This window comes from Canis lupus, chromosome 16 (genome assembly GCF_011100685.1).
Source record: "Canis lupus familiaris isolate Mischka breed German Shepherd chromosome 16, alternate assembly UU_Cfam_GSD_1.0, whole genome shotgun sequence".
NCBI classification, from domain to species: Eukaryota; Metazoa; Chordata; class Mammalia; order Carnivora; family Canidae; genus Canis; species Canis lupus.
In genome coordinates, this window is record NC_049237.1 from 17,176,182 (window position 1) to 17,319,868 (window position 143,687).

The 143,687-nt window shown below is 44.9% G+C and overlaps 1 protein-coding gene, 1 long non-coding RNA gene and 1 other non-coding gene across 9 annotated transcripts; all 3 read left to right on the forward strand.

Moving 5' to 3' along the window:
- The first annotated feature begins 23,743 nt into the window (after window positions 1–23,743).
- Window positions 23,744–28,571, forward strand: LOC111090257. The gene is made up of 3 exons (XR_005371059.1): window positions 23,744–23,917; window positions 24,053–24,128; window positions 28,526–28,571. It is a non-coding gene; the product is annotated as an uncharacterized LOC111090257 (long non-coding RNA).
- Window positions 28,572–31,043: 2,472 nt separating this feature from the next.
- On the forward strand, window positions 31,044–115,911 carry ACTR3B (actin related protein 3B). Of its 7 annotated transcripts, none has more exons than XM_038559785.1 (12): window positions 31,044–31,169; window positions 50,074–50,129; window positions 63,571–63,695; window positions 64,607–64,717; window positions 75,144–75,239; window positions 76,788–76,895; window positions 79,563–79,706; window positions 82,864–83,037; window positions 84,807–84,899; window positions 112,833–112,958; window positions 114,331–114,414; window positions 114,993–115,911. In XM_038559785.1, exons 1-12 carry the CDS (start codon window positions 31,126–31,128, stop codon window positions 115,086–115,088), a joined length of 1,257 nt encoding a protein of 418 aa, XP_038415713.1. In that variant the 5' UTR covers window positions 31,044–31,125; the 3' UTR covers window positions 115,089–115,911. The 7 variants fall into 7 exon arrangements, with proteins under 7 accessions (XP_038415713.1, XP_038415714.1, XP_038415719.1 ...); XM_038559786.1 differs by lacking the exon at window positions 114,993–115,911 and adding an exon at window positions 114,753–114,912; XM_038559791.1 differs by lacking the exon at window positions 50,074–50,129 and having other exon boundaries at window positions 31,058–31,169.
- LOC119869656 lies at window positions 67,865–67,969 on the forward strand. The gene has a single exon (XR_005371748.1). It is a non-coding gene; the product is annotated as a U6 spliceosomal RNA (small nuclear RNA).
- Window positions 115,912–143,687: the final 27,776 nt, after the last annotated feature.

A 143,687-nucleotide genomic window follows, 5' to 3' on the forward strand; every position in this document is an offset into this window, starting at 1 on the left:
CAGTTACTTTTTTTAGTAAGGCAGGTGCCTTGGGGGAATAGTAGACCTAATGCTGGATGTCACTCCTTGGGTTTAATTCTTCTCTAGATGCCAACCCTGTAATTTTTTTACTGTGTTGTTAATTCCCCTAATGCCTTCAAACAAATTATTTCTATATTTTGAGCAGCTTTTCTAATTGTTCTCAGTGGAGGAGTTATTCCTCATTATCCAGTCTACCATTTGCAGAAGGTATCGAATTCAATCCTTATTAAAATTTTATCCTTACCAGATAAGTTAATAGTAAAAACAAAACAAAAGCTTTTATTTTTTTTAAAATGTCATTTACTGTTTCTTTACTCATTAGTGAAGATGCTATTAAGCACTTTCTAAATAACTGAGAGGCAAGACAGGTGACTAAACAAGATAAAGGAAAAGATCTAAAAAAAAAAAAAAAAAAAAAAGGAAAAGATCTGGTTGGTTCCCAAATTGTATAGTTAGCCTGAACAATGGAGATAAGAGAAACATTCCCCAAATTAGGTTGAGCAGACATTCTCCCTTTAAAAAGGCAATCCCATTCTCAGCTTTCATGTGTTATGTGTTACCTGAAGCAAACTTCTCTTTATGCAAAGCATAAAGCAATCAGGTATTTCATCAAAGAGGACCGAACTTATTTTTCCTTCCTCAATGACCTGGGGTTGTGCACACCATATGTCATACCAGGGGTGTAGGGGACACTGGGTTAAAGGTGCAAGCGAGGAGGTGACCTCTTAAGAAAGGTTATAGCTAAGTCAGTGATCAATACTAAATATGTCAAAGCCTGGGCCAGGTTGGGCCAGAGTGAACACGAGCAGAGGAAGCAAGATGGTGTTGGCAGTCAACTGGCCACAGTGCCCGAGGGAGGTCAGCAGAACTGGCTAGGGCAGTGGCAGCTGGAAGGATCCAGTGAGACATTGTAACTGGGACAATCTGCTTTCATTTCCTTCTTGTCCAGAGCCAGCCTTATTCTCAATGGAGCCCAGAGGAATGCAAGGGAAGAGAATTTCACTCTGGTTTCTGTGGCAGAGGGAAGTGGAATTTTATACCTCTCCTGACAGAGGCAATTACAGCCTCTAGGAGCAAAGCCCAGGTGGTATTTCCCCAGAGTTGATCCTGTTTCTCTCCCAGGTTGATAACTACCTCAGGGCAGAGATAATAGTTGTTGATACTATCTGCCACTGTGCTGATGTGAAGCTAAGAGATTAAATATACAAGCAGAAAAGTATAAGGAGAAAAATCAAGACTATGTTGCAAGCATCCCTCTGCTTCTGGTAACCATCACTGATTCTGCATTGGTGCACACCTGGAAAGCTAACACCCCTTCTTTCATGGAAACTGGAAAGAAATGTAGTGCATGAAGTCCTCCCCACTGTCTCTGGCTCACCTGCCTCATCTACCTCCACCACTCTAACCTGTTCATAGATCTCTAAATTGGAATGGAACTTGGAATTTTGTCATGAACAGGTCCTCACCCAAAGCAAGAATTCTTTTCAAAGCAATCCTATCAACTGGTCGACAAGATTGTGCCCAACCACCATCAGAATTAGAAAAATTACTGAGGCATTCCTTTTATTCTCATTTTATTACACATGAAAACACATGCAGAACAAAAGAGTATGCTGAGAGGATAATTCTCCGTCTGTTCAGTGCCCCTCACTGTGGCAACCATTGTACCTGGAGGGTTTTGTACACATATTTATATGATTGTTGTACCCTTCCTTCAGACAGCACCACACATATACTTTTTATGTAATCTGAATAAGAACATAATTTCATGTTAAGTTCCATTTTGAGCACTCTAATGGACAGAAAGTTGTGCCTAAATTGAACTGGAACTTATATCATTTCAAATTGTTTAGTCCTTGTCTTGGTTTCTAGAACTTCACGGAATGAGTGGAACTCTTCGATGCAGTGATGGTTCTGCAAGGGCTTCAAGACAGTGCTCTTCTCTCTCCCAGCACCCGCCAAAGTATTTTGAGTATCTTTATTTCTCCTATGGCATCGTAGAATTAAAAATAATTTTACTTATTCCTTGCCAGTAAAAACATCCAGAATAGTAAGCTTGCTTTGGGTTAAATAAAACCAGTTAATCACTTCTGGTGAAAGGATGATTGGTTTGTTCCTGTTCTTATAGCATTATTATGCCATTATATGGCATCATTATTGCTGTTATAGCATTTGGTTATATGTGGTTATGTCCCGAAGACTTTATGCATCTCAATTATCTTAATTTTACTTGCCTAAATAAGACATTTTATGACTTGGGTTTTTTTTGCACCTACAAAAGTAGACTTTAAAAATCAGGATAACTTTTTTTTTAAAGATTCTATTTATTCATGAGAGACACAGAGAGAGAGGCAGAGACCTAGGCAGAGGGAGAAGCAGACTCCCTGTGGGGGTCCGATGCAGGACTCAATCCCAAGATCTGGGATCATGCCTTGAGCTAAAGGCAGCTGCTCAACCGCTGAGCCACTCAGGCATCCCCAAGATAATTAAAAAAAAAAAAAATGTATAGACGGGGTGGCTGGGTGGCTTAGTCGATGAAGCAGCTGACTCTTGATTTTGGCTCAGGTCATAATCTCAGGGTCTGGGATCTAGCGCCCTGTTGGGTGCCACACTCAGCAGGGAGTCTGCTTAAGATTCTTTCTCTCCCTCTCCCTTTGCCCCTCCCTGGCTTGTCCTCATTCTCTCTCTGTTTTACCCTAAAATAAATGAATAAATCTTTAAAGAAAATAATACAAATAAAAATGTATACACTATGTCTCCTAAAGTAGAAAAAAATTTATTTATTTATATTTATTTTTTAAAGATTTTATTTATTTATGAGAGACACACAGAGAGAGAGGCAGAGACACAGGCAGAGGGAGAAGCAGGCTCCATGCAGGGAGCCTGACGTGGGACTCAATCCCGGGACTCCAGGATCACGCCCTGGCCTGATGGCAGCACTAAACCGCTGAGCCACCCGGGCTGCCCAGAAAAAAGTTTAAATACATTTTATTGTATAGCATGTTTATAGATACTATCAAATTTACTTATTGAAATGAAAACAATGGATTCGACGGAAAGGCATTGAAATCCCCAGCTAAATAAAATCTTTATTAATTGGAAATCAGTTAACTGTAGTCACAAATTAGGCTTTCTTCCTCAGAGTCATGAAAATGGAGCTACTACTGAGACTACTATATTTCTGAAACTATTGGTGCTTTAACATAAAGGTGAAAATACAAGATTGCAGGAGATATTTGGGGGAAGGACGGAAGGACTTTGGATTTTTTTTGTACGTGTAAGGAAGAAGGACCCTGGATCAGAGTCGTAAGACTACAGTTTGTTCAGATTTACCTCTGGGTAGTTGTTGATCTAGTTGAGCCACAATTTCCTCAGAGTGCCATCATCTTCATGAGTGACGAGTACACAGTGCTGCCACTGTACAGGTGCCTTCTGTAGCTGATTTATGTGATATGTATATTAACCCTATGAGGCTCATGCTCTCATTAACCCCGTGTTACACATGAGACACAGGCTCAGAAGGGTTGACTAGCTTGCCCAAGGTCACACAGCTCAATGCCAGGGAGTGAGAATTCACGGGCAAACAGCCTGAGGCCTTCTCACCTGACTCAGCTGTATTTTGGGGTGACTTTTTTTAAATCTTTTTTTTTTTTAATTTTTATTTATTTATGATAGTCACACACAGAGAAAGAGAGAGAGGCAGAGACACAGGCAGAGGGAGACGCAGGCTCCATGCACCAGGAGCCCGATGTGGGATTCGATCCCAGGTCTTCAGGATCGTGCCCTGGGCCAAAGGCAGGCGCCAAACCACTGCGCCACCCAGGGATCCCTGGGGTGACTTTTTTTTAAGTGCTTCTTTGCTCATATTTCATTCATTCTCTTCTATAGATCTTCCCATAAGACATTTTAAAGCTCTTTTCTAAAAATCTGGACTGGCTCTTTAACAGGCACCTGTTAAACTCCGTATTTGCTTACCAATGACTCATCACTTATCCTGCAGAGCTTAACTACCCGCTGGACCTGAACCCGACTTATGCTTTCCTACTTTTGTTCTGTTTCCTCTGAGAAAGGCCTCTGTGAAGTGCCATCCTTTCGTGAAGTTGGATTATTCCTGTGTGAAGGGATCTCTCCCTACTCTACCTGGAAACCCTTGGTTGTGGGTGGTCCTGTTCATATCATCTCTTTAAACACACTATCACCTATAATTACTTGTGCATATGAACTACCTCCTTTAAGATCCTGTAAGAAGATAGAAGCTAACATATAGCTCTTTCTAAGCCCATTCTGGGAACTCAATGACTATTTCCAGAGGACTTGGATTGTGGGCTTTTTCTGGAAGGAGGATTGGAGGGATCTGTGGCCCTGGAGAGGGTGGGATGGCCCAGGAGGCCTGCTGGGAGCTCTGGTGAGTATTGCTATCTTCTGTCGGTATCAATTCTATTTTGTCTTGCCAACAAAGGAAAGCTGGTAAGCCTCGGGGCATAGGAATCAAACAGGAAATTCCTCTGGTCAAAGCCAGTGTCGTGAGCATCATTGCAAAGCAAATTTAGTTTAGAAAAAAAAAAAATCTAAGCTCTCCTTCGGTTCCAGGACAGTTATTCACAGGAGAATCTCTTTCAAATCCTTGAAACTAGAATTTGACCCTGTAGTGTTAGGTTGAATGATTTATGTTCCAGTTAACCCGGGCACCCTGCAGCCAAAATTACCTTTACATTTTTCTTTTGCGGGTTCCTGCATAAAGCTCATACATTTCCACTGCTGTGAGGTAGACAATTAAGACAGTCCCCTCACTTCTTTAAGATAAAGATTCAAAGTCCTTTAGCAAATGGAACTAAGGGGAAAAAAAATCCTCATAGTGCAGCCTACAGACAACTAGACAACACTGCCTCCTAGTGTCGAATACAGGCACTGCTGGATGTGTGGACAGGCGGCCTCGGTCAGTTTGGAGAGGAAGGTTTCCCAGCAGGACTGAGTGTGGATTTACCGGCCAACATAAACACTATGGAGGTAAGTGCTTCATCAAAAATGGATCCCAAAACAAGGGACTTTTGACTTTTCATGATCAGGATTAAAACCAGGTCCACAAACTCATATGCCTCCATGACCCTGGCAGGTTGTTGTTGGATCACAGGAGCAAAGGCATATCCCTTATAAAGGCATCCTCTTTCCTTGAGTTTTAGAATGTTGTAGGAGCCCCCAAAACACCTCCAAGGGCTGCATCAGTTTGCATTGAAAGGATTCTAAATGGGAGAGAAGAGAATATTTTTTCCTTTTTATTCTAAGAGATTTGCCAGAGCTGTGAACTGAGCTACAGAGTTTGCAAATATAGGCCAGTGTGTGTGTACCAGGGCACGATGGGTGATACCTGGGTGGGTCTCACTGGCGCATGACCTGTGCACACGGGGCTCCACTCTGAGGACGGGCCTGGCCTTGGTAAGACACTACTGACATGTGCTTGACATTCCTAATACTTTTTGAACCAGGGCCCCATGTTTTCATTTTGCACTGAGATCTGAAAACTATGTAGCTGGTCCTGCCTTTCCTCTTCCCCCCATTTCCTGGCCAATTCTGTATTCTTGGAGCCATGTGAGGCCCCAGCATCGAGACTAAGAGTGTGGGTCTTCTTTTGAGAAGAGTCTCCAGTGGTCATCATTGCACCAACCCACAACCTGGGTGGCAAGGCTCAAGCATTATCGTGCTTTGTCTTATTTATCACCACTTACTGTATCCTGTGTAGTAACCAGGTTTATTCTTGCTCCCCAGCTGTATTTTTTTTTTTAAATATTTTATTTGAGAGACAGAGAGAGCCCATGTATGAGCAGGAGGACGGGCAGAAGGAGAAGGAGAGAGAGAGACAATCTCAAGCACACTCCCCGCGGAGCACAGAGCCAGATGCAGGGATTGATCCCAGGGCCCTGAGACCATGACCTGAGCTGAAATCAAGAGTCAGACCCTTAACCCACTTAGCCACCCAGGTGCCCCTCCCCAGCTACGTCTTTAAACAGTTACTCTGCTGGCAAAGCCAGTTGCCAGGTACAAAAGCACCTTAGGCTGATTGCTCTTTGGACCAGGGAGCTATTATGCTCCATCTTCTTTACATCACAGATTTCCTTGTGCTTCTTGTCATCTCTTGTCTCCCTGCCCACGACTAGTGGGTTTGTGTCTGCCTCTGTGACTGTCTATCCAGCCACCTGTCATCTTACCTACCCGCCATCCTGTCCTCTTCCTGCCTACCCAACTTGAGGATCACACTCGGAGCTCCAACTATATGCCAGGCTCTCCTAGGAGGCTCTATATACTCATACCCTTTACTCTTTGAGGTAAATAGGTTATTTCTTCATTTTCCACCTGAGAAAATGGAAGCTTCCAGAGAAGCTAGGTGAGGCAACCGAGCTGGAACCTGACATCATGTTTTTCTGAATCCAAAGCCCATCTGTACTGCTTTCTGTACACCAGCAGTTTACAAAGGGTGGGACGCAGGCCAGCACGTCAGAACTGATTAGAAATGCGAATTCTAGGCTCCCTGTCCAAACCTGCTGAATCAGGGACTCTGAGGCAGAGTCCTTAGGGGACGTGCTCACGCAGGCCGGTGGGACCTGCTGTCCTACACCACAATGCACCCCCTCTCAGTCTGCCTTCCCCTCTCTCTCCATCCTCGAGCTGGTGATCCAGATTTTGGGCCATCTTGTGGTCCCTCCTTGAATCATGGCCTCTTTCCTCCTGCTCCATCAGCAGGTGTCCACACAGAGGGAGGATTGACCTGGCTCCAGGTCCCTGCCTTCTGGTCTTCTCTCTACCTAAGAATCTGTGCTGCTCCAGGTTGGCACATCCCAAACCCAAATCATCCTTTCCTACCTCAACCATGCCGTTCCCCTTCTTCGTTTGGGTGAATTGTTTCCAGTCTTTCCTGTGTACTCAGACTGGAAGCCAAAGTTGTCTGAGACCCTTTGCTGTGCAGAAGCTCTCTTTCATCCACTCCTGCTCTTCTGGCTCTAACCCAGTTCTCGCAGATTCTCACCACTTCCAGGCCTCTACCTCTGCCCCTCTGTCCTGTGAATGGCTGTAAGAGTCATCTTTCTAAAGAGCTGAGCCCACCAATTAGATATAAAAAATGTCAGACCTTTGGTCTTCCCCTCCCCCCACCCCCGGCTCTTTATGCTCCTTTTATGGCCTCTTCTTTGAATCGTAATAATTTGTGTCCCTGTCTGATGTGATGGCACAGTAAGAAAATGAGACTGGTTTCCAGAAGCCATTCAATATAATCAGCTTTAGTGCTTTTTTTTTTTTTTCTTTTAGTCACATCAACTGACTGATTAGACATCTGCTATTGGAAGAGAACTTGATGGGCATTACCAACATTTTTGCAGACCAATAACGAACATTCCCAATGACCCAGAACAAACTCTCAGTAACCCAGAAACCACTTTTCAGTGACTTTCAAAAAGAAAAGCTCTACTCGTTGAAAGCAGAAAGCTTTTTTAATGACCAAAGAACCACCTTTGGAAAAGTTGCCCTAGGGCCAATATAAGAAGTAGACAGATTCTCAGTATTAAGGCCTTAATGACACAATTACCACCACCCTCCTTGTTTCCTCTGATTCATTAAGCCCTTGGTTTCCATTAACTGAATCCAGTCCTTTTGTTTCTGGTTGAGGTAATAAAGAGTGAATGGCACCTTTCTCCAGCCACCCATTTGATTAGCTTAAAATGACCTCATACTAGTTTTACATACTAGCATGACTCAGCCTGATGTCATATAATCCCGCTAAATGACTGTTACTGCTTCCCCACGGCAATCAGCACCTTCCCAAAAGCTTTATTGGAGAAGATTCTTAAAAGCCTGCTTCTCCAACTCTTTTTTTTTTGGATGTTGTATAATAGGCTTTAGCATTGAGTTAATTGTCTCTGTTGACATATCAAGTCTTTAATTTATGGTGTCTTACGTACAAACAACTTGTTGAGAATGAGCCACCCTTACTCATCCAGTTTTAGTAAAAACTATGGTCCCATAAGAGTAAATGGAATAAAAAAAACTCCAAGAACCAATTTCCTCTGGTTAGGGAGTGTAAGTCAGCATTTCAGTTTATGAATTATTAATAATAACACCTGACATTTGTATCACTCTTCTCGATTCATCAGAGCACTTTCACATTTATTATCTCACCTGACCTTCCCATAGTCCTTTCTGGTATATGGGGAAGGCATCATTAGCTACCCTTGTTGACAGCAAGGATGAGTGAGTTGACCAGGGTCAATTAGCTAGTAATGGCAGAAATTTCAGTCTTATGGTCCATGTAAGAAAGAAGTGGATACTAAGTTTTTCTAATTATTAATAAAGTAACACCTTAAAACTTTTTTCAGTGGACTGGTGACCTCAGAAATTAGAAGAGATAAGAGGAGGACAGATGAGGGAAGGAGAGAGAGTAACGTGGGAGAATGTCAACGGACATCAAATCTTAACTGTGCAAACCTGTGGAGAAATATATTAGCTTTACAAAATTAATGAGCATCAGTGGTTTCAAATTCACAACCTCCTCTTGTTACAGTAAAGTTCTAGATTTTTTTAACTTTATTTTTTTTTGAGACTTGTATAATTGCTGCATCCAACATGGGGCTCGAACTCACAACCCTAAGATCAAATGTTGCATGCTCTACCAACTGAGCCAGCAGGTACCCCTCAATTTCTGAATTTTTTAAATATTACCATAGAGAACAGCTAGAGTTTAAATGGTGGGGATATTTTAAAAATTAAGAACTGTGAGCTCAATGAGAAAAAAGCATGCAACATGGGGAGAGAGTATTTCTGTGCAGCAGCCAGAGTCCAGCTGACTTTAAGGAAGAAGAGGGGTTCTACTCTGTAAGGCCCCAGCAGAACACACTGCAGTACCCCCAGTGGCTCCCATCTCCTTCTCCAGGTTATCAACTGGCTGTCGGGTGGTGAGCACCCACACATAGCTGTTCGTTATTCCTCTGACTTCCCCCTGCCCATGCTGGCCCATTACCCAGTTACTCTCACGTAAAAACTGTAAGGTTGAGTTGGAAACCTAGCAAGATTGACAATTTGGCATTGGTGTTGACAATCACATGTTTTTGTTTTTTAAAGATTTTATTTATTTACTCATGAGAAACAGAGACAGAGAGGCAGAGACACAGGCAGAGGGAGAAGCAGGCTCCATGCAGGGAGCTGGACATGGGACTCGATCCCAGGTCTCCAGGATCATGCCCTGGGCCGAAGGCAGTGCTAAACCGCTGAGCTACCAGGCTGCCCATTAATCATGTGTTTTAAAATAACTTGCACTGGGGGTGCCTGGCTGGCTCAGTTGGTAGAGCATGCAACTCTTGATCTCAGGGTTGTGAGTTCAAGCCCCACATTGGTTGTGGAAACTACTTAAAAAAAAAAAAAGATTTATGCTGAATATGCATCTTTTTGGGGATTTCTGAAGCAGCCTGGCTGGCTGGTGAATACTGATCAGTCATTCAACTGTTCAATGAACATTTATTTAGTGGCACCAGTAGTAAAAGCTTACATGTGGCAAGTGCATCACTCATTTCTAAAGCTTGTTCATAATTATTTCTAACTTCATTGCATAACCACTGACATAGGCCGACATCATAGGTATTATTCTTTTTGGCATGTGAATGAAGGGACTTGGCTAATGTCTCCATTTGCCAGTTAATGATGAAGATATGCCAGGATGTGACTATTTTTACTGACTTCCATTGTCTGGGTGTGTCACTGTGAAAGGTGATTTTTGTTTTTGTTTTGATTTGTTAATCATGGACTCTTTAAGGTAGGGAAGAAGCTACAGACTTGTTTAGAGTGAAAGATAAGACAAATTGCAACCAAACTTTAACCCAATTTGTAGTCAAGTTTGTAGGGTAAATATGAAATGCTAATAAAAAAATGAGTAGGGGCATCTGACTGGCTCAGTTGGAGCATGTGACTCTTGATACTGGGGTTGCGAGTTCAAACCCCCTGTAGGTGTAGAGGTGTATTTTTACTTAAAAATAAAATCTTGAAAAAAATTAAAAATTTTTAAATTTTTTAAATTAAAAATTTTTTAAAAGAGAAATGAGTAAGAGTACCTTAGCATGGTAACTAAGGATTGGAAATGTGGTGTTTAAATTTATCACTTTTAAATCTATCCTATATTACTGAGATATGACATCCATTCAGTATACACAGTTCAGTGAATTTGTTCATATGTACTGTGATGTAATCACCCTCCAGAACAAGATCTAGACTATTTCCAGCACTTGAGAATGTTGTCTCATGTTCCTTCCCAGTCCATACCCACCTCCTCTAGCTGTAGTTAGGAGCTGTTCAGAATTCTATAACCATCACTTTGCCTATTCTTAATCTTCATATGAATGGAACCGTACTTTTTTATGATTGGCTTCTTTTGCTCAGCGTGTCTGTGAGAGTCATTTATGTTGATGTGTGGTAGTGAGTTGAATGAAATGTTTGACAAGGATTCCTTTTACAGTTACATGCAAGTTGTGATTTTATTTTTTTGAAAATTGTTCACTAGTTGAACTAGATGCATGACTTTGGGTTTCTGACTCCAGTGGCAAGCCGGACAGTAGTAATTTCCCACAGAGGGAAGACTGAGTTGTTGGCAAAGATAATCATTTATCTCTCTGGATGTGCTTGAACTGGAGCTGCCCTTGGGACACCCAGACAGGAGAGGAAAGAAGTAGGGGTGAGGCAGTGGCAATTTTGGACTTGGAAGCTCTAAACAAGTGACTGAGCATGATGAGCAGCACACAGAGGCAGGACAAAGCAAGCACTAATTGGAAATTTTTCCTGCCCTGGAATAGAGTGCTCCTCAAGCTTCGTATAACTGGGAGAATCTTCCAAGTAATTTTAAAATCAACTTAAACAGCAGAATAATTACTTTCTACCTATGGATATTTGGGGAGTTGCACTTGACAGATTAATATAACCCTCTGCTGCAACTGTGTAATAATCAGACTAAACATAAGGAGACCAGCCTTTTCTTGTCACCAAAATAAATAACAGAACACTAATCTGCCAGTATTATTTGTCAGGGGGGAGGAGACTATTTAAAATTTTTTCTGGGGTGCGTGGGTGGCTCAGTGTCACTCTTGGTTTCGGCTCAGGTCATGATCTCAGGACCCGACCTCAGTGGGCTCTACCCTCAGTCGGGAGTCTGCTGGAGGTTCTTGCTCTCCCTCTGCCCCTCCTCCACCTGCTTACACGCTCTATCTCTCTCAAATAAGTAAATAAATAAATAAATATTTTAAAAAATTAAAAATTGGGCAGCCCCGGTGGCTCAGCGGTTTGGCCCTGCCTTCAGCCCAGGGCGTGATCCTGGAGACCCTGGACTGAGTCCCACATCGGGCTCCCCACATGGATCCTGCTTCTCCCTCTGCCTGTGTCTCTGCCTCTCTCTCTCTCTCTCTCTCATGAATAAATAAATAAAAATCTTTTAAAAAATTTAAAAATTATCCAAAACTTGAAAATAGCATCCAAAAGTGAGTGGCATGTCCTTTCAAAGGCATAAAGGTGTGAGAGCTCACCCAGGGTTTATCCAGGGCTATGCACTCTGGCTCAGGCTTTACTTCTCAGTACTCTAGAATAAGGCTCTAGCGTAAGTGCTTGGCACTTTGCAGGAATATGCATTGTAAATTTTTCTTCAGTTATAAGGGTTTTTTTCTTCACTCATTAAATTTTCTAAATGTGGGATCCCTGGGTGGCTCAGCGGTTTGGCGCCTGCCTTTGGCCCAGGGCGCGATCCTGGAGACCCGGGATCGAATCCCACGTCGGGCTTCCGGTGCATGGAGCCTGCTTCTCCCTCTGCCTGTGTCTCTGCCTCTCTCTCTCTCTCTCTCTCTCTCTGTGACTATCATAAATAAATAAAAATTTAAAAAAATAAATTTTCTAAATGTTATTTAAACCAGTTTTTCCCCCACAAAAAGCTCTTGTAAATTGAGGGTGTACCTTGTGATTAAGGAAATATTGTACTATTTCACTTGAATTTTACTTATCTCCTTGTAAGTAATCATATGAACTAATTCAATGTTCTAATTTTCAATTTATCCATCAAAGACATTGACCGACAGTAGAATGATATCAATGGCTGACAGCAATCAATCAATTATAAAGCACAATTATGAGAACAAGGCTTGTCAGTGGATTTTAATTCTCTTCTCCAATGGAGTGACTGTTTTGATTGCTAGGTATCATGAGCAAAAGATACACAATATTTGATTTTGATGGAGCATTTAAGTTCCATATTTTGAATAACACAGTAGCAACTATAAATTAAAAAAACAGATATTAAATTTAAATGCTTTTGGATCCATGCTATTGTTCTAGATATGATAGTAAGTCATAAAGTAAGAGGAGCAAATGGTTTCTTGCTAGTTACATGTCTTGATTTTGAGACTAATTCAGGCTTCTTGTTTCTCTTCCTCTTAAGAGCCAGTGGGATGAGAGTTTAAAGTTATTAGGATTTCCACTTGAAGGTGGGCTGAGAATAGACAATAAAAGTAACCGAAAATTAACATTGCTGCTTTTTAGTATTTCTGAGAACAGATGGTTATAATAGTCAGTGAAAATACATGTTTCTCCCCCATTTCATGTCAACAATGGAAAGCAAACTGTAATACACATGAACATGTTCTGAGTAAAAGGGAATATTTGAGCAAAGACTTGCAATTTCTTGTCTACTGTTTACAGGTAGTAATGAAATCAGAAACTACGGGAAGGTTTCCTTCAGGAGAAGAGAATAGGATGTTTCTTGAATATCTTTGTCCACATTTTTTCCAGACTGTTTTTATTCCTTTGGAGTGAGATGACCATACTTGCTATTGATATGGCAAGTGTCTGTGGCAGCTCTGGTTTAACTCGGTGTCAGTTATTAGGAGTCCAAAGCAGGAAGAGTTGGTGCTGATAGACAAATTCAGCGCCTGGATTTAGAAAGTGAGGATAAAGAATACAATTACAGATTCCAGTCCAGTCCACTGAATTGCAATTCCAAAAATGTTCAGAAAGCCACTTGCAAAAATCTCAAATGTTGAGAAACAATAAGTGTTGGTGAGCATGAGGAGAGAGGGGAAACCCTTTTGCACTGTTGGTGCGACTGGAAACTGATGCAGCCACTCTAGAAACAGTATGGAGGTTCAACAAAAAGTTAAAAATAGAACTACCCTATGACCCAGCAATTGCACTACTAGTTACCTAAAGGATACAGAAATGCTGATTTGAAGGGGTGCCTGCTCCAGTGTTTATAGCAGCATTATAAACAATAGACAAATTACAGAAAGAACCCAAGTGTCCGATTAATGAATAGAGGAAGAAGAGGTGGTGTATATAGACAATGGAATGTTACTCAGCCATCAAAAGGAATGAAATCTTGCTATTGCAACAATGTGGATGGAACTATTATGGTATTATGCCAAGTGAAACAAGTCTGTCAGAGAAAGACAAATGTCATATGATTTCACTTATATGTAGAATTTAAGAAACAAAACAGATGAACATGGAGGGAAGGAAAAATAAGATAAAAACAGAGAGGGAGGCAAATCATAAGAGACTTAACTCTAGAGAACAAACTGAGGGTTGCTGGAGGGAATGAGGGTGGGGGATGTGTTAAACAGGAGATGGGCATTAAAGAGGGCAGTTATTTGGATGAGACTGGGTGTTACATGTAAGTGATGAATCACTAAATTCTACTCCTGAAACTAATAGTACATTATATGTGTTAACTAACTTGAATTTAAATAAAAATAATTTTTTGAACTTGTACTATAGATTTATTTTGTGTATATGCCCTATACACACATATATTGCCCTATACACACATGCACATATATGCTACTGTGTTAATATTATTGTAAAACATTCACAAAAAACAGAAATATAAAAGAATGAAATAATTTTTAAAAATATTTTATTTATTTATTTGACAGAGAGATAGAACACAAGCAGGGGGAGTGGCAGGCAGAGGCAGAGGGAGAAGCAGATTCCCCTCGGAGCAGGGAGCCGGATATGGGGCTTGATTCCAGGACCCTGAGATCATGACCTGAGCTGAAGGCAGATGCTTAACTGACTGAGTCACCCAGGTACCCCTGAAATAATATCTTTAAATAATTCATATTTATTTTCATCTATTTACATTCATCTATTAATGAACAAAAAGCATTTTACTTTGTGATCGATTATGCTTCACTATTTCACAAGATCTTTATTTAACACTATGCTAATTATTCAAAGTCTGGCATCAAATTTGGTTTCCTTCTGTGCTTGTTTTCATTACTGAAACTTGTCTGCATTGCTGAAAAAGATATTTTTCACAAAAATGGAGAAATGAATGGCTTGTCTTTAAGCTCAAAGATTCTTTGAAGTACTCTACAATGAAATATCCACTGGGCCTATGTGCAGTACAAAATATTTTCAGGGCCGTTCTGCATCTCATCACAAAACTTCTGTGGCGAATCACACAATTTAAAATAGTGCCATCCATAGACCCCATGAATGCAAACAGGGGACTTCACAAGGGCTGCTGTCAGCTCCTGCGAATGCCCACTCTTCTTCCACTTTCTATCCGGGACACACGGCCAGCTAAGGCATCGGCCTGTATCCACCAAGCTATTAGATATTAGCAAAATTGTGTTTGTTTCTGTTTATATAAAAATAGGGACAATCAGACCAATGCTCCAGTAAAAGGGAGGTGGTCAAACACTCAATAGGTTGTAAAGGGTCCATGCACCAAGCTGGTCCATGCACCAAGCTTCGGGCTTTGTAACCCAGCATGATGATGGTAGTTCGGCAGGCTGCCAAGCCCCAAGCCATAATGCAATGTGCACCAGGTCCCAGGAGGGAGGGCAAGTGAACAAATTCCTCACCCACCCACCTGGGATGAATGGAACTCTAATAGTTTTTAGTTTTTTTCTCATGAATTTAGGGATTAGGCAGGACCAAATTTAATGGTCACAGACATTCAATTCTGCACTTGGACAAAGCTATTGATGAGACGTTCAGTTCTTCACTTGGACAAAGCTAATAATAATAAGTCAAGAGAAAATAATTTTGAATGTCCTTTATCAGTTTCAAAATATGAGATGTTAAGCAAAGCACATAGCCTCCTTAGGTCTCAGCTTCCTCATTTGCAAAGTGAAGGGGTTAGAAGAGGCAATCCTGCTCAAAGAAATCCCTTAATTCTACAAAATGAAAAGATAGTCTATGTTAACTACTTCTGCAAATTTAGTTCCATTCATAAATGCTATCTGTCCCTTCTTAATCCTTTATTTCAAACACTGCAAAGAGAAAATATCTAATAACTTTCTACAATCCTTTATCCATACCCTGTCATAGGAGCTGTATCTCAGAATTCAGAACTGTTTGGACATAAAAATGGTGCACATATTGGCCATTATGTAACAGCAGCAGGGTCTGGAGCAGACCCGGTAATCATTTACGCTAATATTTCTGCAGCAGAACATGTATTTTTTTACACTAAGTAGGATAAAGGCTTAAAAACAGGTCACGTTTTACAGCCAAAAAGTTTGCCAGGGGGGCAGAGTGGGGCCTGGAAACCCAGCTTTGCCAGCTGGTTTGGGCACCTGCAGAAATCTCTATTCTTCGTAAGACTGAATACCAGTTTCTAGAACATTTCATACTCTTTTATATTTTTGCCTTTATAGTCCTGTACCTTCTATTCCCCAAATAGCAAAGCCAAATACAAGGGGTAGCTGTTTTTCCACCTAGCAACTCATTTCTCTGACCCAACCGATTTAGCCTGAGAACATGGACTGTGTTTGCCTTTTGCCAACTGTGGGTAATCCCAGTGAAGGCTGCAGATGCAACTGAATTATTGTGAAGAAGGCTACTGCTGTTGGCGGGGTGTAAATGCTTCTGGTGACCTGTCTGCCTGCGTGCTGCTTGTGGGGAAATTCTAGGTAACCTGTCATGATAAACTTCCTAAGAATGGAGAGAAGAACAAGAAGGCATTATCTGACTTGACAATTCTGGCAGAATCCTTGGTCCTTACTGCTGAGCTGAGACTTGTGCCACCAGAGTAGGGGTGGCGGGCAGAGGGGTTATTGCTATTTATTGAATGCGTAGCCAATGCAGGCACACGTATGTTCTCCTTAACTTCCCATTTTTTAAAAAGGATGTTATTTATTTATTCATGAGAGACACAGAAAGAGAGGCAGAGACACAGGCAGAAGGAGAAGCAGGTTCCCTGCGGGGAGCCCGATGTGGAACTCTATCCCAGGACCCTGGGATCACGACCTGAGCCGAAGGCAGATGCTCAACTGCTGAGCCACCCAGGTGCCCTGACTTCCCATTATTTCCCCATTTTACAGGTGAAGGTATTACATTTCAGAGACAACGAGAAGCTTGCCCAGGGTAACTTAGATTGTAAGTGGCAGAGTCAGAACTCAAACCCACACCCCTATCCTTAATCATGCCTCATACCACCACCTGTGAAGACAGCACCCAGAAATGCCTTGTGGATTGACCATCTCCTCTCCATCCAGGAATGGAAACAAGTGAATACAAGTATCCTGCCGAGGGAGCGTGCTGTTTGGAGTCTGATCACTTTATTTGAACCTCAGATCCACCACAGCTTCCGCGTCTATAAAGTGAACATCACAATGAAGCATCGATCTCACAGAGCCGCGGTGGGGATGGAATGGAATCACCCACGGAAAGCATTTAGTGCAGTGACGTGTTTAAAAGCGTTCGCTGTTTTTATTATTAGACAGCTGCCAACTGACACATGGATTGAGCTCCAAAGGCTCATTTTCCATTCAGCTCTTTGAACTCAGAATGTATTTGCCCACGTAAAGAATATTGAGCATTTGATGTGATGACCCATGAATACTACCTAGTGTGGCTGATGGAGCATCAGCCTGGATTTGCATCCAGAAGAGGGGGTGGGGGTGGGTGGGGCTGCTGCAGTGTGGGAAGGTACGTACCCCAGGGATGTCCTCCTCAGGGTACTGAGTGCAAGAGCCCTCACGCCGCCTCCAGCTCCTGCTCTCCTGCAGGTTTTCTGCCTCAATATGATTTCCTTCCTGCCGGGGTAATGAAATATTCAGGGCCTCTGGCAGTTGGCCAGACCTTAAAAAATAAACACCCCTCTCCTTCCCATCACCTTTCCCCTCTGCTCCCCATGGGTGGGGATCCCATTTCCTTGGTAGCTGGCCTAGGGAGGCAACCACTAATTTATGGTGATAGGTGAATGCCCCCAATCCCTTCCCCTTCCCAAAGTTGTTGATATTTTTAAAGAAATGGAATCTAGAATTTCAGGTGGTGACACAGAGAGCGAGCCCAGAATCTGTGTCACTGGGACACTTAGCATGCCCTTCCTACAACATTGTTTTGCGGCCCCTCTGACAGGATCAACTTGATCCTCACCTCCGTTTCCTTCATAACACCTTGGCCGATGGTACCTGGAAGCTGACCAGCTGGCCCCTGGGGATCCTCTCCCCTGAGCAGGCCTCACTGTCCTCTTCACCTCTTTCTTTCTCCCATTACCCCCCCCTTTTTTAAAAAAGATATTTATTTATTATTTATTTATCCATGAGAGACATACTCAGAGAGAGGCAAAGACGCAGCAGAGGGAGAAGTAGGGTCCTTGCGGGGACCCCGATGTGGGACTCGAACCCAGGACCCTGGGATCACACCCTGACCTGAAGGCAGATGCTCAGCCGCTGAGCCACCCAGGTGCCCCTCTCCTATTCCTTAAAGCAGTTTTCCCAGAGCCCCTGCAGTTTTTCAGATTGCTGCAAGGTAGAAAGACTCTGGCAGACCCTGGGACCCTTGACGGGGTCTGTGCATCGTCAGTGGCTGAGCCCGGGATTGCCCATTATCTGTGGGACACAGGAATACATTCAAGCCAGTGACAGAATGTGTGGGTTATGGATAACTGATGACTTGGGTACTTGTATTGTCTAAGCCCCGAATTGGGACACGCAATCTGACAAGAACAAATAAATTTACGGGGACAATGGGGCCGAATCATTGAAACTGGGATACGGGCCAAAGAGATGGCAGCTGAAAGAGCTGGGCGATGGCTGGCAAGGGCGGGTGGCAGCGCAGTGGGCAGGACTCTGACATTTCTGATCCCACGTCTAGACAGACACAGGGATGGGCGACCCAGTCGTGCCTCGTGCCCCTTCCAAACATAACAGAGAATTAGTTCGTCTTTTTTTTTTTTTTAATTTTTATTTATTTATGATAGTCACACAAAGAGAGGGAGAGAGAGAGGCAGAGACACAGGCAGAGGGAGAAGCAGGCTCCATGCACCGGGAGCCCGACGCGGGACTCGATCCCGGGTCTCCAGGATCGCGCCCTGGGCCAAAGGCAGGCGCCAAACCGCTGCGCCACCCAGGGATCCCTAGTTCGTCTTTTTAATGGTGGTGGAGCTGTGACCGGTTCGTGGTCCTCTCTGATTAGCTCCTGGCCAATCTTTCTAACTGCTTCTTGAGCATGTTTCCCCGGACGTCCTAGAAGTGCCTCAACATGATCCTGCTCATCCTTCTCTGGGTTCAGGTCATGGCTTCACCATGCGCAGAGCCATCTGAGCTAAAAATAGCAATGAATTTCATCTTCCTCCTCCTCATTATTATTATATTATTTTTAACCTAATTATTATTCCCTGAGACCTTTTGTTTCTACCTCAGAAATATCTCGTTTATCCCCTAGTGCCATAAAGATCCTCTATTGAGACTACCTTGGTGGTTTCCTTTTTTTCTTTTTTTTAAAGATTTATTTATTTATTTATTTGAGAGAGAGAGAGAGAAAGAGATAGTGAGAGCACAAGTGAGGAAGAGAGGGATAAGCAGGCTCCCTACTGAGCAGGGAGCTGGACATGGGGCTCAATCCCAGGACCCTAAGATCATGACTTGAGCTGAAGGCAGATGCTTAACCAACTGAGCCACCCAGGCATCCCCCTCCGTGGTTTCATAAATAATTTCCTCTTTTCCCCACCTCTTTGAGCCACACACATATCCCTCCCTCCTAAAAAACCTTTGCCTGTTCATTGTCTAGAATAAAGTACATGTGTCACAGGATAGCATCGAAGATTTTTCCCAACATGGTTTCAAACCTTCTTTCCAATTTCATCTCAGTCAATGCATCCTGTGATCCCTCACCCTGGACTACTAGCCATTTCCTGAAATAAGCTTCTCTGCCTCTGCAAATGCTACTCTTCTCTTCCCAGTTTCGTTATTTTATTTTTAATTATTTCTCCCTCAGTGGAGCTCATCCTAGTTCTTCTAAGCAGTATTAACTGTTCTCAGGGCACCTGGGTGGCTCAGTGGTTGAGCACATGTCTCCCTTGAGCTCAGGGCATCGTCCCAGGGTCTGGGATCAAGTCCTGCATTGGGCTCCCTGCAGAGAGCCTGTTTCTCCCTTTACCTGTGTCTCTTCCTCTCTCTGTGTGTCTCTTGTGAATAAATAAATCTTTTTTAAAAAAAGAATTGTTCTGTCCCTGTTGCTCCCTAAAATGTCCCCCCTCTGTTCTCTCATGTTAACAGACCCACTTGTGCACACATCATCCTCTATGCACCCTTGTGGCTGTTCATCTTTAGACCCCAATCCCAGCATTTAAAAGGGACTTAATAAATGTCTATAAAATGTGTTGAAAATCTTTTACTTTGGCAGAGAACAACTGCATCTTGGGGACACCTTCTTTCATATCTGTGAAGTTTGGGCCAGAATCTGCCACCCCCAAAATATGCCACGTTGGCTTACAATTATTTTGAGCTGAAGGTGATTAGGTAGCAGCAGCTGCAGGAGGAACTCTTTGCTATCTCCCTTTCTGCTTAAAAGCAGGACATAAATTTCCTTCTGTGCAGGTGTCCCCCCTGCCTGCCCCCCACCCCTCTCCTGACTCAAGAGGAATGGAGCAACCCAATCCCAGGAGACAGAAAGTCAGCACTGAGATGAGTCTGCCTAAACAAACCTTACTAAATAATCCTTGTTTTCCATTAGTTTCTCGGTATATTTACCTTCCCATAATTGACTGCCCAGAGAGGCCCAAACCTCTTTTATTCATCTTGTCACTTTCCCCCATTTATTGCCTTCTGTTAACATGGTATATAAGCTCTCAGACCTAATTGGTTTTTAGGGTTTTCACTTCTTTTTTTGGTGAGGCTCCTAGTGTGTATATGAAACAAACCTTTCTCCTGTTCATCGTCTTCTGTCCATTTAATTCATGTGTCTCAGTCACAAACCTAAGAGGGTGGAGGAACCATTTTTTTCTCTCCCCTACACTTCCAGCCGGGCAAAAAAATATTGACATACACGGTTCTCTTGTCCCTTACTTCCTGCCTCAGGGTACAATCCTCCCTTCTAGCCATGTGGCCCTTTTTAATGCCTGGTTGGGGGGCAGCTCCTTGGGGCTCCAAACTCCCCAGTGTGGGCCCCATGTCCTCTCACTTGCCCTTCACTGTGTTCTGACCATTGTCTCTCAAAGATGATTCACTTCGTGCTGATTCCTACTCAGCAATTATGGATAATAGGTTGATCTCAAGATAACCGCATTGCCATGGTGGGCTCTTGGAGAACTCATTTCTTGACTAAAACCTGCAAAGAATGGTGACGCTGGAGCGCTATGGCCAGGCTAGAGGACCAGATGGTCTGCATTTGGGAGGGGAGAGATAAGGGTGAGTTCAGGGGCAAGAGAGGTGAGGGACAGAGTGGTGGTTCTCAGGGAGGCTCAGGCAAGTCAAGCAGCAACCACAAAGGTGAGCTGCGGGGAGTCCAGCCTGGAAGCTTTGCCAAGTGAGTCTTGAAGGTGGAAACTGGGGAGGGACTCTTGAAGCAGAAGCTCAGGAAACCATCTGTAGTGGGAGAGAGTATGTCCTATTGGGCCGAGTATGTTGGATCTTTGCGGATGGTGCATGGTAGAAGGGGGTGCGGGGTGCATCTGTTCTCCAAGTGGGTGGCTGCCTTCAGGCCAGTCGGTACACAAATCCATGAAGTGGCCAAATACTGGCCAGTTAAATGGGCTTGTTAAGGGGAAATTCACTCCTGTATCCATGAGGAGGTGACTCTCATTTGAGTAGACACTGTCAGGTTTGGTTATGGTTCTCAGGCAGAAGACCCCTGCCCCTCCTTTACTTCATGTAACAAAAAGTGAGTTATTTTTCTTTTGGGGAGTGTTTAATGAAAATGGTGCTTGAGTGAAGGGTGGCTGGGTGGCTCAGTCACTTAAGTGTGTGATCTCAGTTTTGGCTCAGATCATGATGTGGGATCAAGCTCTGAGCACAGTGCGGAGTCTACTTGGGATTCTTTTCCCCTCCCCCCTCTCTCCCCCTCTGCTCTCCCGTCCCTCTCCCTCTGCTCAAGCTCTCTCTAAGCTAACTAAATAAATAAAATCTGGGATCCCTGGGTGGCGCAGCGGTTTGGCGCCTGCCTTCGGCCCAGGGCGCAATCCTGGAGACCCAGGATCGAATCCCACGTCGGGCTCCCGGTGCATGGAGCCTGCTTCTCCCTCTGCCTGTGTCTCTGCCTCTCTCTCTCTCTGTGACTATCATTAAAAAAAAAAAAAAAAAAAAAAAAAAAAAAAATTGGTGCTTGAGTGAATCCTATAGTCCTTTCCTTCTATTCTCTCCCACTCCCCCACCTCCTTCCCTCCACAAAGAGTTGTTGGTTTGCATCATGTGCCAGGGCTCTGCTGGGTGCTGGGGATTGATTCAGAGCCAGGCAGGGTAGGATCCCTGTGTCCAGCAGCCTGACCTCCATTTCTACCATGCCAGCTAGGGATGGAAATCAGGGTGACTGTCCTGGAAGGTCACCACTGTGACACCAGGTGCTAGGACCAGCCAGCAGAATGGAAGAGCCAGGCCCTTTGTTAAAAAGATTATTAAGAAGAAATGTGTGGGAAATATCCGAAAGGGAGACAGAACGTAAAGACTGCTAACTCTGGGAAACGAACTAGGGGTGGTAGAAGGGGAGGAGGGCGGGGGGTGGGAGTGAATGGGTGACGGGCACTGGGTGTTATTCTGTATGTTAGTAAATTGAACACCAATAAAAAATAAATTTAAAAAATAAATAAATAAAAAAAATAAAAAATAATAAAAAATAAAATAAATAAATAAATGAAGTCTTTAAAAAAAAAAAAAAAAAAGAATTTTGGGTTGGGGGCAGCCCCGGTGGTGCAGCGGTTTGGCGCTGCCTGCAGCCCAGGGCATGATCCTGGGGACCCTGGATCAAGTCCCACATAGGGCTCCCTGCATGGAGCCTGCTTCTCCCTCTGCCTGTGTCTCTGCCTCTTTCTTTCTCTCTGTGTGTCTCTATGAATAAATAAATAAAATCTTAAAAAAAAAAAAAGAATTTTGGGACAGTTGCAGAAGTGGAGTCTTAAACTGCTGCTTAAGAGCATGGGGCCCTTCAGAGGGTGGCCAACACAGCCAGCCCTGCTGTGCACTGTGTTCCTGCCCAGTGACCCCAGGGGCAAAAGGGAGTGGGGAGGCAAGAGAGAGGCTGTAACAAAAGGAGGGGGAGAAGAAGGTAGCTGAAACCCTCCTCAGCTTCCATCCACACTAACCACCCACAAAAGGCCCATTGTCTTTTTTCTTACAGTAAGTGTCCTGATCCCTTGGTTATTTGCAGAATCACATCTCCACAGGGCCTTCTGTTGTCATCCTTCCAGTTTTTTATCATTTCATATAGGGGAAGACACTGTCTTCTGATTTCTATGCACCAAAGCTGGGTCAGGAGAAGGGAGCGCGTGGGGAGGGGTGTGAGGAAGGGGAGAAAGTTTTGATACTTGACTGAAGATGACATCTTCCAAAACTGGCCAGCAAGAATTTGATTGGCAGCAGTTCTGTTAGTTGACTGAGTGCTGAATGGAGCTGTGTATTCAGCTGTGAGATGGATGTCCCTACACGGGTGACAGGGTTCACTGTTAATAGACCAGAGGTGACCAGCTCCTGTGGTAGGCAGGTTTGTGGGAACCACGATCTGATTTTGTGAACTTGAATATCCAGACACTTCAAAAGTGTAAAACTGCAGTTGTACTAACTCCTGATAGAGAAATCTGTATCATGATGGCATCAATATTCATATTTATATATGAACTGTGGGAGAGAGAGAACATGAGCAACCTCCTCTTTGCCCAATAAGGAGAGTGTTGGGGAGGATTTCAGCTAAGACTAGTCTGAGCTACTGCTGTTAATAACCATTTTCTTCTGGAAGCAAGACCTACAGACGGGAACGGAAAAGATGAAACTTACTACAGTCTCTGTTCTAAAGTTAATTTTATGTGGGGTGCCCAGCTGGCTCAGCTGGTAGAGCATCCAACTCTTGATCACAGGGTCTTGAATTCAAGGCCCACGTTGGGCTTAGGGCCTACTAATAACAAAAAGAGTTAAAACTATTTTGTCTGATATAAGTATGGCGACTCCAGCTTTCTTTTGACAGACATGATAAATATTTCTCCATCCTCTCACTTTCAATCTGCAGGTGTCTTTAGGTCTAAAATGAGTCTTTTGCAGGTACCATATAGATGGGTCTTGTTTTGTTTTTTTGTTTTTTGTTTTTTAATTTGTATTTTTTTATGATAGTCACACACAGAGAGAGAGGCAGAGACACAGGCAGAGGGAGAAGCAGGCTCCATGCACCAGGAGCCCAACGTGGGATCCCGGGTCTCCAGGATCACGCCCCGGGCCAAAGGCAGGCGCCAAACCGCTGTGCCACCCAGGGATCCCTGTTTTTTTTTTTTTTTTTAAATCAATGCTGTCACCCTATGGCTTTTGATGGAGCATTTAGTCCATTTAAGTTCAAAGTTATTGATAGATATGTATTTATTGCCATTTTATTATTTGTTTTAGGGAGAAAAGACAAAACTCAAGAACTAGATGGGTGAATTTTGCAAGGACAAATTTACTGATGGGAGAAATGAGTAGTGGTAGGTCTGTGTGGGCTGGACTGGAGCTGTGGGGTGGCAGACTGAGAATGAGCTGGTGGGAGGGGCTTTGGGCCAGTCTGCAGGGTGGGGTCCTGGAGGCACTCACGCCCATCCCCCTCTTTCCTGTTTGCTTAGGAGGTTGCCACTTGCTTTAGGCTCTAAGTGATTTAGATGCCTGACCAAGGCTCCTCTGGACGGGACTGCTTCCTAGGTGAGCACAAGTAAGCCCCACAGCCTTTTGCATGTTACGAGTGTAGAGCAACACACAGCTTTCCATGGGTGCTAAGTGCTTTTAAGTAGAGCTTACTTTCCTTTTCAAAGCAGAGATGAGGTATTCAGCTTGGAATGACTGAGAAATTTTCCACTGGATGGGTTGAAAACTAAGTACTGGGGCGCCTGGGTGGTTCAGTTGGTTAAGTGTCCAACTCTTGATTCTGGTTCAAGTCATGATCTCAGGGTTGTGAGATCCAGCCTCTTGAAACATGCTCCATCCTTGGCACATAGGCTGCTTAATATCCTCTCTCTCCCTCTCCATCTCCAGCTCCCCACCCCCACCCCTGTGCCTGCATGCGTGTGCACATTCTCAAAAACAAACCCAGGGGCACCTGGGTGGCTCAGTGATTGAGCATCTGTTTTCGGTTCAGGTTGTGATCCCCAGGCCTTGGAATCGAGTCTTGCATAGGCCTCCCTGCATGGAGCCTGCTTCTCCCTCTGCCTGTGTCTCTGCCTCTCTCTCTCTCTCTGTCTCTCATGAATGAATAAATAAAATCTTAAACAAAAACAACAACAAAAAACTCCAAATACTAATGAGGTCAACCTGAAATACTTGATTCCCATATAGCAATAGTAATTATAGCATTATAATGATAATAATTATCATTTATTTAATACCTGTCAGGTACCAGGCACCATTGTAAGTGTTTTACATAAATTATCTCTTTATTCTTCGCACCAGCCCTCAGGAAGCAGGTGATATTATTTCCTTAATTTTACCAAGATGGAAATTGAGGCACAGAGAGATGAAATAACTTGCCTAAGGTCACAGATTTGTAAAATCAGTGCTGAAATTCAAACTCAGGCCATTTGACTTCAGAGCCTATACCTTTTACCATTATAAACTATTTAGCTCTGAATTAGACAAGCTTTAGCATCATGAGAATTAGATGACCTCGGTCATAGGGAGAGCTAGTGAGAGGACACAAATGACTCAACACAGCTCATGTCTTATGAATGGCAAAATGTCCCAAATCTTAATAGTGAGGATCAGTTCATTTCAATGATTTTTAATACCTTAGTTATCATCCAAATAGCCAGAATAGAGGCCATAGATTGTGGGCACATAAATCTAAGAATATGAGAATCACTGATCAGAGGGGAACCAGGACAGTGACGACAGTGTAATGGTGCTTGGCATTTTTGTAAACTCACCATGTGGCTCAGAAAAACCCTTCCTTACCAATAAGGAAACTAAAGCTCGGAGATAGTAAATAACTCATGCAGAAAACATATTTAAGTTTCTGAGATGGCATTTGAACACACCCACAAAGACTTCAAAATCTGGGCTCTGTCCATACTCTAAGAAGTTAAAGCTAATTTTATACATTTTTTATTGTTATAAAGTAATATAACTGAAAATGTCTGGATTAAGAATACAGCATGATTTTTATGTTAACTGATGGCTATTTGTTATCAGTTACATGTACCAGGAACACGGTGACTCTTTTTTTGCAAACTGTTCTTGCTTAGAATTCATCTTGCACCTAAGGCCAGCACAAGGAATAGTAAGATAAGACAGAATTCAGATATGCATTGTTGTAACCAGAATTTTGGCTGATGGAAAGACTTAGCTCGCCGGGGTCTCACTCCCTACTCTCCCACCTGCCACTGCTCGGTGCTCCACATCATTCACTATGACCTCTTTGAGTTTTCCTGCACAACATCTCCGGCCCAAAAGGACCAAGTTAACCTGTGGTGAAGATATTTTGAAGTGGCACAGTCTTGCTTCGTTCACTCTAGTCACATAAGAGACCCTGCTGTGTTGCTTCTAAAACAATGTTCTAGAATGAGCATCAATAAGAAGAGAGGCCCCTGGGCAACCGACTCCTCCAAAACCTGTTGCTTGCGAGGTTGCACAACTGCAAGAGACATTTGGACTTTGCTGTTGGCGGTACGCTCTGTCCAGAGTGCTTGGTGTCCAATTACACTGCTCAGCAGTTTTATTCCTATTGGTAAAAGAATTAGGTTTTTATTGGATGCTACTCAGTCTTTAAACATATAGTGATTGCCTAATGGAAACCCGTGGGCAATTGTTATTGGAAATAGAAAATATTCAAGGTGAAGAGCTCAAAATTTTCAAAATGTGTTTGGAATGTTCAAAGGACCAGGTCAGTCTGAAGGGCAGGCTGTTGGGATCCTTCCTGGCTCCCATACACATATTCTCTCTGTGCTTCCCAGATGCTGGCATTGTGACGTGTTAGCATTTCCCTTTTTTCTCAAGAAGGCCGAAAGAAGGTGCCCAGAACAAAACTGAATCTTTGATATATCCTAATTTGAAAAGTATGAGCCTCAGTTTTCTTATTTGATTAAAAGAGGTATTCATGGGATGTTGTACTGAAAATGCTTTGTAAACCAATATATTATCGTTATTCAGTTCACCATAGGAGTTGAATATGACATTGTCACAAATGAAATTATAATAGTATTTGGTAGAACAGAGGGCCTTATTAATATGCACCTCTATAGATGGTTTCTAGAGTCTGACTGGCATCATAGAACTAGTGATTGATCTGATTAGAGACGTAAAGACGTACTTGCCCTATTTGACAAATGAAGTAGTTTCTAATTGAAATTGAAGGATGGGTGAACTTTAAATGGAGTCTTGGCAGATGAAGAGGCTAGGTAGGGGAAGAAGAATGTTCTAGATGGACCTGATGATACAGAGTGTTTGGTGTGTGATCTGGTGTGCCCTAATGTGTTAAGGGCATAATCTGAGATGAAATTAGAAAGGTAACCCAGGAGCAGATGGTGGAGGACCTTGAATGCCACAGTCAGGATTTGTGTCAAATTCCCTGGTAATTCATAGGGATTCACCGAAGGCTGTGGAGAAATGTACAAGTCTTCTGTATTTTGCCATGATGCCTCTCATGTCAAAATAACTTGCCCAAGAGATGTCTTGGACAGGCAAAGCATGGAGACAGGGTGGCTCATGGGAAGCCACTGAATAGTGCTGCAAGATGAATTCTAAGCAAGAATAGTTTGAAAAAAAAAAAAAAAAAACAGAAGCAGAGGAGGACTTCCAGTCTGGAGGTGGGAACACAGCAGAGTTGGTCCGAATACACCCACGTTCTAGGTGATTTCCTTACCCGTCCCATGGCTGGGGTCTGTTATCAACTCTCTGACACACTCAACGCATGCTGTGGCCAGTCAGCTCTGGTTTGGCCCATTTTCTCCAGCTGTTGCCAAGACCTCCAGGAAGCCCATTGAGTGCAGTGACAGGCCCTTCCTCTTAAAGGAGAATGCCAGCTACTTTCAAAGGAATGGGTACTGATTTTTTGGTACTCTTCTCTTTTTGTGATCTCATGGCAACAGAGAACACACAGATCACTCCTGCTTAGAGCTCTGCGATTTAAGATTCACAGAGCAGTTGGGTGGGCAGTTTTTGAAGACAGCCTTTGGTTTTTGTTTTCTTTTTCCTTCTTGGCCCAGCACAACTAGTTGAATACAGGAAATTAAGATCACATTGTCTGGTTGCTCACTGATTAAACTGCATTAGATCGACAATCTTTAAGCCCTGATTATTTTGTTTTAAAGTCATCTTCATGTGCATAAATATGCATCATTCCTAGCCTCAAAAGGTGTTTGTTAAAAATTCTTTTGAAAGTAGTCCTGGGGCGCCTGTGTGACACAGTCAGTTGAGCCACCAACTCTTGGTTTTGGCTCAGGTCGTGATCTCAGGATCCTAAGATCAACCCCCACATTGGACTCTGCGCTCTGCGTGGAGTTTGCTGCTTATGATTCTTTTTCCCTCTCCCCCTGCTGCTCCTGCTCGTGCTCTCTCTCTCTCTCTCAAATGAATACACTTAAAAAAAAAAAAAGAAAGTAGTCCTGAGTTATTCAGGATTCAGAGTAGCAGTTGTAAAAATAGTCACATTATGTGCCGTGAAAGAGATGCTGAACTCTATACAGGAAGCGTCCTGGCTTCCCCATTTCTGCCTGTTGGGAGAAAGTGGAGCAGGAGCCCTCGTTGGGGAGAAAGAGATGTCTCTTTCTGCTTAAGAAAGCCAACTACAAATAGAATGAGTATAATTTTGCAAAGTATGTTGGAAGGAATAAACCTCTTTAGCAATATAATTAGTAGATATTGTACTCGAAGCATTCCTTGCAGAACATGAGGTTTGTTTCTCTGTGGGTATTTTGTCCTACCACTGTCAAAAGTGATGCTATTGGTCTCTGATGTATAGTTTATAGCCTAAGAAGAATAACACAGAAGGACATGTTATAATATATGGGGAAAACAGCAAAAGTACAAACATAGAAATTACGTCTAATGTTTGCTTTCATTTTTAATCAATGTTGCCTTTTTTAAAAAAAATTATTTATTTATGAAAGACACACACAGAGAGAGGCAGAGACATAGGCAGAGGGAGAAGCAAGCTCCATGTAGGAAGCCTGACGTGGGACTCAATCCCGGAACGCCAGGATCACGCCCTGAGCCAAAGGAAGACGCTCAACTGCTAAGTCACCCAGATGTCCCTGTTGCTTTTGATGACAACAAAAAAGTAAATAAAGCAAATATAATGTGTAATTGAGCTTTAAACATTTCCTGATGGCTTTTATTTATTCAATAATCATTCATTGATAGTGGCTATAGGATGCTAGGTAGTGTCTAACGAATTGGAGATAGAAGTATATAGACATGGCCAACATGCACATGAGAAAATGCTTTGCATCACTTGCCATCAGGGAAATACAAATCAAAACCACAATGAGATACCACCTCACACCAGTGAGAATCGGGAAAATTAACAAGGCAGGAAACCACAAATGTTGAGAGGATGCGGAGAAAAGGGAACCCTCTTACACTGTTGGTGGGAATGTGAACTGGTGCAGCCACTCTGGAAAACTGTGTGGAGGTTCCTCAAAGAGTTAAAAATAGACCTGCCCTACGACCCAGCAATTGCACTGTTGGGGATTTACCCCAAAGATACAGATGCAATGAAACGCCGGGACACCTGCACCCCGATGTTTCTAGCAGCAATGTCCACAATAGCCAAACTGTGGAAGGAGCCTCGGTGTCCATCGAAAGATGAATGGATAAAGAAGATGTGGTCTATGTATACAATGGAATATTCCTCAGCCATTAGAAATGACAAATACCCACCATTTGCTTCAACGTGGATGGAACTGGAGGGTATTATGCTGAGTGAAGTAAGTCAATCGGAGAAGGACAAACATTATATGTTCTCATTCATTTGGGGAATATAAATAATAGTGAAAGGGAATATAAGGGAAGGGAGAAGAAATGTGTGGGAAATATCAGAAAAGGAAACAGAACATAAAGACTCCCAACTCTGGGAAACGAACTAGGGGTGATGGAAGGGGAGGGGGGTGGGGGATGGGGGTGAATGGGTGACACGCACTGAGGGGGGCACTTGACGGGATGAGCACTGGGTGTTATTCTGTATGTTGGTAAATTGAACACCAATAAAAAATAAATTTATTAAAAAAAAGAAGTATATAAAAGACATCAACTACCAGGGAGCTCCAGCGTATGGGAGTGATGGAAGTGTAGCTATCACATCACGATGCCACCAAATAAGGCAAAGGTGGAAGGGTACACTAGGCTCTTTGGGAGCACAGAGAAGAGAGCGATGAGCAGAGGGAAAGCTTCACGGAGGTGGCACAGCTTGAGCTTGGTCAACACAGATAACTTGTTTCAGTGACAGTTCCAAGCAGAGGCTAGAGGGTGAAAAGGCATAGAATGAGTTGAGAATATATGGTTTAACTGGGAAAATTATGAGCAAGGCAGCAATTATTGATTGCCATTCCCCTTCTTGTTGTTCAAACCCAATTCCAGCTAGGTATTGGCAGCCACAAGCTTCAGAGATGCAAGGTCCCTTTAACAGTGTAAGCCCATTGCAGTACATCAGTTCCCCTTACGGATGATCTGCTTTCAGTGTAGGCTGCTGTTATGAGTTGAACTGTGTCCCTAAAAAGACATGCTGGAGTCCTAACTCCTAGTACCTGTGAATGTGATCTTATTTGGGAAGAGGGCCTTGGTAGATGTCATCAAGTTAAGATGATGTCAATAGTGGGCCTTAATCCAATATGACTGGTATCCTTCTAAGAAGAGGAGAGTGCCATGTGATGATGCAGACACAGGGGGAGAACACTATGTGAAAGGTAGAGGCAGAGATTGGAGTGATGCATCTAATAAGCCAAGGAACACCAAGGATTTCTGGCAACACCAGAAACAGAGAAATGCATGGAACAGATTCTCCCCTAGAGTCTTCAGAGAGGGTACAGGGTTGCCAACACCTGATTTTAACCTTCTTTACTCTGGAGATAATAATTTAAAAAATATTTTATTTATTTATTCATGAAAGACACACACAGAGAGAGGCAGAGAGACACAGGCAGAGGGAGAAGCAGGCTCCATGCAGGGAGCCCGATGTGGGACTCGATCCCGGGTCTCCAGGATCACGACTTGAGCCAAAGGCAGACGCTCAACCGCGGAGCCACCCAGGTGCGCCAATTAGTATTAAAATCTATTCCAAGCGCTGTCAATGAGAGCAAGATAGAGAAAGGTGCAGGGAGGGGACCCAGTTGGGGTGGTTAGGGACGACTTCCGGAGAAGGTGACGTTCTAGCCGAGATTTAAAGGATGAGAAGGCGCCAGGCCCCGGAAACGGTGTCAAGTTTACCCTAAGGCAGTTAAAAATAGCCCCCTACCGCTCCGGCAGCCTTATTGGACGACCGCGCTAGGCGGCGTCGCCGCCAGCAGTAAAGATGGCGGGCGGGCGGCGGGGCGGGGCGGGGCGTGCCCGCGGCCTGATTGGCCGGCCGGGCAGCGTCACGTGGGCGGCCGCCGAGCATCCGGGCTCCCGGCGGCGGCGCTGCGGAGGCTCCCGGGAGCGGGCGGCGCGGCGAGCGGACGGCGGCGGCGCCTCCCGGGCCGCCCGCGTGGGCCAAGCGGCACGCGTGCCGAGCATGGCGGGCTCCCTGCCTCCCTGCGTGGTCGACTGCGGCACCGGGTAAGAGCCGCCGGCGCCCGCCCCGCTTCCGCGCGGCCCGCCCCCGCCCCGGCGCCGAGCACCTGCTCCGCGGCCCGCCCCGGCTCACCTGGCGGGGATTTACCGCAGAGCGCCCCTGGCGGGGCCGGACCCGGCCGGGCTCTGCGCTGGCCACCTGTGCGCCCCGCCCCCTCCTCTCGGGCCCCGGCCGCGCGCCGCCGCCGCTCACCTGGCTGGGCGCGGCGCTCGGCATCGGCGCGCGCACCTGGCCTGGCCTTGCTCCCGCGCGCGGGCCCAGGCGGACCTTCCACCTGCCCGGCCGTGCCCCGACCTGTGTCCCCCAGTGCATGGCCTTTCTTGCTCGTCCTTCTTGACCACTTGTGGAGGTTTTCACGTCGCTCTCCCGACTTGACACCTCGTGTGCAGCATGCTTTGCTGCCTCCGAGTGTTGAATGCCTCGCTCGGCTGAGCTCTTGCTTCAGTTTGCGTGCACTTGCCTTCTCGCTTAAAAAACACGTTAAAAAGGCTCCATTTTGAAAAACAAAGGCTAAATTTGGGAAAGCCTCTTTGTGGTGTAATTTTTTTTTCTTTTTCTTCTTTACTTTTTGGTTGAGATGGTGTCTTTTGATGTTACAACGTGCAGAAGAGCTAGCTCTAGCTACCTTAGGAAATCTCCGGTTCAGTGGTCCAAGCTCAGCTGATTGTAGGAACGTGAATCCGTCTAGCTGGTAGTTGGGAAATTCAGGCATGCCTCCTTGCTTTGTAGGTTAAGTACTCAATGAAATAACCCAGAAGCAGATTTAGTCTCCTGAAGATTTTCCTACACGGGATTTTTACAAATTTTTGTCAGAAAATCTTCCATGGCATGTTCACCTTAGCCTTGATTCTTTTCTGTAGAAAAATGCACTTGGTTTGGTTTCCTTGACAACCTTGTGGGGGTGTCTTTAATTTGTTACAGTCCATCTCCTACTGATCATGCTTTCCTTTTGCTGCTGAAGCCTGTACTATTGGTTCCAGGCTGGAAAAAGCTGCCTCTTGGCTTGTGCTAATGTTTTTTGAGATAAGTGTTGTATCAGAAGTTTTGTGGCTCTTTATTTTAGAAGTTGTTTTGCTGCAGAGAACACAAGCCAAAATCAAAATTGATGTGGGAACCTGCCCCCTGCCCCCTGAGTTTTTGGCTCCTTATGCATTCCCTCATCCCCTGGTAGGGGTCTTCATCCCATGCCCTCCTGATGTCTGGTTGTATCTACAGTGAAGGCAGCAGGTGAACCTGTTTTTTCCACATGTGCATGTGAAATTTTTGCTTTTGTATTTTCAGTCTTGTAAACCTATTGAAATCTAAAGCATTTTTGGTAGTAGCACTAGGTAATGCCCGCAGAGTTTGTCAGTACCTTTAATATTAGTAAGCTGGAGGCTTCACTCCTTGTTCTTGCTCTAAAATGTGGTGCTGTTTTGACCTTTTGAGGTAAGTGGGAATGTAACTTGGCTTACGTGGAGATACAACTTCATTATATCAATGTTTTATGACCCCCAAATCAATGCAGTTTTTTTTTTTTTTTTTTTTTTGTCTGGTGTGGGCTTTGGCAGTCTGGTAGACAGTGGCAGGGAATCTTCCCACTATGTTTCACGCGGATGTGTTCTGTTGTGGAAGCGACTGTGATTTACCATGAATATCCAGGGTCCAATATTTGGTCAGAAGGAGCAGCCTGGGAGGCCATATCAATACTTCTTAGTTCTTATATTTCTCAGACAGTGGAAATTGTTTTTGGATTAACTTTTATGTCAAAATAGGATTCAAAAAGGGTAAAATAGATGTAAAAATAACTAGGACCAAGAAACAGATCTAGGTAGTCATCCTAAACTGTAGACCACTGGTTGCTGTAGATGGGTCTCACATTTGGCCTTTGTATGCCTGTCTGACAAAATTGTTGGCGTCATTGTCGGTTATGCAGTTCTTGTCATCAAGGAGAAAGAGAAATAGCCTTCTTGGGTGAAAAGGCTTTTTGTCTAGCACTAAATTCTAACAGAAAATTCACGTGGAACTATAAGTAGTTATTTAGTAGACCATGTACCAAATGGTATTTTTTTAATAGTAAATAAATTTATTTCATCCTTGTAACCATGCATACTCCTCTGATAGTCGCTGAAACCAATTCAGTGACTGCAAGTGTGCCAGGGGCCAGGATAGTGTGGACCAAGGTACCTGTTTGATCCAAAGATAAAGCTTTGTTTATTTAAAAGGATTACTATGGGCTGCATAGTTTTCAGAGAATTTTCCACAAATTCTAGTTTCACTTCTCTTGTCTTTTTTTTGCATTTTTTTAAAAAAGATTTATTTTTTATTTTTTTATTTTTTTACGCAATCTCTACATCCATTACAGGGCTTGAACCCATAATCCTGACATCAAGAGCTGAATGCTCCACTGACTAAGCTGGCCAGGTGCCCCTTTTCTTGCATTTTTAAACTTATTTTGAAAAAATTTCAGATCTACTGAAAAACTTCAAGAACAGTACCAAAAAACCTACTATATATGTATATATATTTTTTCTTTTTGGGGGGGTTGGGGAGTGGAGAGAGAGAGGCAGGTGCAGTAGGATGGGCAGAGAGAGAATCTTAAATAGGTTCCACACTGAGTGTGGAGCCTGACGTGGGGCTGGATCTCACACCCCTGAGATCATGAAGTGAGCTGAAATCAAGAGTCGAATGCTTACCCAACTGAGCCACCCAGGCCCCCCCTCTACTATATATCCTTCATCCTGTTTCACCAGCTATTAACATTTGCTTTATCATTCTCTGGATAGTCTATGCATATTATTTTTCTGCACTGTTTGAGAATAAGTTGCAGGTATTGTGCCCTTTTGTATCAAAATACTTTAGGGCATACTGAGAAGAGGGGTTTCCTTTTATCCAATCACAGGCCAGTGACATTTATGTGGTGGTGTTCTCTAATATGCTATCTAAGACTCCCATGAGTGGTCTCATTTATGTCTTGTGGACTCTTCTTCCCCTTCCTTGTCCAGCACTGCCTCTTGTTTGGTTGTCAGCCAGTCTTTTAGGTCTCATCCGACTGGACTGGTCCCTTAGCCTTTCTCTAGTTTTCAGGATGCTGACATTATTGGGAGCCAGTTGCTATGTATATTGTCCCTCAGTATCAGCTTGTCTGGTGTTTCCTCATGATAGATACAGTGTATGCATTTTGTCAGGAATACCACAGAAGTGACACCAGTATTTCTTAGTGCATCCCACCAGAATCTTCCCACCCCCAGCATGACTGAGATTTAATTGACATCTAACATTGTGTGAGTTTAAGGTATACATTTTGATTTGATATATTTATATATTGCAAAATATATAAATGTATAGCTTTAGCTCACACCTCCCTCACATCGCATAGTTGCCATTTCTTTTTTGTGGTGAGAACACCTAAGTTCTATTCTCTTAGGAACTTTAAGGTTTATAATACAGTATTATTGACTGTAGTCACTGTACTGTACATGAGATCCCTCTAGTTGAAAGGCTTAAAATAATGGCATGCCTCCTTTTTGATGTTCACTTGAATTATTTGGATAGGGTGATGGCCATTAGATTTCTCCACTGCATAGTTTTTCCCTAATAATGTCATTTACGGAGAATTGTTTTGAGCTTATGTAAAATACCTGTTCTTCCGTAAACTTTCACCCAGTAGTTTAGTATTGATTGGTGATTTTTGCTGTAATTGATAATTGCCATGATGGTTGCCAAATTGTGATTATTTAACTCCAGTGATGTATCTACATTTCTTAGTTAATGTTTTACTATAAGGGGATACTTTTACATTCTTCTCATCTATTTATTTATCATTTGTGTGGGTTATTACTTTACTCAAAAGGTTATAATCCATTATGTCATTCTTACTATATTCAATGGGTTATTATCAGTTATTGCCATTATTTGTTTTGAATGCTTAAATTGTTTGAGATTTGACCAATAAGAGCCCATTCAAACTGTTTTCTGGCATTCCTTGGGCATGTCCCTATATTTTTTGAGCATGTTGTTATTATTAGTAGACTGCAATGATAGTCTTGTGCATGTGTACACTTTTTTGTATTTTTTGCTGGGTGTCTCTGGGAATGTGTTCTAGAAGTGGGATTTCTGGGTCAAAGAGCAATTGCATATATAATTTTGCTAGTCCGTGAAATCCCACTCAGCAGTGTGTATCCTCACCAGCAATGTATGAAAAGTACTTGTGTCTTCTTACAGACTAACAGTATATTGTCAAAATTTATTTTTATTTTTATCCATCTAGAGAGTAAGAAATGATACTATAGTTTTAATTTGAATTTCTTCTTATGTGGAAAGATGGGCATCTTTTCTTTTGGTTAAGAGGCATTTACATTTCTGTGTTCTGTCTCGTCATTTCTCTAGCCCATTTTCCTGTGTGTTTTTTGCCTTGTGCTTTGATTTTGGAAGCTCTTCATGTATTAGGGTGTGTTGGAGATTCCGCAGACCGCTTCAGTGATTTGCTAGGATCGGTTCCAGGACTGTAGTGAAAATCAGCCAAGGGAAAAGGCGCATGAGGCCGAGTAAGGAGGAAACCAGGAGCAAGCTTCCAGAGTCCTCTCGCACTGGAGCCACGTAGACGCGTTTAATCAGCATTCGGTTCTGACAACACACCACAGAAGCTCAGTGAAGACCTGGTGCCGAGTTATCAGGCTGGCCATGGCACCCCTGTCGGGCACAAACCAAAATTTTAGAGCCCCAGAAGGAAAGCAGTTGTTCAACTTAAACTATTGTTTGCATGGTTTAGGCACAGCGATAGGAATGGTAGGAACCCTCCTGAAACCGGGGTTTCCAGGTGCCAGTCGGAAGGCCAAGCTTGCAAGCAGGACTTTCTAAAGAGAGCAGTCTTGGGCCTGTTAACTCTTTTCTGCATGTTGGGGCATTAGCTCTTTATGATGTAAGTCACAAATGCATTTTCTCTGTGTATTATTTGTCTTTTGCCATGCAAGGATTTTTTTTTTTTTTTTTTTGAAGAACCAAATTCATTTGTTTTTTCCTTTTTGTTCTATTTTTTTTTTTTTTTTTTTTTTTTTTAATTTTACCTTTTTGTTCTAGATTTTGAGTCATAGTTAAGAAAGTCCTGTCCCCCTCCATTCCCAAGCTATATGGTGTTTTTTTCTAATGGTTTCATTTTGCCCTCTGTATTTAAATCTTTAATACATTTGGAATGTTTTCTGGGATATGATAGGAGGGAAGGACCCAGTTGGAACTATTTCTGTCTTTTTTTCCTTCTGGCTATCCCATTTATCTCAACATCATTTATGAAAAAAAAAAAAAAAACAACCTCTGTGCTTGAAGATGCTGCCTTTATTATATACTAAATTTGTCTATGCAGTTGTGTTTATTTCTAGATTTTGTTTTGAGTTGCATTAATCTATTCACATGCCACCACCACCACAGAGTTTTAATTACTGAGGCTTTAGAATGATTTTATACCTGGTGGGGCTGGCCTCTCCTACACATCTCTTTCTTTATTTACGGCTTTCCAGTAAATTTTTGCTTGTTCCTCCAAATGGGCTTATAGTCAGCTTCTCTAGTTCCAGAGGGAGAATGCCTGATGGCATTTTTATTTGGATTCTATTTAATTTAATTTAGTGAGGGCCATCGTCTCTGTGATGAGTGACTCCTCCCGTGGAAGAACATGCATCTCTGTCCACTAGATCAGTCTCTTTTGTGTCTTTTAGGATACTGTGTTTCCCTCAGGTAGATTTCTTGTTAAGTTTATGCCTAGGTATTTGATTTCTGCTTTGCTATCATAAATGATGTCTTCTTTTTCATTATGTTTTCTGTTTTTCTTGAATAAAGGGTTTTAGTTTTTTTTGTGTGTTAATTTTGTAAACTGCTATTTTACAAAATACTGTTGGGTTGTATGATTTTTCCCTTGATCTTTAGGGTTTTCCAGATATGAAATCTTTGGCAAACAGAGAAGGTTTTACCCCCTTGGTAGGGACTCTATTTTTTTTTTTTTTTTGACACACTATAGTGACCATTACTTCCAAAATAATATTAAATAGGAATGGAGTTAGTTAGTTTATTTTAGTGGAGCAGCTTCTGGTGTTTCTAAAATAAGATACTGACCTATGGAATGGGAGAAGATATTTGCAAATGACATGTTGCAAATATCTACAAAGAATTTATCAAACTCAGCGCCCAAAAATCCAGTCAAGAAATGGTTAGAAGTCATGAATAGACATTTCTCCAAAGAAGATCTACAAATGGCCAACAGACACATGAAAAAAATGCCTCCACATCACTCAGCATCAGGGAAATACAAATCAAAACCACAATGAGATACCACCTCACACCAGTCAGAATGGCTAAAATGAACAAGTCAGGAAATGACAGATGTTGGCGAGGATGCAGAGTAAGGGGAACCCTTGTACACTCTTGGTAGGAATGTAAATTGGTGCAGCCACTGTGGAAGACAGTGTGGAGGTTCCTCAAAAAGTTGAAAATAGAGCTACCCTACAACCCTACAATTACACTTCTAGGTATTTATTCAAGGGATACAAAATATATATAATGGAATATTATCCAGCCATCAAAAATGAAATCTTGCCATTTGCAATGACAGATGGGACTAGAGGGTATTATGCTCAGTGAAATAAGTCAATCAGGGAAAGATAAATAACCATATGAGTTTACTCATATGTGGGAGTTAAGAAACAAAACAGATGAACATAGGAGAAGGAAAGGAAAAATAAGACAAAATCAGAGAGGGAGACAAACCAGAATAGACTCTTTTTTAAAAAAAAGATTTTATTTATTTATTCATGAGAGATAGAGAGAGAGGTAGAGATATAGGCAGAGGGAGAAGCAGACTCCATGCGGGGAGCCTGATGTGGGACTCGATCCTGAGACTCATGCCCTGAACCAAAGGCAAAGGCTCAACCACTGAGCCACACCCAGGCATCCCCAGAATAGACTCTTAACTCTGGGGAGCAAACAGGGTCCCTGGAGGGGAGATGGATGGGGTAACTGAGTGATGGGCATGAAGGAGGCACGGGATGTGATGAGCACTGGGTGTTCTATGCAATGGATGAATCACTGAATTATACCCCTGAAACTAGATGGTAAGCTATATGTTAATTAAATTGAATTAAAAAAAATAAGATGCTGGCTTTTGGGCTAGTGTGTGTGTATGTCTGCATGCACACACATATATATCATGTTAGTCTGTTTCTATTTTTTGGAATGTTCGTATGGGTGTTGGACATTGTCAGAAACCTTTATCATAAATGGAATGTGTAGTTTTTTTCCTAAGCCAGTTATGATGATGGGTTATGTTAATGGATTTCCTCATAGTGAACCAATACTGTATTCTGGCATAATCCTCATTTGATTATGATGTATTTTTAAAAATTTTTAAAAAAGATTTTATTTATTCATGAGAGACACACACAGAGAGAGAGGGGTAGAGACACAGGCAGAGGGAGAAGCAGGCTCCATGCAGGGAGCCCAATGTGGGACTCGATCTCAGGACTCCAGGATCATGCCCTGAGCCGAAGGCAGGCGCTAAACCACTGAGCCACCTAGGGATCCCCTGATGTATTATTTTTTGGTGTGTAGGTAAATTGTTAATATTTTATTTAGATTTTTGCATGAAATAGAAGTGAGAGTGATTTATAATTTAGTTTTTTGGTTCACTGCCTGTCAGATTTTGAGATCAGTGTTACACTCTCTTTATAAAGAAATTAAGAAGTTTCCTTTCCTCTTCTGTTCTCTGGAATAGTCTGTTGTAGTATTGGGATGACGTTTTTAAGGTCTTGCTAGAATTTCCCCATGAAACTGTCTAGACTTGGTGCTTGCTTGTGGGGAGACTTCTACTCTATTTCTTTGAAGTCTGTTGGACTTTCCATCTCTAGTGGAACCAATTTTGTTGTGTTGCATTTGTCTAAAAATTTTTCATTAAATCTAGATTTTTCAAGTGTATTGTATATAGTAGTCTCATGATTCTAAAAATATCCTCTACATTTATGCTTATTTTCCCTTTTGTCACTCACATTTATGTGTTTTGTTTCATCCTTTTTCTTGATTTACCTAATTTGTCCTGTGTATCTTTTTTCAAGGAATGAGCTTTGGGGTTTACTTATTCTGTTTTTTTTTTTTTTCTGTTTTTTTGACTCATTTATCCTGCTTTTATCTTTATTTCTTTTTTTTCTACTTTCCTTTGTTTTTGTCTTTGTGTTTGTGAGTTGGATGTTAATTTTTTTTTTTTTCATTTTTTTTTTTTTTTTTTTCATTTATTTATGATAGTCACACAGAGAGAGAGAGAGAGAGAGGCAGAGACACAGGCAGAGGGAGAAGCAGGCTCCATGCACCGGGAGCCTGACGTGGGATTTGATCCCGGGTCTCCAGGATCGCGCCCTGGGCCAAAGGCAGGCGCTAAACCGCTGCGCCACCCAGGGATCCCTGGATGTTAATTTTTATTTTTTCTTTAATTGAAGGTACTTATTACTACAGAATTTTGGCTGTTACATCTTAAGCTGTATCTTTCCTTTAGATTTAGATACATTTTTTCATTATAAATTTCAAGAGATTTCTATATTTTTGTTTTGAGTTTCCCCCATAACTCAGTATTTCTATGGTAGCATGTTTTAAAATGTTCAGGTATAAGGGCCTGTTTCTTTTCTTTTTTAAATTTTGGTTTTAATCTCTAGTGTTACTGTGTTATGTTCAGAGAATGCTGTTAGCTTTATTTCTATTCTTTGGACTTCATGGCGGCTAAGGCCTGATCAGTTTTGTGCATGTTCTGCACTACGTGAAAATCTGTTCTGTATTAGTATGTCCAGAGGTTGACGTCTATCTATGTACGTGAGCTACCTTATTAATGATTTTATTTAGGTCTTCTGTTTTTTTTCCCCATCTTCCTCTGTGTTGGACTGAGCAGGGTGTGTTAGGTCTTCCATTATTACTTCCCCTTGTTTTATGAAAGGGACTGTTGCCTCGTTGAGTGCCTGTGTGTTAATATTTGTGTCTCCCTGAGCTGTTGCTCTAGTGTGGTATCCTGTTTCCGGGGGGGTCTCTCAGTGCCCTGAAAGTCTGAGATCTACTTTGTAAAGGATGGTTGAAAACATACCAAACGCAAACTAACAGAATGCAGGTGTATTATATAAACACAATGTAAAAAGTTTTAGATGAAGCAAGTAGTTCATTTATTTATTTTGGGGTTCACATAATAAAATTTTGATTTTATCATAGTATGCACATTAATTAAGAAACTCAAAAGGTGCTCGGAAGCTAATGTGAAAACACATGGAGTGTTGTTCTGCCTACTATTCTCTGTCTTTGCCCAGAAACAGCTGCTTTCAGCTTTTAATTCTGTATCTTCCAGCCTTTATGGATTTCCATGTTTCTAAATAGAGTGCACTTCAATCTATCGATTATCAATTTTTACATCATCTGTTGATCTAATGTTGTTAGATGATGGTTTAATTCTCTCATCCTGCATTTGCCTTCTGTTTCTCCTTCCCTGTCCTCCCAGTAGAAATGTATTATTGCATTTTCCAGTTGATTTGTGATCAGAGTTTACATTACTATGCCTATGCAAACCTGTCCTCATTCATGAAAGTGTACTGTGTTTTTTCTCTTCAATTTTGTTTTTATGGAAGTTAATGATTGCCTTCCTTGTTTTATTTTCCTTATATCCACTGCCCACTATTTTTCCACGTTTTCAGGTAGCCTGTGTCTCAGTGCTGTTTTCCATAAGGTTAATCACATTGCAGATCCAGTTGGTTTTTGCGGACATCCGTCTTTTGCAGCCCTCTGTCTTTGTCTCTTGGGTGGTTGCTTCCCAGGGCTGCCAGTCTGGGACTTTGCTTACAACCTTGTAGGCCTTTCCTTTACCTTTCTCTTGGATTGAATCTGTTTCTCACGTCCATTCCTTCCTGCTGTCTGCTTTGGTCCCTGCTGGTGGTCCTTCAGTAGCCAACTTTGTGAGGCTGGGAAGGTAACCCAGTGGGGCAGTGGTTCTTGGTGGCTGCCTTTGACGTGCCTGTGTCCTGAGTCTTGCCTCTGCCCATCTGACTGGTGCACATTTGTCGTCCTGGCATCTTCTACCATCATTCCAGGCGTTCACAAACCTCTCTCTTGGGCGTTCTCTTCCAGGTCTTCTTTTTTGGTTTTCTCCTTCATTTTGGTAGAGAGCATCCTCCAGTAGCATCCTCTGAGAAATGATGTGTGGGAGGTAAATTTTTAAAATGTCTTGCTTTTCTGAAATGTTTTATCTCTAATCCCTTACTTGGTTGAATTGTTGGGTGTAGTATTCAGTGTTGGAAATAATTTTCCTTCAGAATTTTTAAGACACTGATTCTTTGTTTTCTTGCTTCTGGTTTTGCTGCTGAGAAGTTAGAAGACTTTGTAAATGACTTTGATTATCCCGTTCTCCTTTCTGGGAGCTTTTAGAATTTCACAACGATGTGCCTTGAAGTGGGTTTGTCTTCATTGTGCTGGGTGTTTTGTGAGCTCCTCTAGTCTGGAGACTAGCCTCTCTGAATTATGGGTAATACTTCCAGATTATTTCTTCCTCCGCCAAGTGTGTGTGTCTGCATGTGCTTGTGGGCATGCTGTGTAACCTCTGGTTCCCGTGTTGAATTCTTGGGCTGTTTCTCTGATTTTCTTGTCTTTTCTCTCATTTTCCATCGTCTGGTCTCAGTTCTTTGTTTCTAGGATATGCCTCGCCTTGTCTTCTAGCCCTTCTCTTCCATTTATGCTCTTATTTTCAATTTCCAAGAATTCTTTTTGTTTTCTAAATGTTCTTTTACTAGTATCCTCTTGTTTTGTTTCTTGGTTATGGTATCTAATCTTAGAGGTTTGAGGATGGTGATTTTTTTTGGTGGTTGTGCTGGTGAGGTCTTTCCCTATGTAAGTTTTCTTTTTTTTTTTTTTTAAATTTTTTTTTAAATTTTTATTTATTTATGATAGGCACACAGTGAGAGAGAGAGAGAGGCAGAGACACAGGCAGAGGGAGAAGCAGGCTCCATGCACCGGGAGCCTGACGTGGGATTTGATCCTGGGTCTCCAGGATCACGCCCTGGGCCAAAGGCAGGCGCTAAACCGCTGCGCCACCCAGGGATCCCTGTAAGTTTTCTTTTAAGTTTTTTTTTTTTTTTTTTAAAGACACTTAAAAAAATTTTTTTTTAAAATTTATTTATGATAGTCACAGAGAGAGAGAAAGAGAGAGAGGCAGAGACACAGGCAGAGGGAGAAGCAGACTCCATGCCGGAAGCCTGACGTGGGACTCAATCCAGGGTCTCCAGGATCATGCCCTGGGCTGCAGGCGGCGCTAAACCGCTGCGCCACCGAGGCTGCCCTTTTAAGTTGGTTTTTGATTTGTGTGTTTTCATCTACTTTGTGGTAGAGGCTTTCCTCAGATGTTGGTAGTTTCTGGCTGTCTGCTCATGATGAAAAGTCAGAAAATTAAAAAGCTCATTGGTAAAAAAAAAAAAAATTAAAAAAAAAAAAGCTCATTGGACTCTCTGAATGTGTAGGTTGACTTACTGATTTTGAGCTTCACCATGGGTGATATAGGCAGGTCGTTTACGGGGGTCTCCTGGCTTTTAGGGTCTTCCAGTTTTTTCTTTTGAACTGCTCATTTCTCCAGAGACTGTACTTGGGCTCCTTTGCCTGGAGGGCTGGGTCTGGGTGCTGGTGTTCTGAGAGCTGAAAGGGGGAGAGAGGAGGAGATGGGACAGGGTGTCTGAGCCATCACTGTTTATTATGGATGCAGTTGGGAAAACCTTTGTTGTCAGGATGCTGATGGTTTCACCCATGCCCAGTGATTTTGAGTCCAGAGACCCTTCTCCAGAGAGTCAACATCCAGAGAGTGCTGGAGTCAGGGAGGAGCCATGGCCCCCAGCAGGGGAGGGACGCTCACTGGGTCCCGTGTGTGGACCCTTCATTTTCACTTCCACAGGCTGCCGTGCAGCTACCAGTTTTGGAGCCTTTTCAGATGCAGGTGCATGTGTTGGGCTGGTTTGCAGCTTTTGCCTCTGTTTTCTTCTCCCAAAGCCAGTTAACACTGATCCTTGGCTCTCCAGGACCATACCTTTGGTTTTGCCTCCTCTTCTTTTCTTCTTATTGTTATGGCTTCATATATCAAAAAAATCATTTTGAGTTTGATCGTATATTAATTTACAGTGTACAGTGTAGAGAGGGTATATGTTCTTTAGAAACTATAATTGAGATCTGGGGATATTTTTAGTTTTATCAGAACCATATTCAAGGCAGTTATAGTCACTTTTTTTAACTGAAAACCTTAGGAAGGAGTAGAGCTGTTTTGGCTGAAGTTTGGGGTTTGAGACTGGACTTCATAAGGGGTCTCAGTCAAAAGAACCTCCCTACAGGATACAGTTTGAAAAACACTGTTCTAGGATGTGACATTTCCACTTTTAAACATAGATTAATTGAGCTTAAGTTGTCACCTTCTGCTCTAGACACATGGTTGTAGGAGGAATTTTAACTATATATAAATATGTTGAGTTGACAGTAGTCAGATTAATTCTCTTGACGGCAGAATTGAAAAGTCTGTGTGTTACTGCTGTGGAAAAATAGTGGCGTTTAACAGAAGAGTGAAAGAAGCTTTGCACAAGGGCTGTTTAAAACGGTTGGGGCAAATGAGGATATATTTTATTTACAGAAAGAGACTTTGGAAGGATACATAAGAATAGGAGGTGGTGTAAGGCAGGAGTGGGGTGGACGGTATAGGATTGGGAGTGGGACTTCTGAATGGGTACCTTTTTAGGGTGTTTTGAAGTTTGAACTATGAGAACATACTCGTTTAAAAGGCAGAATTGTAACTTGGTATTGCTTTATGCAGCTATTCACTCTGTTGCCACGTGGGAAAGGGTCTCAGGCCAGGGTCTCACAGAGGCACTGAGTTTGAGAATGTGTGTTTTTGAGAATGATTGCCTACCTTTACTGTGCTGGCTATCCTTTTGGAAGATAGTGTTCAAACAAACAAAAATCAAAGGCTTTTACCATAAAAATTGTTGGTTTTGATTCCTTATGTACACATTTGGGAGAATTTGATTGACATGGCTCTTCCCTTTTGGATGAAAAGATATACATAGAACTGGAAGAGAAACAATATGAAATTTTAGTATAGCAAGAGGCTTTCACAGTGAAAACTACACAGGAAGTTATTCGGGAAGATAATTGGTAGATTTGATCATCTAAACTGTCAACAGTTATATTCCAGGAAATGTGTAACTGGGAAAAATTGGTAATGTGTAAGAGCAAGGATTTGTATCCTTGGTACATGAGGGTTTGCGCAAATTGGTAAGATACTAAGGTCCTAGTAGAAAATTATCTAAAGATAGTATGTGGAAAAATATAGATGGCTCATATACCTCAAATAACATTTAAAAAATTATTTATTTAGAGAGAATATGTTTGTGTGTGCACACATGTGTGAGCAGGGGGAGGGGCAGAGGGAGAGAAACTCAAGCAGACTCTGCCAGGACTGTGGAGCCCGTGTTGGGGCTCAATCTCACGACCCTGAGATCATGACCTGAACTGAAATCAAGAGTTGGATGCTGAACCCACTAAGCAACCCAGGTGCCTCTCAAAAAACATTTAACAGTAAAGAGAATTATCAAATAATGGATCCTTTTACTTTTTGAATTATTTTGAAATATTTTCTGGAAATGGTAGTATTTAATATTAGATAGGGATTATTGTGATTAACCTTTTATGGTTGAAGAAACTGAAGTATGGAGGGATTAATTTACTTTCCTAAAGTCACATAGTGCTGTGTTTTGAACTCAACACTGCAAGCCCCATTAAACTCATATCATAAATATATGCTATTTCAAGCAGTATAGAATGCCTGTGTATGGCCATCAATCTGCCTCATTTTTGATGGCTATATAGCATTTTATGGAATTATAATCATTTACCTACTATGTCCTCTGTTGACGCATTTGGGTGTTTCCAGTGTTTTGTTGTTGTTTTGCTGTTGTACTGCAGCAGTGGATGGTTTCTCTTCCTATCTTTGCCTACATCTGAGAGTGCTTCTGCGGGTAAAGTCCCAGAAATGTGCCATTTGGACAATGGGGTATATGTATTTAAAATTCTCATAGATAATGTGAAGCTTCCCTGTAAAATGACTCTTCAGCCTTTTACTACCACCCACGTATAATTTACTACCACCTTCTTGAGTATTGGCCCAGATCTTGAGTATTGGCCCAAATTTATGGGTGAATTTAATGATATTTGATGTTTCTTAAAAAAATATTCTTCTTATGTGAGAGTAAGGCCTGTCTCAATTTATTTGCCCACACGTATATCGATTGTTCTTGGCACACATCTCTCTACCCATGTCCATATCTCTCTCTGTCTGTGTAGTTTAGTCTTGAAGGTAGCATGATTCCGTGTTGTTGCCATTGTGAATGGGATCCTTCTATCCCATGTGTATTCTCACTTCTTGTCAGGAAAGTTGTTAATTTTTGTCTTTTATTTAGCAACTGGCCATCTTACTGGATTTCCTGTTTCCTTTAAATATTCTACTGAATTTCCTCAGACTGTCCAGGTCTGCAATGATCATGTACAAATAAATTTTTGTCTCCTCCTTCCCAGTGTGACTCCTTTTATTCTTTGTGATTCATATTATCTAGTGATTTCTAAGCACGTTGACCGTCAGAATCATGGGGTTGGGACAAGAGATGTAAAACATGCAAGTGCCCAGGTTCCTTGTCTGGAGATTTCCCATCAGTGATTCTAGGACAGGTACTAGAAATAGGTATTTTAGAAGTTTCCCTGGTGATCTGTTCAGGTTTGGTACATTTTTTCTGGAAGCCTACCCAGGTGATCTTAAACTTACTTGCCTGCCAGAAAAAGTAGACCATACTGCAATAAAAAAAAAAAAAAAATCAATTTGAAATCCTCTTTCTAATAGGTAAACATTTTGATGAGTACTTTGAGGATTGGGGCCCTCTTTCTTAGTATCCACATAGTATGCCTGCTATCTGTTTCTAGCTAGTAAACTACTTGGGTTAAAAAAATGCTTCGTTTTCATAAATGATGTCTTGAACACAGTCCATATTTAATAATTATGTTTTGCTTGTTGATTTTTTTTTGGTTCTGCCCCTGAATGGTTGAGCCTCTAAGATTGCCTCTTAGATTGTCTCTAAGGGGGCATGCTAGTTAGCATTGGATTGTCCTCCTAGGAGAGGATTTTAGGATGAGCACTTTTTTTTTTTTTTTTAAGATTTTATTTATTCATTCACTCATGAGAGACAGAGAGAGAGAGAGGCAGAGGGACACAGGCAGAGGGAGAAGCAGGCTCCATGCAGTGAGCCCAACGTGGGACTCGATCCCAGGTCTCCAGGACCACGCCCTGGGCCAAAGGCGGCGCTAAACTGCTGAGCCACCCGGGCTGCCCAGGATGAGCATTTGTTAGATTACATTGACAGTGTTATATTTAATGTGTTCTCATTGAAGTTTGGTATGAGCCTGGGTTGATGAGCATTTTATTAAAATTTTGAATGTCTTTTATTTTTTTTATTTTTTTATTTTTATTTTTTTTATGATAGTCACAGAGAGAGAGAGAGGCAGAGACACAGGCAGAGGGAGAAGCAGGCTCCATGCACAGGGAGCCCGATGTGGGACTTGATCCCGGGTCTCCAGGATCGCGCCCTGGGCCAAAGGCAGGCAGGCGCCAAACCGCTGCGCCATCCAGGGATCCCCTTGAATGTCTTTTTTTTTTTTTTTTTTCTTCCCTTGAATGTCTTTTAAAAAAAAATCTTGTTAGACATTCATTACATTGTGATTATTCAAACTAACAACCTTAAGTATATTTGATCCTCTGTAAGGAGTTGCACAGAAAAATCTAAAGATATGAAGTTACCATAAGTGATCGAATAGCTTATGCTTTTGCCACTATTTTTAATGGTTTCAGTTTTGATAGGGCGATAGGGGAGGATTTCATAGTAATTTGTTTATACATAAAAACATTAATATATCTTAATGTTAGTTTCCCTCACTCATGAAAATCGTTGTTTGCTTATTGTTGTCAATGCTCCGTTATCTGTGTGACTCTGTGACAGAGGCATCCCTTGAGGGCTGTCTGAGAGCACTGTGCCTTCAGGGTCTCAACATTCCAGCACCTGCTGGCAAGTGGCACCTGGTGATGGTGACATCAGTATCCAGTTGAATTTTGGAGCTGTGGGTCTAAATGTGCACCAGCCTGTTTCTGTGGTCTGACCTTTGCTGCTCTGGGCCATAGTTCATGATTTCGGGGGACAGTTGGGGAAGGATATCTGGGGATCTGCAGGGTTTACCTTTGTGCATTTTATTTCCACCACAACTTAAGGTAGTGTGTCTGTGGTGTGTAGAGTTGTGTACACCAGAAAGATGGAACGTGGCCACAGAGGATACTACGTGTGTGTTTTCTGAGCTTTTCAAAATTTTAAATTAGGAAATATTTCAAATGTACAGAAAAGTAATAATAGTAAAAAACCAAAACTTATGTAGATATAGCACTGTTCTAGTGCTTTCTCTGTTTCCCTATTTATCAAACTCACCCTGTGAAATAGGTTGTATTATTATCTCCGTTTTACAGATGGAGAAACTGAGATACAGATAGGTAAAGTAACTTGCCCAAAGTCACACATTTGGTAAATAACAGAGCTGGACTTGAACCCGAGCAGTCTGGTGCCAGAGTGCATGCCTGGTCTTAGCCAATACAATACATTCTTGACTTTGAGAAATATAAAAAAAATATAGAAATGATACTTAGTACCTGATATTAATAAATGTTAATATTTTACTGTATTCCAGGTTTTTTTTCTTTTTTGGAAATAATCTCATCACACAAACAAATATTTTGTCATCTATAAATGAAAGATTGTGCTAGATGATGGGTCTGGCCTTTTGTGGTTCCCTCCCCTTGTTTCTGACTTTCAGCATCCCCCCTCCCAGTCCATTCCTTTCCCCAGCAGTTAGACAGCAAATATCTTTCCTTACATTGGTAAGAACTCATTCAGCAGATATTTATGGAGTGCCTGGCACCATGCCAAGGGTGGAGGTACATCATACAACTTGTAATCTAACGTGGGAAGACAGATTTTTTTAAGTCCAAATTGCATATTTTTTAGAGGGGAGTGATATGGCTTTTTAAAAAATACAGTCTTTATTATTTATTTATTTATTTTTATTGATGAGTAGTTAATTTTTTTTGTTATTTTTATAAATTTATTTTTTATTGGTGTTCAATTTGCCAACATATAGAATAACACCCAGTGCTCATCCCGTCAAGTGCCCACCTCAGTGCCCATCACCCAGTCACCCCCACCCCCCGCCCACCTCCCAAAATACAGTCTTCAATTTGAGGAGTTTAGTGATTTCTGACCTACTTGTTTCTTTAGCCTTGGGTCAGCAGTTCAGTTTATTTATATACATTGTCTGGAATATACTTCCAGAATGGTGATTGAATTGGGAATTTTAAAAAATTGAGTGTATATTGCCTTCCTCCTGGAAAGTCCCTGGGCCTGGGTCAACTTTGAAACCTCCCTTTGGGTCTGGTGAGCCCTGGAGTGGGGTCCACTTGGTTTGTGTGTTAGGTAACTTGTGGGACTTGGGGGCCCTCAGGTGGGTCTCAGAAACTTCTTGTAGGGTCCAGTGGGTTTCAGAGCTCTGCCCTGCCTAGATTCTTATGGCACCAAGACGTCGGATCCTTGGAGACTGAACAGTAGGGCGTAATTTAAATGGAACTGACTTGCCATTTTTGGCTCACCAAAGCTCATTCATTCACTATGTGTTCAAAATTAGTAAAATTAGCATATGGCAAAATACATAGAAAAATCATAAAAATGATTTATTAAATTCGGAATGCAATACTGCATCAAAAATTTTTAGTATTGAGCATCTTGAAAGAATTTATAAACTAGAATGAGTTAATAGAGCTACTTTCCACACCGCTGAGCAGTGTTTTTCTTCATTACAGGCATTACTGCAGGACGATGGCTCAGTTGTCCAGACTTTACTATTCATTACAGTAGCCTAATAAAGGAGGAGCTGATGAGTCTTTTCAGTTTTCAATTTTTTATTTCCAGCAGATGGTTCTCAGTGGCGGTCTCCCCCTGCTACTTTTCTTTCTTTTTCTTTTTTTTATATATATATATATTTAAGAGATTAGCAAATGCTTTTGGAACAGATAGTAGTATTTTGGCATTTGTTTTAGTTAAGACTTTTGGAATCCATCACACAGAGTATCTTGACAGAAAATGGGCTCCTTCTGAAATGAGATGATAAGAGATGCTCCTGTCAGATATTCTCAGGAGGTGGCAGTAGCTGTTTCTAGACATATGCCATGACATTTTAAGAAAATTATATAATCATTTTTAAGCCCCCCTCCCCCCAAAAGTTCATGAAGTTTGAGAAGTACACTTCTTTGAGAGCCAACTCTGGGATTTAGCCTGCATATTTAGATTGCTTTTTTTTTTTTTTTTTTCCACCAGCTGCTTGGCTTTTGGCAGCCGAATTAACTTCCCAGTACCTCAGTGTTCTCATCTGCAAAATAGGGATAATATTTACTTTCTTGACAGGATTTTTGTCAAAAAAGTAAGAGTGTAAAAGCACTTGTAAAGTTAGGAATACACAATATAACATGTGTTAATGCATGTGTGCAAGATTTTTCCCAATAGATACAAGCATAACATTTTATGTTTTGATAACAGCTTGCTTGTCTGAAATGAGTGATTCACAGTCATCATAAGCTTTATTTATTTATTTATTTATTTATTTATTTATTTATTAATTAAATTTCAATTGGATATTCTGAGGCTTGATATTTTAGGACTTGGAAAGCTTATAATTAAAGACGCTAATGGGATACAGGGGAGAGTATTATTATCTAAACCTGTGTTGATGACTTTGTGCTTTTAGGTATACCAAGCTTGGCTACGCAGGCAACACTGAGCCACAGTTCATTATTCCTTCATGTAAGTACAGCTCCACCCTCGCATTTCTAAAGGATTGGGGTTCTCAACATTCTGATTGTTTTTCCAGGCATATTAACTGACTTGCCATCTGCTTTTAGAAGACTGTTGTGGTGACTGGGGAGGGTTATTAATGTTGACACCTGGTTGCTGAATATGCTGTGGACTGTAGCTGTACCCTACCCTCCCCGTCCCCCCAACTTTCTGACACTTTGATTGTCTTCTGTTAAGCCCCTTGTCCCTGTCATTAGAGTTTCCACTTTGGTGGTTGGCAGGGACTTTTCATTCAGCCATAAATGTCTGAGCTACTTTGAAGAGGTATATCTAGTCCTTTAAGGTTAATTTGTAATTTTAAGTAAGTGCAGTTTTTTTTTTTTTTTTAAAGATTTTATTTATTCATGAGGGACACACACTCACACACAGAGACAGAGCCAGAGGCAGAGGGAGAAGTAGGCTCCATGTAGGGAGCCTGATGGGGGACTCAATCCCGGGTCTCTAGGATCACGCCCTGGGCTGAAGATGGCGCTAAACTGCTGAGCCACTGGGGCTGCCCTAAGTGCAGTTTTATTAGCAACTCCATGGACTGAATATCCATTGTACTGCACTATTCACTTTATTGAAAGATCTTTTTTTTTTTTTTTTGAAATGAGAGGGCTGATGACTGTTTTATTGTGTTCAGAGTGTCTGCTTTTGTTCAAATTTTAGTCGCTAAAGAATGATAAACTTAAAAGAAGAAATGTGCTCACATTTTGGCAGGAGTGCCCCCTACCCACTCTTTGTTTCCCATGGCAGCTTCCAGGGTCAGGTTGTTTATAGGGCAGAATTTTTTCCTGAAACTATTTAAATTCCGAATTATTATTTGGAGGCAGTTGACCAGAGTAACGTATATCCATCCAGAGTGAAGGGAAACTCTGTCTCCTAAATGTAACTCTTGTGAGATGAGTTGTGATCTTAGAAATTGAGTTGTTACAGGGTCAGTGACGTTGTAATGACAGGCTCTTGTGAGCAGTATGGACCATGGAAAGCTTTGGAGAGCTGAAGACAAGGATCTTAGCATTTATTCAAGGGAAGACTAAAGCCTCTGTCGGGTTCCTTGAGCACATTTCATTTACCTCATTCTACATCCTTCCTTGCTGGATGAAGTTAATCATGAATTTGATTTCTAGGTTTGAATACTTTGGTACCATGATGGGGTGTCCTCAATAAGAGGCATGATTTGTCTGCTGTATCTTTATTCACAATTCATAATTTAGTGTAATCATTCGCTAGGGCTGCCATTACAAAATACCATTACAGAAATATATTTGATCACAGAATGGAGGCTTAAAGTCTGAGATCAAGGTATGGTCAGGATTGGCTTCTGGTGAGGCAGATGACACCTTCTCACTGTGTCCTCACATGGCCTCCCCCCCCCCTTTTTTTTTTAAAAGAAGAGTTTAATTTAATTTAATATTATATGTTCCCCAAGTTTACTTTCTGTACACCACCACTTTTGGGACAATGAATGGCTAAAAAATAATATTCCACAATTTGTTAGATTCTACTCTAGATCATCTTAAAAAAAAAAAAAAGGGGAACAACACGAAGTCTCTAGAAGTTCAAAGACTGGTTGTTGACGTCCTCGCCCAACAGATGAGGAAGCTGGTCCTAATTTTCTTCTGTTAGCAGATTCTCTGATTTCAGCTGGGCCTTCCTGGTGCTGTCCAAGTTCAGGTGTTGGTGTTTTCTTTTAAAAAAGCCACACTCGAATAGGATGACTGTGATCATAATCAAAGCCAAAGAGAGGGCAGCCCTGGTGGCTCAGCAGTTAAGTGCTGCCTTCAGTCTAGGGTGTGATCCTGGGGTCCTAGGATCGAGTCCCATGTTGGGCTCCCTGAATGGAGCCTGCTTCCCTCTGCCTGTGTCTCTGCCTCTCTCTGTGTGTCTCTCATGAATAAATAAATAAAATCTTAAAAAAAAAAAAATTGTTAAAAGGCCTTTAAAAAAAAAAAAAGCCAAAGAGAGATCTCTGTTGTTTCTTCCTCTTCTTATAAGGCAACAGTTCATTTAGATTAAGGCCCCACTTTATGACCTCAGTTAGCTTTGATTACCATAGTCTCCATCTTATAGTCTCCATCTCCAAATGCAGTCACACTGAGGGTAAGGGCTTCAACATAGGAGTTTGAGGGGATACAGTGAAGTCACAGTTGGCACTTTGTAGGCTAGATCGGTCTTCTGTGAATTTTATTATCACGAATGCCCTGGAACTTGATCATTCCATGCTGGATTGATAAATTGGACTTTCTGACTTCTCAGAGCACATTGGATTTTAACCTTGTTAAATGCCACAGCGCGAAAAGGCTGACCTTGCACCTTTTGCTTTAATGTGCTGCCATTTAAAACTGCCAGCAGCATTCAGCTGGCTGGCCCATTTAACCTGTCATCATTAACAGGGAGGAGAACTGAAGTCACTTATTAGCAGGATTTCATTCACTGTCAGACAGCAAGGCAGCTCTCAGATTGGTGCTGTCAACCTTCACAGTAGCAGAAGCTAGAAAGAGCATAAAAATGTCAGAGGTAGGAGTAAAAGAACAGTTATATTGTTGGCTACATTTGTTGCAAGAGATGGAGAAGCCCCAGGAGGCGAGGTGAGAAGATGTTTGGGCAGAAGTGAAGATGTTGGACTAGGTAGAGGGCTTGGTTACTGCAGGCTGTTGGCTTCACCGCTTGCCTTAGTTCTGGGAGCTGAATCATGTTTCTGGCTCTACAGGCTCTGTTTACAAGGTGAAGTTCAAGTCACACATGCTGAGGTGGCACCCACAGAGTAAAGGTGGAGCTTGTGTGGATGTGTGGTAAGGCTCTCTGATGCTGCTGGACTTGGAGGCGATACACATGGGGCATGTGAAGAATAGTGTTCCGCTGGTGTTGGAAGTCCCAGCTCTGAACAGACAGTGGCAGGAAACGTGGTTGGAAATGTGGAGGAGGGCCAGATCATGAAAGACTTTGTTCTCTTAAGGAGTTTTAGTTTTATTTTGCCTCTGGGAATTTTCAGATTGTTCCTTGAGGGGCTCCCCTGGGCCTGGCCCCTGGACTGGAGAGGTACTGAGCCCCGTTTTGTCTTGTACCTGATTTGTTTGCACTTGTGTGCAGGATTTTCTTGATTGTTTGAAAGGTTTTCCCTACCTTTTTTTGTCTTTACATTGTTGGAGTATATTGAGAGTCGTTGAAAAGTTTTCTGCAGAGGGATAAGTATATGTGGTGATCACATCCATAGAAGGAGCACGTGGGAGGTGCAAGGAGGGATCAAGGGAAAGTAAGTACATTTTAGACATTCTGTGTTTGAAGAGTTCAGTTGTAAAGGTACTATAGGCGTCAGGTGAAAGGTGTCATGCTCAGGGGAAGGTCTAGACCAAAGATGGAGACTAAGCCCAGAGATGTTTTCATTTTTTTTTTTTTTAATTAAAGAGTTCTTTAAAATTTTTATTTCAGCCAAAAAGTTTTGCAGAAGATGATATTGCATAGACCCATATACCCATCATCCTGAATGAACAAATGCTGACCTGATTTCATCCTGTACATATGTATTAAACACACGCATCAGCGTGGGTGTGGTCCTCTTCCTCTGCCTCCAGCCCATCCCCTTCCTTTCAATCCCTGCTCTGCCAGGTACTTCCTGTGGCCGGTATGTTCTACCCTGATCTTCTAGGTGCAGAGCTTCTTAGCTGTACATAGCATTGGTCTGTCGTTTAAATATTTACAAATGATACCGTACTGTAAACCACTTTCTGCATTGTCCTTTAAAAAGAAATCCCTCAATAATGTGTTTTTAAGATTTATCAGTGTTAATATCCTCAGTTCTCCATCAGAGTTCTAGCATTTGAATCTCAACAATTTTTTTTTTTTCACTTGGGCATTTTCTAGTTTTCTCTATTATACAAAATGGTGCAATAAACCTCTCTTTATCCACATGTGCTAGTTTCCCAAGAGAAAATAATGCACATGTTGTCCGGGTGTGCACCTCTTCAGCCTTCTCAGCTGTTGCCAGGCTGTGCTTGTTGTGTTGATTTAAACTCCCATCACCGGTGGCAGAAGGTTTCTGTTTCTGCACAGCTTTGACAATAGTTGATGTTGGTAGACTTAAATTTTCACCAGTCTCATGAATGTGCATTTCTCTGATGACTAGGTTTTATAAATTTGCATTTATAATATCCACTTCTCTAATGACTAGTAAGGTTGAACACCTTTCATTGCCTGTTCACATCTTTGCCCATTTTTCTGTTGCATTTTTCGGTCTTTTTTATGGAGTTTTATGGGGCCGTATTTGTATACTTTGAATATTAATTTGTTGCAAATATTGTCTCCTACTTTATGACATCTTTTTAAATGATTTTTTAAATGTAGAAATTTAAAATTTTGATATAGTTAAAATATTCAGTATTTTCTATTTATAATTTCCATTTTAAAAATACATTTCTGTTCCAAAGTCATAAAGATTTTCTAAATTTTCTTCTGATAAAATTTTGAGTTTATTTGTTGAATATAGTGTGGGATACTTATTTTACTTATTTTCCAAATGGAAGGACACTTGTCCCAGCACCATTTATTAAAGAGTGAATTTTAATTTGTCATTCCTTTTCAATCATAGGTACCGTATATGCTTGGGAATATTTCTGGTCTTTTATTTTGTTTCATGCATACATTTGTTTATCTCTGCTCCAAATTCATGCTATCTTAAATACTATTATTTTAGCAAGTGTCTCGATATCTGGTAGGTGTGGTTCTTCTTTTTCTTTCTCAGAATAACCTTGGCTATTCTTAGACCCTTACTCTATATAATAGATTTTAAAATCAGTTTAAGCTCCCTGAAAAATTGTAATGGAGTTTTGATTAGAAACACATTCAGTTCATAGATTAATTTGGGAAAAATTTTGACATCTTTATAAGTTGAGTTTTTCTATCTATGAATGTGGTATATATGTTGTATTGTTTATTCATGTTTTTCAGTAATGTTTTATAATCTTCATAAAGCTTAAACCTTTTTTTTTTGAAAAAGATTTATTTATTTATTTATTTATTTGTTTATTTGTTTATTTATTTGTTTCAGAGTGTGCCAGCAGAAGGAGGGTCAGAGAGGGAGAGAGAGAATCCCCAGGCATTCTCATACTCCCCACTGAGCAGAGAGCCCAGTGAGGCAGCCCCATTCCCTTGAGATCATGACCTGAGCCAAAACCAAGAGTCAGCTGCTTAACCAACTGAGCACCTAGGCGCCCCAACTCATATACTTTTTGCTAGATTTAATTTTAGGTACCTTTATGCGTTTGTTCCTGTTGTGAATTTTCTAAAAATACATTTTCTATTTAGTTATTGCTAGCATATAAGAATGCTATTGAGGTTTTTTGTGTGTGTGTGTGTTTCAATCCAACAACTTCTCTTATTCTATTAGCTTGCAGATTCTTGTAAGTTTTCTATGCAGACTGTTAATTGCAAATTATGGTTATTTGTTTCAATTCTAGTATTTCATATTTTTTTTCTTGGTCTTTTGTACTGGCTAGAACTTTTCTGCCATAGTGACTAGAACTGGAGGTTCTAGTGGGTGTTTTTGTCTTTCTGATTTAATTTTTAATTTTTAAAAAACTTTTGTTTTCAAAGGTTTATTTATTTGAGAGAGAGAGTGCATGTGTGTGTGCGAGTGTGAAGTAGGGGGTTAGGAGTGGGAGAGGGAGGAGGAGAGAATCTCAAGCAGACTCCCTGCTAGGCTGAATGCGGAGCCCATTGTGGAGCTGGATCTTATGACCCTGAGATCATGACCTGAGCCCAAATCAAGAATTGGATGCTCAGCAGACTGAACCACCCACATGCCTGTCTTTCTGATTCTAAAAGCAATGATATTAGTGGGACACTAGTGATTACTCTTGGGTTTGTGGAAATGTTCTTTTCAGTACCCTTTCTATTCCTAGTTTACTAAGAGTTAAAATTAAAAAAAAAATTGTGGATGGATATTAACATTTAAGGCTTTTTGTGTATCTATTGAGATGATCATATGGTTTTGGACATTTAAGCTCCTAATATGAATTATATATGAATATATATATATGAATTACATTAATATATTTTCATACATTAAACAGTCTTTTATTTCATTCTTGAGATAAGTTCTACTTGGTTATGAAATACCACTACATGCTGGATTGTATTTGCCAATATTTATTTGGGTTTTTGCATCAATGTTCAAAAGTGAGGTTGGTGTATGATTTTCCTTTCCTGTACTTTTTTGATTTGGTTTGAAAATCAAAATTATACTGGCCTTAAAAAATGAGTTTTTCAGCTTTCTTTTCTGTTCTTTGGAATAATTTATGTAAGATAGGAATTATTTATTCCTTGAAGGCTTAGTCAAATATATGACATTCTTTTCGGAAATGTACTGTATATATTAATTACTGTTGTCTGGTAATTATGTAGCAAGTGTTTCTAAGATACGGAATTTATATCTATCTCTTTAGATGCACTCTGCCTTAAACACACTTTTCTGATAATCTTTCTTAAATTACCCTCAGATGACTTTTTGGCATTGGGAAAATAATCCATCTCTTCTGGTTACCCTCATTCTGTACTCATACAATTTTTAAAAACCTGCATAACATTTACATTTTTCTTTATTAAGTTTAATTTTATGAGTTTTGGTTCATCATGACACTAATGACACTAACTAGGGGTTTTATTTTTTAATTTCTTTAAATAGTTTACAAATTATATTTTATTTGTCTTCAGATATGTTATTTTGAAATAATTACAGGCTCACAGGTAGTGTAAAAAACAGTTTGGAGAGGTCTCATGTACCTTCTCCCTGTTTCATCCCTGGCTACATCTTACATGATTATAGTACAGCATTTTTTTTTTTTTCCTTCCGACTGCTATAACACAGCATTAACACCAGGGACCAGACATGAATCCAATGTGTATGCAATTCTGTCATTTTATCCCATGTAGATTCCTATAATCACTACTACAGTCAAGATGTAGAACTATCACATGATAGTGCTATTTCTTCATAATTACACTTGTCTTCCCCTCCACCATTCCTAAACTTTGACATCTACTAATTTCTTTCTATAATTTTGTTTTTTGAGAATGTTTTATAACTGGAATCATGCAGTATGTGTCCTTTTGAGACTGACTTTTTCACTTGGCATAATGCCCTTGAGATCCATCCAAATTGTTGTATGTATCAGTAGATGGTACTTTTTTTTTTATCTGAGTAGTGCTTCAGTGTATGAATGTACCACAATGTTTAAACATCCATCTACTAAGGGATATCTTGTTATTTCCAATTTTCAGCTATTAAAAATAAAGCTGCTATACAAATCGTTTAAAAAAAAAGAATATTGTATACAGGTTTTTGTGTGGACATAATTTTTCATTTCCCTAGATAAATGCTGTGTAGTGTAATTGCTGCATTGTATGACAAGTTTATGTTTAGTATTATTAAGAAACTGCCAAAGTCTTTCCCATAGTGGCTATACCATTTTGCATTTCTGCCAGCTGTGTATGAGAGCCAGCTTCACTGCATCCTTGCCAGCATTTGGTATTATTACAGTTTTTTATTTTAGCTGTTCTCATAAATGTGTAGTGATATATTATCATGGTCTTAATCTTCATTTCTCTAATGACTGGTGATGGTGAATATCTCATGTGCTTATTTTCCATCTGAGTATCCTCTTCCATTAAATGTCACTTCATATCTTTTGGTCATTTTCTAACTGGCTTGCTTATATTTTTACTGTGAGGTTTTGAGAGTTCTTTATATATGCTAGATATAAGTCCTTTGTCAGATATGTGGTTTCCAAATAATTTCTCCCATGGACTGACCCTTTTTTTTTTAATGTTCTTCTCTATCTTCTCTTTCTTTGCTATAAAGTTTACTTTTTCTGAAGCAATATAGCCACTCATGCTTCCTTTGATTAACGTTTGTGTAATATCTTTTCCTGTCCTTCTACTTTCATCCTACATATAGCCTTACAATTGAAGAGAGTTTCTCGTAGACAGCATAAAATACAGTCAGGTTTTTTTAAATTACCTCTGCCAATATCTTTTAATTGATGTAGTTAGACCACTTACATTTATTGTAATTATTGATTAGTGCTTTTCCTGTTTGTTCTTTCTGTTTTTTGTTTCTTTGTTTTGTTTTACCTAAGTTTCTGGAGATTATTTGAACATTTTTAGAATTTTATCTTGATTTATGTATTTTTAAAAAAGATTTTATTTATTTATTCATGAAAGACACGGAGAGAGAGAAGCAGAGACATAGGCAGAGGGAGAAGCAAGCTCCATGCAGGGAGCCCGATGTGGGATTCAATCCCAGGACTCCAGGATCATGCCCTGGGCTGAATGTGGGCACTAAACCGCTGAGCCACCCAGGCGTCCCTATGTATTGGTTTTTTGAGTGCATCTGTTTGTATAGCTTTTTAAGTGGCTGGTCTATTACATTATTTATACATAACTTTCCTAATTCTACTGGTGTCAACACCTTACCTGAGTGAAAGGCCCTTTATCTTCCCATATTTCTAATATAATTGTCTCAAATAATTCTTCATACATTGAGAAGGACATCAATGTTATGATTTTTGCTTTAACTGCCAAACATAATTTAGAAAAACTCGAGAGGAGAAGAAAAGTAATGCTTATTTTTGCTCTTTCCATTTTTCTTTCCTCCTGATGTTCCAAGATTCTCATTTCCTCTCTGTTTAGAGAACTTTCTTGAGCCATTCTTTCCAAGTAGGTATGCTGACGACAAATTCTGTTGGCTTTTGTTTATCTGAGAATGTCTTGATTTGCCCTGCATTTTTGAGGGATATTTTGGCTGAATATAGAATTCTGAGTGGACAGTTCTCTCAGCAAGTGAAAAATACGCCATTTTTTTCTGGGTGCCCCAATTTCTGATGTGAAATTTGTTGGAGGCTTTCAGAATTTTTTCTTCAGTCTTCAGTTTTTAGAAGTTTGGCTGTAATATGTCTTGGCATGGGTTTCTTTGGGTTTATTCTGTTTGGGGTTTGTTCAGTGTTGAATCTGTAGGCTTATGTCTTTTTTTAGTCAAATTTGGCAGATTTTTAGCCATTATTTCTTTGAGTACGTTTCCAGCCCCACCTCCTTTTTCTTCTCCTTTTGGGACTTGGAATGCACGAATGCTCATGCTTTATTATATATCTTACATGTTCCTGAGGCCCAGTTCATTTGCTTTTTAGTCTGTTTTCTTTGTTGTTCAGATTGGATAATTTCTATTATATCTTTGAGATCAGTGATTCTTTTCTCTATCCTTTTCTTTTCTTCTTTTTTTAAAGATTTTATTTATTTATTCATGAGAGACAGAGAGAGAGAGAGAGAGAGAGAGAGAGGCAGAGACACAGGCAGAGGAAGAAGCAGGCTCCATGCAGGGAGTCTGATGCGGGACTTGATCCCAGGACTCCAGGATCACACCCTGAGCCAATGGCAGGCGCTAAACCGCTGAGCCACCCAGGGATCCCCTCCTCTATCCTTTTCTGCTATTGAATTCATCCACTGAGATATTTATTACAGGTATTGTGTTTTTTTAGTTCCAAGATTTCTGTGCAGTTTTGTCTCTGTCTTCTATCTTTGTTTTTCATGTTGTGTTTCTTTGCTGAGACTTCCTTGTATTTCCATTGTTTCGAATGTGTTTGTAATTGCTCATTGAGGTGTTGTAAGATGGCTCCTGAAATCTTGTTTAATAATTCCTTTATCTGTGTCATCTTGGTGTTGGTATTTGTTGATTGTCTTTTTTCATTTCAGCTGAGGTGTTTCTTGTTCTAGCTATGGTGAGGATTATTTTTATTGAAACATGGACATTTAAGATATATTCTGAGATTCTGGGTCTTGTTTAAATCTGACATTTTAGCAGGTCATTTCTGATACTGCTCCAGCAAGGAAAGGGGGATGCCCCATGTGGTTGCCAGTTTGGGGTTGAAGCTCAGGATCTTCTCTTGGCCTCTGTTGACACACTGTGGGAGAGGGCTCCTTGTTACTGCTCACTAAGATGGGAGCTCAGCCTCCACACTCGGCCTCAGCAGGTAGTATCCTGGCCAGGAGGGACGGGGGCACATGGTGATGGAAGTCTTGACTTTCTACTAGGCCTTCTCTGAAGAAACTCAAGCATGGAAGCAGAGGGATGGGTTGATTCTGCTGAGTAGGATGGAAGGCCAGCTTCCCTATGGAGCATCTGTGCTATGGTGTTTGACTAGAGTCAAGCAGATATTGTTTAGAAGTTTATTATTATTATTTTTTTAAATCTTTTTAGATTGCCCCTTTTATCTTCTTTGGCTGGAGATAGCAGGATTTTTTGGAGGTACCTTTTTTGTTTATTTTTATTTTTTTTATTTTTATTTTTATTTTTTTTTTCCTTTTTTGTTTTGAACTCATTGGTGGTCCTGGGTTGCCAGCTTCCCCAGCACCCAGTATGGACCATATGAGATGAAAAAAAGACCCAGGAAACTCACCACTGTGTTGGTCCTGGGGTCCTGCAGTCCCCAGCCAGTCAGCCTGCTCTTCACTCTTCAGCCTCTATGTTTCTTTTGTACATAAAGTCCAGGGATTCCGGCTGTATTTAGTGAGAGCAGCAGAAAAATATGTTAACTCTATCCTTGCAGAAGCAGAAGTCCAAGTTTAATTAATTTTGTAGATAATATATTCATATACCATGAAAGTTAAATGGTATAAAGGATACACACAGAAAATTAACGTCTCCTACTAACTTCCCCTCTTAGATAACAATGGTCATTTCTGGTTTCTTGTGTGTTCTTCCTGAGATAATCTGCACATACCAGCAGGTATTCACAGACATCTTTCATGCATATCCACTGTTTTGCACCTTGTGTTTTTTCACATAACACCACACCTTAGTGATCCTTTTAAAATAAATATATGAAGACCTGCTTCATTTTTTTCCATGGCTATATTATATTCCATTGTGTGGAGAGGCCACCTATGTGTAACCAGTTGACTCCATTATTTGTTATATTCATTGTCTTCCGATCTCAGAGTCTTCCCTACTCACACCTGAGTCAGGGTCTATTACCATATGTTGCGGAAGGCTGGAGATTGCTGCTGGGGTGACGTGGCCTTACTCTGCAATGAGTCACACAATCTGAATACTCATAGATAAGTCTTTGATAGCTACTCTCTTAGACACAGTTCTCTGTCATGTTCATAAGGACTGTTTGGACCACATCTTGCTTTTCATGGGCATAAACAAAAGATGTTGAATATAAGCTCTATATACCTTTATTCTGTTTCATGGATTCAGTTGCTTCATGTATAATAGTTAATAATGTTTAAAAGAAGTATACTTTATGGTTTTTAAAATTTTTCTTATTTCTGATGGCCACTAAAACATAGATCTGCTATGATTTGGGGCCAGAGTACTTTGTTGTTGTTGTTGTTGTTGTTTTTAAAGATTTTATTTATTTATTCATGAGAGACACACAGAGGTAGAGACATAGGCAGAGGGAGAAGCAGGCTCCCCGTGGGGAGCCCAGTGTGGGACTCAATCCCAGGACCCTGGGATCACCACCTGAGCTGATGGCAGATGCTCAACTGCTGAGCCACTTAGGCATCCCAAGGGCCAGAGTACTTTGCCTTTTTCGGAGGGATAAGATTTACCTTGTTTTCATTTAGGTTTTTGAGTGTGGTAGTGTCACCTCACAAAGTTTGGCATTTTTTCCCTCAAGGTGGTGATTTTTTTTTTGTGGTTAATATATTGCCCCCAAATTCTTGGTAAATTTGAATGATGTCATGAATTGCGGAATCTTTTTGCCCTTGTCTCTTCACAATTTTTTATTTTGACTTGGCAGTTTAATTCTAAATTCATGCATAATTAAGTTTGATCTTGCCCAGAGGATAGAATCTGTCACTTGTACTGGCACACTGCATGAAGACTTTGAGGTCTGCTTCAAGCCATCTTGCTAGGGGCCCTTTGTAATACATGATGTGTGCATCAGATGGTTCTTTTTTTGGGGGGGGGGCATCAGATGGTTCTGTGTGAGGTCTGTCCCTGTGCCATTGAGTGGCGTGGTCAGTTTTTGGAGGTCGTTTTGTTTGTTTCTACAGATCGCCTCAGTCAGGTAGGGCCCATCAGACTTTTCTGCCCTGTTGCCAGCCTCAGGGCTCTGGACATGCTTACCGGCTTTGGCATGAACACACTCACTAGGCTCTGCCCCTGGCATTTTCACACCACACCTGCTTCTTCAGTCTTGCAGAAATCCTGTCCCTTACATTTGTGCCCCCTTTTGTAACTCAGAAGCTTTGAGTCCAAACGTGGCAGTGAGTTGGAGTGAGGAAAGGAGGTGGGAAGAGTGGTTTCTTTCCTGGACCTTTTCCTTTTCACCTCTTCCACCTGTTACTGCAAACAATGCCTTTCTGAGGAAAAGAATTCAAATTCACTTGTATATCTTTATTGTGATTCTTCATTTGTAATAAATTGGGGATTTCAGATAGTCTGCTTTAAAAATAATTTGGAATAAATTTGGTGAAGATGAGTTAATGGGAGCTCAGCGGTTAGACCAGAGGTTAGGAATTTATTTATTTGAGATAGTGAGAGTGAGCATAAACAGGGAGAGGGGCAGAGGAAAAGGGACGCAGACTCCATGCTGAGCAGGAAGCTCAATCCCAGGACGCTGGGATCATGACCTGAGCCGAAAATAGACGCTTAACCAATTGAGCCACCCAGGTGTCCAGGGGTTAGGAATTTAAATGGAGAATTGAATCTTTGTGAAGCTTCCACATTTCATTAGATGTTAAATTCTAGAGTGGAGTCCTGTGTGTTTATTTACTAAGTATATTCCCAAATGTCAAGGTTAAACTCTTATTACAATAATGTATCATAAAAGCATTGATACGTTTACCTAATACAGCTGTTTGATTATTGTACTTTTCACAGTGGATATTCACCACCAATCTCTTTATTTTCCTCCTAATGTAATCAGTTATCTTTCTATAATAAGATTAAAAATACGTATTTTAAATCTGTCTGATACAGAGTTTTGGTAAAATGACTTAGAGTGTATAGGTATTATTTTTCAGTTTTCTCTTTTTATCATATCTTTAACTTTGTCTACTTCTGTATTGTATTTTAAAATTTGGAGCCTATAATACAGTCCATGGGCATTTCATTTACTATCTTGAAGGATTTCTTTAGGTGAAAGTAAGAGATTTAGTGATGTCATTTCTGTCTGATTAAAGGCAGATCAGCTAAGTTCCTTTGTACCATTTTAAAAATAACACTGCAACATAAAACTCGTTCCTGTATTTTATGTACTCATTGATATTGTCTTTTCTGTGAACTGCCTCCACCCCCAATAAAACCCTAACATTGAAAATGTGCTTGTACATACATGGGGATTATATTATCCTTTAATGTGAATAGTGATGGAAGTCTTTGTGCTTTTTTTTTTTTTTTAAGGTATTGCCATCAGAGAGTCGGCAAAGGTAGTTGATCAAGCCCAGAGGAGGGTGTTGAGGGGAGTCGACGACCTGGACTTTTTCATAGGGGATGAGGCCATAGATAAGCCCACGTATGCCACGAAGGTGAGCTCCTCAGAGGAATTTACTTCTTTAACTGTGTAGCCAAGAGCAGAGCAGTGGAATGAATAGTGCAGAATGGCAGATTATCTAGAAATTGTTTTTTTTATTTATTTTATTTATTTTATTTATTTTATTTTTTTTTTAGAAATTGTACTTTATGGGCTATGGGCATATTTTTATTTTTTATTTTTTTAAAGACTATTTATTCATGAGAGAGACACAGAGAGAGAGAGAGAGGCAGAGACACAGGCAGAGGGAGAAGCAGTCTCCAAGTAGGGGGCCTGATGTGGGACTTGATCCCAGGTCTCCAGGATCACACTCTGGGCTGAAGGCAGCGCTAAACCGCTGAGCCACCCAGGCTGCCCTATATTTTTTATTCTTATGTTTTAAAAGAAGGTTTGTTGTTTTTGAATGGGGTATTTTTGATGCAGGGAATCCAGTGAACTTACAGAACTCTGGAAGGTAGAACTGACACAGGCAGTGCTGGGTTACACGCAAAAACAAGATCTGCTCCTGTGGAAAATTTCAGGTTGATTAATTAACCTGTCAGATATGGGAAGTTACAGATTGATTAATTTAGGGGAAAAAAAAGGACAAAAATTAAGTAGACATTTGTTCTAGAAAAAAAAAAGCTCCAGATTGAAGTGCGCAGTGGATGGTGTGCACTTTTCCATCTGTTACCCACAGTAAAGATGGTTCTTCATGCTTAGAGGTGGGCACAGTAGAGTATCAACTGTAGTATAGTGAATGTTTCTGCTAATGTGCCTCTTATTTCTTCCCATGAATGAGCATCAGTGCCTGTGCACCAGGCCGTGCTGCCTACCAGGCCAGCCTGTCCTGGGCCAGCGTTGTTGGGCTCCTGCTCTTACTGCTGTGAGCTCAAGCTTGATGTGTTCTGCTCTCTCTTGCCATAGTGGCCAATAAGACATGGAATTATTGAGGACTGGGATCTTATGGAAAGGTTCATGGAACAAGTGATTTTTAAGTATCTTCGAGCTGAGCCTGAGGATCATTACTTTTTAATGGTGAGTAACTGCAGCTAAGAGGACTATATCCCTCAATATTCCAAGTTACTTAGATTTTATTTTTTCAGATTACTTAGATTGTATTTTTTATTCTTATTTATTTTAAAAATTTTTAAAGATTTTAAAGATTTTATTATTTGAGAGAGTGAGAAGGATAGTGAGAGCGAGCATGAGCAGGGGAGAGGAGCAGAGGGAGAAGCAGGCTCCCGTTGAGTAGGGAGCCCCATGCAGGACTGGATCCCAGGACCCCGGGATCATGACCTGAGGCAAAGGCAGACGCTCAACCACTGAGCTATCTTAGATTTTAAACTCAAGATATTCTTCTCTGGAGAGTTTTTAATTCTTGTTAAATCTATTTGTATGAATTGGGTGCTTTTTTGGCAAGTAACAGAAGGCTCAACAGAAGCGTCTAAAATCTGAGGGGGCTCATTGTCTCTCAGCACAGGAAGGCCAGAGTGGGGTGGTTCCCAGGCTGGGTACCCTAGGGCTCCAGTGGGGCTTCTTGTGTTGGTTTTCTGCAGGCCCCCAGGGTGACCACCCAAGCCCCTTTGTGCCACCTCTTGGTTTATATACTTTCAGAGGTTGAAGCACTTCGTAAGAATTAGGAGTCCCTTTTAGTTTATTTAATTTGTTTATTCTTAAGTAATCTCTACACTCTGTGGAGCTTGAACTCATGACTTTTGAGATCAAGAGGCTCATGCTCTTCTGACTGAACCAGCCAGGTGCCTCAGGGTTTAAATCTTACTATAAAATAAAGTTGAGCTGAGTTATGGGCCCTGATTACGGTACTTAATTGGTCTTGTGCAAATAAAACATTGCAGAGAAATGAGAAATGTCTCTTGGTTATAGAATCTTTTCTAGTTCTACTCAACATTATGTGTTTCCTCCCATGAAATGTTCTTTTTAAGTTAAAATTAATTACATGTTCATAATACTTTAATATATATAAAGAGCAGTTGCATGTAACAGAAGCTGCATATTAAAACATATGTAATTTAGCTTTGGATTTTTTCCATGCAAGTATATTGTCGTCAAATGGTCCTAGATCCAATTACGTAATTCTTCCTAATGTTAAATATGGAGTGTTCTTTAGAATCATCAGACTTAAAATGTGGTAGCTATAAGGCTATTATGGTAGTTAGTGGAATCCATATATTTAATATCTATTTTAAAGCAAGTTCTTGAAAGTAGAAAGTGCTCTGATCTTTTTTCTGGTTGTACCTTCACAACTGGGAATTGCCAACTATGGGTCCTGTGTTTTACAGGCCATTGTACATTTTCTACATTCTGTGTATATAGTGGTTTATGTAAGATATTGGAGCCAGGAAACTGACAGTGTCTGAGTGGCTTTGTCTTTATAGCCAAAACAAATCACAGGTTCCCACCTGTCATATTTGGCATTTTTCCTTCTCCTGCACATCACATAACTACCTGTTGGATAGGATTTTAGGGCCAGGCATTGTGCCCAGCTGCTTCCTTCTGTCTGCCCTGGCTTGCTATGCTAGGAGCCATCCTTCTCACTCTAGGCAGAGCAGGCCTGTGGAGCAAACATGTACCACCAGGAAGTAGCCACACAGGAAGTTTCTCCTAAAAGAAATTTTTTTCTGATTTAGCTGGCATAGATATAGGCCAGTAAGGTAAAAAAAAAAAACACAGGAAATGGAGGTGTTTGCATATGGAAAAGCAAACTTTTGCCAAAAATGAGTATCTGTAATGAATGTTAAAAAAAAATCAAGTTTATTAAATTGAAGATAAGAAAATATTATACTCTGTTCATTGTGCTTTCAATTCTGCAAGTCCATTTGTTGCAGGAGGTGCTTGAGGAAGTGGTGAGAATGGTAAATTTCTTTCAGGTTTATACCCTTAATCATCAGTTAATGGGACAGTTAAAGGGAAGTAAAGCAAGAATAGAGATTTATGGCCAAGTCACAGAAGTTAATTGAAGACATTTACTGAACCGCTGCATCAGATGAGAGGTTTTTGGTGTTAGGGAGTCTCAGAGGTATAGATTATAGGTCCCTCAGTAGCTCACAGAATTGTTCTTTCTGACTGCAGTGAGCAGACATCTGAACATACAGGGTGAGGATGAGCTCATTACAGCTTATATTTTTCAAGAAGTTTCAGAGACTCAAGTCAAATTGGTCATGTGGAATGAGCAGATAGCAAATGGGAACTGTACTCTTTTCAATACTGAGTTGCCCAGAGTTCAAAATAGAATCGTGTATTTTAAAGAATTGCAGTGCTTTTGAGTAGAAATTGAGTTATAACTTCAGAAGAGATTTGCAAACTTTTTGAATATGAATCAAGCAAGAATGAGCAAGCAGCACATGCTGCTCAAGAAGCCTGAGAAAAAGGAGCTCCAGTGTCCAAGAGCAGGGAGGATGGACATCCCAACTGAGAGGGTGGGGAGAGGGAGGGAGAGGCAGGGGGAGAGAGGTAAGGTGGGAAGGAGGAGGGAGAGAGAGAGAATCACCCATCTTCTGTCTTTTTGTTCTATTCTGGTTGCATACACATTATTGAGGACAGTTCTTAGTCGGCTGAATGCTAATCTCCTGCAGAAACAGCCTCATAGCACGCCCAGAGATACTGTTTAAACCAGCTCTCTGTGCATCCTTAAGACCAGTGAAGTTGAGACATAAAAGTAATGGTCACACATGGTACTCCTGACTTGTTATAATAGTCTCCTTCCTGGTTCTCAGGATGATTTGGACCTGCTCGTCCAGTACAGTAGCCACCAGCCAGTGCAGAGCTTGACTTAATTGGGTTTGCTGAGTTAGTCACCACTGGCCATGTGCTTTCCAGATTCCAGCGTATTTTCCTCTCCCACTCTGCCTTTCTTGAGGATTTATATTTTTAGAAAGGTTTCTTTATTGCCGTTATAGAGGCATATGGGAGTGGAGCAATATTATGTACATGTGTTTATTTTGCTATCTTTATCTAGAAATATGGGTTAATTTTTATGGTACTGATTAATTATTCATTTCTAAATCAATACCAGATTATATTTTACCATTGTTATGGATAAAAACATTTATTCGTGTGATGTTTTAATCATATGCTTCAGTATTTAAAGATAATAAAAACAATACTTGTATTTTAGATCTTGTTCTACATAATGTTGGGAAAGTTGTATTTAAATTGATCTGTGCTAGCTTTGGCAGAGTGTACACTAATGTGGTAATGATACAGAGAAGATTAGCATGGCCCCTGTGGAGGGATGACATGCAAATTCGTGAAGTGTTCCTATTTAAAATAAATAAATTGATCTCTTAAAGGAACAGCTACTGGTAGGAAGCATAGGAGAAATGGAGGATTGAGGAAGAAATGAATTTGTGATTATGTTTCTCAGAACCCTTGAGGATGTTGCCCTTAATGCTGAATTTGATTCAAGAACCAGGTGAACCTAATTATACCATAAACATTCCCTTAAATGGAAATACATAGATTTTAGTGTAAATTCTTCACAGGTGGTGAATTGTTTGGCAGCAAGTAATAGAAGTGTAAAAAACAGTCATTTAAACAAGTTAGGGGTTTTATTTTTCTTTGATAGAAATAGTAGGGAGGCCAGTGCTGGTATGGTAGTTCTCTGGTATTATTGGAGATCTCTGGGCTTCAGTATCTTGAGCATATGGCTTCTATTCTAAGGATGCCTCTTGATCACAAGTTGGCTACTGCAGCTCCAGTCATCACATCTGTATTCCAGGAGAGAAGGAGGGGTTAAGGGTAAGGAGGAGTCTACTCCTCAAGTCCTAACTTTATAAGGAGCTTTCCTAGAAGCCATGCACTAACTATCAGCTATTGCTTCTTATTGGCCTGAACTTGCTCACTTGGTCGCCCCTGTCCACAAGGACATGTAGGAAATGCTTTTCCTGTGGGCTCGTGGCCACCTCCTATCTATGAGTGATTGCTGTTTCGTCAGTGTGGCGGTGGGGAGAATGGAGATAAACGTGACCACAGGTGTGAGCACGGTGGCAAAGGTGGCAAAACAAGAATCTAGCTGTTTCTGAAATCTTGGCTGGATGCTGCCTGTACAGAGAGCGCCACCTGCCCTGGGGAGCCCACAGGCCACAGTGTGCTTCCTCCTGTGCGGTGTGCTGTCCTGCCCCTGTTGCGTCTCTCCCGGGTGTAGATCTAGCAGCAGTCAGGAGGTTGTCTTGGGAGTTTCACTGAAACTCCACCCCCCCCCCCCCCCCCCCCCCCAGCTTCACCTGCTGTGGCAAGATTTTCTTCCTTTACAGATTTGTGGGCAGGACAATGTTCAGAGGTGCTCTCTGGGACGCTGCTTGGAATTCTTAACACCTGCCATCTTTCCATGTAACCCTTGCGCTCCCATGTGCAGATGATGCACACGCAGCACATGCCCCATCTCTCCCCCTCCCTGCAGGGCTTCCATCTGTTTAGGGGAGGCTTCTTGTCTGAGTCTGGTGAGCGGTTCTGCTCTTTGTAGATGTTTACTATGTTTCCAGTTTCTTGATTTTTACTAGAAACTATCTTGGCACATACAGTTTCTACATTTATAACATTTTTTTTCTATAACTCTGTGTTTGATTTTGGGGTCTAGAAGTATTAATACCGTATGAGTCTTCAGCTTACCATCTCATGCTCTATCTGCAGTGTACAGAGGCCACTGTGCGCACCTGTCAGTGTTGGTTGATACCATTTTTCATTATTTGATGTGATAAAGATTCGATTTGTTTTTAATTTGCATTTTTTGAGAACTTGGACCATAAACATTTTTTCATGCATGTATTAGTTTTATTTCCTCCCATGAGTTGCCATTCATGTTCTGTGCTCTTGTGCATTTCAGCATCGCTGTTGCTTCTCTCACAGCTGATTCCAATGAACTTTTTTCTTAGAATTCTTTTTTTGTGATAGAAGGTACACACTGTAAATTTTATCATTGTAACCATTTGTAATGTACAGTTTGGGGCATTAAGTACATTCACACTGTTGTGCAACCATCATTACCATCTCATCCAGAACTTCTCATTGTCCCAAACTGAAACGGTCCCATTAAACACTCATCCCAGTCGCCATCTGCCAGCCCCTGGCCCTCACCCTGCTACCCTCCGTATCTGTGAAATCTGACCGCTCCAGGGCCCTCACATACATGGAATCACATAGGGTTTGTCCTTCTGTCACTGGCTTCTGCCTCTCAGCCTGATGTCCTCCATGTTATAGCTGGTATCTGCATATTCTTCCTTTTTAGGACTAAGATCCCACTGTATGCATGTTTTGTCTGTCCTCTGAGCTCTTGCATATAGTAGGAAGGTTTTGTCAGCACCAGATGTGTTTTTCTCAGTTGATTTTTTTTCTTGCCTTTGTAGGCTATGTTTTTTTGAACATCTATCACTTTAACATATATTAAACACAAATCTTTATCCATTTGGGGTTTATTTGGAACATGATTTGACACTGGACTTAAAACCCAGGAAAGATCTTGGGAGCCAGAGTTAATCTGTAGGCTCACCTTTTGCTCCAGACCACATAGGGAGCTCTTACCTGGTGGGCAGGAAGCACTCCCTGACCTATGTGACCTGCGCTCATGCTCTTCAGACCTTTTAAACCTTTTCTCTCCCAATGCTGTCTCTCTTCCATTAAATGCCGCCACCCCCCCCCCTTTTTTTTAAACAATTTATTATTACAAGTGCTTAGATTCCTGTTCCAGGTGAGAAAAAAAGTATAGAAAAAAAGATAGATCTCTCTAGTCAATGTATGTTATTTCTGCTAGTATGAATAGCATTTTTTGACACTTATAGGTGAATTTCTTGAGTATGTGCTGAGTGCCCAGGCTTCACCCTCCAGTGTTTACACATATTAACTCATTTATTTAATTCCACCAACAACCTTGAGGTAGATACATATTAGGCCCATTTTTCAGGTGGATAGGAAGTTCCTTAAGCAAGAGATATTGTAGCCAATATTGTTGGACTGCTGCCATTGATCATGTGCTTTAAATGAAAGAAATCTCTAACAATAAACACTAACATTTATAGCATTAACCATGTGCTGGATACTTTACAGGTATTAACAAACTTACTCTCCACCCTTTGAGGTGGGTACTTCACATAAGTAGTACAGTGTTGAGTGACTTTCACTTGATCTTAGCCAAAAGGCCCAGAAGTGATTGCTGAGTGATTTTCAGATTCCTTATTTACAACCTGCTTCTGCGTATGATTTCATTATTTCTCTCCTGTGCTTTAAGATTGCTTTCTCTTTCCCTTCCAGGGAATACATTGATTCTAATTACAGTGATTAAAACTTCTTTGTGGCAGTGTGTTTGAGCTTTGTACCAGTTGCTGTGCAGGAGTCTACACCAGAGCAGGCAGCTGGTGGGTTGCTAGATTTGTTTGATGAGGTAATACATGCATAGAGCATAGAATTCAAAAGATGCAGAAGGATTTCCAGTGTAAATTATGTCCCCGTCTCACCTCTGTTCTGGTTCCCAGACCCTCTTCCAAGAGGAAACCACCTTTTTCCATTAATCAGTTGTTTATCTTTCCAGAGGTAGTTGTGTGCACGCATATGGATTACACACAAACTCTTGTTTTATACGAATGGTAACAAAATATACAACTTGTACACCTTGTTTTTTCTTTCTTTTTCTTTCTTTCTTTTCTTTTCTTTTCTTTTCTTTTCTTTTCTTTTCTTTTCTTTTCTTTTCTTTTCTTTTCTTTTCTTTTCTTTCTCTCCTTCCTTCCTTCCTTCCTTCCTTCCTTCCTTCCTTCCTTCCTTCCTTCCTTCCTTCCTTCCTTCCTTCCTTCCAAGATTTGTATTTATTTATTCATGAGAGACAGAGAGAGAGAGAGGCAGAGACATAGGCAGAGGGAGAAGCAGGCTCCATACTGGGAGCTCGATGTGGGACTCGATCCTGGGACTCTGGGATCATGCCCTGAGCCAAAGGCAGACGCTCAATCACTGAGCCACCCAGGCGTCCCTTGGTTTTTTTTTTTTTTTTTTATTTATTTAAGAAAATAAATATGTGACAAAAATGTTTTTAATGTGAAATTTACTCTCCTGATTTTTTTTCATTTAATTTTATTTATTTGAGAGAGAGAGTGAGTGAGAGAGAGCATGAACAGGGGAGGGGCAGAGGGGGAAGCAGACCCCCGGCTGAGCAGGGAGCCCGATTGGGGGGGGTGCTCCATCCCAGAACCCTGAGGTCACAACCTTTTTATTTTATTTTTTTTAGATTTTATTTATTCATGAGAGACACAGAGAAAGAGGGGCAGAGACACAGGCAGAGGAAGAAGCAGGCTCCATGCAGGGAGCCTGACGTGGGATTCGATCCTGGGACTCCAGGATCATACCCTGGGCTGAAGGCAGGCGCTAAACTGCTGAGCCACCCAGGGATCCCTTGAGATCACAGCATGAGCGGAAGGCAGATGCTTAACTGACTGAGCCACCCAGGCACCCCTCCCCCTATCATTTTTAAACCTGTCTTTCGATAGTGTTAACTGTTCACATTGTTGTGAAGCAGAACTCTGGCCCTTGTCTGCTTTTGCAGAGCATCCTCTGAGCCTGTGGAATTCCCTGTTTCACTCCCCAAACTCTGTTTTCTGAAGTTTTCGTTAGAAAATCACGGACACTGAAGAACACTTAAGAATGTAGACTACATGGAGACGCCTTTGTCTTTTCTGTAGCAGTTTATCATGGATTGTTTTGTAACAGTGCAGATAGAGCTCATTCTTCCTAATTGCTGCAGTGTTCTACATTATGGACATGGCATAAGTTACTTAATTGTTTCCTTCACAACGGCATTTAGGTTGTTTCTCATCCCCTAATATGCACAGTGCTGACCTTTGACCTCTCTGGAGCATCTTGCTTTAGGTGGCTCTCTTACCTGCGGAATGTAATTTGATTTTGTTTCATGGTCTTAGCTGAGAGACTTTTTTTCTTTTTAGTAGGTGAGTTTCTCACTTGTGTGTGCTGAAGATTTTATTTTAGTAATAATAACTCACTTTCATTGAGCACAGTCCACATGCCAGGAGTTGATATAAGCAGTTTGCTTTGACTCCATCTTTCCACCTCTGTGAGGTAGGTGCTAATTTCGCACAGAAAGAGAAAATCACTTTCCAAACAGTAAAATCTAGGGCTGGGGTTTAACCTAACTGCCAGGACTTCAGAGCTCTTGTTTGAACTCCATAGATCTGGCATGCTGCTCTGTGACAGACATGTTTGCTCTTTGATGAGCTATTATACACTATGTTATACTTTCTGTGTTTAAAGTGTTTTATTTATGTATTAATTTTTTAAAACTCTGGTTTGGTTTTCTCTTTGCTTTGTAGTGAGTATGTATGCTTTATAATAATTTGGTATTTTTTAAAACATTTTTCAGTGTAACTATGATTGTATATACTTACCCTGTATTTGTTTAGGGGTGATTAACTATTCCTGCTGTGATTAATGAGCAGTTTGGTACATTTCCAAAATATGGACATATGGAAATATGAATTTCCATATTTTGGAAATGTGCCAAATTTCCATATTTGGTACATAGTCCATATTCCTTTCTTCTACCTTCTGCTTTTGGTTGGAGCTTGTTTTGATATCGACATTTATAATGTTAGGTGTACTAATGCCTCTGATACCTAATCAGTCTAAAACAGTATGTTTGATTCCATGATAAGAGGGTATCATTGTTTTTATATTCTCTCCTGTTACACCTTTCAGCTTGATATTATTTCTGCTGTTTTAATTTATAACATTTACATTCTGTTCTATAAATCCCAGAAAAGAGCAGTCTTTAGGTCTACATCCTAAATGGACTAATTGCTCACTGTAAGTCTTTGGCTGTAGTTTGTGCATTTTTCTTGTTTGGCCGAACTTTATCATCTAATAGAGTTAAATCACCAAGGGCTTCTCCAAGTTCTTGTATGTTTACGGATGGTTTTCTTTTTGTAATGTGCTTGATTGGCAGTGTGGCCAGTTGTAGAATTCTTGGATCAGAAGACTGTAAGTATGACCCCAAGTGTTACATGAAGTCATGCCAATAGCTGGGGCCAGCTGTACTTTCCTCATTTGAAAGGTATCAAAGTCTGTGCAGACTGCTGTAACAAAATACCACAGGGTGGGTGTCTTAACAGGCATTTGTGTTCTCACGGTTCTGAAGGCTTTAGGTCCAAGATCCCAGCGTTGTCAGGGTTGTGTCTGGTGAGGGCTCTCTTCCTGGCTTGCAGGTGGCCACCTTCTTGCTATGCACATGAGGTCTTTCCTCTGTGTTGATATGCAGAAACAGAGCTCTCAGGTATCTCTTCCTTGTCTCAGGAAGGCATTGGTGCTCTACTCTTACGCCCTCATGAAACCATGGTCACCTCCTGAGAGGCCATGTCTCCAAATATGGTCACTTTGGGGGTTGGCTTCAACATATGAATTTTGGGGACACAGTTTAGTCTATAATAAAGGGTAATGTGGACTTTTTTGCCAAAAGGCCCAGAGAATTTTCATTTATTCTTCTTTTTTTCTTTTTGCAGCATTAAGTATGTGATGTATGTCCGTATTTATTGACATGGAAAAATGTTCACACCGTATTGCTGAATGACAAAAAGCAGGTTTATTTATTCTTTTTATCTTTCTATAATCCTCCTATTTGATTATGGGGATGATGATTTCAAAATAGATATTTGAAGTTTTCGAGCTGTTCTTGGTCTTGATTTGTATCTGCTTTGCTTTGTCTTTATGTCTTTCTGGGCATGTGTGTTTTGTCTGCCGTTCGTTTTTCCTATTTTCTCTTTCCCCTCTCATTTCCTTTTAGCATTTCCATACGATGTCTGGCTGGTTTCTGCGCACCCTTTCCTCACCTCTGAAGGGGAACAATTCTTCCTGGACTCACTGTGTGTATGAGTTCAGGCTGGTTTGGGGACCGGGAGACTTCTGGGTAAAGCTCCCTTGCCTGCACTTTCCTGCCTCCTGCCCTGAGGGCAGGTGGGGTTTGGGAGGCTCCTCAGGCTCTTCTGTTCAAACTGACCTTCTTGTTCCAAGCCAGGGCTGGCTGCTTTTGCTCCTCTGTGGAGAGCTCTATTCTTCGCCTGGGACTCAAGAGTCACTCGTGTTCCCTTTTAGTGTCTGTCTTCGCTTGTCTCGGTTGAGTTTTTTTCTGCCATTGGCAGCTTACTGCTGGTCTTTTCCATTTCAGGGTGTCGTAGGTGTTATGTTATTGAAGAAGGAATTTCCTTTTCTGTGACTTGTTCTTGTTTTGGGGTGGTTAATAAGAGCAGAAATGTTTAGAGAGGTCTTTGCCATCTTAAAGCTTTTAAGACCTGCAGCCAGATTTCTTTAATTAATCACTGTAAATGTACTCTATCTGTAAAATTAGGGAGTTGTACAGCATCCTAATTAACATGCTTTTAGGTTAATTTTTTTATGTCTCTGATGTAATTACAGGAAATTTGGGTGAACACTAAATATAGCAAATGTTTTCTTACAGACAGAGCCTCCACTGAACACGCCAGAAAACAGAGAATATCTTGCTGAAATTATGTTTGAATCATTTAATGTACCAGGACTCTACATTGCGGTTCAGGTAAAAACAACGTTATTTTTACAATTCCCAGCACACCTTAGCTGTCTTATAGTGGAAGAAACAAACGGTGATTCCAAGGGCTCTCCATGGGAGAGTTGGGCTGTGTGTGCCTTCTTCTCCCTCTCCCTCCACCCACACCCCACCCCATTTGGGTTTGAACTCAAACGCTGTAGAGAACATGTTCTGTGGTTTATGTTTTTATGTTTACACTGTCCATACAGGACTTACCTGGCTGCTTTCACATGCATTAAAACCTAATGTGTTTCCCTTTAGGTGACAAGAATGGGATGTAGATGTGTGGTTTTTTTTTTTTTTTTTTTTTTTTTGCTTCTTTCACTCCTGATCATAATAGAGGAAAGATACTAAGGAGTCTATTTAAAAAGAAAATAAATGCCTTTAGGGGTTTATACTTGTAGGGGTCCCCCCCCCCCAATGGATTTTGGGCTCCTATGGTTCCGCGAACTTAGAGAACTTCCTTTGAAGTTACTTGTTCACAGTGTGGGGGTTTTTGTTGGTTTTGGCCGTGGTTATTTGCCTGTGATCCTATATAAAGGAATTGGCCGAAATTTGGGGCAATAATGAGATAGGTGCTTCCCAAAATGTGTTCTGCATCATACTAATTCCTTTTAAAGAAAAGGAAGAGGAGTTGCATAGGAAAATAATTTGGGAGATCCCATGCATGGTAGCCTGCACGTGGTGATTCTTAGTGAGTAGCATTAGTAAAGGCCCTGAGAATGCCTGCATTGAAGAAATCTGTTTATTCCAACACTTCCAAATTTATTTAACCAGAAATCTCCTCTTCCCCTAGGTTATTTACATTGCAAGGAGTAGGGAGATACTTTAGAAAACACTGAACCACAGCCAAGTGCATCAAGGCTGCCTGGAGAGTGTTTTATATAAGTACGGATTCTCAGGCTTCATCTCAGACCAGGGTTTCCGGAACGGGCAGTTCTCTGTGATGGAGGCTGTCCTGTGTGTTGCAAGATGTTTAACATTTCTGGCCTCTACCCCCTAGAAGAAGCACTACCACAAGCCTCCCCTTCCCTAAGTGACAATCCAGACTGGTTCGAGACATCACCAAAGATTCCCTGGGGGATGACATTGCCCCTGGCTGAGAACCGCTGCCCTAGTCCTACCAAATTAGAGTTTCTGGGTGTGAGGCCTTGTAATCTGTTTTGTTTGTTTGTTTTTTAATAAATTCCACAAGTGATCTTCTTACTGCAGCCCATCTGTGGACCCACACTGGGAATGTTCCTGGTGGTTTACACATTAAAATCTTCTTACTCTGTAGTGAAAGTTCCTTTTTCATGGGCTTTCCTTTGTAAAAATTTGATTTATTTTATTGGAAACTTGACCCGTCCAGTTTCGGTAGACTAATTTGTGTGTTGTGCAATTTGGAATTTGAATTTGGGGAGGGCAGAGATGGAGGGTTGGGATGGTTGAGGGTTACTTGGACTGAGTAAGGAAGAACTATGGATGAGCCTGAGAAGCAGCAGCAGACTTGGGAAATTTCTCTGTGTGCTAATGGTTTCTGGGTCTTCAATCCAGGCAGTGCTGGCCTTGGCTGCATCATGGACATCTCGACAAGTTGGTGAACGTACATTAACCGGGATCGTCATTGACAGTGGGGATGGGGTCACTCACGCTATCCCAGTGGTAAGCAGGATATTCAATGCTTCACTCTCTGGTAGGCCTCACCTAATTTTGAGGTAAGGGAAGAAATTAAAGAAAAAAATTCCTGTAATTAAATGCTTTAAATGTCATGGCTGTACTCAGAAAAGGTGATAAGTTTTAAACCCAGGTAGATGAGAAAAGACAGATGCCCTTTAACTGTGGCATTGGCAGTTTTAAATTTGTGGTGGCAAATGTCTGCAGGCAGGATGCCGGCCGTGGTTTGGACTCCGTGGCCTCTGCTTGCTTCTCCAGGGGTAGCGTCACCCGTGGAATTTTCCCGGCTTATATGCCGCACTGCTGGGGTCAACATCATCTCGGATCTAAGCTTGTTGGTGTGATGCACGATCATGTGAAGGATTCTCGCTGTGTTCTGTGACAGGATATGTATGGTTTTGACCACCTTATGCTTTAGAGGAATTACTTCTTGTTTTTTTAAAAATGTATTCAAGAACGAAGAAGGAGAGACTGACTGTACATTTTGACTTGCAGAATGCTCTGCAGTGTCACTTTTTGGTTTTAATTTTCAAAACATTATAGAAGTGATTCCTAATTCAGGCTTCAAGAGACATTTGTAGTCAGGAAGAAGAAAAACCACATTGTCCCATGCTCCCTCCTGGGGCCCCTGAGGGAGAGGGTTAGGGTGAGAAGGGGCAGGAGCCGATGACATCTGCAAATCTGAGCTGGGAGCACCTTCAGTCCCCTCTCAGCACACTTCCTCCTTTTCTGGGTCATTGTGAAGTGTTAGTGCCACTTGATGTGTGATGCTGACTGGAAAATCCTGGCATCGGCCTTTGCTCTGAGGTTGTGCCCTCAAAGCTTAGTGCAGACCAAGCCCTGGGGGTACATGCTGGAGGGCCTGTTGCTTGGCCCATCCCATGTCTTAAATGAGGAGAAGAAAACAAAACAGTTTTCACACCGTGTACAGGCCCACAGAGGAAGTGGTCCTAAAATTTTATCTGTTGTCTTTTTATCAGTTTTTTTCTGATTATAAAAATTACATTTGTTGTACAAAATTTGTATAAAACAGAGAAATGTGGAGAAGAAAATGATATGATCCATAAACCTGCCCAGAGAACCATACTATGCTTTTGTTTGGAGAGCTTTCCTGATTCTATTTCTTAGGTGCACACATATGCACATTTTAGGCAAAATTGGAATATTCTAAGTCTACTTTTGTATCTTAATTGTGTAATATGATCTTGAAATCATATTTTGCTTATTGACTTATCCCTAATGTTTCTTCTTATGGTTAAATATTCTGTAAAGAAATATTTAATAATTGCATGATAGCCCATCATATAGGTATGGGGTGTAATTCACTCATTTGTTTTCTTATTGTTGGACGTGTAGGGTTGTTTTTTTTTTTTTTAATGTTTTTAATGCTGTGATGAAACCAATACTTAATACTGGTCGGCTTCATTTTAGAAACTGTTACATGTAATGCATAGAAAATAATAATTGTGAGTAGTTTGTGTTAGCTAGTATTCTTGTGAGTTTAAGTTGATCATTTTATTTTAATAATTTGTGCATATCTTCTATTTCCATCTTAAAATATTTCACAAATATCTTGGACTCTGTGGAGAGGCCCAATCTTTTACTTCTAGAGTTCAGGTACATCAGAAAACACATGAGAGGATTTCAGGCACCTGTCCTGACAGCTTAACTGCTGACTGTGTTGTGTCTAGTGCTGGCATCATTAGCTCCGATTTGCCTGTGAGGTGAGGTGAGCTGGCAGCACAGAAGCCAGTGCTGTGATGTGGAACCTGGGGTGTCCCCTCTTTCTGCTGGACCCGTGGGAGGAAGCCCTCCACTCTGGCTACCAGCCCCCGGAGAGCGAGTAGGGTGTGGGCCCAAGCCTTGGCTTCCAAGCTGTGCCCTCAGGGCTGATGAGGGCTGGGCTGGGGCAGCCTGTGCATGAACTCCTGGCTGCAGTTCCCCTGCTGGCACCCTAGACGTGCAGCCGAGCCAGAGGGTCCCAACCCCTGACCAACACTGGCCTCAGACAGCACAGGGCTTAGGGTAACTTAGCAGAGTTATGTCTCACGAGTGCACTAAATGGGACCGCATAGCAAGTACCGAGTACATGCTCCCGGATGGTGCTACGTGCCTGCCTTACTCTTTCATTACATCCCCCTTGTAAAGCACGTGCAGGACTATTTGCCCATATTGTGGTGAAGGCCTTGGGTGACCTGGCTGACCCACTTGTCCGTGGTCACTCAGTCATGGGACAAGGATTTGAACTCGGTTGTCTGAGTCTCATCCCTATGAACTTAACCAAATTGTTGACTGTTAAACAGAAGTAGGTTTATAGTTGGTTTAATAGTTTATAGGTAAAGCTTTTTCCTTTTTGTTAGAGGAACATAAAAGTCTCCTGCTCTGACAACATGACTTTTTGGAAATGAACTGGTTTTTCCTCTTTTCGTTCCTGATGTAACCATTTCAGGCCTTACGGAGAGTCTCAGGTTGTGTTCACAGAATGGTGTGGGCAGTTATTTGAAACAACCTCTGGCCCTGAGCGCTGCTGCCCAGAGGCCCAGAGTGGGATTCCGTAGATGCTTGTTGTACCATGAGGGCCGGGAACCAGAGCCCTGGGAGCTCTTCCCTGCTGGAGTTACTCATTCCCATTGTTCTGCCTTCCTTCCTCCCCAGGCAGAAGGTTATGTCATTGGAAGCTGCATCAAACACATCCCGATTGCAGGTAGAGATATTACGTATTTCATTCAGCAGCTGCTAAGGGAGAGGGAGGTGGGAATCCCTCCTGAGCAATCACTGGAGACCGCAAAAGCCATTAAGGTAAAAACAGATGGGAAATGGGCCTGTTTGGGGGTGAGAGAGAAATGTTGTTTGGACACTTCCCCTTGCTACTGTCACCCCTGCTCCCACCTGCCCTCCCCTTCCCTCCCCTCCCCTTCCCTCCAGAGAATGTGGGTCGTACTCTGTTTACCACTTGAGTTAAGGGGCTGAAAGCCTCAAAGCTTAGCCTTTTCCTGTAAATGTAAACACTGTGGAAGTTCCAGCTGTAAGTGAGGACAGCTTGGTAGCTGGCGTTGAGCACAGGTGCACGGAGTAGGGCATCATTTAATTGGATGGAACCTTCAGGTAGTGGAGGGCACCTTCCCTCTGGGCTTCACGTCTGGATTAAGGAGCCAGCACCAGCAGTATTGGGAGTTCTGCAGAGTCAGGCAGTACCCAGGCTGTGGTCTAGCACCTGTTGTGTGAGGTTCTGTGCCCTGAGAATTACAGGGGAGAGTGATACTGTTCTTAAATCTGAAGTTGTTAAACAAAAACCATCTGTATTTCCTAGACTCTGGTTATTCAGCTGGAGAAGTTACAGGAAGTTTTAGAATTTAAATCCGTACGATTAGAAGAAAAATGGCTCATTGGTTCTTATTTAAAAGGTCTATTTGACTTGACCCATCAGTTTAGTCTTTTTTTTTTTTTTTTTTTTAATTTTTATTTTTGAGAGAGAGAGAGAGCACAAGCAGGGGTAAGAGGGAGAAGCAGACTCCTTGCTGAGCAGGGAGCTGGATATGGGGCTTGGTTCCAGGACTCTGAGGTCATGACCTGAGCCAAAGGCAGGTGCTTAACCGATGCCATCCAGGTATCCCCTGATGGACCCTTTTTGAAGTAACTTCTCTTTCTAGGTTTCAAAAAAAGGACAAATTATTTTTTTAGCCAAAATGCAAGAGATTTTTAGTAATGCAAGAATAATTACCATGGGCATGAAGAGGAGAGGGTCTTGTTTGTTTTTAGAGAGAAATGTAATTGTGAGGTGTGACATGTGATCATGAGCATCTCCCATGTCATGAAGACATGCTTGCTGAGCACAGTGGAATTTAAGGGGAGGCCAGCCTGAACCCCCTTCCCTCCCATTGAAGTACCAGTAATAGGCAAGTTGGAAGAAAGTCACCAGAGAGGACTCCCACGTTTTGCATGCCACTCTTGGTAAAAACAGTGGTACTTTTAGGACAAGGTCACTGGGATAGGCCAGGGCTCCTGCTAGTAGGGTGGCCAGCTGCCCCAGTGTCCCTGGGACTGGAGTGTCCAGGATTGAGTACTTCCAGGGCTAGAACAGTTTGCCCTGAGCAAACCCGAGGGCAGAGTTTAACAGAAGTATTATAAGACTTTGTTTTGAGACCAAAATATTTCCCAAGATTTTCCCTTTTTCCATGCCTTTCTTCAATGAAAGAGATTTGGATATTTGACCCATGTTCCTTCGTCACCTGTATCTATTACTGATGTGAATCAGGATCAGACTTCTTTCCCTGACATTCAGGGGCCAGTCTGGTGAGCATGAGAGTTCCATTTTTAGTCAAGATTTCTGAGTGAAATGACTTGTGCATCCTGGTCCCTGTGACAATATTTACTTTACTCACAGGCTGTCTGGGGTCCAGTTGTGATTCTGAAATTGCCATTTAGGTTATGACCATGTGTCCTGCTCAGGTGTGAAGGCTGGGAGTCTTCCCATACTCTCCAGATGTGCTATGCTGGCCCGGTTGTGTGGATTAGCCCAGTGTTTGTTGTCGCCTCTCAGCTTCCTGTAAAGGAAGAGATCCTGGAAAGAGGATGGTACCCCAGTGCCGTGTGGCTACTGTGGCCATCTCCCATGCTCATGGGCAGGCCTGAGGCCGTGGAGCTCATGGCACACCATCCTTGTAGCATGAGTCCAGAATTTAAGACTCACACTGCTACACTGCACCTGGCTTTCCTACGGCATTTCGTGCCATCGGTTGAGCAGTTGAGATGCCATGAGGAACCGATCAGGCCTCTGACAGCTGAACGTCCTTGTTTCCAGCTTGGTAGATTTAACGTTGTATTGACTGATTCACCGTCTCTAGCATCAGGGAACCCAACGTGGTAACACACCTTGCCTTCTGGTCGTCTAATTCTGCTAGAGTATATTAAGGATGGTATTAGAATATGTTTCGGGGATTCTAAAACACTTTGAACTTAATATCAGGAAAACACCTGCTCAGGAAAACACCTGAGGAACTTCCAAAATGTGTAATGAGCACCAGCTGTGTGCCTGACACCGTGCCAGGTGTTGAACAGCCCACGTGGCTCTGCCCACAAGAAGCTTACTTTCAGAAGCTGGTACCCAAGTGCCACCTGTTGGTTTGCTGAGGTTAGCTGTGAGGACAAATGGCACACCCGGAGATTCCCAATTGAGCATTACCAGATGCTGAGGGAATGTTGTGTACGTTTCAGGTTGGCCGCTAATGCCAGGATGAAGATTATCCACAGGTTCTCTCTCTCTCTTGCAGCAGCAGCATATAGGACCCCCAGTCCTCCTGGCTACATCTGACTTTACTATTTTTTCAGTGGCATCTATCACCTTATACTGTGTCATTTACTTATTTATTATGGCTGTTGCTTATTGTTCAGCTCTCAGAGTGTGTGCTCCTGGGGTCAGGAATTTGTGTGTATGCTTGTCCCTTTGAACCTCCCGTGTGCCTAGGCACCCAGTAAATACTTGTCACAGAGCCCATGGCTGTGCCATGTCAGACTGCATGGCAGGTTAACAGCCGCATCATTGATGGTGGTGGGCATCAGGATTAGTCTACTGCACTCAGTGAGGGTCTGCTGGTCCAGAGGAGGACAGCAGTGAGTGCCTGGGTCAGCACCATGGGGGACCCCAGAGGAGTAAGGAAAGATGACAGGAGACAGGACACTTGGTAGACATGTTTAGACATTGTTTCAGATGAAATGGCAACAAAATCTAATAGAGGAAGGCTGAGATTTCTAGCTGAGTTGCAAAGAAAACAGACTTGCATGTTCAGAATCAAAGCCCAGTCCTGTCTGCTGTGAAAGACAACAGAGTGGGAGGCCTGATAACGTGTCCACACTGGAGTTCTGCTGTGTTTAATGCTTCGGGTCACTGGGTATTTGTTGGAGGGAAGGCACTCTGCCTCATTAATCCTTGGTGACGTCTTTGTGTTCCTGGCTGCAGGAGAAATACTGTTATATTTGCCCTGACATAGTCAAGGAATTTGCCAAGTATGATGTGGATCCCCGGAAGTGGATCAAGCAATACACGGGTATCAATGCGATCAACCAGAAGAAATTCATTATAGATGTTGGCTATGAAAGATTCCTGGGGCCTGAAATTTTCTTTCACCCAGAGGTAAGAGGTTTGCCTTTTGAGTTTGCCAAAGTAAGGCATGCGTAGAGCAATACTGCCACCTCATGTGCGTTGACATCAGCGCTGGGTGCAGGCCTGTCCTGAGGAAGACTGGCGTGCGCGTGGGTGCTGTGCGAGCAACATGGCGCCCTCGTGTGGTTTGTCTGTCTGGCTGTTACAGTTTGCATCTGCACAGACACACCTGATAGTTAAATAGTGATCCATCATACATACCATGGGTGGTTGGGAAGAGTAATGGGATTGTAATGGAATTACAATCAGTCTCACATGAATATGAAAATTAGTTGGTCTCAGGGACCAAATGAAAGTTGCGTCATTCTTAAAAAGTGGGGTCACATAGAATCTTTCCCTCTTTTGTGACCATCCTTTCTAATGCCAGTTTCTAACCCAGGACAGTTTGTCCTGCAGGGCAGTTAGAGCTTCTGTCGGAGGAGGACCAGCCTTTCCACTAGTTACATTATTTCCAAGAATTACAGATGTCATCATTTTGACTATTAGTCACGAAGAATGATTACTTTTGCAGGAGCAGTAATGAGGCAACATTTTAAGTTTTATTTGTATTCTGGTGGAAGTGGCACAAATGTCTGAGTTACTGTAATCTAATAACATGCTCGTTCACCCGTGCCTTTGGTGATACTGACTTAAAACAGACATAAAACTGACGGTGTCTGGTGAACAGCCAGAGAGTAACTAAATGTTACCTTCCTTCCTTGAGACTAAAGTACTTTAAAGCTTTTCTTGATTTTTAACATGTGCTTAAAATGTAATTGAATTGTTTATACTTTAGCATATTCAGCTTATAGAATTAAGTATAAGGCTGTTCACTCAGTAGCTTGATTATGACCATGTCCATTGCCTCATTTTAAAGCTTTTGTCATCAGGTCGGGGGCACCTGGGTGGCTCAGTTGGTTGTGTCTAACTCTTGATCTCAGCTTAGGTCTTGATCTCAGGGTCATAAGTTCTGAGGTCAGGTCGTGAGCTGGGTGTGGAGCCTGCTTTTTTTTAAAAAAAAAAGCCACCATCATCAGATATGACACCCCTCCTCTGATCTCCTAGCCCACCACACTGATCTTTCGTTGACTGTGGTTTTTGTTTTTGTTGTTGTTATATCTTGGCTAATTTTTTTTTAAAGATTTTATTTATTTATTTATTTATTTATTTATTTATTTATTTATTTATTCATTCATTCATTCATTCATTCATTTATTCATTCGTGAGAAACAGAGAGAGAGAGAGAGGCAGAGACACAGGCAGAGGGAGAAGCAGGCTCCATACAGGGAGCCCAATGCGGGACTCGATCCCGGGTCTCCAGGATCACACCCTGGGCTGAAGGCGGCCCTAAACCACTGAGCCACCCGGGCTATCCTAATTTTTTTTTCATAATGTGTATATTCATAAGCATTATTCTCATTATGTACTCATGGTGTTTCTCCTTATATATGCACACCATGCACAGGCTTTTATAGTCTCTTATCAGCATGATACACCATGTATTCCTAATGCAGGACTGGTCTCTTTGTTCAGTTTGATGATTTCCCTTCACTAAACCCACCCATCTCCTCTCTCGAGGGGATGTCTTCATCCTTAGACACAGTCACATTTAATTCATTTGACATATTATACATTCCAGTGTGAAGTTTTTAGGGGTATGGTAGATTCTGTGTCTGTTAAAGTTACTTTTTCAAAGAATTTTTCTTTTGTCCTATTGAGAGAAATGTATAATGTTTCTTTTGTATTTATATAAAATTTAGTTTGCCAACCCAGATTTTATGGAGTCCATCTCAGATGTCGTTGATGAAGTAATACAGAACTGCCCCATCGATGTGCGGCGTCCGCTCTATAAGGTATAAGCTGCCTGGGTAAGGTGCTTTGATTCACTTTAGCATTAAAGACTATCAGACATTTATGCAGACATTCCTATTGCACTCTTGTTTGATAGGCTTTGTTAAAGGCCAGTGTGAAGGTAAGATATTTTTCTTAGAGTGAGGATGACCTAAATATTTGGATGTATGACTCAGTTAACTGGAAATATTTAAATATTCTAGTATTTTCTACTCTTACCTGGCAAGCTGTATTTTCCCTTGGACACTTGACCATGTGTGTTAATTGAAAGATAAGAGTGATACTTCCCTCTCATGCTTTCTGTGAAATCCACTGGTCCTGTTTCTTGCATATTTAGGTTTGGTGCCAAGTGTGGTGTTGCCAGAAGAAGTTAGAGCCTGAGATGAAACAGTCAAAGAGAAAATGCTCATGTAATATTTGTTCCAGAATTCTTTGATTACAAGGAATTTTGGAACTTGAAATGAGAAAAAGCCCATGTAATTATAGGATAAAAGGAAATATTGCTGAGCCACATATTGAGAGCAGAACGTGGAGGTCTGTTGGCTTTTGTCGTGAACTGACTTCTGCCTGAGAGTGTCCCACTGTCCGCCAGGGGCCCCGGCTCCGGCCTACCTTACCCATGCTCCAGGCGTGGCATGTGACAGGACAGAGAATCCGGCTCAGTGATTCTTGTTTCATGTTTACAGTGGTTTTTGAGGAGAGTGAGGTAAATCAGGCTAACTTCAAATGGAGTGATGTCTACAGTGTGTATTGTTCAGTGAGAAAGCACGTTACAAAATTTACACGTGGTATTACCATGTGGTATAGAGTTTGTGTGTGCTCATAAGAAAATGATTTGAATGATTGTGCAGGATCTTTGGGGGTGAGGAATGGATAGCTTTTACTTTCTACCTTTTGTATTTTAAAATTATTAGAAATTTTATAGCTAGACAAGCTGTATTTTTATGATTGGAAAAAATTCACTATGTAGAGAACTTTTTATAGGTGAAAACAAAGTATAATTCTTTTTTTATTTGTTGCATATTCTTAACATCTTTCTCCTCCAGTGAAAAGTGCAAGGAAGGGGAACTGAAGGCAGACCAGGGGATTAAGGCTTCCCGTTTTTACTGTGAGCATCACCCAGGCTGATCCCCCTCCTTAACTCCCACTAGATGCTGCCGGCTGTGCCATCTCCTCCCCGAAGGCGAGGAGCACGTGTGCACCATGTGCAAGTGTGCGCAGCTTCTGCCAGTTGCTGTGGATTGCTCCTCATGGGGTTACATTTCTCAGGACAGTTTAGTTCATGAGCAGTGGATTTCTAGGCTTCTTGAAGAAGAGATGGCCTCGGAGACTGTGTGGACCGGGCCCCAGAGGTGGGCCAAGTGGAGCAGATGGTGCTCAGGCTTTCTTTGGCTCCACTTGCCATCTCCTGTCATAGGACAGGTGCGGTATCCCCAGTGACTGGGACTGTAAGGTTGGGCAGTGGGACAGTCTCTGCTGCTTAGAAAAGACGCGACCATCTTTCCTTTTCCCTGGGGTCACCTGGAGGAGTCGGCCGGCCTCTCGTCTCTTTCCTTGTGGGGCGCCTGCTGCTTCCTGTGACCAGTAATTACACTGGGACGCCGTTTCCAGGTGCAGAATCTTTAAGTTGCTAACAACAGTGTGCTAATAACAGAGTCATCAGAGAGAAGGATTACAAGTGGGAGAGAGTATGACTTATAAAGTGGAGGAGGGAAAAGGAGTTTTGGGGGTTGGGAGTGAGAAAGTCTTCTGCAGAGGCTGTTCAGATCCGGATACTTTGTCTCCTCACCACTCAGGGGATCTAGCTTCCAATTCTGTTTGCTTTTTAGACATTTCCAGGTGACTTCCCCATAGCTGCCACAGAAGCTACACATGTGTAGTCCCTGCTTACATTTTGTCTCCTAAATTGCTAAGTTGACCTCCCTGTCATCACCTGACAGAAAGGTTGGGCTGTATCACCAGCAGCCCTAGGCTGGTGAGACCTGGTGACTCTCATGGAGTGAAAGTGAGGAAATACCAGCTAGTCACTTCACTTCATGGTCATCCGCCCAGGGGGTGTGGGGTGAAGGTGGGTGAGAAGTGTGGGGAGACCTTCCCTTGGTGCTGGTGGCTGTGCCCATGGCTGGGCTGGGGGCTGGAGGTGGTGAGCATAGAGCCTGTGTCGAGGGTCGGGCAATGGGATGCAGAGGCCGCTGTGCAGTGTGGTTGGGGGACAGTCAGGACCGGCAGTGACACTAATGCAAGGACATTAACCCTATTAATATTTCTCAATTTATTATTATTTTTTAAGATTTTGTTTATGTATTTATTTACAGAGAGCGAATGAGTTGAGGGAAGGGCATACAGAGAGAGAATCTCCAGCAGATACCATGCTGAGCGTGGAGCTGGCTGTGGGGTTGGATCTCATGACCCTAAGATCATGTCCTGAGCCAAAACCAAGAGCCGGTTGCTTAACTGACCGAGCCCCCCAGGGACCCCATACCAACATATATTTAAAGTTTCAGATTTCTATCAGTGCTGTGCTCAGGAAGTTGGAGAAAGTGCTTGAGCTGCTAAGTGTAATTTTTTAAATGATTGGAAATTTCAGATTTGTTTTGTGCCTAATTGGTATCTGGGTGCCCCTTACCTTGTTCAGAAACAACCTTGAGCATCTCCATCTGTGAACAGATTTCTCTTGAAGAAATTACATCATTTGCATTTGGTAAATAGTGATACGAGCTGAGAACTGGATGAAACATGTTCCTCACAGCCTTGTTGTGAGGTAGCTGTGGTTTCTCCTCCTGTGAGGTGGCCGCTGTGCCTGGCAGCCCTGCTGTGTCCCAGAGGCCTGTCACGTGCAGGGACTTGGTCTTTTATTCCTCACATACGTGTTGAGGACGATGATCTTGTTTACAGATCAGAAGATTGAGCTTTGAGAGGAGTTAAGTGCAGGAGAGTCATGTAGCCACTTAGTGGTGCAGCTGGATTTTGAGACCAGGCTGCATCCCACATCTTTGAAAACTCATCTGTGTTTCACCACGTGACACTGAAAATTATGTCAAATGTGGGAGGGGAATGAGTCTCCAAAGACAGAAGCCCTGTCCCTGACCACCCTTAGGACTGCCATCTCCCCGTGGCTTGGGAGGGGCTGCAGTTATTGTGTTGGTGCTGAGTCAGACTTGTGCACCCTCAGCCACCCAAGTTTTTCTGTGGTGGCCTCTGCAGGGTTATCGCAGCCTTGCAGGTGGCCTAGAATTCAAGTAGGGTTGATTGGGGGCAGGAGGCACTGACCGTGCTTTTCTCCTTTGTCATGTGGCCAGGCTCTGTGCCCCGTGGGGAGAGGGGGACACAGAGGGCACCGCACCCCTTTGCTGCTTTCATGAGATACCAGAGTAGATTAGAATGCATCACAGGGAACCCTGCCCCTGAGATCCCTATGCTCAGCAGTGAAGGTTTCTGTGTTTGCTCAAGGGACACATCGTGTGGGGCGGCACCACCTAGAGCATCGCCTTACTGGGCACCTGCGCAGTGCTGGCAGGCCACTTCGGCTGTTCTCCATGGCATCCCTGGGCTTGGGCGGTGGGGAGGGGTGACTGAATGTCTGCTGGGCACCCCAGCTCTACCTGGCCACCACAGAAGAGACTTGTTTCCAGAACACGGGGCTTGCTGGGTGCGTCGAAGTTTAATAGAGAAGCCTCCAGATACCTGCCAGGTAGTGGCTGTCACAGCACATTCTCCTCAGGGTGATTTTCCTGCAAAAGGCCAGATGGTAGAGGTTTCCAGCTTCCAGACCATCCATTCTGCTGCGTTTACTCAGCTCTGCTAAGGCTGCTGGGATGATGTGCGGCTGGCCGGAGGTGCTGTTCCCAGGAACTTGATGGAAATGGTCAGCCTGTTGGAGAGAGAATTGCTTTTGAAAGCCCAGCATCAGGACGCCTTCCCGACGAGGTCTCACAGGCTGGATGTCAGGTGTGGCCTCGGTGGGCCACCCTGAGGAAGGATGTCGTAAACAGTTCCTAGCAGGCTCCTTTCGCTTCCAGGCACTCGGGTCTCCCACCTGCAAAGGACAGAGTGGACTCAGTTTCCTGAGCTGCCCCTGCATGGTGTCATGAAGGGGTTCTCCTGGGGCTTCATGGTTTTGACTCCTTCTGTTCTTTTGGTCCCGCTTTCCTCCCTCCCCTCCTGCTAAGTGTGGACTTGGCTTTGTCACGGAGCCTTTCAGCTAAGCTTCTGTGTTCGTGAAACGCACAGATGTGTGCATTTGTGGGTTTGAACAACTAGATCTAAGATACTGTTAGTTGGAAGATGCACTGTAGACACTGGAGCAGAACAGGCAGTGGCCTTGCTCAAGTGCCATGAGGCGGCGTCCTTCCAGCTCAGTCTTCCTGCTCTGCCACTCTCTTCCCATCACCGCTGCTGCTTCCCACCTGCTGGGCCTCCTTGTTAGTGGCTTCAGCACCTGCCACGAGCTCCAGCGGTGTTGGGGAGACCTGGTCCTCACCTACAGAAGCTCATGACTGGAAAGAGGAAGTATCCCATGTGCTGAGCCCTGAGGGACAAGCTGCCTAGGTGGGTACCCCCCAGGTGTAGGTGTGGGCTCCTGACCTCACAGCCACTGTGCGCCGTCCCCACCGTTCCCACAGCCTCACTCGGGCCTCTGTGGTGGCCAACACAGTGGCAGTAGGGCCCTAGAGACCTAGCAGAAAGGAGTACTGAGCCAGCCCTCGGCTTTAGGGGAAGTGGCCTTCCCTTTGGCCAGCTTGGTCCTGGTGCTGCTGTCCAGTCCAGCCGGGCCAAGACTTCTGTTGTTTACCAGATGCAGTCTTGGTGACCACAGGGGGTTTCTTGGAGGAAGGGAGTGGGGGAGGCCTTCTTTAGGCTCTGTGGAGACACCTGAGACATTCCTGGTCCTTGCATCGGCACCTCATGCAGGCCCGTAGACAAGAAAGAGGTGGTGGATGAGTCAGAATAAGAGGTGGCTGTAAAAATTTAGAGTCTATAGAAACAAAACAGATTTTCATTTTTACCTTTATTTGCCTTTTAAAATATTTTTATTCTTAAGTAATCTCTACACCCAACGTGGGGCTTGAACTCAAAACCCCCAGATCAAGAGTTGCATGTTCCACTGACTGAGCCAGTCAGAAGCCCCATAATTTTTTGACAAAAGTAATCATAATCTAATTTTTTTTCGTCCTGGCCTGTAGAGTAAAAGGATAGGTGTTCACACGCCCCCCATTCTGTATTCAGCTGCTATATTATGGAGGTGGGGGCCTGGCGGTGGGGTCTCCCGTGAGGGCCCAGGCTTGCTTGGGCCTGTGGTTTCCCCAAAAGGCCAAGTCATTACAAGGAGCGGGTGCTTCTGGAAACCAGAAGTGCTCATCCCTGGCTGCCTGTGGCCAGCACCTGGAGTGCTAACATATCCACTTGCCCGGGTCCCACCCTGGAGATTCTGATAGAACTAGGCTGGGCCTGGGCATTGGGAATTTAAAATCTTCCCAGATGATTCTAATGTACAGCTGAATTGAGAACCACTGTTAGTGACTTGTTCACTCCTGGATTCGTCAGCGTTTAGTGACTTTTATGCTTTACTTGAGGGCAAAGCCAAGCTTGAGTTCTTTGTAGTGTAACTGGATGTCTTCTATTTCTGCTCTGTTTGTCAGCTGAGTGCACCACTCAATACAAGACCCTACTGTTGCTAAATTAGAAGATGTGAGTGTGTCTGAGAGGTGGTTCTTGTCTTCAAGAGCTTATAAAAAAGCTACAAATAATACTGAAATGATTCTAATGGAACCACTACAAGCTAAATGTCATTAAAATGAGTCATGCAAATTATGGTAATTGAGAGAAGGGACCGATTGCATTTAATTAGAGGGAATCCTGAAAGGCTGCAGAGGTGGCAGTTGAGCAGTGTCTGAGGGCTCAGCCTGGGGGGTGGTGGGGGTGAGTCAGGAGACAGAACTTCACAGGTAGCAGTGGGAGGGAAAGCAGGGCAGGTGTTTCAGAAACCTGTTTTGGGTGGATTCTAAGGAGGCACTGATGGTAGTCAGAAACAGATCTAGTCAGAAACAAGGCAAGGCCAGCGATAAAATACTGGTAAATGTGCTTTAGCAGTGGGTTGGGAGTTGTTAAAAAGTCTTATTCAGTATGTTTGTCAAGCAGATGTGAATATATCTTGATATAGATCAAGGAACAATTTTTCTGTAACAAATACCTTGAATTGGGTATATGTATTTTAATTATGGTAATGTCTTTTAAATCAGAGAAGCATGTTGCAAAGTAAGTGAATTATATTTATTATTTTCATTCTTTTTTTTTTAAGATTTTATTTATTCATGAGAAAGAGAGAGAGAGAGAGAGAGAGAGAGGCAGAGACACAGGCAGAGGGAGAAGCAGGCTCCACGCGACGCAGGACTGGATCCTGGGTCTCCAGGATCACACCCTGGGCTGAAGGCTGCGCTAAACCACTGAGCCACCTGGGCTGCCCTATTATTTTCATTCTTAATGTTGAAGAAGTTCAAATATCTTTAGTATTTAAGAGAGAAAAAAATATATTTTAAGGTATTATTTTTTCCATCCCTTTTCAAAATAGGCCTCTCAAAATAGATGAGATCCTGATTCAAGTCTGACATGTGAACGGATATGAGGGAAGCTTCTCTGTTTGGGGAAAGGAAGTGGGCAGAGAAGGTTCCAGAGCTCTGTTGGTTCAGCCCTGGCATTATGCCTGTGTACCCCGTATCTCTCTGTGGTACATCCTGCTGATGTGGCCAGAGCTGCACAGTTCTCATGTGTCTGGGGAGGAGCAGTGAAACCCACCACTGGATATTGACTTGCCAAGCTGAGGACTTTCGGAAGCTCATTTTACCCGAGTGGTGAAGGAATCAGTGATGTGTCCACTGTTCTGACATCTGAGTAGATGTGCACTGAGCACCTGGAAAAGGCCAGATGAGCTGTGAGGGCGCGGAAGGGGATGCTCACTCACTCCGACAGAGGGTGAGGGAGAGCTCCTGGTGAGTGGCATCTGAACCCACACACTCTTGATGCACTTTTCTGCGATGGTGGACACGGTCTATGTCTGTGTGGTTTAATATAGTTGCCACTAGCCACGTGTGGCAAGATGAGGGTGGAGAGGCGAGCAGCCTGGAAGGAGTTGGGCAGGAGTCAGATTACAGCAGTCACAGGCAGGAAAGGGGTCACAAGGGAGAGAGAAGGTGTGCAGACATTCTTGGGAGACCTTGTTTGGAGTTGTTTCATCCCCCGGGTCAGGCGGCTGTTCACAGCCAACCCTGGAAATTCACTTGGATTTTCTGTAGGACACTGGATGGCATCCTGTGGCCCACGGTTTGGAAATAGGCTCGTTCAGACTTTGCTGGAATTGCAGGTTCCGCCTGAGAGTCGAGAAGCTCTTGTCCCTAAGGAGGGACATTCTTTCAAGAATACAGTGCAGGTTGGTTACCAGGGGCTCCTGACGGTGCTTCTGCCTCACCTGCAGTGAGCAGCTGTGAACACTCCTCTGCCAGCATTCTGCTGTGCACTGCAGTGCAGCGAGCGGGTTAGACTTACACAGCATGGTGGGTAGGTGGCAGTGTCTGTCTGTCAAACTGGGTGAAAATAAGAAGAGTCTCCAGCCTAGAATCTGCTTAGCATTACAGGAATGTGAGTTTTTGTCATTTTTAATGCCATATTAGGTGTTAAATGAATTTCCTGGTAATACATACTTGATTTCAAGTCTTTCTGACTTAGGCTTCAGGTGGCAAGCAGGTTATGTGTAGTGTTTATTTATTTTTTATTTTTTAAAAAAGATTTTATTTATTCATTCATGAGAGAGACAGAGAGAGGTGCAGAAACACAGGCAGAGGGAGAAGCAGGCTCCATGCAGGGAGCCTGACGCGGGACTGGATCCCAGGTCTCCAGGATCAGGCCCTGGGCTGCAGGCGGCGCCAAACCACTACGCCACAGGGGCTGCCCATGTGTAGTGTTTATAATGGCATCTGCTGCCATGGTCTTTACCAGCAGAGAGGAAGGACCCTTCTGTTTCTGGAGGTGTGTTATTTTATTTTTTTAAGGATTTTATTTATTCATTTGGGAGAGAGAGTGAGAGAGAACAAGCAGGGTGAGGGGCAGAGGGAGAAGCAGATTCCCTGCCAAGTGGGGAACATGATGCAAGGCTCCATCCTTGGACCCCAGGACCACAACTCAAGCTGAAGGCAGATGCTTAACTGACTGAGCCACCCAGGTGCCTCATGTGGAGGTGTTTTATAATTGAGACTTTTATTTGACATGAAACAAACACTTGTGCAGCCAAGTAAGGTATTATTATGATTGCTGAGGGCTACTGAAAAATCCAGCCACCACAGCGACCTGAATAAACAGATGGTACAGTCATGTGAAGTGTGAGGATTTGAGTCATCTAGCAAGTCAGAGGACTGCACGGTAAGATACAACTTTAGTCTAGAAAGCTTAGACTCTTTAGATGAGCAAAGATTATTATTTCCAACTTAAAATGCATTTAGAAAATTTGAGAAATACTGAAATCTTCCATAAAGAAAGCAGAATCACTTCTCATTGCTTATCATTACTTTGACTACCTTCCTTATTCATGTTTGTGAAACATGAATAATAGGTAGATATATCATGCTACATGTATATTTTGTATCCTGTATATTAACTTAGCACTATGTTGTGAACATTTTCTTAAGTACTCAGCATTCTTCAAAAACATTATTTTAGTGGGATCTAAGGCTCTGTCCTGTGTCAGTTTCTGTATCCAACTCTTTTCTTACATTAAGGGTTTTAGGGTTTTGATATTTTGTAGCTTGGGTCAAGATCTCTTTCTTTCCAGGATGTAATGTGACATTTACAGCGGCATGTTATTAGTGATGCTTTCTGAGCTGGCTGGTTCTGATGGGAGAATTTGTGGACAGGAGCCCAATAGGTGCTTGTCTGGGTCAGCGGGTCTTTGATCACTGGTGGATTTCTAGTCAAAATCCCAGTGGGCTTGCAGGAGGTATACTGTCGGGTACTGATTGGGAAGGTGACTGTCTAGAGTGTCCTGACTGCTGGCACCCAGGAAATTGACTGTTGCTTTCTCTGCAATGGAGAATCACCTGGTCTGTTTTCTAAATTAAACTGCCTTTAGAATGAATCACATCGAATGTTGGCTTTTGTATGACATTTCTGGAAAAGTATGCTTAAGAGTGTAGGCTCCAGGGACGCCTGGGTGGCTCAGTCTGTTAAGCAGCTGCCTTTGGCTCAGGTCATGATCCTGGGGTCCTCAGATCCAGCTCCCTGCTCAGCAGGAAGCTTGCTTCTCCCTCTCCCTCTGCCCCTTCCCTAAGCTTGTGCTCTTTCTATCTTTCTCTCAAATAAAGAAAGAAAATACTAAAAAAAAAAAAGAAAGAGTGTAGGCTCCAGAGCCAAACTGCCGTGTTACCATTTTGCTTGAGCCACTTGGGAGCATCATGACAGGGCAGCGATTATTCTGGCTCTCCCAGCCTCTGCTTCCTCTGCTGTAGGATGGGCATAATTAATGTGACTGTCTCATGGAATTACCATGAGGATGCGCTGAGATAATCCTGACAGATGATAAAGCACAGTACATACTACAGTTAATACTAAGTAAATATTATTATTTTATCATATTCTGTTATTCTATGGGCTTTGGAGTCAGATGTGCAACTTACTAGCTGTGTGGCTTTGGGCCAGTTATTTGACTACTTTAATCTGTAAGGGTAAATAAATAATAAACTGATATGTACTTAATGTTGTTATGAGGCTTGGATGGGGCAGTTCCTGCTGTAGCATGGTAACTGCCCTCTGCTGAGTGCATGAATGTTGATTACTGTTCATAGTGGGGCAGACCGGGAATTGGATATGACAGGTTATTGATGTGGGTTTAGTTCAGAGGAAATGCTGCAGTTCTGTTTTATTCCAGTAAAGTAGTTGTATGAAATATGCATTTTTCTATTTGAATTGACTGAGTTACGAGGGAAGGGAGGGATTCTGTGACTTAGTAAATCAGCAGTCAGACTTGATAGGACTTTCAGCAGATTAGTGCATTTTGAGTTTTTCTTCTTGGCCTTAGTAAAGACTATGCAGTAAGAAAATACAAGGGGGAGAGATTTCTCCTCAGCTGAAGCCGAGTGATTGAGTCCAGGGCAGGAGAGCCTTTCACCAGTGGGAGAAGGGGTGGCTGAGGCAAGGGGAGGCTCTGAGTGATCACCCCTCGGCAGGGGGATGCCTGGTGGCTGCATGGGCCCTACATGGTCCCTCAGTTCACATACTCATTGAGCAGTACTTGTGGGGAACCCGCTGTGTGCTGGTCATTGTTCTGGGTCCTGTGGGGTCAGCTGTGACCAAAACAGGGAAAAAAAAATCCCTGCCATTGTGATGGTTACACTCTTGTGGGGGCATTCAACACAAATCAGTACGTGTGTAAAATACGGAAGTGCTCAGGAAGCTGGAGCAGCAGAGGATGGGGGTGGCGGGCTTGGGGCATGGCCAAGTTAGTCTCCAAGTAGTGGGTGACATGGACTTGCAATTTCCATGTGTCATGAAGTATTATTCTTGTGCTCCCCCCCTTTAGAAATGCAAAAGCCATTCTGAGCTCCTAAGCTGTACTAGAATAGTCACTGGCCCAGTTTGGGTTCATGAGTGGAGTTGCCAACCCTTGGTCTAAGTGAATGGCAGTCCTGGAATTATGCAGTGCACAATCTGCATAGTGCCCATGGGTCTTGTAAACTGTTGGAAGGGCTTTGTCTTAAGCCCCAAGAGAGCTGAGAAGGCCCTGGAGGGGTTTAAGTATGGCAGTGACCTGATACGACATGTTCTGACACAACAGTCGTGGCTGCCATGTTGGAAGTAGAATGTAGGCTCAGGACTGAAGGCGCAAACAAGCTGGTAGGTTACCCCCACTGCCCAGAAGACATAGTCATGGAGGTCTTGTGGAATGGTCAGATTTGAGTCCTGTTTTGGGGTTAGAACCAACAGGATTTTCAGAAGTAGATGTGCAGCGTGAGAAGCAGAAGGAATCATCATCACTAGCTAGATGTCGTGCCTGTGGTGTCATGCCACATTCCAGCTGTGGTGGCTAATACTGTCACCTGTTGTTTTGAGCACATCACGTCTTCAGGAAACCTGCTGCTAGCTCTTGTTGCTCAGTGAGAAGCGCATAAATCACAGTCACGCGTTAGAAAGTTCTCTTGATATTTTTGATTTTTGATAATTGTTTTTCAGCATAATTGTTTTCCTTGGTGATCCTACATATTTTGTTTTATGCATTTAAGAGCATTATTGTGGGGAGGGGTCTATGGCCCCCGAAGATCCACACCTTCTGCCTTAGCAGCCCCTCCCATTCTCACCTGTGGCCCCACCCCTCTAGAAACTTGAGGATGCTTCCCCCTGAACGTCACTCCTGTGGTCGCCCCTTGCCCTGGGGCTCCTTCCAGTCAGCTTGGAATAGGCCATAACTTCTTGAAGCTGTCTTAGCCCTCTGCACCTGCCCGCCCCCTCTGCACCTGCCCGCCCCCCCCCCCCCCCCCCCACGCTTCTGCAGCAGAAGCCCTGGGAAGCTTTTCTGTGCACTTGTCCTCACATTTCTCTCCTCGGCATATTCCAGACGTGACTTCACCCTCATGGCTCTCCCTGCGCTGCTCCTGCATGGGCACTGTGACCTCCATGTGTTAGCAAGGGCACCTGGGAGCACCCCCCACCCCCCGCACACCTTCCTGCCCTGCTGCTCCCCACACGGGGCTCCTGGGCCCTTCTCTTTGTGGCTCTGTCCACTCCCTTGTTGTGCTGTACTGTTCGTCCTCTGATGACTCCAGACTCGGGGCCCGCAGCCTAGACTGCAAGCTTGTCTACCAGCTGTCTCTTCCACCCCCACGGGCGTCTGGCAGACCCTGAGCTGAGTTCTCCATCTTCCCCTCAAACCCCTTCCACCTGTGGTTAGTGGTAGCTCCACCCTTCCAGTGAGGTTTTAGGCCAGAAACTTTGGAAATTGTCTTCTTGACTCCTTTTATCTCTCATACTGCACATTACCCCTCATCAGGTTCTGTTATGTTCTCAGGCCATGTGCAAACTAAGCATCTCTCACTGCCAAGTGTGCTGCTACCCCGGTGCCAGCCACTGTCATCTCTGGCCAGCTAGATTAGCGTCCTTTACTGGGCTCCCTTCTGACTCAGCCTCAGTGCAGGGCCAGACAGGTACTGTTAACATCTCAGTCAGATCAGGCCCTGTGACAAAGACCTTCCAGAGCCTTCTTGGCTCTCTCAGAGCCCAGGCTGGTCCTGTAAGGGCTACACAGCTCCCTGTGACCTGGTCTGTTAATTTAGAAGCCCACGTCATGCTCTTCTTGTCTGCCTCACTTCACTCTGTCTGGACTCCTCTGTTCCCTTCTTGCTGTTTCACAAACACACCAAACATGCTTCCACCACAGGGCCTTTGTACCTGCTGCTCCTTTTGTCTGGGAAATTCTTCCAGGTATCTACCTGACTTCCTCAATACCTTCCACTCCTTGTTCAAATGTCATCTTCTAACGAGGCTTCTGACCATGTTGAAAGTAGCATGTCTGCCCTGCTCCTACACCTATTTCACCCTCCCTTGCCCTGCACAGCCCTTATCTCTGGTGTCTTCCCCGTTTTGACCTGTTAGCTTCAGCCCTGACCAACAGTTTCTGGTGCACAGTAGGCTCTCAGTAGGTATTGCTGGACAAATGCATGGAGTACGGAGAGCTTTGTGAGCTCAGAGACGGCCACCTTTGCTGCTTGGGCAGAAGGTGGGAGGGAGGTATTGTGAGTCCTGAAGAGGTGATGAGCACTGGCTTTCTGGGACAGGTGCTGCACAGCCACGGAGGCCAGGTGGGCATGGCCATGAGACAGCTGGGCTCTAGACTCCAGCGAGGTCAGGACGGCCTTTGTAGGGGCGCCTGGGGGGCTCAGGGTCATGGTCCCAATGTCCTGGCATCGAGCCCCGTGTCGGGCTCCTGCTCAATGGGGAGCTGGCTTCTCCCTCTCCCTCTGCCGCCTCCCCATCTGCTCAGGTGCTCTCTTTCAAGTAAATCTTAAAAAAAAGGGGGGGGGCTTTATATGTGCTCCTATGGAGTTTGGGCTTAATTAAGACCAAATCTAGAATCTTGGTGAAAAACATGTTTCGAAAACCAGGCCCAGTAAAGATGTGTTAAGCTGTTAAAATAAACGTTGAGTTCAACATCTTACCTTAAGGGGTCATGTTGACCTGTGCTTTGCAGACAGTGAAAGTAGTGATAGACACTGTTTTTTACCTGTAACTTTGCAAGTGATGTTAGATAAGTTGGGCATGTTAAGTGCTTTCTCTGTGCTGGGTGCTTGCTGTGAGCTCTCTGTCTCCTTCATGGGTCTGTTTTTTTTTTCTGTAAGTAAGGGGGTTGATTTGAGAATATGAAAATTTCATTATTTGTGGTAACCTGTGGACAGAATGGAGGATGTTTACTTACTCCTCCGTGTGGGAATGGATCGGGAACACCATGCGGCGTTGCTCGTACTCTGAGCACAGAACCATCTCTGTGAGTACTGTCACTGTGGCCTCTGCAGTGAGATGGCGAGGATGCGTTTATTGGTCCTTCCACCGATTCCTCTCTGTTCCTGCTGCCTCTACCCCCCCGCCTCGCTCTGAAAGTGAAACAGGCAGTAAACTGAACAGGTGCTGCCTAAAAGCAAAACTGAAATGTCGGGATAGCTCTCTGAACACTCACTTGGGTTGAAAATAGCAAGTTCAGGTAATCTTTTACTGCTCCTGAGGCACTACTTAGGAAATCAGCTTGTTTGCTCGCAGGCCGCAGGTGGCAGGTGGGAAGTGCTGGGGGTATCCAGGCAGAGGGCGCTGCCTCCTTGTGGCTGCCTGCTTCTCCTGGGAAAGGCTTCCGTCTGTCCTGTCTGTCCCATTCTTAGGAACCCCCGGGATATGTGTCAAGCGCGAAGGGCCAACTCTTAGCCGTGCCATTTCTTGGCGGAGTGGGTGGTCCATTGGTGAGAACGACGCGGTTCACACTGCGGAGTGGCCCGGGGCCAGTGTGGCCGAGGGGCTCAGGATGGGCTCCTTGGGCTCCTTATGTGATTTGTTTCTGGCGTCATCATGCACAGGAGCAGCACGATGACAGGTGACAGCTGGCTGGCCTAAAGGCTGGCTGGCGAGGTGAGGTCTGCCTTCTTGTCTTTGTAGAAAAGAACTCTTCCACTCAAAGTTTGGTTGGGGTGGGGGCAAAGGTACATTTTTATAGTTGAATGTTGAGATGAGAAAGCTTTTTCTTGGTTAGTAGAGGAAAAAAATCAATTTTTGATTTCCTGTTTGTAATGTCCAGCTGGTCGATGATTGTGAGAATTCATCCGTCCTCTTTCCTCCGGACGGACCTGAGTTACTGTGTCCTCTAATCCCTGCTGCTTCGGCTGTGGTGGCTGTGTATCCACGGTGAGCGTTTTGCTCTTAGAAGGTGGTAGGTCAGTTGGCTTTGGCTGCCCCAGGCCGGACTTGCTTTCCCCTCTACAGTTGTAATTTTTGTGGCTGCGCCCGCCCCATTATGCTATGCTGTGCTGTGCGCGGGTGGGGGTGGGGGCGCTGTGCAGGAGGCTTGCTGCCCGGCTTCATAGCGTGTGCCGGGGGCATCCGGTTTTGGACCGGTTCTGTGGAGCTGCTCTTGCAGAGAGGTTGAGGGTCCTGTGGGACTTGAGAAGGAAGGTGGTGAGGAGCCCTGAGGGCAGTTTGGTTGAATGGGGTGGGCGGTGGTGTAGGCGGCCAGACCCAGTGCAGTGGCAGGCGGGCCTCAGCTCCTGGTCCCTCTGGTGCAGCAGGTCCACGTGCCCTGTCATTGGAGGGACGCCGCGAGCACTGGGGTCTGGGCCTCAGGGTTTGTTCAGTTAGGTGACCTTGGCAACTGCTTGACCTCTCCGGGCCTTGGTGTCCTCACCAGCAGGTCTGTCAGGCCGGTCCCCACCTTGTGCCGCTGTTGGGAAGGTGTGCGAGTTGGGATGTGGAAGTGCTTTCGCCAGCACCAGGCCGTCAGCACCGTTGCCGTGTTCTGTTGAATGACCACCGGCAATGTTCCAGATGCCCCTGCACCCGGGCCAGGTGGATGGGTCTTCAGTGTCCATGCAGGGCTCCAGCTAATGGACTTTTCTATTTTTCAAATTCCCAGGGATTTTCCTAGTTTCCTTGGCTCTCTCTTTGCAGCAGCTGCTGTTTTGGGGATGGTTGTTCAGCTGGGATTAGCTGCAGAGTGGGCACCCCTTCCCTGATGCCCCCTGGGTTTGCTGCTATGCAGGTCTCTTTGGTTTTGTTGCTTAGCACCGGAGCAGAGTTTCCTAGCCTTGGTGCTCTGGACATTTGGGCCAGATCCTCTCCTGTGGTCTGCCCTGTGTTACGCTGAGAGGGTCCACAGCCTGCCTGGTGTGTACCTGCTGGGTGCCAGGAGCATCGCAGCTTCCGCCCTATCACAGATGTCTCTGGACAGTCCTTAATGCCCCCTGGGGGCAATCTCATCCTGTGCCTTGGGGAGGAGCATGAGATTACTGAGGTTCAACAACGCAGTAGAGACCATCAGTTATTCTTATCTGTGGCTCCTGAATTACTTGCTGGAGTCCATTCTCTTCCCTTTCTCACTTTATTCCAGAGTTCAGTAAAGCAAACACCCCTCACCCTTGGGCCCCTCCACTCACCCACAAATGTTTTGTTCAGGACCGACTGCCTGCTGTGCCCTGTTTTGAGTGATGGAGTGCAGAGAGTGTAGATGGATCTCGGGGGCTGGACAGATGTGTACTGCTCAGTCCTGAGTGTGGCCCAGGGTGGGTGACAGTCCCACCAGTGTTGGGAGGCATGAGTGCCCCTGCTCTGGACCAGCCCCGTGCCAGGTGCTGCTCACACATCACCTCCTGCAGTTTTTTTTTTTTTAATTTTTATTTATTTATGATAGTCACAGAGAGAGAGAGAGAGAGAGAGGCAGAGACATAGGCAGAAGGAGAAGCAGGCTCCATGCACCGGGAGCCCGACATGGGATTCGATCCCGGGTCTCCAGGATCGCGCCCTGGGCCAAAGGCAGGCGCCAAACCGCTGCGCCACCCAGGGATCCCTCCTGCAGTTTTCTTAAAAACCCTGTGGGCTACATGGTCATGTTATTTTGCAGATGAGGAAATTGAAGTCTGGAGAGGTGAGCCCTTTGGTCTCAGAACCAGTGGAGGAGAGGGTGAGCCCCATATAGACAGGAGTGTCATTCTTGGCGCTTGTGGAGTGGGACAGGGGTTGGGGTTCAGGCTGGGAAGAGCTTGGAATGCCTGTTGGGAACACAGCATCACTCAGATCCGTGTTTGCTCATTTTGTAGAATGCAGTTCTCTAGTCGTTTCCTTGCTCTTGCCACATATTCCTTTCAGGCAAAAGGATTTCATAGCCTAGCTTTCTGCTGTATGCAGTATCAACAGTAAGCATATCTTCCTTTAGACTCTGTCCCCCTCCATTCTGTGTGGTGGGCTTCCTGTGCCCTGAGAACCGCTGCCAGGCCGCAGGGCCAGGGAAGCAGTTGTCTCAGGGTCAGCAAGAAGGGTGCTGTGGGTGGGTGTTGCGCCCTGGCCGCCCAGGGGCAGTGAAGCCTTTATCAGTGGGATGCTCCTGCCAGGCAGCTCTGTTCTTATCAGCCTTCCATGGGACTGGTCACCCTAGTCTGTGCCCACATGGGGACCTCTCTGGCTTGGAGGCTTGAGTTCTTATGCAAAATAGAACTTAAGTCCAAGGGAAAGCCTGCATTTTAGATAGAAGTGCAGCATGATGGCAAGGAGAGAATTTAGCAGCAGTCGCTGAGTGGAGGAACCCGAGCTGGGTCCACGATTATGGGAGAGTGGGCTGGGATCAAGGGTTGGTTCACCATAAGTCCATTGAGGTTACTGGGTCCTGTTAGAATTTCTCAGCTCAGAGCAAGGCTTGGAACTGGGGTGAGGCCTGGAGCTTGCTCCTGGGTGGGCCTGAGCCACAAGGCCTGTTTTTCTTTTTCTTTTTTTCTTTTTCTTTTTCTTTTTCTTTTTCTCTTTTTCTTTTTTTTTTTTTTAATTTTTATTTATTTATGATAGGCACACAGTGAGAGAGAGAGAGAGAGGCAGAGACACAGGCAGAGGGAGAAGCAGGCTCCATGCACCGGGAGCCCGACGTGGGATTCGATCCCGGGTCTCCAGGATCACGCCCTGGGCCAAAGGCAGGCGCTAAACCACTGCGCCACCCAGGGATCCCAAGGCCTGTTTTTCCATTGTGCACAGCAGCACATGGGAGTCAGTGTTTAGTACACTTGGATTGGACCATGTGCTTCGTTCCTCACATAGCAGATAGTAATGCAGGGAGGAGCCGGAGACCAGGGAGCCTCACCCCTTGGGTGAGTCCTCCATTCACCACAATCCTTCCTCCATCACTTTCTATTACATTGCCCTGTTTGTAAAAATTCAACTTTGGATTCACCTGGACGAGGTCCCCGTCCCCACCCTCAGCCTAGTGCTGCAGAGCCCTGACCTGCTCCTTGTCACTGCAGGTCAGATTTGACTTTCTGGGGTTGCATGCCAGTAGAATCATACAGGTGTCCTCAGTTTCTGGTACTCAGTGCTTTGGGCCATAAACATACCACTTAGCACCTGCTGTATGATACCTCACAATGTATCTTCCCCACTGGTATGTTATTTGGCTTGTTTCCAGTTTTTGGCTACCACAAAAAAATCTGCTCTGAACATTTGGGTTCAAGTCTGTGTGGATATATGTTTTGTTTTCCTTGGGCAAATACCCAGGACTGCAATTGCTTTGTCATACGGTAAGTGTATGTCTAACTTTGTAAAGACCAGCAGATTTTCCCCCAAGTGGCTGTGCACTTTACGCTTCCACTGACAACGTGTAAGAGTTTTGTTTGTTCCTATCTTAACCTGAACTTGGTGTGTAGTGGATTTGATTAGTATGATCCTGATTCCAGAGTCTGTTGACTGTCTTTTCATGTCCTTATTGGTCATTTGTATACCTTCTTTTAGGAAATGTTTAACCTTTTTGCCTATTTTATTATTTGTTTTATTGAGTTATAAGAGTTATTTTTAAAAAGATTTTATTTACTTAATCATGAGAGACACAGAGAGAGAGGCAGAGGCACAGGCCGAGGGAGAAGCAGGCTCCATGCAGGGAGCCCGACGTGGGACTCAATCCCGGGACTCCAGGATTGCGCCCTGGGCTGAAGATGGCACTAAACCACTGAGCCACTCGGGCTGCGCGATAGTTATTGTTTTATTCTGGATAGAAGTCCTTTGCCAGATACGTGTATTGCAAATATTTTTTTCCTAGTCTCTGGCTTGTCTCTTCATTTTCTTAGTGATATCTTTTGTTCATTTGTTTGTGTATTTATTTATTTACTTGTAATCTCTACCCTCAACGTGGGGCTTGAACTCATGGCCTGAGATCAGGAATCGCTTACTCCACTAACTGAGCGAGTCAGGACCCCAGTTTTGTGGTGATATCTTTTGAAGAACAGAAAATTTTCATTTTATGAAGTCTGATTTATCAGACTTTATTTTTATCTTTTATGGTTAATGCTTTTTTAATGTGCCATCAAGGAAATTTTTTGCCTACATCAAAGTAGAAAATATTTAACATTTAACATTTAATCTATATCAAGATTAGAAAACCCTTTCTTCTAGAGATTCTATAGTTCTAGCTTTTTCATTCAAGTCTAATCCATTCTGAATTACATTGTGTACATGAAGTACCTGTTGAATGAGTGTTCACATCCTCCCATGGGTATCAGTTATTCTAGCCTCATTTGTTGAAAAAGAGGGTTCCTTCTCTATTGAAGTACTTTGGCAACTTTGTCTAAAATCATTTGGCTGCATGTATACAGTACCACTTTTATTGCATGAGTGGAAAAATAGATCTTACATATTCTTTCTCTGAAGGCAACTCAAGATCTTGCAGTGTTTCTAAAGTATCATAATGAACATCCATGTTCATACTCTGGTGAATTATTTCTTAATTAAAAAATCTGTTACAAAAAAAAAATCTGTTACAGAGATATGGCAAATAATTGCATTACAGAGATATGACAAATAATTGCAATAACCCTAGACCGGATCCTGGACTGGAGAAATAAAAATGCTATAAAGACTATTAATTAGGTCAAGTGACAAAACCGGAATAAGGATAATAGATTGGACACAAGTTTTGTGTTCATTTAAGTTTACAAAGTTAATAGTTGTGCTGTGGTAACGTAAGAATGTCTCTATTTTTATTTTATTTAGTTTTTATTTTTAAGATTTTATTTATTTGTTCATGAGAGACACATAGAGGCAGAGACATAGGCAGAGGCAGAAGCAAATTTCTCACAGGGAGCTCGATGTGGGACTCGATCCCTGGACCCGGGATCACACCCTGAGCTGAAGGTAGATGTTCAATCGCTGCGCCACCCAGGTGTCCCTCTATTTTTATTTTATTTTACTTTATTTTTTATTTTTTTTTTATAAATTTATTTTTTATTGGTGTTCAATTTGCCAACATACAGAATAACACGCAGTGCTCATCCCGTCAAGTGTCCCCCTCAGTGCCCGTCACCCACTCACCCCCACCCCCTGCCTTCCTCCCCTTCCACCACCCCTAGTTCGTTTCCCAGAGTTAGGAGTCTTTATGTTCTGTCTCCCTTTCTGATATTTCCCACACATTTCTTCTCCCTTCCCTTATATTCCCTTTCACTATTATTTATATTCCCCAAATGAATGAGAACATACACTGTTTGTCCTTCTCCGATTGACTTACTTCACTCAGCATAATACCCTCCAGGTCCATCCACGTTGAAGCAAATGGTGGGTATTTGTCATTTCTAATGGCTGAGTAACATTCCATTGTATACATAGACCACATCTTCTTTATCCATCATCTTTCGATGGACACTGAGGCTCCTTCCACAGTTTGGCTATTGTGGACATTGCTGCTAGAAGCATCGGGGTGCAGGTGTCCCGGTGTTTCATTGCATCTGTATCTTTGGGGTAAATCCCCAACAGTGCAATTGCTGGGTCGTAGGGCAGGTCTATTTTTAACTCTTTGAGGAACCTCCACACAGTTTTCCAGAGTGGCTGCACCAGTTCACATTCCCACCAACAATGTAAGAGGGTTCCCTTTTCTCCGCATCCTCTCCAACATTTGTGGTTTCCTGCCTTGTTAATTTTCCCCATTCTCACTGGTGTGAGGTGGTATCTCATTGTGGTTTTGATTTGTATTTCCCTGATGGCAAGTGATGCAGAGCATTTTCTCATATGCATGTTGGCCGTGTCTATGTCTTCCTCTGTGAGATTTCTGTTCATGTCTTTTGCCCATTTCATGATTGGATTGTTTGTTTCTTTGCTGTTGAGTTTATTAAGTTCTTTATAGATCTTGGAAACTAGCCCTTTATCTGATACGTCATTTGCAAATATCTTCTCCCATTCTGTAGGTTGTCTTTGAGTTTTGTTGACTGTATCCTTTGCTGTGCAAAAGCTTCTTATCTTGATGAAGTCCCAATAGTTCATTTTTGCTTTTGTTTCTTTTGCCTTCGTGGATGTATCTTGCAAGAAGTTACTGTGGCTGAGTTCAAAAAGGGTGTTGCCTGTGTTCTCTTCTAGGATTTTGATGGACTTTTGTCTCACATTTAGATCTTTCATCCATTTTGAGTTTATCTTTGTGTATGGTGAAAGAGAGTGGTCTAGTTTCGTTCTTCTGCATGTGGATGTCCAATTTTCCCAGCACCATTTATTGAAGAGACTGTCTTTCTTCCAGTGGATAGTCTTTCCTCCTTTATCGAATATTAGTTGACCATAAAGTTGAGGGTCCACTTCTGGGTTCTGTATTCTGTTCCATTGATCTATGTGTCTGTTTTTGTGCCAGTACCACACTGTCTTGATGACCACAGCTTTGTAGTACAACCTGAAATCTGGCATTGTGATGCCCCCAGCTATGGTTTTCTTTTTTAAAATTCCCCTGGCTATTCGGGGTCTTTTCTGATTCCACACAAATCTTAAAATAATGTGTTCTAACTCTCTGAAGAAAGTCCATGGTATTTTGATAGGGATTGCATTAAACGTGTAAATTGCCCTGGGTAACATTGACATTTTCACAATATTAATTCTGCCAACCCATGAGCATGGAATATTTTTCCATCTCTTTGCATCTTCCTCAATTTCTTTCAGAAGTGTTCTATAGTTTTTAGGGTATAGATCCTTTACCTCTTTGGTTAGGTTTATTCCTAGGTATCTTATGCTTTTGGGTGCAATTGTAAATGGGATTGACTCCTTAATTTCTCTTTCTTCAGCCTCATTGTTAGTGTATAGAAATGCCACTGACTTCTGGGCATTGATTTTGTATCCTGCCACGCTACCGAATTGCTGTATGAGTTCTAGCAATCTTGGGGTGGAGACTTTTGGGTTTTCTATGTAGAGTATCATGTCATCGGCGAAGAGGGAGAGTTTGACTTCTTCTTTGCCAATTTGAATGCCTTTAATGTCTTTTTGTTGTCTGATTGCTGAGGCTAGGACTTCCAGTACTATGTTGAATAGCAGTGGTGAGAGTGGACATCCCTTTCTTGTTCCTGATCTTAGGGGAAAGGCTCCCAGTGCTTCCCCATTGAGAATGATGTTTGCTGTGGGTTTTTCGTAGATGGCTTTTAAGATGTTGAGGAATGTTCCCTCTATCCCTACACTCTGAAGAGTTTGATCAGGAATGGATGCTGTATTTTGTCAAATGCATTCTCTGCATCTAATGAGAGGATCATATGGTTCTTGGTTTTTCTCTTGCTGTTATGATGAATCACACTGATTGTTTTACGAGTGTTGAACCAGCCTTGTGTCCCGGGGATTAATCCTACTTGGTCATGGTGAATAATTTTCTTAATGTACTGTTGGATCCTATTGGCTAGTATCTTGTTGAGAATTTTTGCATCCATGTTCATCAGGGATATTGGTCTGTAATTCTCCTTTTTGGTGGGGTCTTTGTTGGTTTTGGAATTAAGGTGATGCTGGCCTCATATTTTTATTTTTATTTTTAAAGATTTTATTTACTTATTTGAGAGAAAGAGAGAAAAAAGCACAAGCAGAGGTGAGGGGCAGAGGGAAAGGGAGAAGCAGATTCCTTGCTGAGCCGGTAGCGTGATACGAGACTCCATCCCAGGACCCTAGGATTGTGACCTGAGCCAAAGGCAGACACTTAACCAACTGAGCCACCCAGTCTCCCTGAGAATGTCCCTATTTTTAATAGATACACACCGAAGTATTCAGGAATAAAGGACCATAATGCATATAACTTACTCTCAAACGATTAAAAAAGAGTGTGTGTGGTGTGTGTGTGTGTGTGTAGAAAAAGAGAGTACAAATGATGGAGCAGATGTGGTAAAGTGTTATTAGTAGCAGGTAAATCTGAATAAAGAGTGTGTACCACTTTTGCTACCTTGAAATTATTTATTTCCAAATGAAGTTTTTTCTTTTCAAATAAAAAGCAAAAAAAAAAAAAATCCATTATATCAACTTGTTTGTCTTTTCCAAAAAAGTAGGATCAAATATATTAAAATAACCATTAACAGTGATTTTTTTTAAAGCTAGTTTACTGTGCTTATCTTGTTTGAAATGTAAGTAGAAATTTACTTGAAAAATAAATGGTCATTCTAGATGAAGTTTGATTGATGTGATGATTTAAAATTATTAAGAGCCCTGTGCACAGATTCCTGTGTATACCTTAGTCAAGAAGATAGAATCATTGTTAAGTTCAGGCATCACTCCTGAGACTTAATGTCAACCTAGCTGTGTTTTACCAAGTACTGTATTTTGTATTTAATCTATTTTCTGCCACAACAAAATCAACAGAAGAAGCCTTATAATCTGCTAGATACAGATGACCTATTCTAGGGCAGAAATGGGGAAAGATTTAGAGTGAAATCACAATAGCCAGTAAGGTCTCATAAAGTGATACTTAGTTGACCTGGTGAATGAGAGCCATCCTCAGTCATTACTGTGGTCAGTGAAAGCCAGCTTGTCCACTTACAATGGTCGATGAGAACTATATTGTCCACCTGTCCTGGTCAATGAAAACCATCTTGTCTGTTTACTCTGGTCACTGAGAGCCATCCTGTCCATTTACCATGGTCAATGAGAGCCATGTTGTCCATTTACTATAGTCAGTGGGATCCACCCTGTCCACTTACCATGGTCAGTGAGGGTCATCCTGTCCATTTACTATAGTCAATGAGAGCTATCTTGTCCATTGATCAACAAGAGCCACCCTGGGGGGACACGTGGGTGGCTCAGTGTTGAGTGTCTGCCTTTGTCTCAGGTCATGATCCTGGGGTCCTTGGGATCGAGTCCCACATCGGGGTCTCTGCATGGAGCCTGCTTCTCCCTCTGCCTGTGTCTCTGCCTCTCTCTCTCTGTGTCTCTCATGAATAAATAACTAAAATCTTAAAAAACAAAAAAACCAAGAGATATCCTGTCCACTTATGGTCAGCGAGAGCCATCCTGCCCACTTCCCATGGTCAGTGAGAGTCATCCTGTCCACAAGGGGGACCTATTGGTGTTTTGTCTTACCACTTGTCCCTTTGAGTGTCTTAACTGACTTAGTTTAGGGACTTGCTTTTCTTCATCTCTGGTCGTACGGTGAACTTTAAATATACATTGACACAGAGCGTTCTATGTAAGTAAATCTCAGTACAACCTGAGTTCAGACCACCCCTAATTCAGTCTTTTTAGTTCTGCTCCTTTGCTATGTGTCCTATTCCACATTCCTATCATTTGCTGAGTACTTTCTGTGCTTATAACATTATTTTCTGAATTTTCTGGCTTCTCCCGAATCTTCCTGATGGATAGGGCTATCCTGATCTTGTCGGCATTCACGCTGGTATTCTCTTCAGGTTTCCCTGTGTTGTGTGGTGTCTGAGTTCACTGACTTTGACCATAGTAACTGTGACAGAGTATAATAATGGTGTGGATGGAGCTCCAGCCCATTATGAAATGAGGATGAAATAATTCCAGATAACAAGCAGAGCTGTGGAAAAGGGGCTTGTTTGTCTTTTACCTGTCATTGGGTGTGACCTAGCCTTACGGATCCTCTTGAGATGGACGCCTGCTCCCAAAATGTCTCATCTCTCTTTCAGGGGCCTGTTGGGTGGGTGCACATATGTAGCTCCCGTTAGAGGTGGTGGGCGGGTGCTTGGGGGGAGTGCTGCTAGGTGCAGGGACCCTGCTCCTGGGGCCACATCACTGCCGGTTGAGTGCATCCACAGCTTGACCTTGCGGGGACCTTCCTGGGCACCTCAGGCAATAACAAAGATTCAGTCACAGAGCAGTTTCTTATGTAAGAAACAAACAGTTCCGTTTCAGAGAAAAATCTGAAATGAACAACTTTAAGATGCTTTCAAGAGATGTAAAATATTAACTTTTTAAAATGTAAATCTCCACAGTGATAGGAAGTTGCATTTTAAAATTTCATCTTTTACATCTTCTCGCTTTTTTGAGATCTCAGGCCCCTTTGAGAATCTCTAGATTCCAGAGGTTCGGACACCTTCTTCCAGCTTGTGAATGAACCTCCACCCAGTTACAGTTTCTGCTCCACAAGGTATTCTTGTTGGCCCCTGTGAGAACAGGTAGGTGTGCATGGAAGAGCGTAGGAGGCCCCTGATGCTTACAGCCGACTCCAGGCTGTCGAGGTTGGTTGTGCCAGGAAGGGAGGAGGAAAAGAAGGAATTCAAAGTAAGATGAGGCATTCTTTTGTAACCTCATCTTGTCTGGCTATTTGCCCCATTCTCTGTGCTTCAGCTTCTCTGTGTTTGTCTGCCCCCCAGCAGCTTGCCACCCGCCCACCCCTCAGCCAGCAGAGTTTGAGGGCAGATGTATCCAGTGGAAGAGCAGTAGGGTGAGGGAAGATGGGGCTCACTGAGTAGCACAGCAGGGTGGGACAAGGACAGAGTGGACACTGCATGCTTCTGTCCACACATCAGGGAAGGCCTGTCACTGGAGCACAGGGCCTCTGAGGCATGTGGTCAAAGCCAGTAAGTTTTCCTGAGCCTGAGACCCAAGAGAAGCTGCCTTAGGCCTTCACGGACTACCTTATGCGCCGTGTCCATGTGAGGCCCTGTCCCTGGCCCATTCTGAAGGTGGGGAACCTGACTGACAGTCGTCTGGGCGGACAGAAGTGGGAAGGCCCTACATGTCCTTCAGGTTCCCCCTAGAAGAACAGCCACTGATTTAGAGATTGGGTTGATATCAACTCATATCAACCTTCTTGGCCAATACTATTGGGTGTTTGGTTAAAAGCAGTTCCGTATCTTTGATAGTCATTCAAGGGCTGGATAAACTCACAGAGGGGCCACTGTGGCCTCTTGCCCACACCGAGGCGGGTCGGTGGGGTGCTCACAGACAGCCTGGGCGACCTCAGGAACCCTTGGGCCATCGCATGCCTCGTGGTTGCTTTGAGCTCTCTGCCGCAGAGCAGGCCTGTAGGAGTCGTAGCCTGGAAAGGTTTTAGAGGAGTTGTCTGTGGTGGGATTTAAAAATAAAAGTAACTGGAAAACAATAGCAAAAAACTAATCGCTAAAGGCACACTTAGAATTGTCACTTGTCGGGCATATGCTGTCCCTGCCCCTCCCCCAGTTCTTGCTTAATTCTTCCTTGATGTCAGCTGAGGGCTTTCCTTCCAGAAGGTGGCCAGCCGGACTGACCAGTGTTCAGAAAGCAGGACCATTGCCAGTTGAGGCTTGTTCTGGCGTCTGATGACCAAAATATTAAGAGTGCTTTCAAGTTGTGATTGTTTACGGCAAACAGATAAGTGGTTTGTGTCACCAGGTGACAACACCTCTCTGACAGGAGATAGGGTCAGAAGACCGTCATTCTGCTTTATTTGGGATTGCCCTGTCAGGGACTTGGTCCTGCGGACCTCACCTCTTGGGGTGTAGGACATGAGCGTCAGCACCTGGGTGACCCCAAGTCTGTGTATCCATAGCTGCGGCTGTGGTGGCTGCCCCTGGACTCTGACAGGAACCAGACAGTCTCCTGTTGTTCCTGACACAGTTTTCCCCAAGGAGATGGAGTGTGACAGTGATTCTTCATGACGTGGATCGTGGGGCAGGATGTTGCTCGAGACATCAGGGTTTGCAACTTGTGGGGAACAGACAGGTGCCTGAGTCTGTGTGTCTGTGGGGGGCGGTGGCAGTGGTGTCAGTGGACGAGTGCCCCTCACGATACGGAAGAGGCAGCAGGCTGGGCTCCCTGGGCGTGGAGCCCATGGTTTTCTGAGAGCAAACAAGTTTACGCACACTAATGTGCACGGGTGAAGGCTGGCTGTGTGCGCACAATTCTGGGGGGCAAGGAGCCCTTACTGGTGCTTCATGTGGTGTGTTTATTACTGGGTGTTCTTTGGGGAGGGCCCCCCAGCTCAGGGGTCTGCCGAGGGCAGCGTCATTTTCCTTTCAGTAGGAGGTTGGAAGGAGGGGGTGCAAGGGCCACACCCTGGTGTTGCTTAGGGCCTGGGCTCCTATTGGGCTGCTCTTGGGGAGGGCCGTGCACACCTTAGCTCAGAATCACCCCTCATTCCTGGCCGTAAAGGCCACGCTCAGGTTCTCTTTCTCTTCTTAAGATTTATTTACTTGACAGAGAAAAGAGAGAGAGAGCGAGCGCGGGGGCACGTGAACAGGGGGTGGGGCAGAGAGAGAGAGACTCTTGAGCTGACTCCACTGCGCAGTGCAGAGCCCGAAGCAGAGCTGGATCTCATGACCCTGAGACCCTGACCTGAGCTGAAATCAAGAGTTGGACCCTCACCCCCCTGAGCTGCCCAGGCGCCCATGGATCCTCTCTTAAAAGTAGGCGTACTTGAGGCTTTGAAGGTGTGAGAACATGTTGGTTCAGTTTTGTGGCTGCTCCTTGAGTTTCCCTGGCCTGTCCCCAGCTAAGGCGGCTGGCAGCCTTGGCCTGGTGACTGCCGGGCGTGTGCTGGTGGACGGGCAGGCCGCTGAGGGGTCATGATGGTGCCACCTCTGTGGCGCAGACCCCCAGGCAGGAGACGCAGCCCTGAGCCTCCGCAGGGTCTAGGGTGGCCCACTTGTGAGTCAGCAACACGGGGCAGTCTTGGTCCCCTCAGCACTGGCTCAGGAGCTCGGTGTTGTCCTGTCACCTGTGACTGGGTCAGCAGGGATGGGAGGGGAGGCTCCCCCTTCCTGTTCCATGACAGCTGGGGAGGCGAGCTCCCTGAGGAGGTCTGCCTGTCACCCCAGTGCTCAGGGCATGACCTTGGGGGGAGCCGGGCAGCTCTCCTGTGTTCAGTGGGCATGCAGGATCTTCAGCTAGGGCTTCCTGGCTCCAGGAAGGGTCGCTTCATTTTCCATGTATACAGCTTTCTCAAGTGATGTTTTCTGTTTAAAAAAAAAAAAAAAAGGTTGTCAGATATACTCACTTTTGCTTTCGTGTCCTAAACAATATCCTGTAGCCCAAGAGCACATGACGTTTATGTCCTGGAAATCTGATAGGGGATGTCACAAGCCCCCCTTTTCCTCCTGCCCAGGCTACTGTTTGGCCACTGAGCAGCCTGTGGGGGGAGGCCAGTGGGCAGCCCCCAAGGCACTTTTGTCCCCGGCTCTAAGCCAGTTCATATAGTAAATGAAAGCCCACCCTCCCCCCCAGTAATTATTAAGGCAAAATAACTAAAGAGACTGCTAATGTGGCCTTAGGTCATCATAGCAAGTCGGTGTGTTAGTCACAGTTTGGCCCAGTGCTGGTGACGCTCTTGTCCAGGGAGTGTGTGGAGAACCACCCTAGGCCACTGCTGGGTGATGGGTGCCAAGAGTACCTGCACCCTGCTTGCCTAGGCTTTGCTCTGACCGCCACCTTAGCATGGTTGCGGTGTGGAGGTGGGAGCAGTGGGGCGGGTGCCAGGCCAGAGTGGGGGTGATGTCATCAAAGGAAACCCTTCTGCTTGTGTCTTTTAGAATGTCGTTCTTTCAGGAGGTTCCACGATGTTCAGGGACTTTGGTCGGCGGCTGCAGAGAGATCTGAAGCGGGTGGTGGATGCCAGGCTGAGACTCAGTGAGGAGCTGAGCGGGGGCCGAATCAAGGTAGGAGGGGGACGGGGCCTGAGACCTGACTGGCCTCTCTCCCAGGGCCCTCCCTCCCTTTCTTCCTCTTAGGCCTGCTCACCCTCCCTCCTCCCTCCCTGCCTCCTTTTCTCCTGGGCCTGATCACCCTCCCTGCCTCCCAGACTCTTCCTCCTTCCCTCCCTCCCTCCCTCCCTCCCTCCTCCCTCCCTCCCTCCCTCCCTCCCTCCCTCCCCCTCTCTCCCAGGCTCTTCTCCCTCCCTCCCTCCCTCTCTCTCCCTCTCTCCCAGGCTCTTCTCCCTCCCTCTCTCCCTCCTTCCTTCCCTCCTGGGCCTCCCCTCACCACCCCTCCTCCTCTCCCTCTCAGGCTTTCCTTCCTTCCCTCCCAGGCCCTCCCTGCCTCCCTTCTTCCTCCCAGGCTTTCCCTCCCTCCTTCCTTCCCCCCCAGGCCACTAGCTCTCTCTCTCACAGAGTACCAGCAGGGCCCCCTGTCTATGGCCTAAAGTAGGCACAGGTTCATCAGTCTTTCAGCGGCACTATGAATTACAGTCAGAGATTTGTTACCTGAACGGCTACCAGGAGTGTAGCCTACCAGGAGTGTAAGCGCTAAGGCTGGTGGACCTGCTGGGCTGGCTGCAGCCACCTCCTGGCCAAGCTGACCCCCGTGTGCCACTGTCTTGCCTGCAGAGTTTCTTTGTATTGCAGGGGATCAGGCCTGTTGTGTGATGAGGGGCATCTAGGGAGAGGGGATCAGTTTACAGGGAGGGTCTTTGATGTGCTTCAGAAATGTTCTCATTAAACAGAGATAACTGACAGTAGCAGGGCCATAGCATGTGTGTTCCTCTAAGATAATCACCCTTAGTGAGCTGGATTGGGCTTTGGTATGGAGTCAGGAGAGCAAATACACACTCTTGACAAAGGGGTATTTCTCACAATAGTTTTGGGACACTTGATGGTATTTGGGATTTGCTGTGATGCTAACATATCTTGTTTGTTTAGTAAAAAAAAAATCAGGTTAATGGCTTGGATTTTTTGCTGTTTAAAATGCCTTCAGCATGGTGAAAGATAAGCCCTCTTTGACTTTTGTGCTATGTTCTCTGCAGCACCTGGGCTGGGGGTTGGGGGCTGGGGGTTGGGCAGCTGTAGGGAGCTGGGGCCAGGGTTGGGGGTGGGCTGGGGGCCTGGGGGCTGGGCAGAGTCACAGCAGGAGCTGCTCAGAGCCTTCCTCAGAGGCCACATGTGGCTGAACATAAGGGATGAGCCTCGTGCCATGGGTTGGGCAGAGGCCTCACATTGGTCAGCACTTGAGCACAGCGTCCTCTTTCTGCTGAGAGGCTATTAGGGGACCTGTCATCTGCCTTGGCAGGTAACTGTTTGTTACTCTACTTTCTAGCCCAAGCCTGTGGAGGTTCAGGTGATAACACATCATATGCAGCGCTATGCAGTGTGGTTTGGAGGCTCAATGCTGGCCTCAACTGTAAGTCCTTTTCTAGATTATTCTGTATTTTCATTTCTGCGTTCTTTGTTGAGTTTGAATAAATATTGTCCTGTGAAGGTTAAATAAATAGCGTGTGTTCTAATTGTGCATGGCTCTCAACGTGGCACTTGTAGTTCTAAGAGACATAAAACATAGTGGTGATTCCCACTGCACAGCAGGATTCGTCCTTGCTAATTAGGGGTTACAGGTAATATGGATAAGTGAATTCCAGAAATAACCTCAGATGTCTTGCATTAATCATTAATTCCAGTGACTTTTTAAAGCAATTATTCCTTTTTCTCCTCAAATTTGTGAATAACTAGTAAATTGCTCATTAGGGTGAGCACGTGGTTGATCCCAAGTGGAAGTTGGATATATTTTAAAGAAATGAAATAAACTCCAGCACTGTAGCCCAGGCCCTCAGAGGGGCACAAGCCTTCCCGCAGTGCTCTGGCCATGGAGCAGGGGTGTCAGGTCAGGAGAGTCCCTCGCTTGTGGCATGGTTTATGAGTCTTTACCTGTTCCTGGAAGGCCTCTGTATTTGCTAATCACTGCGCCCTCCCCCCCCCCCCCCCCAGCCCGAGTTCTTTCAGGTGTGCCACACCAAGAAGGACTACGAGGAGTATGGCCCCAGCATCTGCCGTCACAATCCTGTCTTTGGAGTCATGTCTTAGCATTACCTCGACAGGGTCACCCGGTCCCGTCGTGCTGGTGAGCAGGTTCTGTCAGAGCCCGGACAAGACCGCAGCTCCTGTAAATAATGGCGTCTGGTGTCGATGTCGAGAAGCGTGCTTGCGTCGCCAAGTGCATGAGGCAGTTCAGTGCACGCCATCCGTGTGCCCGCTGTCCGACGGCTGTCCCCTCCTGCCACTCCTCTGCCCGCCCCCCTCCCCACCTCCCCGCCTCCCCGCCTCCCCAGCTTCTAGTTGGTGAATTGAATTCTGAAGGAATTCACCTTCAACTTTCAAAATTGTAAGGAAATAAAAAAACTCAGATGACGCAAAATAGCCCCCCCCCCCCCCCCAGGAGAGAATATGGGGCTGCAGACCCTCCCCCCCCGGCCTATTTTTGTAAATAAAATGTTATAAACTTGAAATACAAATTGATGTTTATATTTCCTATCATTTTGTATTTTCTGGTATTTGGTACAACTGGCTGATCCTAAGCACGAATAGATATTGGTGTCATGGAGTGCCGTAAAAAAAACGTTTTTAATTGTGAGGCATGTTCTGATATGTGTGTAGGCAAACAAAATAAAACAGCGAACTTTTTTTGCCACATGTTTGCTAGACACTGACTATACTTTATTGGAGTGACATGAAGTTTCAACACTAAACACTGTTGTATGAGAATCATTACAGATAATGTATCTTTTCATCTTCCTGTTTGAACTTTCTGGAACTGTTTTATAGAAGATGCCAGTTTGCTGTTGGTGACTGTTGGATGAAATGCTGCCTTGCACCATTGTAATAAAAGCGGTTAGACTCTTTATAAAGATTTCCTGTTGTGCCGTGCCCATCTTTTGGTTTTCCCTTTTGTGTCCTTACTTCTTTTAAAGAATGACCTCACCTCACAGGAGGATCTCGTGATAGGTACCAAGTTTGGGGAAGGAAGTTTCCCAAAGTGACAAGGACGGCCCATCCTCAGCCACCACCGTGTCCCCGGTAGCACTGCGGATGCCCACATGATGGGCGCCCCTGCGGATTTCCAGTGCCTCTTCCTGGGAATTCACAGTCATTGCTAAGCTGCTAGTAGCTGTTCCGACATTTGCCGAGTTGGTCGCTGGCTTGAAAGATCCTTTGCTAAATTGAGAGTTAGTTTTGCTCCATTCTTCATGTCATACTGATGTTACTTTACAAACTATGACTTATGCTATTTCTTCCAAGTCATGAAGTAGGTTTTATTCTCTGAAAATTTGCCCTCATAAAGAAACATTTAGTTCTATTATTTAAGTTTAGAAACAAGTGTGAGAATAATAATGTAAATTCTCTGCCCAGCCTGGTGAGATCTGAGTTTCCCATGCAGTTGGCAGTCCCTGCTGCTTATTCTTGATTGATGGTCAGTGACCCCAGACTCTCTGTCTTCCCACTGGAGAGTCTCAGACCCCTTGGTTCTTACTTTGTCTGAACTGTTTCTCTGTTTCCCCCTGAGCTTTGCTGCTTCTCAGGATCACCGGACTGTCTTGGTTTCTCATGGTTTCTTCAGTGTCTTGATCACACCGAGTTCGGGCTGCTCTCTGCCTTCAGACACGCATGTGCATGTGACACATGGTAGCAAGAGCGCTGTGCGAGGTTGGACTTTGCTAAGTGCAGACTACACATGACCTAATTCAGTTTTAACAGCCTAGGACATCAGAATTATATGATCCCCATTTTCTAGGTAGAAAACCATGGCTGAAAAATTCAGTACATGCCCATGAGCCCAGCTAGGAAGCAGAGAAGTCATTGCTCCATCTGTTCTAAAGTGCTTTCATAACCATCCTAGTAGAAGTGCAAGGATAACCCCAGCCAGGTGGGGGCGGGGCAGTCAGACCCGGTGGCATGGGTCTCTCGAATGATTCCCATAAGATACTGGAATAAAAAGAGATTGGAAATGGCCACGGGGAGCTATCAAATATTCCCCGTCTAATCCAAACCCCTTGGTGAGGAATGTGTTCTAGGAAGCTATCATAAAGGACATTTGATGTTGAGTTATTTTCATTTTTGTTCATAATGCTTTGCCAATGTATGTTTGGTCATGTGCATTGACTTTGTTGTATTTCACAAGGCAAGTAAGATAAAAAGAGTTGTTGGAGCACTTAGAGCCACAATGGGCCCATAGTAAGTATTCAGTAAATTTCAGCCATTGTTACTCTGTTATAAAGCAATTATTGTGTCCTGAGAACCCTACTCATCACAACTGCATTAAAAAATAGTTTTGGCGGGAGAAAAGAATTTTAGGTTCCTGTGCTAAATGGCCTTTAGAACTTTCAGTACGAAAATATTTCTTAAAAAGCCCTCTGTATGGAGTCGTAGGATCTAAACATTACCTGGCCTTTTAAGATCACATTGTTGATGTAATTGAATCACTTTTATTATCCACCTAAAAGCCTCCCTGTGCCGCCTGTCAGCAGCTGTCTTCCCACCCAGCTCTGTGCTGCGAGCCATCCTTTTACAACCAACACGAGGATGTCTTTGGTTTGGGTCATGCATGTTCTGCAGATGAGCTTTAGTTGAATGCACTGAGATTCGGTGCCACTGATGGTGCCAGCGTCCTGGAACCACTGGCTCCCAGAAGGGTTCCCTTTCTCAGGAGGGCCCTAGCATCCCTTCTGGACGAAGCTGCCTTTGACCTCTCCTATCAAGCCAGCTTCTCCTTGTCCATGCACCAGAGATGCCCTACCTCCCTGCCCAGACTGAGGTTCTTGAAATCGGGGGACTGACCTTTGTGCCCCCGGAACCTTCCACTGCCTAGCACATGGTAAGTGCACAGTAAATACTGAACTGGATTCCTGTTCACACAGACACTCCCTCCCTGGTTTTCCCAGGCTGTGTGTACTCTCTACTGAGAAGCATTATGTGTTTGGGTAACTTTATATGAAAGCTGGTTTTTGAGTGTCTGGGACACTATCATTACCTCAAGACTTCTAATAAAATCTCAGTCTAAAACGTAGCTTTGGTAGGTGTTCTGTGTAGCAAGAAGGTGGACGTGTGATGCTGTAGCAGGTCTCGGGGTGCAGGCTCCCCTCCACGGCAGTCATTGTCAGCGCCGTCACCAAGAAGCCAGTGGAAGAAACCGCCCTGCAGAAATCTGGAAGGTCTGGGTGTATTTTATGGTAGCAATAGCCAGTTCATTCTCCAACTTAACTAATATGAACAAAGAGCTCTCATGTGACTGAAGTACCGATCATTCTGTGATTAATTCGTTCTTTATGATCCCTCCATTCTATCTCATTTGTAAAAATTACGGTTGTGCCAAACAAGCTTGTGAGGTTAATCAAGTGCACAGCTTATTTAAAACCACAAGAGAGCCCCATTAAGAATATTTATCTGTTAAATAATTCTTAACTTAATTGAAGAATATTTCATGATGTTTCTTTTAAAAGTTGCTGTCAGGCTTGTTAAGTAGAAATATAAATTGATTGGCAAAATAATTGTGGGGGTCTCTAATTGGCAATTACATCAATTTCACATGGTCAGAGGGAAATAAATCTTTTTAAAAAGGAGAGAAGAAACTATAGCTTGATATTGGTATCATGGAAGGAGTTTTCTCATGTTGAAATGCCAGTTCTTTCTACCCTGTGTTACATCTCAAAAGTAAGCTCTTTATCCCCTGGTTGATTTCTCAGGTGTTTACCTTTTGGTTTTTAGCTTGGGCTTCTATGGAAGACTTCTAATTATGTGTGCATGGGCACAAATATATATTACTTTAGTAGGATTTGCTACCAAAAGTTTCAGAATTTTTAATTGATAAAAAGGAATATAATTTTAAATTGTTAAAAAGTTAATAATTAGAAACCTAAGGGTTTATGATGTCAAAAACCTAAATGATAGGCCCTGGCTATGTTTTCAATATTAAGGGGTCAGATCAGCTGTAATAATTGATCAGAGCTCCACTTAATTTACCCTTGGCTACATTAGCACTTACAGCAGATAAATGCTGAATAGTTTACCACCAGGTGTACTTTGGTCTCAAATATAATCTTTTTTTCCTGCTTCTGCTTTGTGCTTGGCAGCTGTGCCTGCGCCCTGATGATGAAGTGTTTCAGGAGGGGTGCTCTGTGTTACTAGTGCAGTGTTGCTGGGGGGATGGAGCAGAGAACAGGTCGCCTGAAATCCTGAGTTCACAGCCCCAGGCTCTTGGTCCCATTGACACCAGGTCACTTCTGTCTCCATCTACCCTCCCCCTTACCTGGTGAGCTGACGGTGACCTGGCCAGAGGGGTCTCTGGTTCCTGCTCCCAGAAGAGGAGTTTGGTGGAAAGAAGAGATGTGGGATGCCTGGGTGGCTCAGTGGTGGAGCATCTGCCTTTGGCTCAGGGCGTGATCCCGGGGTCCAGGATCGAGTCCTGCATCGGGCTCCCTGCAGGGAACCTGCTTCTCCTTCTGCCCGTGTCTCTGCCTCTCTCTCTGTGTCTCTCATGAATAAATAAATAAAATATTAAAAAAAAAAAGAAATAAGCTAGCTAGAGAAATAAGCTAGAAAGGTGCAGGTGACTGGTGATATTCCGTTGACGGGTCTCGTCTCAGTTGGGCTAGTTTATGAACTTGGGTTTTGGATTGTGTGGTTGTCTTCTTGAGCTGAATTAGTACATTTTGACGTTTATGCATTAGGTCTTATGTCCATAGTAAATTAAACTTTATAGGTAATCGAAACATAATTGCATGATAGAATTGCAGGTCTCCGAGAGTTGAGGATGGTATTGCGGTAGGACACATGACTTAAATGGCTCCTAATGGTGGAGATGAGCAGCATTATAAACTTTCTAGAAAAACGCAGCTCATGTCCTGGCTGACTGTTGAGTAACTTTTTTAAATTAAGGTTTTTTTTTTTTTTTTTTTTTTAAGATTTTATCATTTTGTGGGATGCTTGTGGCTCAGCAGTTGAGGATCTGCCTTTGGCTCAGGTCGTGATCCGGGGGTCCTGGGATCAAGTCCCTCATCGGACTCCCCGCAGGGAGCCGGTTTCTTCCTCTGCCTATGTCTCTGCCTCTCTTTGTCTCTCATGAATAAATAAAATCTCAAAAAATTGTTTTATTATTTTTTTATATTTTTTCTACACCCAAAGTAGGGCTTGAACTCACAACCACGAGAACAGGCATTGCACACTCTTCAGACTGAGCCAGTCAGGAGCCCCTTTTTAATTAAGTCTTAATTTTAATTCCCGTGTAGTTAACATACAGGGTTGTATTAGTTTCAGGTGTACAATATAGTGATTCAACAACTCTGCACAGTACTCAATGCTTATCGTGATGAGTGTGCTCTGTAATCCCTGCTCTCACCTCCCCCCCACCTTGCGACCCATTTCTTGGCTTGTCTTTTTTTTTTTTTTTAAGATTTTTATTTTTATTTATTCATGAGAGAGAGAGAGAGGCAGAGGGAGAAGCAAGCTCCATCCATGCAGGGAGCCCGATGTGGAACTTGACCCCAGGACCGCAGGACCATGCCCTGGGCCGAAGGCAGGCACCAAACCGCTGAGCCACCCAGGGATCCCGGCTTGCCCCCCCCCATTTGTTTCTTTAATTCCACACGTGAAATCACCTGGTATTTGTCTTTCTCCGATTGGCTTATTTCGACAATTGAGCAGCTTTTAAAGAGCCAACAGCACCTGCCCAGAGACTTTATCAACAGCGTTGTTTCCAGGCGGGAGTGTGCGCTGAGGTGCGGCCACCAAACCAAGCGCGGGGATGTGTGGGATGAGTTTGCAGCGCCAGTGCCCTGAGGAGTCTCTCTGTCCGTGACGCCGTATGAGCAGGAGCCCGATCTCACAGTGACACCTGAGGAAGTGAGCTACGTGATATGGAATAACAGTCTTGATAAGGCTTAACTGCCACAGCCTAGGACAGTTTTTCAGGGTTTTATTTTTTGCTTTTCCTAAAAACAAAATAAAAAATAAATAAAAAGTAAATAGAAATCATCGATACATTCACACTAAAAGATACACATTTTTGAGCTTCTAGTTCTCTTCTTAAATCCTAAACTCGGCCTTTGTGATGGATTGCTCTGGAAAGCCTGGGGCTGTGAGTACTGGAATTCTGTGTGCTCAGTCCCTACCCAGGGACAATGCTCGCGGCCTATGTGGTCAGGAAATGGGCCGGGTGTTCTCACCCCCGTATCAGGGATGAAATGGTTTGTGGGATGACAAAATACAGAGCGTTACACCAGCTTGTTCGCCGCCCCCGGCCCTCCCGAAGACTGTGTCCCCTTGAGGACTTGTGCTGTGACCCAGGGTGCGTGGGTGCGAGGTTTGCTGGGGTGCACGGGAACCAGCCCTGCTCCTGGCGAGCTGTGGTGGGACCCGAGTGTGCTGGGTACAGCAGGGGTAGGGGTAGGGGTAGTGCCAGGGCCAGACAGGTTTATGGAGCCTTGTGTCTCTACACTCAAGTGCTCAAGAGCTTTGGGCTGAGAAGCACCGTGTCCTCCTGCACGGGAGCACCGTAGAGGGGCACCAGTCCTTCGTGTCTGTCACCTCGCGCCAGGCCAGGGATGGCTGCTGACCCCCGCTCCAGGGGCCACCGTTTGGGAGACCTGTCTCCCTGGGGTCCCCCTGGGACAGCTGCCTTCAGAGGGGGAGCTGGCTGTGTTCCTGCCCTTGGCGGATGGTTGAGTGAGAAAGAAGAAGTGTTGGAATTCTGTTTCAAATACACACAAAATGCCCCAAAGGGACAGGATTTAGAGGTGCCAGCGATTCCTATGGTATCAGCCAGGTGGTAATCGCCGTGACGTCTAATTTCTATTTTTTGCTGAAAACAACCCCCTTTCATGAGCAGGATAAGGATGACGTGATGCTGTGCTGAGTCATATTTGGTCCCTGAGTGAGAACCCTGGTTTTCTCTACATTAAGTTGTCGAATATTTGGGGAATATTCTTAAGGAGGAAAATTTATTTATTTATGGCAGCATCTGGAGAACGTGGAGGAAAATTTAAAATGAAAACTGCTCTCCTTTTAATTCTGGGAGAAATCATTTGTGGTAAAGAAGGCAGAGCTTTGTGGGGTGGAAACCAAGGAAGAACTGTATGAGAACAGTCACGGCTGTTTTATTCAGAGGGTGTCAGCGGTCATCGCAGGTGCCCGGGGCGGGGGGGACGCGGAGGCAGGCCCAGGGCTGGGACGGCCCCCCGGTTAGGAGGGCTCAGGTGTGCCCTGATGGGGGCTGTGGGCACAGGGACACGGGGTGCCAACTGGAAGCAGGTCCCTATGGGGTGGGTGGGTCCAGGGAGTGTGCGTGGCTCTGGGGGAAGGGGACAGGTTGGGGAAGAGCCAGGGCAGCCGCCAGTTACTGACCAAGTCCGGCCGTTTGGGGTCGAGGGCTGCGGACTGTGGCCTGGCTTCCTGGCTGGTGGCTCTGTTGTCACATCCAGTCTGGCTCTTGACGGCTCCTACGTGTGTGCTCTGAACTGGAGAGATGAAACGTTGGAAAAAGGGGGGGGAGGAGGGTTGGTCCAGTCTCTATGCGTCATCACTCAAAACTCAGACGTTGACTGTGCCAGTCCCAAGTCTGCTGTAAGGCCTCTGTTGCTTTGTTTAAATCAAACAGTTGAGGCGTTTCTACTCTATAACACGCTTTCCCCAGAAAGAATTTGGATTCCTGACCATGGCCTCAAGAGCCGGTGACAGGGCCTCAGAGAAAACGGGGTGCCGACCTCTGGCCCCCCTCTGCTCCTGGCGCGCAGCACGGTCCTGGGGAACCCCTTCCTCGAGTCCTGTTAAGATGGGTACGATGGGGGCCACCCTGTGACTCTTCCTGGAAGATCGCCACAGCCCTGGGCTTGGTTTTCTGGGACTGTAGGGACAAAGCAAGCCACGTGGGGCGGAGTCACGGGAAATGCTTGGTCTCTCAGTCTGGGGCCAGAAGTCCCAGATCCAGATGTGACCGGGCCGGCTGGCCTGTGGGCGCCAGGGAAGGATGGTGTGGTCTCAGTGGTCCCTGGGCTCGTGGCTGCAGAAGCCCCGTTCCCTGACGGCACTCACCTGCACCTGTCGGCATCTGCACTCCCCTGTGAGGACACCAGTCACCCTGGATTAGGGCCACCTCCTCCAGTGTAACTCCATCTTCACCTAACTGGTCACATCTGCAGTGGCCTCGTTTCCAAATACGGTCACGTTCAGAGGTGCTGGGGGTTTGGGCTTCATCCGAGGAGTGTTAGGGAAGGCAGTTCGACCCACAGGATCCATGAACGCTCGTAGTGAGTACCCACCACAAGTGCCCTTTGGGTTCCTTGGGTGACGGTGACCACGTATTCCCTGAGGGCCTGAGGCTGCAGCGGGATGAGCCTTGCCACATTACCCAGTCCTGTGAATGGGGGCGGGGGGGCCCAGAGGCACACCGCGTGGGGGTGGGGATCACGGAGGGCCTTGGTGCAGTGTCTGGGGTGCAGAGGCTCTGTGGCTACAGCTGTTAGGAACGCAGCCCGAGCTCCTGGGCTGCAGGGCTGGGAGGCGCAGGAGGTGCGCGTGTCTGACTCTGGGGTCGGGTGTGTAGGTTTGGGGCACACTCGCTTGCTTCTTCCTCCTCCTCTGGTCTCTGGAGGGTGCAGACCTTAGGTCCTGGCCTCTCTGAAGCCAGCGGACGGGAGGCTCCGTGCAGGCCGCGTCGCAGCCTCTGTCCCTTCTCTACGGCCCCCGGGCACCAGTGTTGGGGCTGCCTCTCCACACTTCTGCTCCTCCAGGGGATCCCCTGGGTCCACCCCTACAGGCGCAGCCTTGTCTGCACACAGTCAACACCAGTGCCTTTGGCCAGGCCCCTGGGCAACTGGTGACCGGTCACGGGCCCCTTGTATGGAAATTATTCAGAATTTCTTTTTTTAAAAGATTTTATTTATTCATGAGAAACACACAGAGAGAGGCAGAGACACAGGCAGAGGGAGAAGCAGGCTCCCTGTAGGGAGCCCGATGTGGGACTCGATCCCGGGACCCCAGGATCATTACTTGAGCCTAAGGCAGATGCTCAACCGCTGAGCCACCCAGGTGCCCCAGAATTTCAACACAGTGAAAGCCAATCATTGAGCCTCAGTGTAGGGTCCTGTGTGATTATTGCACGGCCCACGATGCAGCCGTGGATGCCCTCACCTAAGGCCAGAATTCCCCAGAAACAAAATGCAAAGTACTGGTGGCCTCCCAGGACGCAGAGCTTGCAGGAAGGACAGGCATGGTGCTGTGTCCTGACCTGTCACCTGGCGGGGGGGCCGCCACAGAAAGCGAATCCCTCCCCAGATGGAGGTGACTTTGCTTCAATGCTCTGGTAAGATTCCATTTATTTATTCATGAGAGAGGGAGAGAGAGGGAGAGACACAGGCAGGGGGAGAAGCAGGCTCCATGCAGGGAGCCGGATGTGGGACCCGATCCCAGGTCTCCAGGATCAGGCTCTGAGCTGAAGGCAGCACTAAACCGCTGAGCCACCCGGGGATCTCCTCCTTCGGTTCTTAATGCTGCCCGTTATTACCGGTGCTGCGTCCCCTCAGAGGAGCACCAGAGGGACGAGCAACTTGGGCATGGAGATGCCCCGGGGTGTGCGGGCCACGATTGATTGCTCCACGAGTCTGCTGCTAACACAGAGGAGAAGAGAAACAATTATGTGCTGGAAGACACATTTTCTTAAGTGGAGCCAGTACACTTTATACCTGAATAATAAATGAGAGCAGCCGTCCTGGGCTCTTCCTGCCTGCACTGCTCAGGTGTCCCCAGGTTCGGGGCTGGTGCCCAGTTGCACCTCCCGCCCCAAGCGCCTAGGGACCTGTATCAGTTCCTGGGGAGCTTTCGCACTGCAGAGGATTGACCCCACAGAGAGAGGTCCCGCCTCTGCCCTGGTCTCCGAGCCACCTGAATGTCCCGCCGGGTGGACTGTCCTTGTGCCCCCGGGGCCTGGGGCCACACCAGATGGTCTCTGCTGACAGCGGGATTTGGGGTGGGGGCCTTGGGTCACATGGCATGAGCTTGACCTCCAGAGGGGCTGGACCCTGAGGATGCATCCCTGAGCGCAAGGATTTGGGGCGGCTGGGGTTGGCAGTACCCTGCAACTGCCACATGTGGGTGCCGGGAGGGGTGAGCGCCGTCCACACCTGATGAATTCTGGAATATAGGTGAGGTCCGGAGCCCGCGACCAAGAAAGAATTCTTGAGTCATCTTTGGTGCAAAATAGTGGTTTTATTAAAGCAGAGGGACAGGACCGTGGGCCGAAGAGTGGCTGCCCCATAAGGGTGGCTCATTATATACCCAAGGGTTGGGGGAAGCAAGCATAAATAGAGATTTCAAAATGATTTTCATATGCTAAGGAGGACCTACAAGATCCTGGAGGCTTTGCCATCGTCAAGTTAGATTGTTTTTCCCTCTAGCAAGGCATTAAGACAACTGGAACCTCCTGAAGAATGTCCCACATTTCCCACCCTGGGTGGGGGTTGTTTGTGGGATGTCAGCTGTGCTTTGACCTCAGCTAGCCGTGCTTCCTCATCATGGCTCCCTTGGGAGAGGACTCCCTCTCCCCACCCCCCATGCCCAAGAGAGGACCCCCCCCACCCCAGGAGAGAGGGGATGGCCCCCGGGGAAAGGATGCCCCCCCCGCCCCCCCGCGTGCTCTGCACCTGCCTGGGCCTCCTGTGGCTGCTGTCAGGCTGTGTCTGTTCGCTCTAGTGAAGCCATGGTGGGAACATAACAGATTTTAGTGAGTCCTTCCAGTGAACTGTCAAAACCAAGGGTACTCGTGGGGACCCCAAACCCTGTAAGCACTCGCTGTTGACTGCATGGTTGGGTCAGAATTCCAGGTGTTCCCAGGAATCTATTTGGCCATGTCTTAGAATCACCCGCACCCCGGCAGGTGAGGATGAAGCGTTTATCCACTGCTTCTGTGCCCCCCCACTGCCCCCGCCGCTGGCAAAGTTTGTCCCTTGGGGTGTCTGATCTCACACATTTCTGGAATGAGGTGGGCGAGTCCCTGAGCACAAGTAGAGGAGCGGTGGGGTGGGCCTGGGAAGTGGGTCTCCAGCTCCGCAGTGGTGCGAGGTGCATGGGAGGCCCCTGTGGGGGGGTCCAGGGCCAGCCCAGCAGCACAGGCTGGCAGACACTGGCTGGCACCCTCCGTTGGGTGGGCTTCTGAGCTGCCCGGCCAAGGGAAAGGAAGCAGTCTGGATGTTGGTCGTGTTGGAAACTCGGGGCTTAGTTTGACTTTTTTAAAAATCATTTTTAAAAAGATTTATTTATTCATGAGAGACACAGAGGGAGGCAGAGACATAGGCAGAGGGAGAAGCAGGCTCCATCCCAGGACCCTGGGATTATGACCTGAGCCAAAGGTAGATGCTCAACTGCTGAGCCACCGAGGTGCCCCCTTAGTTTGACTTTTAAAGGAAATAAAGCTGCTGCCTCTGTGAGCAGCTCCTACATGTAAATAGAACCAGTTAAAAAGTTGTCTCTTGACTTTTCATGCACATCCTGGGGTACGTTTTGCCCCCAGCTGGGCTTCAGCCTCGGTGTGTACACATATCGTCAGCCTGAGCAGTGACTTGGCTTCTGCCACGATTTGCTTTTGGTACTGACTGGGCCACAGGCATGTTGCAGCTTTCTTTTTTCCTTAGGTGAAAACTATAACCACCTGTGGGGCTCTTTCTGGAATCACTCGTTTATTAAAACATATTTAGTGTTTGTTCATGATGTACAAATTCCCATGGCATCTGGAGAGGTGTAGAGTACATAGTCCCTGTTCTCTAGAACCATAATCATAAAAAAAAAATTTTTTTTTAAAGATTTGTCAGAGGGAGAGGGAGAAGCCGATTCCCTGATGAGCAGGGAGCCCGACTTGGGGTTTGATCCCAGGATCCTGACCTGAGACCAAGGCAGATGCTTAGCCCACTGAGCCACTCAGATGCCCCTAGAATCGCAATCATTTTAAATTTTTATTTATTTATTTACGATAGTCCCAGAGAGAGAGAGAGAGAGAGAGAGAGAGGCAGAGACATAGGCAGAGGAGAAGCAGGCTCCATGCACTGGGAGCCCGACGTGGGATTCGATCCCGGGTCTCCAGGATAACGCCCTGGGCCAAAGGCAGGCGCTAAACCGCTGCGCCACCCAGGGATCCCTCACAATCATTTTAAAAAACTTTTTAGGGGCGCCTGGGTGGCTCAGTGGTTGAGTGTCTGCCTTTGGCTCAGGTCATAATCCCGGGGTCCTGGGGTCAAGTCCCATACTGGGCTCCCTGCATGGAGCCTGCTTCTCCCTTTGCCTATGTCTCTGCCTCTCTCTCTGTGTCTCTCATGAATAAATAAAATCTTAAAAAAAAAACAAACTTTTTATCTTAATTCCAATGAGTTAACAGCATTACTGTTAACTCGCTAGCAGCGTTACTAGCTTCAGGTGATTCAACCCTTCCCTAAGACACCTGTGGCTCCTTGCAGCACGTGCACTCTTCATCCTCATCACCTGCTTATTCCTCCCCCACTCTACCTCCCCGCAGGTGAGCAGCAGTGTGTTCTCAGAGTTCACTGTTAGAATCCTAATTTTCAGCCAGGGTGGAGATTGAAGGGGAGGGCAGGCCATGCAGTTTATCGACCAAGCCGGTGGCTTTGAACCATGGCACAGAGACAGTGTCGGTCACAGGGCCACTCCCAAGCGGTGGACCTACTCCCATTTCTCCACTCGATTTCATTTTCCTTTGGGTCTTGTACGAATCGGATATCTGGCTGAAACTCCGTGGTTGTATCAGAGAAGTTGGAAGGTGCAGAATTTAAAAATATGTGAAGATGAACATATACAAATTTTATTGGCAGCATCCCGAGTGGTCACGGAGCGTAGCAATCATTTACGCAGGGAGGCTTGTCTTCATAAAGTGAAGCCAGGACAGGATTTCAACCCTGGTGTCCACAGATTTCAGGCGAGAGTTTATATGAGCATTGATCCATTCAAACAACCTCTATGTACTCTTTTACTTTTACAGGGTTGTCTTTTGATCCCCAAAGAGCCATCTGTTAGTAAGTGTTGGGGCTGGGCCGCGTTGGGGCTGTCCTTCAGAGCCGAGTACCCTAACTGGCCGCCGACACAGCACGTTGGTTGGCTGCGGAAAGAATACTCTGAAAACGCAGTGGGTCCATTCAGCAGAGTTAGGTTGGAAGGGGGTTTTAAGAAATATCTGCCCTGAATCTTGCAAGAGTAGAATCTGTTGATGCTTTAAAATTTATTTATTTTTGAAGATTTTATTTATTTATTCATGAGAGAGACAGAGAGAGAGAGGGAGGCAGAGACACAGGCTCAGACACAGAGGGAGAAGCAGGCTTCTGCGGGGAGCTGGATGCGGGACTCGATCCAGGGACCCCAGGATCACGCCCTGAGCCCAAGGCAGATGCCCAACAGCTCAGCCACCCAGGCGTCCCGATACTCTCAAATATACGTGATATCTGGCTGCAGAAAGGTTTGGCCCGGAATTCCTGAAGGAACGGGCAGGGCTTTGCTTAAAAGACGCAGCCTCCTGCAGGCCACGTTCCCCAAGCATCAGGGGCTCCAGTGAGCTTTCTGAAGGAAAAGGTGTTAGGGGGCTTTGCAATCCCCGGGGAGGGCCGGAGACACCACATGTGTGTCTGAGCCAGGAGCACAATTGCCAGGAGAAATGTCTGGGATCCAAACAGACATGTAGACCCCCGGGCCCAGCCCTCTCCCCCACATAGCTCTCCGATTACCTGTTGCAGAAGTTGGAACAGAACCTGGGGCTACCCCTGGCCCCCAGTGCTGCGTGTGACCAGGTTTTTGGGTGTGGGCCTTGCCTATGCTGACTTCTGCCCTGACAGAGCCTCGTCTCACCCAGGACACTGCTCAAGGCCACCGGGGAAACAGCCCTTCGCTTTCCTGTCCTGATTGGGCAGGACACACGCAGATGTGCTTGGTGGGGAGTTGCGTGCGTCCTGTGCAAGGATTTCCACAAGTTTGGCTCCACAGTCTCCCCTCTGTGTCTCCATACCCCCCGTGCTGCCTCACCTCCCTCCCTCCATTCCCATGGGTGTTCAGCAGAGGCCCTCACTGCTGCAGGTGCCTGGCAGGGGCAGTCTTGTGCCCATGGGAGCTTTCTCTTCTGGGGAGTTTCCTGGAATTCTGGGGAATAAAAATTCCCACCTGTATATATCTCTATTATTGCCAAAAATATTTTGGTCCTCCTGAGTAGGTGGTCCTTCTGGGTAGGTGGTTCCTTCTGGGTAGGTGGTTCCTCCTGAGTAGGTGGTCCCCCCGGGTAGGTGGTCCCTTCTGGGTAGGTGATGCCCTCCTGGGTAGGTGGTTCCTCTTGGATAGGTGGTCCCCCAAGTAGGTGGTCCCTCCTGGGTAGGTGATGCCCTCCTGGGTAGGTAGTTCCTCCTGGGTAGGTGGTCCCCCCCGGGGTAGGTTGTCCCTCCTAGGTTGGTGGTCCCTCCTGAGTAGGTGATGCCCCGCCCGGGTAGCTGGCCCCCCTGGGTAGGTGGCTCATTCCATTGCCTTTGAGGAAGGCCATGGAAGTGCCCAGTGGCCCTGGGCTTCCTCAGATCCTCCTTGAGGACAGTCCTGGTTCCTGTGCAGTGGGACCTGACATCCCTGTCTGTTCAGTAGGGAAAGCCTGTGAGCTCCTCCCCGGGGTGGCAGGGATGCCAGGGGCTGAAGGCAGGGACCCTGGGAATCTTTTGTGATGGGACAAGAGGCCTGAGAGAAGGAAAGATTGTTGGGGAGGAAGTGGCTGCCCTCCCGTCCCCTTTGTCAGGCAGGACACACAGATAGACACTAGTTCTAACTTTAGTTAGATTGTATTTTTTGTAGGATCAAATTCTTGACACTTTAGAAATCAAAATATTACCCAACGACGATGAACGAGAAACAGAGAGTACCCGGGTCAGCCAAAGCCCGAGGCCCAAGTTTGCTGTTAGATTGAAGCATAAGAGGAATCCAAGGATGAGAGCACTAACAAACCAAAAAGAAATAATTTAAATGGTTCTTATTATAGAAGCTCTGTGACCTCTCCTCGAGGGTGAGTAATGATTCCTGCCAGGCAAGTGAGAAAATATTCCCATTTCATGAATCTAATTATTTACAAACAAGCTTTCCAGAGACAGAGGAGGTTAGTTAATTGGCCTAAATTTTTTCCCCTCCACATATTTATTGGGCTGATATAGGAGTGGAATTTTTATTTTATTTTATTTTATTTTTAATTTATGATAGTCAGAGAGAGAGAGAGAGAGAGAGAGAGAGAGAGGCAGAGACACAGGCAGAGGGAGAAGCAGGCTCCATGCACCGGGAGCCCGTTGTGGGATTCGATCCCTGGTCTCCAGGATCACGCCCTGGGCCAAAGGCAGGCGCCAAACCACTGCGCCACCTAGGGATCCCAAGTTTTTTTTTTATAGGAGTGGAATTTTTATTTGCAAATAAAAGAATCGACTTATTTTGACTGCACATGACAGAAAACCATATTAATAATAGTTTCAATACATACTTTTTTGTTGTTGTTTGTTTTCATGCAGCTGCAGATGTTTTCAACCATCATAGTTTCTGTAATGACCTCAGGGACTACTGCTCCTTGCAATGTTCCCACCTTCTAGCCCTTAGAAGGAGGGCCCCATCCTCCTAGCCCAAAGTGGTGGCTGGGGCTCCAGCTGACACGCCTGGGTTACAGCCAGCTGGTGAAGGAAGCAACAAAAGGAGCATGGCTTCTCCCTTTTCGGGATGCCTCAGGGAAACATCATTCCACACTTTTGAGAACTTGGCCATGTGGCTACAGCTGACCACAAGGGGTGGTGGTAAGTGTATTTAGGGAGGTGGCCAGGGGCCTACCTAAGGGTCAGCGATTTATTACCAAGGAACAGATGAGTGGGTGTTGGCAGGAGTGAGGGGTCTCTGGCCTTTGCTGAGTTGAAGGCTCAGTTTTTCTAGATTTTGTAGGATGCCAAGGTCAGGGGTGCTAAGCCTCCCTCCCAGTGGCTGCCTGAGGCATCACCCAGCCCCACTCCCCTGCCCTCTCGGGGAGCCCCTACGCCAGCCCGCAGGTGCGCTGATGGGTCCCTGGGCTCCTTTCTTCGACCTTGAGGAAAGACTGAAAAGCCAAAGGCCTGAGAACACAGTGCTTCTGATGCGGCCCCACCGAGAGCGGCAGCACCAGCAAGGGTCCATTTCTGCCTCAGAGCTTCTTTTCTTTCTTTCTTGCCCCCCCTTTTTTTTCTTTTTGAACATTTGCCAAAGATCTTTATCTTTTCTGTAGTAGGCAGAGTTCTAGGATGGCCCCCAAGACTTTTTTTTTTTTATTTAAAATCAATTAGTTAACATGGGTGTCGTATTAGTTGCATAAACCCCAGCGCTCACCCCAGTGCTCCCTCCCTTGTTCCCCGTCCCTGGGCACCCCTGCCCGCCCCTCTGGGGACCCTCAGTCTGTTCCCGAGAGTTATTAAAGCCTCATGGTTTGTGCCCCTCTCTGATTTCATCTTAGTTTACTTTTCTGGTCCCTCAGTCTCACAGTTCCCACCTCCTTCCTTACCCCTTTCCCTCCGCCCGCTGTGTAAGGCAAGCAAGACCATGTTTAACAAAGCACCGTTGTGTGTGCCCGGGCCGCTGTCACAGACGCCGCGTCGGCGGGGGTCTGCGGGGCTCCGGAGGCCAGAGGCCTGAAAGCCGGTGGCGGCAGGGCCACACGGTCCCTCTGTGTGTCTGCATGTGTCTCTGCTCAGAGAGACACAGACACAGGGAGAGAGAGACAGAGATCATGAGCAGTGGGAGCAGCAGAGGCAGAGGGAGAAGCAGACACCCCACCGTGCAGGGGAGCCCGAAGCGGGACGGGATCATGACCTGAGCTGAAGGCTGGTGGATGCTTCACCGGCTGCCCCCCAGGCGCCCCTGGAGGATGGGACTCCAGGCAGCCTGGGTAAGCTGGAGCCACAGAGCTAAGCAAGCCGAGCTGCCCACGGGGGCTCCCCACCACGAGCCCTGGGGGCTCTGGGTGACCTCCTGGCGATGACCTGCTGCCTGGAAGGCTGGGCGCATCAATTCGATCAAGATTGGAAAATGACTGAGGACACAGGTCATCTGTTTCCACAATGGCGCTTCCTGAAATACTAATTAGTGGCAGCAATTGGGTTTCTGTGATTTTTTTTTTTCCCTCCAGTGGAGTCTCGAAACCAATTGAGTCTTCCCGCATCCATTCGTTACCGTGAGCACAGGCCGAAGCAAGAGACCTATTTAGTCTGACTGTTGGCTCTTGGCTTTTAATGGAAAATCAATTTATTTCAGCTTATTAAACTATTAGTGCATATTGGATATTAACTCCACTTTTTCTTTAAACCGCTCTCTCCCTTCCCTTTCCTGGGCACCGGGAAGGAGACTCTGACTTCAGAAATGGCAGCGGCCATCCTGCAGGAGACAGAGGAGCAAACCAGGTGCTCTCTAGAGCCTCCTCGGGTGCTCAGGAAACTTTGTGGTTGGATCGCAAAGTTCTCGAGGTTTCTAAATTCCATATCGAGCATCAGGTTTAAAATTCCATGTCCCCGTGAGGAAGCGGTGCCAGGGATGCACGGCTGGTGCCTCATTTCAAGGGTGCAGGTGGTATTGGATCAGTATAGGTTACAGGAGGGGGGCACCTTTTTATTTTTCTAAGATTTTATTTATTTATTTGACAGCAAGTGAGAGAGAGAGAGCAGGAGGAGAGGGAGAAGTAGACGCCCTGCTGAGCAGGGAGCCTGACGTGGGACTCCATCCCAGGACCCCAGGATCATGACCTGAGCCGAAGGTAGATGCTCAACCCTTTTTTTCAGTGCCACCCAGGCGCCCCAAGGGGGCACTTCCTAAAATGGGGAAGAGTCAGGGTGATCTTACATGTCCATTTGTCTAGGCTGCGGTGCCCAGTTGCGTGGTCAAGGACAAGTCTAGATGCTATCTTGAAGGTGTTTGGTAGGTGTGATCAACATTTACAGCATCAGTTGACTTTGGTTTTTATATTTTTTTGCTCATCTATTTCTAAGATTTTAACATTTGAGTATAGTTAACACATGACGTGACATCGGTTTCAGGTGTGCAACACAGTGATTTGGCATCTCTCAACGTCATGCTAGGCTCCCCATGCATGTAGCTCCCATCTGTCCCCGTATGGCGCTATCATAGTGCCATCGACTGCATTCCCTGTGCTGTGCCTTTCATTGCCATGACTCATCCATTCTGTAACTGGGAGCCCAGAACCTCCCTTCCCCTCCCCTCCCCTCCCCTCCCTCATTCCCCCCTCTGTCCTCCAGCAATTTGTTCTCTGTATTCATAGGTCTGTACAGTCCAAGTGAAGGAGATTACCCTCCATAATTGGGTGAGCCTCATCTAATCAGCTGGTGGCCTTTTCTTTTTTTTTTTTTTAGAGAGTGAGTGTGGGGAGAGGCGGAGGGACAGGGAGAGAGAGAATCCCAAGCAGGCTGCAGGCTCCACACCCAGCGTGGGCCCAACACAGGGCTCATTCCCACGACCCTGAGATCATGACCCCAAGATCCCAACTGGATGCTCCACCCACTGAGCTGCCTTGGGGGGTGGGGAGATCTAGTCAGCTGCTGGCTCTAAGAGCAAAGACTAAGGTTTCCTCAAGAATAAATCCTGCCTCAAGACTGCAGAGGCAGCTCCTGCCCGAGTTTTCAGCCTGCATCTGGTCCTGTATATTTCAGACTCAAACCTGCAAGGCCAGCTTTTACCTGGGTTTTCAGACTGCTGGCTGATGCTTCAAGTTTCAGGATTCTCAAGTCCTACAACTGTGGGAGCCAGTTTGTCATCTTCTTCCTTTTTAAAAAAATATTTTATTTATTTATTTATTTTTATTTTTTTTAAAGATTTTATTTATTTACTCATGAGAGACACACACAGAGAGAGAGGCAGACACACAGGCAGAGAGAGAAGCAGGCTCCACACAGGGAGCCCGACATGGGACACGATCCTGGGTCTCCAGGATCAGGCCCTGGGCTGAAGGCGGCGCTAAACCACTGGGCCACCCGAGCTGCCCCTATTTATTTATTTGAGAGAGAGAGAGAGAGAGAGAGAGAGAAAGTGATAGAGCATGAGCAGGGGGGGCAGAGGGAGAAGCACACCCCCCCGCTGAGCACCCTATCATAACCTGAGCTGAAGGCAGATGCTTACCCCACCCAGGAACCCCTGTATGATCCAATTTCTTAAAATAAATCTCTCCCTGCCCCTGCCTCCCGTACAAGTGTATGTCCTATTCGATCTGTTCTCTGCAGAGCCTGGACACGCCCCATCTACCAACCCTCCTGCTCCGGACAGTGCGGTTCTAGGTAACTGCTGCCATGCTCTTTCCTCCCAACCCCAGAATCTTCTGGAAGAGTCCATGAATGCAGTTGTTCAGAGTTGGCACTAGAGAGGAGTCTGTGTACTGTTCTCACTTTAGGGGATACTCTTTGTGGCCGTTGGCTAATCAAACCAGTGATTGTTCTCATATTAAGTACACCCAATTAATTTTTCAGCTAACATTTGTGGGTTTCTGATGCTAAAGTTTGGAGCATTTCCTGGCACACACCTGGCTGGGAGCTCCCTGTGTGCAGAGCTGGGGAAGGGGCCAGGGCAGCGATGACTTCACCAGTTCCCGTGACCCCTGCCACTTATGGTGTTGACAGCAGCTGGGTGGCATCGCCGATGGGGCAGTGGGAGGGGGTCATAGGCACCCCGAGGGCTTGGAGCCAGGGCAGCCTGGGTTCACCCCCCAGTCCACCAGTTTCTAATGCCAACATTCGTGGAGCAACCCTGTCCAGTCACCAAGAAAGGACAGAGATAGTGGTCACTGGGTGGGTGGAAAATTGAGTTTTTAACCAGAAAGGAGAGACAGTGGAAGAAAGACTTGGAATCACGGCTGTGCACTTGTGCACGCTGCCGTGTGGGGGGCTACGGCAGTTGTGGGCTATGACTCCAATTACAAATGATGTTGTTAATAAACGAGGAGGAGCTTTTAAATTAACAGCAGCCCAAGATCAGAGATTAATTTTTTAAAATGTATCCTAACAAGAAAAATGAAGCAAATAAATCCCGACAATTTGAAAGTAATGAAGACTTCACAAGAACAGCTTATTGCCAAAGGCAGATAAGGGAATCCAAGGTATGTCTGAAGCAAATGTACGTCAGCAGGCTCGGACCCACACATCGAGGCATGATGGGGATTGGCTGGCCCGCTTTTTGAACCCAATGGATTGTCTCTGAAATATCTTAGCGTGCAGAAAAAGGCAGTCGCAGTGAGTGGATCCCCGTCCCCCACCCTGTGGCTGCGGCTGACGGGGCGCCACGCTGGCTCTGCACCCACCTGATGCTCCTGGATGCGCCAGGCTCTTGGAGGCTGGGTGGTGGCCGCTGGGGCCACTGCCAGCTTGCACCAGCAGCAAAGGACCCAGGAGCCTGGACACGGCCCAGGAGCCTGGACATGGGGACAGGTCCGGGGACTGGAGGGAGTAGCGGTGGGTCTTGGATACAACATACTTCACAGAGCAGGACCGTTTTGTGTTGTGGGCTGCTAGTGTCTACAGTTTTATTTATTTATTTATTTATTTATTTATTTATTTATTTATTTATTTATTCATGAGAGAGAGAGAGAGAGAGAGAGAGAGGCGCAGAGACACAGGCAGAGGGAGAAGCAGGCTCCATGCAGGGAGCCCGACGTGGGACTCAATCCCAGGTCTCCAGGATCAGGTCCTGGGCTGGAGGCGGTGCTAAACTGCTGAGGCGCCCGGGCTGCCACAAGTCGTTTTTTTTTTTTTTTTTTTTTAAAGATTGTGTTGATTTATTCATGAGGGACACACAGAGCAGAGACATAGGCAGAGGGAGAAGCAGGCTCCTTGCAGGAAGCCCAATGTGGGACTCGATCCCAGGACCCCAGGATCACAACCTGAGTCAAAGGCAGACGCTCAACTGCTGAGCCACCCAGGCATCCCAGAGCCTGGTATTCTTTTTCTCATTTTATAGATGGGGAAACAGGCACATCATCAAGGAGGAGGAGGATTTGAATACCCCAAGCCCACTGTGTGCAGAGGCACAGCCACCCACACCCTGCACCGTGTACATAGCAGGGGCTGCAAACACCAATACCTGTGGGGTGTGGGCAGAGAGGATGTGGGGAGCTGAGAAACATGCTCCATAGAGGCATTTGTCAGGGCCTATATCATGTCCCCCCCCCAGTTCGTGTGTGCGGGTCTTACCACCAGGACCTCAGAAGTGACCTTGTTTGGAAATAGGGTCCACATGTAATCAGCAGATGGTGAGTTAGGGGGAGGTTGTGCTGGAGCCAGGTGGCCCCCCGCACTCCAAATATTTGTCCCTATAAGGAAAAGGGAGCTGGGGTGGGACACACACAGGCACAGGGGGAGCATCAGGTGAGGGTGAAGGCAGATGGCATGCGCGGGAAGGGCCCCCAGCCCTCAGGGGGGACCAGCCTTGTCCACACCTGGAACTCTTTCAGCCACTGGAACTGCGAGTTGCTGAATTTGTGTCTTGAGGCTGCTCCGTTGGGGGTGCTCAGCGACCAGCCCTGGCAGCCTAATACACCATTCGTGCTCGCAATCTTCAAGAACCTCCGCACCTGCCAGACCAAACTGAAACCAAACACGCTGACTTTTGCCACAGCAGCCTGTGACCTGCGCCGTTTCAAATGCTCGGCCACGTCCTGAATGCTTCCCTGTGACCCTTCTCCCTGGATTGACCAGTGATGCCAGAAGTGGAGGGTTCTTGGCCTTTGCCCAGCCAGCCTGGAAGACAGGGACAGACCGGAACTGTGCTTAACCTTAGAACAGGTATCATCCCTTGGACACGTGTGCACAGGTAGTGATGTCCCTGGCTGGTTTAAGTGCACACAATGCCAGGCATCGTTCTAAATGCTTTCCATGAATCAATTCCTCTGATTCTCCCCCAAAACCCTGTGAGTTACTATTGTCATGCCCTGTTTTTAGACTTGGAAACTGAGGCATGGAATTGGTACTTGCTGGCTGGCAGGTACTTAAACAATGTTGATTTTAATTGTGTACCCAAAAAATCCCTAAGGAGTAGCATTTCGTTTGCTTCTGTTGTGTTTTTTACACTATTCAAATAAAATAATTCTGGCCCTCATCTCCACGATTGGTGGGAGGATTGGCATCTCGTTGGTGTTTTGATGATTTTGTGGGGGAGTGGGACATATGATTATGTTCTTCCATGCATGAAAGTTGGAAATTCACTTTGTTTTTTAAGTTGGGGATGGTGAAAGAAAGGAAACTGGGTGGAGACAAGTCAGTGAAGCCAGTGCCAGCCAGCCGCCATATCGATGGAAGCCAGTGCCAACTGTCCACCATATTCTTGTTCTTCAACATCTTGCTCCAGCAAAGACGTAAGCAACAGTCTCTGGAATGAGATACTGTTCGTGTCTGGATTAAGAGACGGGTTTGCCAGGAAGCTGCCTGAGGCTCTGATGTGTAATATGTATTTAGACAATATTTGAACAACCCAGAGACACAAGACCAGTTTCCCCACGTCTGACATAATCAACAAAGTGCACATTTTTAATGCCATTTATGCAGAAGTAGATCCATACAAGATTCATGACCATCAATTCCAAATAGGGTAAAGTATCGTATTACATTCAGGGCACTTAATGAACGTCTTATTTTGAATATGAAGAGGTATGAAATATTTATTAACAGAAAAGTAATTTCTTCCCACCTCCACTGAATAGACAGTAGTCAGATATGAAAGACTATTGCTCAGAAGGGGCACCATAGTACTAATGTTCCTGGCATAACCTCATTTGTCCATGTAGCTGTCTCACCCGTGAACTGTGCTGGCCCCGAGGTATGTGTTCATTGATGTTTCCTCCTACCTCTGTTTCTGCACACCTCACACCCATCTCTTCCTCACATCCCCACACACTACAGGTGCTCATATGGCCCCAGCTGGCTTTCAGATAGGGCTGCCGGATAAAATACAGGATGCCCAGTTAAGCAGACCTTTCTTATAAATAGTAAATATATTTTTTTTAGCACATGTATGTCCCATGTAATATTTATGGCACATTCCAAACATCACATGGGACATACTTATGCTAAAAAATTGATTCATTTTTAAAAAAAGATTTTATTTATTCATGAGAAACACAGAGAGAGGCAGAGACACAGGCAGAGGGAGAAGCAGGCCCCTTGTGGGGAACCTGATGCAGGACTCGATCCCAGGACCCCAGGATCACTACCTGAGCCAAAGGTAGTTGCTCAACCGCCGAGCCACCCAGGTGTCTCAAAAGTGATTCATTGTTTATCTGAACTTCAAATGTACCTGGATGTCCTGTGCTTCTATTTGCTAAATTTGGCAACCGTACTCATTAGTGCTTTGGGTCATTTCTTGGATCAAATGTGTGTGGTATGTGTGTAAGGGGTTGTGGAATTGCATGAATTACTGATTGATTGAGTAGGTTCATCTTTGTAATTTAACAGTAAGAGCACCTAATTACGAGTGAAGGCAGACATATGAACAGTCACTCCCCTGAACAGAATGCCTGCCTTGCACGCAGCATCATCTAATGCCTTGGGCAGTGCTCGGGGTGGGGGTGGGGGGTGCTGTGCCTCAGTAGCACCCTGCAAGTCCGGTGGGTGCTCTGCCAAACCAGCACAATGTGGTTTTGGTTCAATGCTTCACACCTTCCATCTGCTCTCCTCCATTCGTTAGTTCATAATCCTGTTTAGAAGCCCTGACCTGAGAATCTGGAGGCCAGGGTTTTAATCCTGGGTCCTATTTATTAATTGTGCGAACCTCGGTGTATTTTTTCACCTCTCTGACCCTCACTGACCTGGTCTCCCAGTCAGAGGATGCGTATTGAGCTGTCAGGATAGCAGGGAGAGGAAAGGCGGCAGGGATGCGAAGGGCTGGGCTGGGCCAGCGCTGGGTATGGGCCCTTCGCTCCGTCCCTCCCTCGGTTCTCTCTCTCCTAGGGTTCCAGGAGGCGGGGGCCCCTGCCCCGGGGCGGGGTTTCTGGCGGGTCAGCGCTCCTGGTGGGTCTGGCTCTGGAAGCGATTTGCAGGCCGCCTATCCCAGAGGAAGACGCCAGAGGGCGCCCCGCACCGCCGCCCGCGTCCAGGCTCGGGGCTGGTGGTCGTGCGCGGCAGGTGCCCCTGGGCGGCGGCGGGGCGGGGCGGGGCGGGGCGGGGGGGGGGCAGGTGCCCCTGGACGCTGGACAGAGGCACTGCACCTACTATCAGTCGAGGTCGGCTCTGAGTGGAAAACTGGTTACCTTCACTTTGAAGTGTGTGGTCCCCTGGAGCGCTAATGAACCAGACGGGGTTTAGGTGGCAGAGGAAACTCGCCCTTCAGAGCGAATGTGCCTGGAAGACCTCTCAGCTCTGTGGAATCAAGAACCCAGAGGCAAGGTCAAAGGGTCCAGGGCCCCACTCCTCTCTGCTGCTGTACCTGAGGCCTCAGCTGTGTGGGCTTCACCCAGGAAGTGGGTCCTTAACCCAAGAGGACTGGCAGGCGGCCGGAGGTCCCTGAGCTCCCTCTCAGACCCGATTTCTCATGCACACCTCTGACGGTCTGCCCAGCCCTGGCCTGCAAGCACCTCGGAGGGGAAGCGAAGGCTGCCCTCAGCTGCGGGGGGACCCTGGACAGTAGAGAAGGAAGAAACCCGCTGGGCCCTGCAGCTGGTGTGCGCAGGGCCGGTCCCCTGCTGAGTAGGAAGTGCGCTGGGTGCTCACTGTGGAGGAAGGCGTGAAGGCTGTAAATTTAAGAAGGCAATTAGGTTACCCTAAGACCAAATGAGTCATCTGGTAGTGTTACTTAACGCACTATCTTACTTATTGATGACACCCTGAAGCCTGAGAATTTGCTGTGTTGGTTTGTAATTTCAAGCGTTGCATGAAGGTCCTCTGTGGTTTGTAGGCTTTCAGGGCTTGTAATGCTTATAAAATACTTCCCTAAGGCCTTCTGGTTGTTGGTGAGTGTTGAGATGGGGATGGAGAGGTAACACCATGGGGAAGGCTGCCGTGTGTGTGCGCGTGTGGCTACAGCAGTGACCGTTCACACTTCTGGGCACGTGGCAATGGAGGCCCTCGCTGCTGCCGCCAGGACCTCCCTCCGCTGAGATTCCCCGGGAGGAGAGGCAGCCGGGCCACCTGGGAGCCTCTTGTGGCAGCCTGGTTGTTCCAGACGGCGGAGGAGGGGTCTGACGGCCTGGCAGGAGTTGAACTATGGCTCTTCATGGATGTGTGCTCTGTTGGGTGCGTTTCCGTGCACACACACACACCTGTGTCACACAAGAACAGAGGTTGGAGAGGCAATAGCTGGGGGCTCTGAGGAGACCGCTTGCGGGCCACATGACAGGCACCCCTGCGCCGGAAACCAGGTGTGGCAGATGAAGCAGCAGAGTGTCCAGTAGTGACAGTGGTCAGGTTCTGTCTGTCCAGCAGCGGCCGCGCTCAGCTCCTCACCCCACAGAGGCCATTATTGCATCCACAGTGTGCGCATTTACGCTCTGCAGGGTCTGATGACCAAGGATTGCCCTCTGACCCCCCATGTCTCTGTTGTGTTGCCTTTGCAGGAGTCTGAGGGTGAGCAGGAGCACTGACTGAAGCTGTCTCAAAGCACATGCAGCCTGCATCAGGTTGTTTTCATTTTTTTTTTTTAAAGATTTTATTTATTCAGGAGAAATAGAGAGAGGCAGAGACACAGGCAGAGGGAGAAGCAGGCTCCCTGCAGGGAGTCCAATGTGGGACTCGATTCCAGGACCCTGGGATCATGACCCAAGCCAAAGGTAGACGCCCAATGGACTAAGCCCCTGCATCAGGTTTTAAGTACAAACCCAGCACAGTTGGTGGGACACATTTTTGGGGCCTGTATGCCAAGCTCATGTCTTAGGCACAGGGCGATAGCTTTTAAATATATGCAGCATGGCTTGATTTATGCCTGCGGGTGGCACAGTCCTACCCTTGCAGACTTGGAGAAATCTGGGTGTTCTCTGTCACCAGCAGGTCCAGAACCAGGGGCTACAGGCAGCTGACGAAACCCCACTGCTCCTTGCCACTCATATTTGGAGATAAGAGGTCTCAGAGCCCATCGCCAGCCACAGGGGACACCCAGCATGGCCGAGGGAAGCTCTATTTTCCTCAAGATAATGAGAGATGAAGAGATCCTCACTTGTAGGATATTTGATTTAAGGCAATGAGAATGTACGTGTTAGGTGCCATTTTTACTGTTACTGTGAATGTCAAGTGGATGAGGGAACATGCCTGCAGGGTTGTGCCACCTGCATCCCCCCTGCCCCGACAGCTCTGGGCTGAAGCCCCCACAGGAATGCCTGTGCCACAGAGGGCCCCCCAAGACCATGCTTATCTCCTAGCCCCTTGGCTCCCCCTCCAATGACTCGTCCCTGCCTCAGACCCTCCCCCAGCGATGGCTGAGGTCTCGGTTCAGATTGCACCCCGGCCCAACTTCTCCCTTGGCTTGGTGCCCTCCTTCCCGCGTATGAATCCCAAGAACCCCGTGTATGCGAATCACCATCTCAGAGTTGGCTTCCCGGGAGCGGTCCTGACAAAACAGCGGAGTCAGACCTGCCATGGGGTGATGGCCGGGGCTCTGGCGCAGTGGTGTGCGCTCCCAGGACCGGGGTGGGGGGATTTTCTCAGGCATGGAAGGGTCTTTTGCGGGGGGGTGGCGCACATCGACTTGAGAGTTTAGGGACCTCTAAGGACGCAGCAGTTTCCCGAATCGCTTTGTGTGAAGATGCAAAGTCCCAGAGACTGTGCAAAGGGAGGTGGGCCTGCAGCCAGAGCCGCGGATGGCTCAGCCCGAGGGGGTGTGGGGAGCCCGGGCTGGACATGTGCAGCCCTGACTGCCGTGCTCAGGTGTTGGGATTTTACTCTGTAGCCAGTGGAGGGGCTGCGGGAGCATCTGCAGCAGCAGAGGAACACGAGTGTGTTTTTATATAAGAAAGACCATTATCGTGAGCACAGTGCATGAAACCGGCAGGGGGTGGGGTGGGGGGGCAGGAAAACGAAGTATTCACTGACCCCTGGGCATCCCAGATCATCCCCTCTGCCAATTCGGAGATATACCTTCATGCCCCTGGGCCCCTTGGTGTGTGTCATATGACTCTGCGGGGACCCGTGGACTCTTGTGCAGGCCTGTAAACCCACTGGTTATGTGGGTGCCCCTGGCCACAGGGTGTGCTGTACTGGGACACCTCTGCTCTCTGCACAAGATCACACTTTGGTTCTTTTCATTGTGGTGAGGATGAGACTGGAGAAACTTGTTAAGGTGTTTGGGCCACCCTGGATGCCCCTGGCTGAGTCTGCTTCTTGGGCCTGCCTCCAGGCAGGGGGCCCCACAGTTCCCGAAGCAGTGCTGAGCCCCAGGGGTGCACACAGAGACACAGGGGGAGGAGCGGGGGGCTGTCTCACAGCCCAGCCACCTTCTAGCAATTGCAAATGGGGCTTCCCTCCGTTTCTGTGTTGTTTCACGCAGTCAGACACTTGAGGTGAAAACCAATGACCAACTCCCCTTTGCTCATTCGGGACACGATGTGCCTTTCTGCTCTGTCTGCTACTTTTCTCAGGGCAGAAATTGTCCATTTTGGAGAAATCCTTTCTCTATAATCTCTGGGTATCACAGAGAATGCATGGGGCTTCCTACCAAAGGTGCCGCAATCAGGAGATGAGCTGGTGTTATGTGTTCTTCGTTGGGGGATGCAGGGCCCGTCTTCCAGGCCTGTGCTTGGCCTTTGGGGGCACCTTGCTTAGGAACACTGATCACCTCTGACTTGTTCCTGGGAGAGGGACAAAGGATGGCAGAGACGTCTGCGGGCTTCTGCTCGTGGAGGGGGACTTCTAAGTGGCTACTGTCATTTATTTAGTCTTCAGATATTATCGAGGACCTACTATATGCCAGGGTGTTAGTTTGCTAGGGTTGCCATAAAAATCTGCCAGACTGGGTGGCAGCAGAGATTTATCGTCTCACCGGTCTGCAGGCTATAGTCCGAGGGGTCAGGGCATCAGCCAGGCTGGTTCCTCAGGGGCCTCCCTCCGAGGCCTGCCTTCAGATGATCCAGGGGGTCTGGCTCAAGTGAGTAGTGGACCCCCATCCAATAATATAACTCATGGATGCTGATGGGGAGCAATCACACCCCAAAAAGTGAGTTTCTGGCTCATCACTAATGACATAAAACGTGCTGAGGAGCCTCTTGGCAACTTTGACTTCCCCGCCTCAGGCCCCACGCTGGCTCGCCACCTCCAGGGCTGCCCGTCTCCTGTTCCTTTCCACCGCTCTTTCTTCAACACCTGCCTGTCACCTGACACCCCAGGACATCACAAGGTAGGTAGTTAGCCAGTCCGACAGCTGTGAACAGCGCTGACCTTAGGAGGTTGGTATTGTGACAAACAGGGCAGGTGACCTTTGTAAATCAGCGTGAGTGGGAGCCTGCCTTTATTTCAATTACCGTGGGCTACGCCAGCCAACGCGTGGCTCCTCTGAGGGTCCCGTGTGGCTGCGACCTGGCCTGTAACAAGAAACCAGAGGTTGCTGCCACCTCTGGCTGGTCCTGTCCTGCAGGTTGGCGGTAGGATTGAAATGCGTAGACAATTCCTGCTTCATGTGACAGATGTGGCCCTGGAGACCCACACATTTCAT

Coding starts and splice junctions, on each gene's coding strand:
- ACTR3B (XM_038559785.1), top strand. CDS start 31,126: ATGGCGGGCTCCCTGCCTCCCTGCGTGGTCGACTGCGGCACCGG. Junction 63,696..64,606: donor AGCCCACGTATGCCACGAAG/GTGAGCTCCTCA, acceptor CTCTTGCCATAG/TGGCCAATAAGACATGGAAT. Junction 114,415..114,992: donor GCTCAATGCTGGCCTCAACT/GTAAGTCCTTTT, acceptor CCCCCCCCCCAG/CCCGAGTTCTTTCAGGTGTG.